General features: G+C 51.4%; 4 protein-coding genes across 4 annotated transcripts; all 4 read left to right on the top strand.

Annotated features, from left to right (window-relative positions):
• Positions 1–10,877: 10,877 nt before the first annotated feature.
• LOC143692371 (olfactory receptor 14I1-like) lies at positions 10,878–11,863 on the top strand. Its single transcript, XM_077172606.1, has one exon. The coding sequence runs from the start codon at positions 10,931–10,933 to the stop codon at positions 11,861–11,863; it is 933 nt and encodes a 310-aa protein (XP_077028721.1). The 5' UTR covers positions 10,878–10,930.
• Positions 11,864–18,568: 6,705 nt separating this feature from the next.
• LOC143692495 (uncharacterized) lies at positions 18,569–78,266 on the top strand. The gene is made up of 3 exons (XM_077172727.1): positions 18,569–18,586; positions 30,703–31,048; positions 77,194–78,266. Exons 1-3 carry the CDS (start codon positions 18,569–18,571, stop codon positions 78,264–78,266), a joined length of 1,437 nt encoding a protein of 478 aa, XP_077028842.1.
• On the top strand, positions 40,521–41,453 carry LOC143692410 (olfactory receptor 14A16-like). Its single transcript, XM_077172645.1, has one exon. It carries the CDS (start codon positions 40,521–40,523, stop codon positions 41,451–41,453), a length of 933 nt encoding a protein of 310 aa, XP_077028760.1.
• Positions 78,267–85,526: 7,260 nt separating the features above from the next.
• Positions 85,527–96,292, top strand: LOC143692494 (olfactory receptor 14I1-like). Its single transcript, XM_077172726.1, has 2 exons — positions 85,527–86,420; positions 96,110–96,292. Exons 1-2 carry the CDS (start codon positions 85,527–85,529, stop codon positions 96,290–96,292), a joined length of 1,077 nt encoding a protein of 358 aa, XP_077028841.1.
• The last annotated feature ends 21,693 nt before the right edge of the window (positions 96,293–117,985 follow it).

Here is a 117,985-nt window from a genome sequence, read left to right as displayed (position 1 = left end):
AAAGGTTTTCTACCTAGGTGTGTTCTGTGCTCACCAAAGGCCTGAGCAAAGAAACAAAGAGAAGTGTGCCCAAATCCCAAAGCTTTGCTCCTTTGCAACCTCCCACAGATCTGGCTCACAGGTGTCTTCAATCACAATTTCATAGGTAAGAAGAGGTCATGTATTTCACTGGGAAATGATGCACTGCTTTAGAAAAGTCACCTGTATGTATATTTTCCTGGGACAGCAGTCCAGCTGTGTTGTTTGCACCTTGTTTGCAGAAGGATGAGTGCACTGGAAGGCCAATAACAAGTGACAAGGGTTCCTCCAATCTGTACTGCAGCCTGGGTGCCATTCAGCCCAGAGCTAGGGCATCATTTGTTCCCATGGACCAGTGCTTGCCCGTGTAATGAATTCCTGCACAGCTGGAAGAAGCAATTCTGGATTCAGCTCCAGCTCTTGGTGGGCTGCATGATCATTGACAATGCTGCCCTTCCAGAAATTATTCTGCAGTTTCCTTTCATAATCATTTGAAGTATTAAATTTCACATTTCAATTTGCTTTGTCTTAGGGAAAAACACTTCTGGCCCCAGTGCAAACTGTACTCTTGGTTGCCAGCTTCTGATGTCACACAGTGTCACCTGGCTGCATGTGTTTGCTTAGCTCTGGGTCTAGTCCTGGCCTAGTAAAGCCCAGGCAGGGTGGCACATTGCAGGGAAAACGGGTCCATGAGCTTATGGGGTTGCCATCAGCAGCAGAGTGAATGTGCCCTTTGGGGATTTCTCTGGAGACAAAATTAGGGACCTACTCCATGCCACAATATTCTCTTAGATCTTTCTGAAATATCCTAGAAAACGCTGTGAAACTTCACATCTCCTTGCACACCCACTGTTTGAGGAGGGGCATTTTTGTCCCTCCTCAAAGCCATTGCTCTTGCACATCAGAAACATGACCATCCACCAACAGGAACGATGCATGGTCCTCCTGCTGCTGCTTCAGAGGACTGGGAAGTGCAGACCTGGGTATTACCAATATGAGCACTTAATTAGCATTTCATGCTCCTTCGAGCTGTCCAGATCTCAGGGCTTTCTGTTTCAAAGCAGCCACTGCACCATCTCTAGGGAAGAACAGGAAATGGGAAACAGCGACTGCCAGCCCTGCAGGGGTGTGGGGGAAAACCTGAAGTGTCTGCATCAAAAGATGAATGGGAAGAGTGTAATTGCCAAAGCCATCCTTCATTAGGATAGCAGGACCAGTTCTTTACTGCATGCTTGCATGAAAATCCTTTGGGATCTCCTTTGTGTATCTCATGCAGAAAAGGAGCTCTTAATAATACCACGCTGCTTAAACCAGATTGGGATGTGGCTCTGTAGTGGTTCACAATGAAGCAGACTGCCTGCTTTGTCACTGCCAGCCCTGGTGAGCCTGCGAGGGACTGTAGTGTATCCCATGCCTGTTTTGCCTCCAAGCAAAGCTTGGTTTTCCTTATTAGTGTGGAGTAAATAGAAGAATAATAAAATGGACAATTAAACTGGCCACTTTGGAGGATATGCTTATGCTTTCACATGTAAGTCCTGTACCTCATGCTCCCAAGGCTTGTTACTCATCATGAAATATTTTAACAAAAAAACCCCAGCTCTCATGTTACATCTGAATTAAATTGCATAAGATCATCAAGAATTCTGCTGTCAGGAGCAAGACAAGAGCCTTCCGACACTCACTTGCAGCTGTCCTGGATTTCTGCAGCCCTTTGTGAAAAGCTGCTGCAGACAGAGTGTTTGGAGTTGGTTTGGGCCTTTATGAGGGATCAGTGGAGCAGTGTGCATGGCTCTCCTGGCAGAAAACTGTTTGTCCAAGCCCAGGGACATGGTGCTGGCAGAAGCGGAGCGGCCCCGCTCCCAGCCCGAGAGTCTGTGAGCAGAGCCATGCCAGGGAGGAAAGACAGCGAGGGGCTCCAGCCCAGCTGCTTCCCCTGCCCTGACCGTTCCAGGGAGCTCTGCCATGGGAGAAAGCCGACGCCGGACGAGCCACCGAGCTTCCATCAGCTGCTGGAACTGCTCCGTGACAGCTCCTGTTCTTCCCGAGAGAGAACCCGGCACCTTCTTGGAACGCGTGTCATGGAGGGATTCTGTTTGTTAATAAACTGTTGGGGTTTTTCCACTTTCATCTATTAGTAATAACTTCATATTGCTGGAAAGGGATTGTTGGAACACTATAGAGGAGATGACTTATTGCACAATGTCCTGTTTTAAATTGTTTCAAACTGTGTGAGACATATGGCTTCACATAGGAGCATGCCCAAGGCTGCTGAGGGGAAGGCACAGAGGAAGACAAACCCAGTATTTCTGAGGGAAACTCCTTGACACCAAACCAACCTGAGCTGTCAAACAGCAGACCTGATGTTTCAAGGCATGGGCCAAAGGGGAAAACTTTCAGTGTGTTTGGTGCAGGCTGGGTTATGCTCGAGGCAAAGGTGTGTCAGTGTGTTGAATAATACTCTTTTCGGGACCTAGAAATGGGACAACTGAGAGGTGTTTTAAAAACTTTTATTCCATTTTCAGTCTCATGAAAAGGGTGAGACAATACAGATCTTATAATTCACACCATCACAATCAGAAGCTGACTATTTCCTAATTATAATACCTTTTAAGTGTTTCTTGGTCTATCTGCTTTTTTCCACGCCATGTTGTAGATGCCTTAAAGCCAATTATTTCAAACTACCCCTTGTGGGTCCCACTACAATGCATCTTTCATAGCTTTATTTTTCCAAAGTCTTATTTGCAAGGCCATCTTTCGAAATTTTTTTCTAGCTCCATTTCTCTCTCAACAATATCTGTCCTATTCCATGGCATTTTTAAGTCAGCATTTCTTGTCTCAAGATTTATATACAGATTCATACTGTGTGGGCCTTCTATTAGGCTCTAAAAACTTTTTACATATCCTTTTTCCACATCAGTGCACTCGGCTCCTTCTCTCCTCATTGTGCCTGTCAAGCACAGGGGCCCAGAGCTCCTGCAGAAACCATCACAGCACTCAGTGGGAGCAAACTTGTGTCCAGTCCTCACCTGGAGCTGTGGTGCCCAGCATTCCACCTCACTGGAATGAGGAACTGTTCCTGCTCTTTCAGAAGGAGCTAAGGAGGTTTGGCCATCAGATCAGCTCCTTCCCAGCTCTTGATTTGCTGCCCTGGGGGAGCTGCTGCTTGTGGCAGCACTTGTTTCACAGCTGACAGCCCTGCTCTGCTGGCCAGCAGCCATTGCAGGAGCCTTTGCTGGTGACATTGAACGTTTCAGATCTTCTTAAGGAAAGCTCAGGGCAGAACTTGTCAAAAGAGCATTGCCTGGGTGATGCTTTTAACATTGGATCTTTCCTCCACCAGTGTTCATGTCCAGGGGCCTGTGACCCCGAGTGGGTGCTGCCTCCTGAAATCCCAAACAGCGCAGGGTGTCTCCCAGAGGCAACCTGCCACCACCTCCAACTCAGGCTGCCCTGGCAGTGCCAAGCGCCTCCTGCAAACTGACATCAGGAAACTGGAGTGGTGAGTTTGGTTTCCCATGGCAAAGGGCTGGCATTCGGGTCCAGGGGCCTGTGGTGTAACAACTCCCCCAGGCCCCAGAGTCTCAGACCTCAGGCAGCCACCGGTGACCAACAGGGACAGGAAGGCAACAGGACCGGTCTGGGTTTAGCAAAACCCAGGATCCTTTATTGTGCCAGACAAGAAACGAGGGGGGAAGGGTCATGGATTTTACATGACAGGGTAGGGGTGGTGTTTAGGGTTGGGGTCCAATAGCAGGAGGAGCAGGGGACTGCAAAGGGGTGGATCAAGGAAAAAACTAAGGAAAAAAATCAATAGAAAAAACTAAGGCAGGGACATTGCAGTAGAATTTACACTAATGGGAGTACAGGAAAAGAAGAACATTCTGGGGCCATTCCTTATTTGACAAAATGGAGTGGAGTGTTTCTTCCTGGGCTTCCGGGGTCACAGCCCACAGGATGGAGGGGTGGAATCTTCTTTAAATCACACCCTTCGCCTGATGCTCTCTGTCTGGGTAGAATCCCCACCTCCTGGGGCGGGGGAACCGCATACCTCCCCCTTTTTCTTTCTTTTAGAAACAGGGGAAAAATTAAAGTTATAGCCCTTAAATTAGTTAATACTTATGAGGTAACTTATAGATAGATTATGACAACTCATAAAGGGATTCCCAGGGACATAATAATGAACAGTAAAACACTATTAACATGACAATAACAATTATAAAACTGATAATTTTAGCTAAACTTGAGACAATAAACAATCTTAATGGAAAGACTAAACATGAAGGGGGTACACACAAGAAGATTAAAAGGTATAGGTAAGAAAGTAAGTTTAATGTAATAATTAAAGTAACACTTAAGCCTTTTCTTTCATTTCTTTGCTCTCAACTTAATACCCTTATTCTTAGTAAATTAGTCCTTCTCTTTTTTGCTCACTCTCTTACTTTCTCTTTTTCCTTTTTTCCTCTTTCCCCTTTTTCTCATCTCTTTAAACATCTTTCAAGTATTCTATACTATCACTTCTTGACTTACAATCAAACAGCTTATGCACACCTTCTTTTCACTTGCTTTTCACTCTAATTAAAACTTCTGTTATTTTTCTGCTAACAAAAAATTGTCATTTGCAAGATCAAGTACGAAAGTAAAACACATAATTTATAAAAACACAAAATGAAACTCATCATTTGTAAAAAACTTTTTAAACCAGTGAAAAATCAAGCATCAAATTAGACTTACACATTTATCATGAGATATTGTTTTTCTGCAGGGTTCCTTCCATAAAGGATAATAGGGTATAAAGAGTGTATTCTGGAAACTTGATTTTTCCAATTAATTAAAATAAAGAGATTTAAAAACTTAACATGAGTAATGGGAGTTAGGATTGTTTGTGTCATATTAACTTCTTGTAACATTAGTTGAGAACTATTTACATTTATGTATATATTAAAATGAAAAGAGATAATAATAGTCTGTAAAAACTAAATTAACATTAACAAATGAAATAATAATTCTGGTATTTAATAGCTTACATGAGTTAAATTAGTACTATTAAATCAAGCTACTCCTTTCTAATGAAGACTGGGGGGTTGGAAAAGGTTAATCAAACAAACATATCTTTTGTGATATAAACATGATCTAGAACTCGCTTAAAATTAAAATGATCTAAATACAACTGAAAATATATTTACCAGGAAGGGGGAATAAAAAGGGAAGTGTTAGGGTTTCTACAGAAAATTTGCACAGTTACATTAATTTGCTGTCTGGAGCAGGCTTGGTGATGATTTCTCCTTCTCCACCAGCTGTGCTTGGGAGCTCTGGGTGTCAAACTTTGTTGAGTGCAGTTTGCCATGGCGTGCTGGAGGTGCCTGCCGCTGCAATCCATGGCGGTGGGCACTGGCACAGGCACAATTTGGTGAAACACAAAGTTTCTTTGGGGAGTCCGGATGGCAGTGGCCACATTCAAAGGAGGCTCTCGATGCTGAAACACAGGTCCCAAACTGTTTGATGGACTGGCCTGGCTTTGGAGGGGCCCTATGGTGCCGGCAGAGGCAATGAAGTGGGAGATCCTCTCGGGAGAAGGCGTGGAAGCCCTGATGTTTGTGCTGGGTCACTGTAGCAAGTTGTCTGGGGCTCTGCTAGGAGGGTTATGGGCATCACCATTTTGGGGGAGTAAACAAAAGAAGGTTTCTGCAGTGGGGTTTCTGGTTCCATCTTCCCTGGAACAGACGTGTCCTGTGATGGAGTGGTCACAACCTCCAGAGGTGGAGCCAGAGGCAAGATCAGGGCCAGGAAGAGAAGGTGAAGAGCAGGAGAACAGGTTCCAAGTGGTGTGGCCATCACCATCTTGGAAAGGAGGAACCAGGGTGGCATGGCCAACACTACTCTGGAGCAGGGCCTGGGGAGGGTGTGGGAAAATCAGAGGGGAAGAGAATAAGGTGTGGAGGAATGGCTACGTGACAGGGGCCACGTTCTGGACCAAGAATCGGGAGGATGCAGCTAATCTGGGTCTCTGCACCTGCAAAACACTGTGTCCTTGAGCATAGCTGTGGTACAATAACAAGCAGTGAGAGAGACATGAGAAAAGAAAGATGTAATCCCTAAGGTATGAGGAAGAGCTGATATTGTAGTATACCAATAGATTGCTTAGCTTGCAGAATATGTATGAGCTTATTACTTGTTGTGGATAAAAGTCTGATGCTCTCTTCAATAAATGAAGCTTGCTAAACACTCCTATTGAGCATCCAAGTTTCCCTCACCGCGACAAATGGCCTCTGAACAGGGACCCTACAGAGGGCTTGAACCTGCGAGCCACGGTCCGGTGCAGTATTCTGTGTCGGTCCCGATACAGCACGGGAGGCAAAAGAGCGGGCTCCGCATCCCTGAGCGACCTTAGAGAAGGGTCTCAGCTGGCCAAAGAGCAGGCTCCGTGCCACGAGCAACCTTAGAGAAGGGTCTCGGCCGGCGAAAGAGTGGGGTCCGTGTCCCTGAGCCACCTTAGAGAAGGGTCTCAGCTGGCAAAAGAGCGGGCTCTGTGCCCCGAGCCACCTTAGAGAAGGGTCTCAGCTGGCAAAAGAGCGGGCTCTGTGCCCCGAGCCACCTTAGAGAAGGGTCTCAGCTGGCAAAAGAGCGGGCTCTGTGCCCCGAGCCACCTTAGAGAAGGGTCTCAGCTGGCAAAAGAGCGGGCTCTGTGCCCCGAGCCACCTTAGAGAAGGGTCTCAGCTGGCAAAAGAGCGGGCTCTGTGCCCCGAGCCACCTTAGAGAAGGGTCTTGGCCGGTGAAAGAGCGGGCTCTGTGCCCCGAGCCACCTTAGAGAAGGGTCTCGGCCGGTGAAAGAGCGGGCTCTGTGCCCCGAGCCACCTTAGAGAAGGGTCTCGGCCGACTAAGTGCCGCCATCTTGCAAGGGCTGAAACAGCGCTGACGACTAAATTAGAAGGTAATGGAGAGACAAGAGGCGTATGACCTTTTAAAATGCTTTTTACAAAAGCAGGGATTACAGGGTATTGACCTGAGAAAAGAACTCCCAGGATTGCTTCCATATGGAGTTGCAAAAGGGTGTTTTACAGATCTCATCTACATCCTCTTGTCCCCTGCCCCCAGCAACTAGGAATGGCTACGTGACAGGGGCCACGTTCTGGACCAAGAATCGGGAGGATGCAGCTAATCTGGGTCCCTGCACCTGCAAAACACTGTGTCCTTGAGCATAGCTGTGGTACAATAACAAGCAGTGAGAGAGACATGAGAAAAGAAAGATGTAATCCCTAAGGTATGAGGAAGAGTTGATATTGTAGTATAGCCAATAGATTGCTTAGCTTGCAAAATATGTATGTGCTTATTGCTTGTTGTGCATAAAAGTCTGATGCTCTCTTCAATAAATGAAGCTTGCTACACACTCATATTGAGCATCCAAGTTTCCCTCAAAGTGTCTCAAGGCATGCATGGGTCCCACTGCGGTCCATCCCCAACACAGGCTCCTCATGGAGTCCTTGGAGGACAGAATTGGAGGCCAGGATGGCTGAAAAACCTCTCAGAGACTCGGTGTGGAAAGAAAAATCCAAAGTACCTTAAAAACCTTGAGTATCTCAAGGCATTAATGAGCCCCACTGAGTGTCAGTACAAAGCTGTCCAGGGACTCATTAAAGCAGATAATTGGGGCCATGATTGCAGGAACCTCTCACAGAGTCTGTGTCAAAAGGGAAACACCAAGTACCTTAAAAAACTGAAGTACCTTGAAGTATTAATGAGCCCCACTGAGTGTTGTTACTGACAAAGCCTCTCCAGGAATTAATTACAGCAGATAATTGGAGGCCATGATTGCACAAACCTCTCAGAGACTCCAAGACAAAAGAAAAACCTGAAATCCTTTGAAAAACCTGCAGAGAGGCTCCTGGCACAGAGGCGGCTCCTGGCAAGGGCAGCGCTTCAGAGAGACAGCTCTGGGCAGGAGCAGCTCTTGTGCCAGCCCAGCAGGGCTGGGGCACTGCCTGCAGCCAGCCCGGGCACAGCACAGAGGCACAGAGGGGTTAAACTCAGCCAGGGCTGGGAGCACAGAGCAGAGCTCACTCAGGGCTCACTAGAGCAGAAATCATCCCAGGTTTGAAACAGTCATTCCCTGGCTGTGGGAAGAGAAGCCGCAGTTCCTGCAGGGATCTCCTGGAGCTGGCACAGCCCAGAGCTTTTAGGACCTTTCAGGAGGACTCTCAGAGCTGCTCCAGGGCAGGGCTGTGGCCCTAGTGCAGGGCTGGCTTTCCCTGCTGCCCCAGCCCAGGCACAGCCCAAGGCAGCTCCTGTTGCCAGGCTCTGCTGCAGGGCTGAGCAGCCGGGGCTGCAGCCAGGGGTGCCCAGGGCTGTCCTGCAGAGCAGGGTCCTGCAGCCCAGGGCGCTGTGCTGGGGCAGGGACTCTGCTGCCTGCCAGGGACAGCTCTCAGACAGCCCTGGCAGCTGCTCCCAGCACTGGGGAGAAGCTCTGGGGGGAAGGAGCCGCCCTGAGCAGGGCAGGGGCTGCTGCTGAGAGGGGCTGGGTGGGGCAGGGCTGCTCCCAGCTCCAGACCAGCCTGGGCACAGCTGCAGAGGGCACTTCCCAAAGAAGGTAAGCCTGGGATTGCTGTATAGATCAGGAGCTTTCCTGAGAGTGTTTTCAATTTCATTCTTGGAGAAGGATGGGAAAGTTGGGGTGATGGCGAAAAGATTTTTGCATTTTACACATTTTTCATATATTCATAGCTCTGTAACTTAATATTATATAGTTATAAATCTACAATCCTTACTTAACACTACTAAATTCCTAATTAACTCTAATAAACTAATATTACATACTTATATAATCATAATAATTAACTCTAGTACGTTTCCTAACCTTTCTCTTAGATTTTAGAACAATAAGCTCACTGTCTAAATACCTTCCTGAAATACTGTCTTATTATCAGGAAGAGAACCTTATTATCAGGAACAAAACCATTTTTTTAATTGACCAGAATGTGAGCAGTCATAACAAAAATTTTTGGCAAAGAAGCCTTTGGACCTATTCCAACAGGTTGAGCAGGGGGTGTGTAACACAATGGCCCTGTAACCAGGGCAACTGAATCTCCTATTGGATGTTCCTGTTAAATATCCTAATTAATCAACCTTAATAAATTGTTGAAATCAGGGACCGAGTGTGCCCCATCCCCATTGGGACACCTGGAAGCTTCCAATTAATGTCTGGTTTTTACTTTACTGTTCTAACACTGTTGCAAGGGTTTTTTTTTTTCCTTTGGATTATAGACAGCAGGGGGATAAGAGAAGCAGAACAGGAATTGTAATCCCAGAATGACAGAATATTCTGAGTTGAAAGGGACACACAGGATCATCAAAGGAATGTTTGAACTTTTACAGGGACTGCAGAACTGTAAATTAAGTTGATCAGTGTCTCTGCTGGGAGCCTCCCAAAGGGCCCTCAGCCACTCCTCAGCCCTGCACAGCAGCAGCAGCATCACCTTTGCAGGGCCCAGCAGGGCTCTCCTGAGCTGCCCTTGCCCAGCTGCACACAGAGCCTGCCCCAGCCAGGGCCCTGCACACAGGCAGGTTTCTGTAGGGCCCCAGCCAGGGCACACAGGCTGGGATGGGCTCTGTGAGCGCTGGCAGGGACAAGGCTCCTCTCAGGAGGGAATGTCCAGGCCCAGGGAGATGCTCAGGGAAGGAGAGGGGGCTGAAGAGAGCAGGGCTGGGGCAGGAGGGCACTGTTGGTGTGTGGGAGGTGCCGGGCACAGCTGGGCACGGGAACACTGTCCTGAGTGCCCGGCTGTCTCTGCCCTGCCCTCTCAGGCACAGCACCACAACATCTGCTCTTGCTTCTGCCCTGCCCTGACATTGGCACTGTTATCTGCTGCTCTCAGGGAGGCTCTGGCATCTGCAGCAGCTGAGTCAGGCACTGCCCTTGGCATTCCTGCCAGGCAGGGCTGTCCATGGGAATGGGGTGTCCAAGCTTCCCTGGCACCTGTGGGGCTGTGGGCAAAGCAGTCCATGGCAAAGGGGAATGAGCTGAGCCCCCTCCCTGAGATCCCATCATGGGCACAGCCAGGGGTCTCCTTGCTGTGCCCTGCCAGGCTCTGAGCTGCCCTCCTGGGTGCAAATCTGTGCCAGAGCCTCTGGGAGTTCCCTGGATGTCCCACAGGGAAGGGCAGAGCTGCCACAGCTGAGGAAATGCTGCTGGGTTTGCCCAGGAGCCGTGAGTGTCCTTGGCACAAGGGGGTGCTGAGACCTTGCCCAGAGACCTTGAGAGAGGGTGAGACACTCAGGGATCCCTCTGCTCTGGGCAGGGTCTGGTTTATCCCAGGATGACCTGGGAGTGTGATTGTGCTCTGATTGCAGCCAAAGGTGCAAAGCCAGGGCAATTGGGAACAAGCCCATCCAGCCCCTCACCTTCCCTGAGCCACGGGGAATCCTTTGCCTCTCCCATCTCTCAGTGCCAAACTCTGAGTGCAGCAGAAATGCTGGGGATTTGTGACCCCAGAGAGCCAGGAATGATGTGTGGGTAGGAAAATAATTCCTAAAACCAACTCATGCCATCTATTTCCTTTAGAACTTTCCTTTAGGAGTGCAGATGCTACCAAGACTTTCTGCATTAGAAGTGATTCGCCTGACAAATCTTGAATATCCAGACTTGTCCCTCTGCCACATGGCCACAAACCCAGGGCAGCAGGGCAGGGATGGCTCCTCAAGAGCCCCCACACACAGGCCTGGCTGCTCCTGGCACACTCAGCCAGCACAATTGGAGCTCAGGCAGGGACCTGGGTGAAGGTTTTCCCAAAGCAGGAACAAGGGTGGGTGAGTCCCAGCGGGGCAGTCTGCAGGGAATGGCCCAGGTTTGGCCCAAAGCAGCCTCTCCTGACTTGTCACTGTCCTTTCTCCATGAACAGGTGCCCATGTGCAGCCCCAGCAAATGTCCAACAGCAGCTCCATCAGGCACTTCCTCCTGCTGGCATTGGCAGACACGCGGCAGCTGCAGCTCCTGCACTTCTGCCTCTTGCTGGGCATCTCCCTGGCTGCCCTCCTGGGCAACGGCCTCATCATCAGCGCCGTAGCCTGCGGCCACCACCTGCACACGCCCATGTTCTTCTTCCTGCTCAACCTGGCCCTCGCTGACCTGGGCTCCATCTGCACCACTGTCCCCAAAGCCATGCACAATTCCCTCTGGGACACCAGCAACATCTCCTACACTGGATGTGCTTCTCAGCTCTTTTTCTTTCTCTTCTTCCTTGGATCAGAGTATTCCCTCCTGACCATCATGTCCTATGACCGCTACGTGTCCATCTGCAAACCCCTGCACTACGGGACCCTCCTGGGCAGCAGAGCTTGTGCCCACATGGCAGCAGCTGCCTGGGCCAATGCCTTTCTCTATTCACTGCTGCACACGGCCAATACATTTTCCCTGCCCCTGTGCCATGGCAATGCCCTGGGCCAGTTCTTCTGTGAAATCCCACACATCCTCAAGCTCTCCTGCTCCAAATCCCAACTCAGGGAACTGGGGCTTCTTGGTGTTAGTGCCTGTTTAGCATTTGGCTGTTTCATGTTCATTGTTTTCTCCTATGTGCAGATCTTCAGGGCTGTGCTGAGGATCCCCTCAGAGCAGGGACGGCACAAAGCCTTTTCCACCTGTCTCCCTCACCTGGCCGTGGTCTCTCTGTTCATCAGCACTATTATCTTTGCTCACCTGAAGCCCCCCTCCATGTCCTCCCCATCCCTGGATCTGGCCCTGTCAGTTCTGTACTCAGTGGTGCCTCCAGCCCTGAACCCCCTCATCTACAGCCTGAGGAACCAGGAGCTCAAGGCTGCAGTGTGGAGACTGATGACTGGATGGTTTCGGAAACATTAAACTGCTGGCCAATTTCTGCAAATCACTTGTAATAAAATTTATCTTTCATACTTGTTGGTTTCATTTTGGAAGTTCTTTTTCTTTTTTTTACTTTTTTCATATTATCTACAAATAAATGTTATTGTTTGTGCCATTTCTCATTTTGTTTCTCTCCACCGATCCTGTGGCCACAGACAGTGTCAATGAGGGGTTGTGCTCTTGGTGGCTTTAAATGAACTAAAGGATCTCCCAGCAGAGTTTTCTGCAGAGATGCCCTTTTGTTGCCTTCTCTGGAGCTGCAGCAGCAATGTCTGTGTGCAGAGCTGGGGCAGATCAGTGCTGGCCCAGCAGCTCTGGTCCTGCTGGCCACACCATTCCTGATCCAGGCCAGGAGCCATTGGCCTTCTTGGCCACCTGGGCACACTGCTGCCTCATGTCCAGCCTGCTGTCCATCAGTCCCTGCAGGTCCCTTTCTGCCTGGCTGCTCTGCAGCCACTCTGTCCCCAGCCTGCAGCACTGGGGCCAAATATCAGGGCCTGGCACTTGGATTTGTTAAACGTCACCTTGTTGGATTCATCCTCTGGATCCAGCCTGTCAAGGTTCCTGTGCAGACCACTCCTATGCTCCAGCAGATCAACGCTCGCACCCAGCTTGGTGTCATCTGCAAAGATGTCCTTGGTTCCATGGGGCCCCTAAGTGTCACAATGGCCTCTTGGTTACAGCAGGCCCTGCACTGTCACACTGGTCTCCTTGGTTCCATAAGACCATGCAGAGCAATAATGCTCTCCTTGGTTCCATGGGGCCCCAAAATGTGACAACGGTCTCCTTGGTTCCATGGGGCTTCACAGTGTCACAATGTTCTCGTTGGTGCTGCAGTTTCACAGTGGCCCCTTGGTTCCATGGGGCCCCAGGGTGTCACAATGGCCCCATGGTCTCATGAGGTCCCACACTGTCACCATGGTCTCTGTGGTTCCACAAGTCCCCTCAGTGTCACAATGGACTCCTTGTTTCCACGAGGCCACACAGTGTCACAGCATTACTCCAGATCCCTTGAGGCCCCATCGTGTCACAGTGGCCCCTTGGTTACACAGGATCCTGCAGTGTCACAATGTCCCCTTGGTGCCATGAGGCCCAGCAGTGTCAGAACGGCCCCTTGGTTCCACTGGGCCCTGCAGTCTCCCAATGGTCTCCTTGGTTTTGCAGTGTCAAAATGGTGAAACCCCTTGGTTACACGAGGCCCTGCAGTGTCACAATGGCCTCTGTGGTTCCACGAGGACCCAGAGAGTCACGGGGCACTCCCTGGTTCCATTTGGCCCCAGAGCACCACCATGGACCCCGGGTTCTGTGGGGGTGCACGGTGTCACCATGGTCCTCTTAGTTCCAGGAGGCCCTGCAGTGTCACAATGGCCCCAGAGTGTCCCAATCATCACAGAATGACAGAATCAAATAGGCTGGAAAAGACCTTTGGGATCATCAAGTCCAACCAATGCCCTAATACTGCCTTGTCACCCAGACCATGCCACTGAGTGCCACTGCAGAGGGACAGTGACTCTGCCACCTCCCCCCTGGCCAGCCCATTCCAGTTCCCACTCACCCTTTCTGTGAAGAACTCCTTCCTATTGTCCAGCCTGAGCCTCCCCTGGTGCAGCTTAAGGCTGGGTCTTCTTGTCCTGCCCTCCAGCAGATCCACACTCACACCCAGCTTGGTGCCATCTGCAATTTGTGAATGCTGCACTCGATCCCCTCACCCAGACCATCAGTGAAGATATTAAACAGGACTGGGCCCAGCACAGATCCCTGGGGACAGCACCAGTGCCTGGACACCAGCTGGGTGCAGCACCATCCCCACCACTCTCTGGGCCCAGCCTCCAGCCAGCTCTTAAATCTCCCAGCCAGGAGGGAACCTGCCCAAGCCGTGGGCTGCAGCTTTTCCAGGGAATGCTGTCAGAGACAGAGTCAAAGGCTCTGCTGGAGTCCAGGCACACAACATCCACAGCCTTTCCCCCATCCACAGGTGGGTCACCTGGGCATAAAAGGAGACCAGGTTGGCCAGGCAGGACCTGCCAGCCCTAAATCCACGCTGGCTGGCTCTGATCCCTGGGCCATCCTGTGGGTGCCCTGTGATGGCACTCAAGGTGATCTGTTCCATAACCTTGCCGGGCACCCAGGTCAGGCTGACAGGCCTGGAGTTCCCCAGCTCCTCCTTCCAGCCCTTCCTGGGCATGGGCTCACACTGGCACCTCCAGTGCTCTGGGCCCTCCCTGCTGAGCCAGGACTGATGGTAAATGATGGAGAGCAGCTTGGGGAGCTCATCCACAGCTCCCTCATCCCCCTGGGATGGATCCCATCTGATCCCATACACCTGTGAGCATCTGAGTGGCTCAGCAGGTCCCCAGCTGCTTCCTCCTGGATTCCAGGGGGCTGTTCTGCTCCCTGTGCCCATCTACCAGCTCAGGAGAACACTTGTCCTGAGGACAACCTGTCCTAATATTGAAAATTGAGACAGACATGGTGTTAAACTGTTCAGACGTTTCTTTAGTTACTCTATTCTCCACTGCATCCAATAAAGAGTAAACGTTCTCTTTATCTGGTGTTTTGCTACTAATTTATTTATAGAAACATTTCCTATTATTTCTCACACAAGTGGCCAGATTAAGCTCTAACTGGGCTTTTACCTCTTTCTTCTTCTTTCTGCATAACCTAACAACATCCTTAAACACTTCCTGAGTTGCCTGTTTCTCTTTTCAAAATGATGAATCCTCTTTTTTCCCTTAAGATCCCACAAAAGCTCCATGTGGAGCCAGGACAGTCCTTTTCCTCACCAGCTCATCTTTTGCCACACTGGGACAGGCTGCTCCTTCCCCCTTAAGATTACTTTCTTGAAATGTGTCCATCCTTCCTGGACCCCATTTGTTTATACAGGCTATTTCCTTTAAAAAAATCAGTACCTGCTTTGGTACTCCCCAAATCTGCATCCTGAACAGGCCAAAGTCTGCCTTTCCGAATTCCTGTGTAGAAGTTTTGTTACTGCCTCCCTTTCTTACCCAGAATATTGAAAACGTGAAAACCCAAATGATCCAGTGGACCTGGCAGAGCTGGCAGGACCCTGAGGCTGCTGAACTTCCAGTTCCCCTTCTCACACAATGGGCCTTGTGTGGTTTCCATAGGCCTGGGGATGTGGAGAACAAGCTCAAGGTGTCAGCTCAGTTGGTGTAGGCAATTGATCATCTGGTAACATGAGGTCACAGAGTGGGCTATGACATCACAGAGTGGGTTATGTGAGGTCATTGATCAGCTATGACATCATAGACTGCCTCTGTGACATCACAGGGCAGAGGTCTAACATCCCAGAGCAGACTATGACATCACAGACTTGGCTGTGACATCAGAGACCAGCTGTGTGACATTAGAGAATGGGCTGTGACATCACAGGGCAGGCTGTGACATCCCAGAGGGGCTGTGTCAGGTCACTGGGTTGGTCACTCGGCCCCAGCTCCCCCTCACAGTTTCTCCCAACAAGTCCAATGCTGTCCATGCCCAGCGGGGTCCCTGTCCCCCGGGATCCCCCCGGCCCACCTGGAGCCACAGCCTCCACCAAAGGATGTTCCACAGGATCCACCCCAGAGCCTGACATGGGGACAAGGGGCCAGGGCTGTGTGACCAGGACATCAAGGACGGGGATTATCCAGGTCACTGTGGCCTGGGTTGGGTTGCCCAGGGCAGGAAAGATGTCTGGCAGCTGGAGCAGGGTCTGGGAAGGGCCTCCAAGGTGGGGATGGAGCCCTTGGGCTGTGAGCAGAGGCTCAGGGAGCTGGGCTTGTCCAGCCCAGAGCAGGGAAGGCTGAGGGGCTCCTCATCCCAGCCTGGCAGTGCCAGCGAGGAAGGGATGGAGAACACAGAGCCAGGCTCTTCACCGGGGGCCTGGTGGGAGACAAAAGCCAATGGGTGGAAGGGGAAAGAGGGCAGATCAGCCAGGACAGGAGGAGATGAAATGAGTCAGGCTGGGGGGATCAGGACCAGCACCAAAAGCAGCACCAAAAGCAGCCTGACCTCCCTTCTCCATCCACCACTGACAGCTTTGCAAATCAGGAATTGTTGGAGCTGTTTTGCCGCCACTCCAGGATGAGCATCCTGATACAAGAACTTAATTGTGTTTATATCTCTCACAGAACCACGTTTTGTCTAAAATTAATTCTAGTATGGAAATCCCTTGTGGATGGAGGACTCATCAGATGCTGCTGGGACATTGCACATAGCTCAGGGAAGAGCGTGATTGTTATTAAATTGTGTCCTGTTCAACTGTGATCTCTAGGCCATGAGGAGAAACTTTCTGTGCCTCTGAGTCTCACCAGTTCCTGACCCCCAAAGGACACAAACCTGATGAGTTGTGCTTCCCACTCCAGTGGCTGCATTTGGACCTCCCGCCATCCCCAGAGGAGAGCTCCCTTGTCCCAGAGAGTCCCTGGCAATGTAGGGATGAAGGAAACAGGACAGGCTGGGGGGATCAGGGGCAGAGCCAGGGAGAAGAATGACTTTTTCATTTGCTGGAGCTGTGCCTTCCCTTGGCTTTGTTGGCTGACAAGAAATGAACATCCCTCTGTGTCTCAGGCAGCTCCTTCTCCAAGGAAAGCAGGTGGGAGTTGGAGCCAAGGAGCTGAAAGCTGCAGGTGCAGCCTGGGCTGGAGGGAGCTCAGCTTTGCACAAGGTTGCTCTGAGTGCCAGGGCTTGGATGGGGTAAATGGTGGGGAGTTGGTAGGGACAGAGTCTGATTGATTGTCAGCCATGAAGGGTCTGGATTTTCATATCTATTCAAACTGCATGAGGCGGTACATGGATTCAGTGTCAATTGCAGATTGCACATATCAATGAATTAACAGGAAAACAAAACTAAACAGGACATACAAAATCTTTTCTCACTGTCTTTTTAAATATCATGTATACACTACTGAGATCTACTTAACTACAAAGGATTTGAAAATTAAAATCAAATGATTCCCAGAGGCTTGGCTTGTTCAGCTGTTCTGAATGTTCATGAGCCCAGGGACACTGAATTCCTGCACTGAAGAGCTGAAGGCTGAACAAGCCTCTGGAGCAGGGAAATTCAGCAGCAGCCTCCAAGTTGCTGAGGATGTCAGCAGCCCCCAGTGAGGCCATCCCTGCCCAGAGACCGTGGGGGAATGGGCAGACAAGGAGAGCGTCCCTGGGGCTGGGGCAGCACAACTCAGAGGCACCAGGGGCTCCAGCTGGGCAATGGAGTGTGGAATGTGGCTGGGAAAGCCCTGCCTGGGCTGGGCCAAGGAGGAAACACAAGCCCTGACTTCCATCCCTAAAATAACTCTCTTGAGGAGACATTTAAAAGGAATTACAATTGTTTGTGTCCTCTGAGTTGGACTCCCTGGAGAAATACCAACAAAGATTCTCAGGAGCTGAAAAGAACAAAACAGGCACTACTGGGAGCTTTAGAAAATCAGAGAAACTTTGGCAAATGGTTTATTATGACATTGTAGTGGTTTTAGTTTGTTAATTTAAGATTTTTCTAATCTTTAGATTTCTTAATTAATGTATTGATGAGTTTGTTCAGTTTTAGTGTCGGTTAATTATTTATGTATTTATTTTGTTGTGAGATAGGATTACGGGAAAGGTAAAGTAGTCCTAACATTTTAAAAGGGTATAGAGACATTTTTATTAAAAGTAAATTGAAAAAGAAAAAAGTAGTAAGAATTAAAATAAAGCCTTTAGAACACTTTTTTCTTTATAACTTTTTCTTTTTACTGACACTGTAAAGTAAACTTAAAATTTCTAGTTGGTTTACTATTTCAAGAAAAGTCTTTTAGTTTACTTTAGGAGAGAAGTTTTTCTTGTTAAGGTTATGGAGATTTTTTAACAAGAAGAAATTTTTTTTTTTTGTGGTTCTTAATTCTGTCATGGATAACAGTTGTCTGGGGAACTTTGTTCTTGTGAAGTTGTTTTTATTGCTACAAGCTTTTTTACAGCTTGTAGATGGGCCATGTCAACTTATGGGGTATTGCTTTAAAGATGAGTTCTTTAAGGGTAAAAGTTTCTATTTTTTACTTTTAAAATTGTTTTTATTTCTGGGAATACAGATCTTCTCTTGTGGATACTGGATTACTTGGATTTTCTCCCTGCTGTTAAAACTTTTGATGAAATTACAGTTATTTAATTTGTTTATTTTAGTATGGAGGGTTTTTTTTTATATTAATTGTAATTTTTTTAAAAAGTTTTTTGTGTTATAAAGAAAAAGAGTGTTTTCATTATAGTTTACAAGAGGATTTTAGTTTTAAGATTAAAGTATTTTTTCTTCTTTTTTATTTGGGATTTAATTTCTCCTTTACTGACTTTGATGGTTTTATATATTTTTTATATGCTGGTATTTTGTTTTTTTCTTTTACTCGATGGAGCAATGAAGTATTGAAAGGATTAACACCTGACCTGCCAGTAACTTGTGGTGGAAGTTGTGGTTGGGTTATGTTAGGATTGGTTTTATGGTTGGTTTTGGGTTTTTCTTTGTGTTTAATTTTAGTTGCAGGGTTATTTTGTACGGGTGGTAGGTTGTAGGGGTTTTTGGTTTTAGTTGTGTTGGGGAGAGGGGACTTGATGGTGAGATTTTAATAGCTGTGGCTGGCTTTGTTCTGGTTGGGGTTTTGTAGCCTCTTTTGTTTTCCTGTTTGGGAGTTGTTGGGGTTTGGTTTGGTCAGAATGGGGCCGATGGGGGGGGGCAGCCTGGTGAGGGGGGAAGGGGCTCAGCCCATGGCAGGGTTGCTTGGTTTGGTTTGGTTTGGTTTGGTTTGGTTTGGTTTGGTTTGGTTTGGTTTGGTTTGGTTTGGTTGAGATGGGGGCCAGGGCCATGGCCCGCTGCTTCTTTGTTGACTGGAAACGAAAGAGGAAGTTCCTGGGTTTTTTCATAATTAACATTTGTGTTTCACAGAGACTTGTTCAGTATCTCAGTGGTTTAACAGATTGTCAGTGACACAAAAAGTTTTACATTACTTTTAAAAATTCTTGTCATGTATTACAACAGATATTCAATCAACAAAAAACACTTCTGAAAGCATTGACTTGGCCCATTCAACTTCACAAACTCTAAGCCTGTTCAATTTAAAGTTAATCAACATTTGCAGGAGCACAGAAACAGAAGAAGAAGATGCAGAAAGAGAAAAACTCAAAAAAGATACAGAGAAGCACACACACAGCTACCAACTCCTGGATTCCAGCAGAGTTCAGATGGAAATTCCAAGAGGAGGTAGGGTCAAGATGTGTGCTTGCCTTGTGGTCAGCCTTCAATACCCCTTGGTCTCCCTGGGCCCTTCCCCCAGGTGGGGCTTGGGCTCATTTGGTCCCTCAGGAGCTGGGCTGGGGCTGCAGAGGTGGCTGTGGAGCATTGCCTGTGCTGTGCCAGGGACTGGCAGCCACTGCTGGGCTGGGATAGAGGCTCTGGGGGGATTGGGGTTCCAGGGCAGGGCAGTGCTGGGCTTCCAGGGCAGGGCAAGGCTGGACCTGCACCTTCCTCCCCCCACATATGAAATGTTTCCAGCCAATAGTCTCCTCCAATTTGTCACAACAGGCAATATTCAAGGTGGAACCCAAATTCTGGCCATGGGCATCTGGACTAGAAGGACAGTTGTTTTCCATAGAAGAAAAGCACAGAGCCTCAGTGTTTGGAAAGCCTCACTAGACCAAGGCCAGCCAGACTTGTCAGGAATGGAAGATTTTGTCTGGGACCAGACTTTGGATATAGGGAATATTAGAGGTGGAACCCCAATCTCAGCCATGGGCACCTGGAGAAGCAGGATAGTTCTTTTCCATAGGAAGGAAATCACAGAGCCTTCCCCAGTGTTTTTTGAGACCGATGCAAAGTGACCCTTGTAAAACCACTGCAAGACAGACTTGTCCCGGCAATATCCCTATTGGAACAATCGCTGGATATAAGGAAATTTGGAGGCGAAATCCCAGTTCTGGCCACAGGTGCCTGGAGGAGGAGGACAGTTCTTTTCCATAGGAAGAAAAGCACGGAGCTGCAGTGCTTCAGCAGCAGATGAGATGAGACCCTCAACATGCCAGGGTCAGCTGGACCAGTCAGGCAGCCCCTGGGAGGCCAAACCAGCCAGATCTGTTCTGTGTCCCCTTGGTTTTGTGGGGCCCTACAGTGCCACAATGGTGCCTTGGATCCATGGGGCCCCACCGTGCCATAATGGTGGCTTGATCCCATGGGGTCCAGCAGTGTCACGATGGATCCTTGTTTCCATGGGATCCAGCAATGTCACAATGGCCCCTGGGTTCCAGAAGACCCCACAGTGTCACAATGGTCCCAATGATTCCATGAGGCCTTGCAGTGTCACAATGGACCTTTGGACCCTGGGGGTTTGCAGTGTCACAATGGTCTCCTTTGGCTCTACAGTGTCACAATGGACCATTGATGACAGGAGGCCCCTCTGTGTCACCCTGGAGCTTTGGTTCCATGCAGCCCTGCAATGTCACAAAGGCCTCTTGGTTTCACCATGCCCAGAGATCACAATGGTCCCCTTGGTTCTTTGGGGACTCCATGGGTCACAATGGTCTCACTGGTTCCATGAGGCCTCACAGTGTCACAGTGCTTTGGTTATTCCCTTAGGCCTCATAGTGTCACAATGGTCTCCATGATTCAATAGTGCCCCACAGTATAACAATGGTCTCCTTGGTTCCAGGAGGCAGTGAAGTGTCTTAATGATCTCTCCATGGTTCCGTGAGGCCCAGCAATGTCACTGTGGTCTCTTTGATTCCATGAGGCCCCACAGCGTCACCATGGTCCCTTGGTCTCACAGGGCCCCACAGTGTCACAATGCTCCCTTGGTCTCACAGGGCCCCACAGTGTCACAATGGCCCCTTGGTTCCATGGGCCCTGTGCTGCTGCATTCCCCCCTCCCCTTCTCAGGCCACCCTGCCAGCTGAGAAATGCTCCTTGGGGCTCGGCCTTGGCCAACAGCCCCTGGGCTCATCTCCTCTGCAGCTCATCACAAACACTGTCTGCTCCAGGCACTGCTGCTGCCCAACCAGCTCCTGCTTTCTGGAGGAGCAGCCCTGGGAACTGCTTTTGTTCCCTCAGTGGCACAACATCCCTGTTCTCACCCTGCCAAAGAAAGCTGTTGGTGCCAAGTGTGGCCAGGATGAACCATTGCTGGGACTGAAGCCCCTCTCTTGGGGCCCTACAAACAGCGCTCCAAAAGGAGCCCTTGGAGCTCTCCTGGGCCAGCGACTCCCTCTGAGTGGGGCCTCTCCCAGCCGGGAACTCTCCCGTTTGCTGCGCTCGGGGATCCCCAACAGCGACGGAGCCTGGGCCAATCCCCCCACTCCTCCAGGCTCAACCCTTCACCCGCTGGGGAGATGCCAAAGGATCCACAGGGAGCATTTCCTGCCCTCAGGGGAATTTCTCCCAGGTGCCTTGCACTGACTCTTTGTGTCTGTGTGCACACAGGAGTGCCCGTGCTGGGGAAATGTGGCAGAAATGCTGCTCTCTGAGGGGTTTGAGTGCCCTGGATAGCTGAGTCAGTCAGGCCTTGAGGTAAGGTTAAATCACAAGGTCTAAGTAAATTAAATGCTGCTAAGAGTTGTTCTTTTCCTAAGGTATTAAGTTCAATTTAATTTATTAGCTAAGTTGAATAGTAAATGTTATTCTTATGTTAAATTGCTAAGTCATATGTTTTAAGTTTGGTTAAATAGTGTTAAGTGCTGTTCTTTTGCTAAATTGTGAAATTGATGGTATCAGTTAAGGTGTAACTTAAGTCCTGTTAAGTTTGAACTCTGTTCAGCTTTTGGGCCATATTCCTTTTATCCTTGCCCTCACTGTCCTTTTTTCACACACACACAGGGACAGTTCTCAGTTCATTTCTGGTTTGATTGCCTGAATTTTGTTTGGTTTTGTTGTTGCTTTGTTTCCTTGGTGTGCCTGAATTGTCCAGTCAGGAGCAGAGTGACTCTTGCCAAGGAACTTTGTGCTGCTGTCCCTTAATATTCAATCTGGTTTTTGCTGTTCCCTTGCTGGGGATTTTTTCAGCGCTCTCAAGGCCTCGTTGGTACCAGGGTGAAGGAGCCCTGGCCCAGGCTCTGGCCCTGGGGGACACGGGGACGCTGCCGGGGGGTCCCTGTCCCCCTGTGCCACCCCCAGGGCCCCGGCCCCCCGTCCCCGTGTCAGGCTCTGGGGTCGATCTCGTGGAACATCCTCTGGGGGAGGCTGCGACGCCGGGGGCGGGGGGACCCGGGGGGACAGGGGACCCCGCTGTGCACGAGCAGGGTTGGACTGCTCTGGGGGGAACTGTGAGGGGGCCAGGGCAGAGTGACCTCCCCAGTGACCTCACACAGCCCTGGTGATGTCACACTGCCCCTGTGATGTCACACAGCCAACTATGAGATGTCACCCTATGATGTGATACAGCTGCTCTGTGATGTCACAGAAGTCTCTGTGATGTCACAGGCTGCTCTATGATATTACACAGCCACCCAGTGATGTCACAACCCCCTCTCTGATATCACTGAGCCACACTCTATGATGGCAGTCTACTCTGTGGCCTCACACTATGATGTCACATACAGCTGTGTGATGTCACAACTCCCTCAGTGATGCTAGAAAAACCTCTCTGTGATGTCATACTGCCACTCTGTAATGTCACAGCACACACTTTGACCTCACAGCCCCCTCAATGATGTCACACAGCCATGCCATGATGTCACAGCCTGCTCTGTGATGTCACAGAATATCCGCTATGATGCTGTAGCTGCTCAATGACCTCACACAAAGAACTCTGTGATGTCATAGCCCAATCTGTGACCTCACACAGCCCACTCTGTGCTGTCACACAGCCGCTTGCTGACATCACAGCTGCTCTGTGCCTCCATGACACAGCCACAGAGGAGCTGCTGTGACATAGCCCCCTCTGGGACATGCCACAGCCCCTGCCAGTGCTGAGCCCCTGGGAGCTCTGTCTGTGCCCTGCTGGTGTCCCTGAGGGGCCCTGGCAGTGCCCCAGCCCTGCTGGGCTGTGCACAGGAGCTGCTCCTGGCCAGAGCTGTCTCTCTGCAGCTCTGCTGCCCTTGCTAGGAGCTGCCTCTGGGCAAGGAGCCCAGCCCAGCTCAGCAGCACAGACACAGCACAAGGGCTTTAATGACCCTCTGGGGCTTTGGTGCTCTTTGTGTCTGCCATGGCCAAAGTGCTGCCCAAGTTGGCTCTGTCAGGGCTCTCTTGCAGCTGCTGCCCATCCCTGTGCCCTGTGCAGCCCAGGCTGTCCTACGGTGTCCCTGCCCTGCGCCTCTGTCCCTGCAGGCTGTCGGCATCCCCCGGCTGCCCCACCTGGCTGGGCCCTTCCTTTGCTGACAGCTCTGCCTCCTGCCTGCCTCTGCCTGCCCACACAAAGCCTCGGGCTGCTCCAGGCTCCTGCTGGGGGACGTGCTGCACCACAGCCCTGCCCTGGCAGGGAAATTCCTTTCTCCTGGTGTCCACTCTGGGCCTCCTCAGCTGCCCTTGGTGCTATTATGTCTTCTTCAGGCTCATTACCACTATGAAGAAACACTCCAGCCTCTCTGAAACCACCCTTCAATCCCTCCCAGGCTATTCCGTTCTGTCCTCAGTCTCCACCCCGCTGAGCACAGAGCCCTCGGCCTCTCCCTGCTGGTTTTGTGATGAGGCTTCCAAAGCCCATCTTGGGAGATTTTTGGGTCCTCTCCAAGGTCTGTGGAAGTGGAAAAATAGTGATCAAAGTTATTTTCTCCCAAATCTTGCAGTGACAAAACAAGGGTCAATATCTCTAAACTGAATGAGGGTGCATTTACATTTTTTAGAAGAGGAAATATTTTGCAGTTATGAAAGTGACATGAAACTTCAACTGTTTTTCCAGAGAAGGGGATTCCCCATCCCTGGAATTGTCCAAGAGCAGGAGCTTTGTGCAACCTGATACAGTGAAAACCCCTGCCCTCCCCAAGGACAGAATTCCTGTAGTGTGGGTTCTCTGATGTGCTGGGTGCCCTCACAACGCTTCTGGCCAGAATGTCTGCTGAGGGCAGCCAGGCTGCTGCAGGGGCAGTGACCTCACAGCCATCACCATGGCAGCCCTGTCCCCTGGGCCTGGCTCTGCCCTTTCCTCTGCCCCTGCCTTGGCTCTGCTGGCATGAAGAGTTTTGTCATTGATATCTTGTCCCCAAGGTGCTGGGGACAATGGCTTCCCAGTCAGGTTCCTGGAGCAGCAGTGGCTTTTCAGAGGCCAGCCAGGAATGAGCCCTGAGGCAGCAGCTCTGCAGTGGTGGCCACCAGGCCGGGCTGCCAAGGGAGGCTTCTGGCCATGGGCTGCAAGCAGCTGCTGCTGCCAAGGTGCCTTTGGTGCCTCAGGCTCTCCCTGGCACAGCTCCCAGCACGGCACTCTGCCCTTGTGCCTGAGGCCTTCCCTGTGCTGGGGCTGGCCTGGGGCTTTTCCTGCAGCGGGACCTGCCCTGCTGATGGCACAGGAAAGGCAGTTCCTGCTGGAGCAGGAGGCTCTGCCTGCAATGGGCTCCAACAACTCCAGCAACACCATGTTTGCAAAGGCCCCAGTGGGAAATGAAGGAGGGGGGGGTCATGCTGCTTTTGGGGTGAATAATGCAGAAACCAGCCTGACTCCTCCATCCCAAAGTTCAACATCCTCAGAGGGAGCTGAAGCTGTGACAGTGCTGGAAAATCCCCAGAGAAAGGAACAACCAAGTGACACCACTGAGAGCTTCTGCAGAGCTGCTGAGCTGGCCCAGCCTGGGCACATCTGACAGACAGGGAAGCACCTCAGACTAGAAAAGCCCCATCCCAAATTTTAATGGCAGCATCTCCTGATATTTCCCTTCCTGGGGGGTGTTGAGATTCCTCCCTGCAGTCGGGACACCCCTTAAGGTCACTTCTTCAGGCTGAGCCAAAGGGATTTGCCCATGGTCATTGGTCTGTGGGAGTGACATCAATCTCTCCTTAAAAACAGCTTCTTTTCCTTTAATAAAATTGCCTTGAAATCCCTTCTGAGTGCTTTCTATAAATTAATATAATATAATATAATATAATATGGTACAGCTCCTATACCTTGGACTAAATATTTCTGATTAAGATAAGATAATTTTGTCTAATTGTTACCATAAGAGATAATAGAAATTTTTTATAAATATATATGCTTTGTCATCCCTAATCCTGTGGGACAAATGCTAAAGGTTAAATTTCACCTTGATAATTCTTTACCCATGAACTCTGTAAAAGTCTGAGGCTGGGATTGGAGCCAGCTGCTTCAAGGCTCCTCTCACAGAAGGAGATTACAAAGCCTGGAGGTCCTTGGGGCTATTTTTCTGTGGATATGAGAGTCTGGTCAGAGACAGAGAAAGCAAGAGAGTTTTCCCATTAATTAGATTGGGAACCATTAGGAAGCTGGAGAGAAAGAATTGTAAATTATCGACAGGTGGTGTCTGTAATAGGTTGTTTTTTCCATAAAGTTGTTTACTGAAGGGGGTTGACTTTATCAGCCAATCATATGAAATGTGTTGATTAAATGACCAATGAGGTCCACCTGTAGAAAACCAAGGTCAAAAGGAAGAGGATTGAAAAAATGTGTGCCTTTTAGCCCTTAGCCTTCTGATCTGAGTCTGTGTCATCTCTGACTCAACGGAGACATTTGAGGATCTGTGGGGACTATTGGGAATCGTTTCTGTACCTTGTAACCCAACAGGAGCTCCTCTAATAAACTTTGCCTGAAGTTCCCACTGTGCCCATGACAGGAACCCCTGTGAGTGTCTGGGCCATCCCGGCTCTTTGGCAGCCTGGGGACTCCTGGGATGTCACCGTGGAGCCCCCGTGAGTGCCTGTGACAGATCAGTGCCTTTGCAGCCCAAGGTGCCCTGGGATGTCACCATGGAATGGCTGTGACTGCCTCTGACCACAGGGTTCTTTACCATCCCCAGAAAGCCCTGGGAGGTCTCCATGGAGCCCCTGTCCCTGCCTGTGACATTCCAGCTCTGGAACAGCCTGGAGACTCTTGGAAAGATCCCATGAAGCTCCTCTGAGGGCCTGTGACAAATCTGATCCTTAGCAGGCAACCATCACCAGCCCCCTGTTGCTATGGTCAGTTTCCATGGAAACCATCACTGCGCCCCCTGTTGCTGTGCTCAGTCCCTTGGCAGCTCCATGGAGACCCCATGCCAGGGGTGGTTGCCATGGCCACCAGGGCTGGCACCAGCTGGGATGCTCGGTTTCCACGGGCCGGGCTTCAGGAATGGGATTCCCCAATTTCCTGCTCCCGCTAAAACCGCGCTGCCCTCGCTGCCCTCCCGCCTCCCATGAAAAGCACAAAAGGCAAAGATCCCGGGCTGGGATAAGAACAATTTATTGGGAACAGCAACGAGATAAGGAAAAAATGGAACAGAAACAATATTGATAACAGAAGGGATAAACAAAACTTTGACAGGGAAAACTAAACACAACTGACTGTCTCTTCCCAGCCACAATTTCCCCTGTCTGGAAAGGACACCCTTCTCCTCTGGGAGAGAGAGAGAAGGTCCCTTTCCTGCCCCTGGCAATAGCCTGAGGTGGGAGTGAATGTAATGAAAGGGCCATGGCCAGACCATCATGTTCTTCAATCCCACATCATGTCACAGGGCAGGAAAAGGGACAGGTGTCTTCCCAGCATGGATCATGGGCAAAACGGATCCCCAGGACTCTTCCCAACGTGGGTCCTCTAAAGGGGGATGAAGCTGGAGTGGTGCATGAAGCTCTTCCTGCAGCTGGGGCATTTGCAGGCCTTTCCTTACTGGTGCCTCCGTTGGTGTCTGGTCAAGTGAGAGCTGCTGGTGAAGCTCTTCCCACACTGGGGACACTCGTAGGGCCTCTCCCCAGTGTGGATGTGCTGGTGCCTGATGAGGTGGGCTTTCTGCTTGAAGCCCTTCCCACAGTCAGGGCAGCTCTGCCTCTCATCAGTGTGAATTCGCTGGTGCCTGAAGAGATCGGAGCTGGTCTGAAATGGCTTCTGGCACTCGGGACACTCGTAGGGCCTCTCCCCAGTCTGGATGCGTTGGTGGGTAACAAGGGTGGATCTGGAGCTGAAGCTCTTCCCACACTCCCCACACTCGTAGGGCCATTCCCCAGTGTGGATCATCTGGTGGCTGATCAGGGTGCTGCTCTGCCTGAAGCTCTTCTCACACTCCAAGCACTTGTGGGCCTTCTCCCCATTGTGAAGCTGCTCATGGACCACCAGCTCTGAGCTCTGTCCACCTTCCTGGCTCAGGGTGGGTATTTCCTCCTCAGAGCACACTGGGCTGGGTTTGGAGCCACTCCTCCTGTGGGATCTCTGGGGCTTTTCCTCTATATTGGAATTCTGCACTGTGGAGCCATTCAAAATGGCCTGTTCCATGAGGTTCTGCTTTGGGGATTTGTCCTCCCTGGTCTCCATCCTCAGCTCCTCCTCTGGGGGAGGAAGGACAAGGAGAGGATGGGATTTGCCTCCGTGCCAGAGGGAAGGGGAAGGAGATCCCCCCAGTGCATCCCCGGCAGGATGGGGTTGGCAGCAGGGTTGTCCTGCAGCCGGGGGCTGTGCTGGGCTGGGAGATGGAGCAGGAGAGAGGGGGAAAGGGACACTGACTTCCTCCTCACCTGCCTGCGTTTCCCAGGGCATTGTGTCAGTTTGAAAAGACAGGTGTCTGCTAAGGAAGGCAGGAGACTCCCTTGAAATGGAAAATGTTAATCCCTTCACTTGGAATTATAATTTTCAAAACAAGGGGCTGTCAAGCAAAGTCTATGGGAATAGGAATAACAATTCTTCAGAAGGAAAATTAAAAATACAAATGCAGTAGTACTAAAAACTACTTACAGAGTAAGAATACGACCTGACACCCTGTGGGTCAGAGTGTTGGTAGCACTCCTGTTAAATGGTGGCTGCAGTGCTCCTGCAGGGACAGGTGTGGTTCTGTTGGAGCAGTGATCCTGTAGAAGGGTGGAGTTTTCCTCTGAAGGTCCAGCTGTGGCGTCGATTGGCCTGGTCTTCCTCTGGGATCCAGTGGAGCTGAAAGCTGCTCTTCTGGGAATCTTGTGGGAGAAGGCTGACTCTGTTGTTCACATTCTCAGATTATATCCAGCTAGGAATGCTTGGCTCCTCCCTCTGGGCAGAGCTTCTCACAATGGGATGATGGAATTTTTATCAGTGACACTCAATGGCCCATTAACAGAAGATATCTCCCTGGAGGGAGGATTCCTTGCAGAAGAGATAAAGTAAACTGCTCAATTAACAGATGATAATTGCCCCAGCTTTAACAGAGGGTAATTGAATACACACCCAGCTAAACCTGAGACACTGTTCCAGCCTTGGAAAGCAGGATTTGGTACCAGGATTGTTTAGGGAATGCAACCCTGATTGAAGGCAGAGATAGAATCTCCAGAGCCTGCAGCCAGAATTGGACAGTTGTGTGATACTCATTTCAACATCTTCTCTTTTGGAATTATTGACTAATGATTATTTGCTTTGCCTACCTAATATTTTTGTAATTTTTTGCAAATTTGCATTATCTAAATTACACTGTTCCTTAAGTTAAGTTGGTGTCTGTGTCTTTGGTGCAGGCTCTGCCCACTGGCGAAACAGGGCCCAATCCTGCCTAAGTGTTACCTGGGGAGACAAAACCCTCACTGCAACTGTGCCCCCTTCCTCCTTGTTCCCCACACTTCATGCACTGATCATGATGTCCTATGGTCTGGGGTATCCCTGGGGTCAGCTGGGATCTCCTGTCCTGGCTGTGTCCCCTCCCAAGCTCCCCCACACCCTCAGCCCCTCCCCAGCGTGGCCGAATGAGGGGCAGGACAGGCCTTGGCTCAGTGCGAGCTCAGCAAGAACAAAACCATCTCTGCGTGCTCAGCCCTGTGCTCAGCCCCCGGGCCCGGCATTTCCTCCACTGCCACCCCGGAGCCCCCTTTCCCACCCCTCTGCCCCACGGCCACCGCAGCACCGGCTGACAATAGAAGCAATTCTGTGGCAATTCCAAGTTTCCTTGGTTCCTGCACAGCTCCAGCTCAGCTGCTGGCAGGTTACAATTAAAGAAAAGTGCAAATTCGGCCCAATACAGATATTATTAAAAGGAAGGGAAAGCTCTGTGTAGCTGTCACAAAGGTGACAGGGATGAAGAGAATAATGATTCTCACATTTGGAAAAAACCCAAGCCTGGGAATTCAGTAGTTATTTGGGAGTTTAGCTACTTGAGCTGGGCTTCTTGTGGGACTTTTAGCAGCCTTGTGTTCCTCACCATGTGGTGAATGAACCTTGTCAGTCTTGCTGGTATCATTTGCTCCATTTCCTCCAGTGATTTTAACAAACTTTTCAAGGAGGGACAACAAAATATTTTCTTTACACTCCAGTCCCACAACAGCCATTTTCCTCATCAGTTCTCCCATAGGTCGCTCAGACGAAGCTGCATCCAAGTTTCCAAGAGTTCCTCCAGAGAGACCCACAACCTCCTCAGAGGAAGGAACCATGCTGTAGTCAAAGGCAACTGGGGTCAAAGAACAGTGCCCTGAACTCACTGTGCCAAAATAATTTTGCAATCTGGTTAAGAAAATATTAGAGAGATGCCATTTGCCCTGGGGCAGGGCAAGTGTGACATTGTCCCCTGTGTGTGTGGCCTTCCCGGGGTGGGGGTTTCACACCTGAGCCAGTTTGGGTAAGGCGAGTGGTGTTCACCCCCTGAGCAGGGATTCCCCCACTGTTTCAGGCTGCAGTGTAAGATGGAACCAAATGCATGTTTTCAATCCCCATCTTCATCAACTGCTATAAACAGGTGGGGCAGTGTTCTTGATCTCTTCCATGACTCAGCCCTGATAACGCCCTCCAGGGGAGATATCTTCTGTGAATGGGCCATTGAGTGTCACTGCAGGACTGATCAAATTCCATCCTCCCATTGTGGGATGCTCTGCCCAGGGGGAGGATCCAAGCATTCCTACCTGGATATAAGCTGAGGCTTGCAACACCAGGAGCAGCTTGCCTACTGGATTCCCAGAGGACAAGAGCTCCAGAACCACCACTGGACCTTCAGAGGAAGACCAGACCCTTCTACAGGATCACTGCTTGGACAGAATCACGTTCATCACTCCCACAGGACTGCAGCCAACATTTAATGGGACTGGAGCCTGATATAACCCTGAGCAACAGGGTTATATCCTGACTCTGTCAGTTTAAGGCAGTGTTTCTGCATCATTGCCTTGATCTTCATTTTCTTATTAAATTGTAATTCTGGTTTAGACCCTCCCCACGTTTGCCTTCAAACAAGTACAAAATTCAATGTACTTATCCCTTGTTTTCTTCTCAAAACAGGATTTTCCATCCCATAAACTTGGCCAGATGGAGGAGGAGGCTGTGAGGAAGAAGAAGGTGCCCCAGGAGCCCCAGGCAGGTGAGGAGGAAGTCAGTGCCCCTTTCCCCCTCTCTCCTGCTCCATCTCCCAGCCCAGCACAGCCCCTGGCTGCAGGACAACCCTGCTGCCAACCCCGTCCTGCTGGGGATGCACTGGGGGGATCTCCTTCCCCTTCCCTCTGGCACAGAGGCAAATCCCATCCTCTCCTTGGCCTTCCTCCCCCAGAAAAGGAGCTGAGGATGGAGACCAGGGAGGGCAAATCCCTGTGGCAGAACCTCATGGAAGAGGCCATTTTGAGTGGCTCCATAGTACAGAATTCCAACGTGGAGGACAAGTCCCAGAGATCCCACAGGAGAAGGGGCTGCAAACCCAGCCCAGGGTGCTCTGAGGAGGAAAGACCCACCCTGAGCCAGGAAGGTGGACAGAGCTTCAGCCAGAGCTCAGAGCTGGTGGCCCATGAGCAGCTTCATGATGGGAAAAAGCCCCACAAGTGCTTGGAGTGTGGGAAGAGCTTCAGGCAGAGCAGCACCCTGATCAGCCACCAGATGATCCACACTGGGGAATGGCCCTACGAGTGTGGGGAGTGTGGGAAGGGCTTCAGCTGCAGCTCCACCCTTTTGACCCACCAGTGCATCCACACTGGGGAGAGGCCCTACGAGTGTCCTGAGTGCCAGAAGAGGTTTCACACCAGCCCTGATCTCGCCAAGCACCGGCAGATTCACACAGAGGAAAGGCCCTTCGACTGCCCTGATTGCGGGAAGGGCTTCAAGCGCAAGTCCCACCTCATCAGGCACCAGCTCATCCACACTGGGGAGAGGCCCTACGAGTGTTCCCAGTGTGGGAAGAGCTTCACCCAGAGCTCTAGCTTGACCAGACACCAACGGAGTCACCGGTAAGGAAAGGCTTGCCAATGCCCTGATTGCAGGAACAGCTTCATGTACCACTCCAATTTTAACCCCCATGGGAGAACCCACATTGGAAAGAGCCCTGGTGATCCATGTTCCCTGTTATCCATGCTGGGAAGTCACCTGTACCTCGTCCTGCCCTTGCCAATGACCTGATGTGGCATTGAAAAACATGAGGGTCTGGCCATGGCCCTGTCATTACATTCAGTCCCACCTCAGATCTTTGCCAGGGACAGGAAAGGGACTCTCTCTCTCTCCCTGAGGAGGAGGGTGTCCTTTCCAGGCAAGAAATATTGTAGCCAGGCAGACCCTGTGAGTTGTGTTGTAGTTTTCCCTGTAAACAGTTTTATTTATCCCTTCTGTTATCAATATTGTTTCTGTTCCTGTTTGTTCCTTATCCCATTGCTGTTCCCATTAAATTGTTCTTAACCCAGTCCGGGATCTTTGCCTTTTGTGCTTTCCATGGGAGGCAGGAGGGCAGCGAGGGCAGCGCGGTTTTAGCGGGAGCAGGAAATTGGGGAATCCCATTGCTGAAGCCCGGCCCATGGAAACCGAGCATCCCAGCTGGTGGCAGCCCTGGTGGCCATGGCAGCAGCCTTGGGAGCGGGTCCCTGGCTGGGGCTGTGGGAACCTCTTCCCTCTGGTGCCCAGGGACAGGAGTGGAGGGAGCGGCTGCAGCTGAGTCGGGGCAGGCTCAGGTTGGATGTCAGGAAAAGGTTTTTGGCCAGAGGCTGCTGGGGCCCTGGCCAGGCTCCCCAGGGCAGGGTCCCAGCTCCAGGGCTCGCTGAGCTGCAGCAGCGTTTGGCCAGAGCTGCCAGGCCCAGGCTGGCATTGTTGGGGTGTCCTGTGCAGGGCCAGCAGTTGGACTGGAGGATCCTGATGGGTCCCTGCCAGCTCAGCCCATTCTGTGCTTCTGGGATCCCATCAGTCTGGGGATGGGGCTGCCAATGGTTGCCATGGCAACGGGCTCTGGCTGCAGGCCTGAGTTGGTGTCCATGGCAACCACCCCTGGCATGGGGTCTCCATGGAGCTGCCAAGGGACTGAGCATAGCAACAGGGGGCTGGTGATGGTTGCCATGGAAACTGACCATAGCAACAGGGTACTGGTGATGGTTGCCATGGAAACTGACCATAGCAACAGGGGGCTGGTGATGGCTTCCATAGTAATTGACCATAGCAACAGGAGGCTGGTGATGGTTGCCATGGAAACTGACCATAGCAACAGGGGTCCTGGTGATGGTTGTCGTGGAAACTGACCATAGCAACAGGGGGCTGGGGATGGTTGCCATGGAAACTGACCATAGCAACAGGGGGCTGGTGATGGTTGCCTGCTAAGGATCAGATTTGTCACAGGCCCTCAGAGGGGTTCCATGGGGACTTTCCAAGAGTCTCCAGGCTGTTCCAGAGCTGGAATGTCACAGGCAGAGACAGGGGCTCCATGGAGACCTCCCAGGGCTTTCTGGGGATGGTAAAGAGCTCTGTGGTCAGAGGCAGTCACAGCCATTCCATGGTGACATCCCAGAGCACCTTGGGCTGCAAAGGCACCCATCTGTCACAGGCACTCACGGGGGCTCCACGGTGACATCCCAGGAGTGCCCAGGCTGCCAAAGAGCCGGGATGTCCCAGACACTCACAGGGGTTCCTGTCATGGGCACAGTGGGAGCTTCAGGTAAAGTTTATTAGAGGAGCTCCTGTTGGGTCACAAGGTACAGAAAGGATCCCCAACAGCCCCCACAGATCCCCAAATGTAACCATTGAATCAGCGATGACACAGACTCAGATCAGAAGGCTAAGGGCTAAAAGCCACATTTTTTTTTAATCCTCTTCTTTTATATCTTGGTTTTCTACAGGTGGACCTCACTGGTCATTTAATCAACACATTTCACATGATTAACCAATTAAGACAATACCCTTCAGTAAACAACTTCATGGAAAAGAGACAACTTATTACAAACATTGTCAGGGCACCCGTTATTGATGTTTGTTTTCTGTTGGGCCTTTCTGGGGGCTCCCTGGATGGAGGAAACCCTCCTGTATCAGTTCTGTGCCAGGTAAAAGGAGATGCATGGGACTTTTTCAGCCTTCAGCTTCTTGTTTATGGTTATCTTATCTAAAGTTTTGCATTGCTGTCCACACCAGGCTCAGGGTGCTGGAAAAGCACTGCACAATGTCGCCAAAATGTACAGTTTCAAGGTCTTTTAAAGTTGTCTCATTTTAATTAACTCTTAAAACTTACATTATTTCTACTTATTTACCAATAACTCATCCCTTCACTGACCACATAACCTCTGCACTGTGCTTTCCTTGACCAATCACCCTGTGCCACCAACACTGCAGAAAATGGAGTAGATGAAGAAGAAGACAGGGACTACACCCCAATTCCTCCATTGTGCTTCCTATCTACACCGTTCTAAAAATCCCAAAAACTAAGTTTCTCACCCAAGTGACATACTATACTATCCTCTGATCTATTTCACACTTGGTTAAATTCTAATCTATCTCAAAGTCTTGGAAGTCCTCTCCATGGGTGAAGGTTCAAGGCAGTGTTTCTCTGGGGGTCAGGATTCCTCAGAGCAGACAGAGAAATATTCCCTGTGCCCTGGATTCCCACACATTTAACCTAAAATACTTTAAAGATTTTAAGTTATCAAAAAATGATCCAGGTAAGTATGATTAGAAGGAGAAGAAATAGAAAACAACAGAAAGACAGAAGATCCAGAGAAAGACACACACATGGGTACCAACTTCTGGGGTTCCAGCATCACCAAAAGAGGAACCCCAGCAGAAGCAAGACACAGACCCTGGGCTGGCCTCGTGCTCCGGCTTTTAACCCCCTGGGCCTTCATGGCCCCGCCCCTGGGGTGGGACTGACAGTTGCTTGTCCAATCAGAGACAGGATAGATGCATCTGGTAGTGTGTGATTGATTGACAGCTGGGCCAATCAGAGCTGGGTTAGCACCGCCCCTGCTGTGTGATTGACAGCTCTGCCAGGCCAGGCCTGGGGACGGGGCTCTGTCCCACCACAAACCAAGGCCTGACCCGGCCCTGGCCCCACATGGAACAGGTCTGACTGGCTTGGCCTCCTGTGGGCTGTCTGACAGGTCCCACTGAATTTGACATGTCAGGCGCCACTTCCCATCTCACCATGAAGCACTGGGGCTCTGTGCTTTTATTCCTATGGGAAAGAACTGCCTTTCTTGTCTAGGCACCCATGGCCAAAATTGGGATTCTGCATCTAAAATTCCCTATATCCAAGGGTTACTCCCAGAAAAAATCTGCCCATACAGTCAAGTCTAGCTGGCCTTGGCCTCTGGGGGCTGCCTCTCATCTGCCCCTGCACCACTGGGGCTCACTTGTTTCCTTCCTGTGGAGACCATTGTGACACTGCGGGGTGTTGTGGAACCAATGGGCCATGGTGACACTGCAGGCCCTTGTGGAACCTGTGACACTGTAGGAACTTGTGGAACCAAGGGGAACATTGTGACCCTGCAGGGTACCATGGATCCAAGGAGCAATTGTGACTCTGTTAGGTCTTGAGGAACCATGGAGATCGTTGTGACCTTTTTGAGCCTTGTGAAATGAAGGGGCCATTGTGACACTGTGAGTGCCATGGATCCAAGGGGCCACTGTGACACTGTGGAGCCTCATGGAACCAAGGACATCATTGTGGCTCTGTTGGGCCACATGGTCCCAAGGGGCCAGAGCAAAGCAGCGGTGTGGGAGTTAGCCTGGCTGTAACTCAGAGTCAGACAGATTTTACCCTGGAAGAACTGGGCATGAGTTTCCAGCCCTGGGAATCATTTGTTTAACTTAGGGTGAGTTTGAGAGTTCCCCCATAAGCCTTTAGTGTTGTTATGCTAAGTTGTCCAAGTTCTCCTCCCCTATTGGTTACTTGTTTCCCCTCTAGGGTTATTGTTCTAGAGAGTTCTACCCTCAAGTGTATATATTGTTGCTTTGCCTTTATCTCAGGTCTTTGAATCCCACCCCTCATACTGTGCTCGACTTCTCCATGTTTATTGTTTTTCACCCTGTTACTAAAGTTCTTTTTGGGCAACTCCATTGATCCTGCTTGTAGGAGCGTCGGGGGCTATGATGGTTGGGACGGATGGAGACGAGAGATCTCTGAAGCCAGGTCTTGGAACTTGTGGTTTATTGCAAAGGGTGTGGGTGCAGGGGCCTTGTTTGGAGCTGCCAGCCACAGCTCGGAGCAGGCCCGAAAGAGGAGCTCGAAAGAGGCGCCAAAAATGGATGCCCGAAAGAGGAGGGGAGTTCCCATTACAGTACAATAAATCTTCTTCTGTGCTGCATATTCTAATTTTCACTAACCAATCTGGTACAGGATACAAATCTTATAGCATTTACATACAGCCTAGAAGAATCATTACATTACCATACTGTGTTACATTTTAAACCCTAAAAACTCCTCTTTGCACCCCTTCTGCCAAGCTAGTAGGGTCTGCTCTGACCCTTGGACCTGTCTGCAAGCAGAGGGTGTTGTTTCATCAAAAGAAGATTACCTTCAGCTGGCCATATCATTGTTTTCCAGTTGTTCAGTAACTAAGGCTTGGTATCTCAAAGCTTGATTTCATTTAAATCTCCCTTATAGTTTCCATATTCTCAAAATCTTTTGCCAGGCAATCATATTTATAAGGCTTTCCTGTTTCATCTTACCCAGCATCTGCTCCTTTTCATTTTCACCACCCGTGCCCTGAAGTTGGGGAACGAGAAAGGTTTGTCACAGCCACCCTCATTGCGACCTTTGGCGCCCGAACAGGGGCCCTGACATTCAGTCACGTCAGCTGTGGTTAGCTGATGGATAGGCCAGCGCTCCCCGGGATTTTGGATTGTGCTGGGCTGGCAGATTCATCATTGCTTTGAGGGACCTCGGCCAGGATCCACAGGGACAGCGACAGTTTCACCTGCATAGGATTGCAGGTGGGCTTGGGGAAACGCAGGACAATTATTGCCCATTTTGCCACTGTGTTTTTACAATACGCATCCACATCCCATAACTGATTTGGGGTGTTCCAGTGGCTGTTCCACGTAAGGCAGAGAAAGAGAAAAATGGGCAGCTGGATGTCCAAAGTAGAAAGGTGTGTATATGGATGCTTTAAGTTAATTCTCACTGATCATGACCAAATATCTTCAAAGAACAAATTAAAATCAATCATGAAGTGGATCATTAAAAATCTTCCAGATGTCCGTGAGCCTGACCATCCTCCCTCCATCTTGGCTCCTCCACTTCCTGCTACCACGACCTTCTCTTCCGCCCTGAAAGAACCTCCAGACTCCACCCCCAACACTGTGGGTCACGCCCCCACTGTCAATCATTCCACCTCCACCCTGGGCCATGCCTCCAGAGCTCCACCCTGGAAGTCCGCCATCCTAAATCAGGGCCCTTCCTCCCCAACACCTGACAAAATGGCAGTGCCCTTTTCCTCACCCTCCAGCAACAACATAACCCCATGATGAAAGATATTAAGCCCAGCTGTCACAATATTTCTAATCTGAATGTTTCTGCTCCAAGTTATTCTTCCTCCCCAGAAGACAGTTTGGATTCCCCAGAGCCACCTCGCCCCTCAACCCCAGAAGATCCCTGGCAAAGGATACAGAAAGAAGTTGTTAAGGAAGGAGACTGACAAATAGTCTTGAAACTCCTCGTTGCCCCCATTTGTTATAAAAGAAGAGGGCAGAATCCCAGGGATCAGCCATTGGTTTACGGGAAAATCAAGGACCTGTGCAGGGCAGATAAAGACAACAGGAAGGACTTACCTTGTTTTAATGGCCTAATGAGGGTCATGTTTACAGCACATCTCAACCCCCTATGATTTAAAATATATTATGACCACATTGTTGTTACCAACAGAATACACCCTGTGAGAAGGGGGATGGAAGTGTTTACTAAATCAATTAATAGCAGACTATGCTAATAATGAGGCAAGGGCAGAATTGACAATCAACCATCTGGCTGGAGAAGGACAACACAGCCGACCAGATGATCAAGCAGCAGGTATCCCCAGAGAAGGATTGGATGATATCAAAGAGATGGCATTGAAAGCTTTAATCCAGGTATTGGATGGTAGCATCCCCAATTTGGACTGCCTTGGGTGGCTGCAGCTAAAGCTTTAGGGCAATCAGACCATCCTGGGTGCCTGTTGAGTAAGCAAACCAATGCTGCCTCCCTCACATTGAGTGGCTGCTCTCAGACACAGAGACCATCAGACACGCCACCTTGCAGAACAGCGATAGAGTTTTTACTCTGGGCACATGGGCATGGCTGTGTAGACTCTGAGGGCATGTGCTGCATGAACCCCTCCAGCCACAGCGAGTCAATCCACAAGAGCATTCAGGTACTGAAGGAAGGGTTCAAGAAGCTTCAAGTGGAAAACAAAGACTGGGTCAATAAACTCTTCCAATCCAAGGGACTAAAGGGTTTGATGATGTCTACCTAAAACAGGACTATTAAATCTCTTAGTGGTTGTTGTTGTATTGTTAATTGTCCCATGTTTGTTTGGATGCTTTTAGAAAGTCTTACAAAATTCTTTCAGTTCCATCTTTGTTGTAAAATAGAAAGGGGGAAGATACCCAACACAGGCTCCTCATGGACTCCTTGGAGGAGAGAATTGGAGGCCAGGATGGCACAAAAACCTCCCAGAGACTCAGTGTGGGAAGGAAAATCGTTAAAAGTACCTAAAAGTATTCTTAAATCCATAAAGTACCTTAAAAACCTTGAGTATCTCAAGGCATTAATGAGCCCCACTGAGTGTCAGTACAAAGCTCTCCAGGGACTCATTAAAGCAGATAATTGGGGCCATGATTGCACAAACCTCTTCCAAAGTCTGTATCAAAAGGGAAACACCAAGTACCTTCAAATAACTCAAGTACCCTGAAGTATTAATGAGCCCCACTGAGTGTTGTTACTGACAAAGCCTCTCCAGGGACTAATTACAGCAGATAATTGGAGGCCAGGATTGCACAAACCTCTCAGAGACTCCAAGGCAAAAGCCAAAGCCAAAGTCCTTTGAAAAAGCTGCAGTCCCTGCAGGGAGCATGAAGGAGCCCCCAGGGCCATGGCTGAGCAAGGCTCCCCAGGGACTCCTTGCAGCAGATCCTTGAGGCCACTGGGATGTGGGCTAGGGGGGGATGCTGAGGGCAGCACAAGGGGCTGACAGTGCCCAGCCTGGCTGGGGCTGTGCCAGGAGGCCCCAGGGCCTCAGGACAAGGTGTCTCCTCCCAGCCCTTGCTGGCACAGACCCTGCTGTGGCCCAGGGCACCAAGACTTGGCTTCTCTTTGTCCCCACCTGTCAGCACTGCCTGCAGTTCTCTGCTCTGCCTGGGGCCGTGGGACACTTGCTCAGTCGTGTCCCTCACTGGGACCCATTAAAAGTCCAAGAAACTTTGGAGTTGGATTCTGCCTTGGAGTTCTGGAGAGGTTTCTTCAGCTCCCTCTCAGGGACTGATGCTCAGGGCCTGAGCACAAAGGCCCAGAGGCTCATTAAAGTCCTTGTGCTGTGTCTGTGCTGCTGAGCTGGGCTGGGCTCCTGGCACAGAGGCAGCTCCTGGTGACCAAGAAGAGCTTCAAAAGCACATTTCTCTGGATGAGCAGCTCTTGTGCCAGCCCAGCAGGGCTGGGGCACTGCCTGCAGCCAGCCCAGGCACAGCACAGAGGCACAGAGAGCTTCAATCAGTCAGGGCTGGGAAGGGGCTGAGAAGTGCCTGGGGCACAATCACTGCCAGCCCTTGGCACAGGAACCTCTGGCTGCAGGACAATGCAGCTGCAGCTCCTGGAGCCATCTCCTGCAGCTGGAACATCCCAATGCCTGCAGAGCCTGTGAGTACAACTCTGGGTATTTCCGGTGCAGGGGAGGTGAAATGCTCATGGAGCCCTGACATGCTGAGGGGTTCTGATCAGTCACAGAATATTTCCAAGACAAGGACTTTGATAAAATATAAGAAATTTCTTAAGACTTTTTATTCAGTTTCCTACTATTGAAGAATGGTATGGAGGTGGTGGTAAATATTAAAGGATGATTATAAATTTTGACAATTGCCTGTAATATCTGACCTGGTAAATTTTGCTTATGAATTATTAATTATGAAATTTTAAAAGTTCCCAAGACACCCAAACTGTTATTTTTAGTGATCAATAGGTTCACAGGAGATGCCTAATGTGCTTTCAGCCACTCTGCCCATGGACAGCAGCAGCATCACCTTTGCTGGAGCCATCAGGCTCAGTCTGAGCTGTCCTTTCTCCAAGCTGCAAACAGAACCTGCCCCCAGCCAGTGCCCTGCAAACAGGCAGGGTTCTGTAGGGCCAAGGGGAGTGCACAGAGATTTGGGGTCTGTGAGTGCTGGCAGGGAGAGATCAGGCACAGGGAAACACCTGCAGGAGGAAAATCTCCAGGAGGCAGAGAGAAGATCAGGCAATGAGAGAAAACAAAGCCCAGCAATGCTGTGGCAGGGAGAGTTTAGAGATGCCCACAGGAGCCCCTGCAGTGCAGCCCCTCCCTCTGAACAAGCCCCCTCCCTCCTGTGCCCCAGCCAAGCCTCTGCCCTCAGGGCCGGGGCTCCAAGGCGTGCAGCCCCTCCTGTGCAGGCAGAGCTGCAGCAGAGCCGTGGGGCAGCTCTGCAGCCCCGGGCCCAGTTCCCTCTGCAGAGCACAGGGCTGGGAGCAGCTGCCCGGCCCTGGGGGCTCTGGCAGGGGGCACAGCTGGCTCAGGGTGACGCTGTCCCCAGTGCCTGGCTCTGGGCAATGCTGTCAGTGCAGCCAGGGAAGGAGCTGCATCTCCCTTCAGCCAATGCCATCAGAAGGACACTTGGGAGTCTCCCTGAGATTTCAGTCCAAGCTGGGAGCTTCAGTCCAGGGTGCAAACCTGTCCTAGAGCATCTCTGATTTATAAGATTGATGGGGAAAGGCAGAGGTGTTGTGACACTGAAAATGTTGCTGGGTTGGTGAAATGAGCAACATGAGTCCTTGGCAACAAAAGTGGAGCTGGGCTGAGCTGGATCCATCTGCTCTAAGCAGTACCTGTTGATCTTTACAGAAAACTTGGGAGTGTGAACATCCTCCATTTGTGAAAAGTGAAAGCCCAGAAAAACTCCAGAGAGACTCAAGTGAGGGACCATCTCCCCACAGTCTTCACTTACCATCTTTCCTCAGTGAACTCACTCTGTTCTACCAGAGGGCAGTAGAAATGCTGAGGGTTTCTGATATCCTAGAATACCTGGAGAGACATGGGGACAGCTTAAAAAGAAAACTCTAGAACTCTAAAAAAAAGAACCATGTCCATGTGTGTTACAGAAGAGGGTGTATGGGAAATGGCTTTGATTTTGGTTACAGGTATCTCCCCTAACTCTTCACTGTCCTTTCTCAATGAACAGGTCCCCATGCCAAGGCACAGCAAATGTCCAACAGCAGCTGCATCAGGCACTTCCTCCTGCTGGCATTGGCAGACACGCGGCAGCTGCAGCTCCTGCACTTCTGCCTCTTGCTGGGCATCTCCCTGGCTGCCCTCCTGGGCAACGGCCTCATCATCAGCGCCGTAGCCTGCGGCCACCACCTGCACACGCCCATGTTCTTCTTCCTGCTCAACCTGGCCCTCGCTGACCTGGGCTCCATCTGCACCACTGTCCCCAAAGCCATGCACAATTCCCTCTGGAACACCAGCAATATCTCCTACACTGGATGTGCTTCTCAGCTCTTTTTCGTTCTGTTCTTTACTGGAGCAGAGTTTTCCCTCCTGACCGTGATGTGCTACGACCGCTACGTGTCCATCTGCAAACCCCTGCACTACGGGACCCTCCTGGGCAGCAGAGCTTGTGCCCACATGGCAGCAGCTGCCTGGGCCAGTGCCTTTCTCAATGCTCTCATGCACACAGCCAATACATTTTCCCTGCCCCTGTGCCATGGCAATGCTCTGGGCCAGTTCTTCTGTGAAATCCCACAGATCCTTAAGCTCTCCTGCTCACACTCCAACTTCAGAGATCTGGGGCTCATTGTTGTTAGTTGCTGTTTAGGTTTTGGTTGTTTTGTGTTCATTGTTTTCTCCTATGTGCAGATCTTCAGGGCTGTGCTGAGGATCCCCTCTGAGCAGGGACGGCACAAAGCCTTTTCCACCTGCCTCCCTCACCTGGCCGTGCTCTCTCTGTTCCTCAGCACTGTTATCTTTGCTCACCTGAAGCCCCCCTCCATGTCCTCCCCATCCCTGGATCTGGCCCTGTCAGTTCTGTACTCAGTGGTGCCTCCAGCCCTGAACCCCCTCATCTACAGCCTGAGGAACCAGGAGCTCAAGGCTGCAGGGTGGAGACTGATGACTGTATGCTTTCAGAAACATTAAACTGCTGGCCAATTTCTGCGAATCACTTGTAATAAAAGTAATATTTGATTCTTCTTGTTCATTTAATTTTGGAGGTTATTTTCCTTTCTTTTAGTATTTTCATATTTTCCACAAAGAAATGTCATTGTTTGTGCCATTTCTCATTTTGTTTTCCTCCACCTTCCCTGTGGCCAAAAACTGTGTCAGTGAGGGGTTGTGCTCTCAATGGCTTTAGAGAAACTAATGGATCTCCCAGCAAAATTTTCTGCAGGGATCCCCTTCTGTTGCCTTCTCTGGAGCTGCAGCAGCAATGTCTGTGTGCAGAGCTGGGGCAGATCAGTGCTGGCCCAGCAGCTGTGCCCAGCAGCAGCAGCAGCAGCAGCACTTGGTGTTGCCAGTGCTGCTGCCGTGGCCCTGCCCCGCTGCCCTGGTGGCCCTGGTGTTGCTGCAGGGCCTGAGTGCTCTCGGGGCCGGGCACAGCCCTGGGGGTGGCAGTGCCGGGGCTGCAGCAGGGACAGGCCATGGGCACTGCTGGGGCAGCGCTGACGCCTCAGGCCAGGCCCTGGGGGCTCCAGGCTCCTTGCCCAGGCTCTCTCAAGAACACGGCCAGGCCAATGCTCAGCACAGAAACCCCCGTCAGCAGCCCCAGGCTGGCCGTGGGCAGGCTGGGGGCAAGCAGCATGGCTGGGGCTCTGCAAGGGCCCTGGGGCAGACGGGAAGGAGCAGCAGAGCAGGGGCTGATCCATGCCCAGGGCGCTGCACAGCCCAGGGCAGCGTCCCAGAGCGTCCTCATGCAGCTGCCAACAACCTCCCCCCTCTGCAGCCCTGGCCTCTCCCCCAGCTCACACAGGTGCCCCATCCTTGCAGGCACAGACACGGCAGCACTGCCTCAGCAGCCCCTGTTTGCATTGCACACAGCAGGGCCAGCACCCCCATGCTGTTGCTGTGGGGACATGAACCTGAGGGAGCACAAATGCCATCAGCTCCTGGAGCCAGCAAGGCCTGGGGGACACCAGGGAAACCACTCAGCTTTGTCCTGGCCTCTGCACTCAGCCAGAAAGTTTGTTCCCATCAGCTGGGAGTTTCCTGCAGACGCTGTTGCTCAGAGCCAGGGCTGCCTGGCAGCCACCCCCACACTTCCCTGAGCATTTCCTTTCCTTCACCTTTGCTTTCTTTACTCTTCATGGTAGAAATTTCTTCCACTTGCCCACCCCTGTTCCCTCCCCTGCAAACAGCCCATCCCTGTTTGCCCTTTCCTCTCTGGCCCTACTCCCCATTGCAGTTCCTGACTTGGCCCCATGGGAACGTCCCTTGGGCAGCAGGATCATCCTACAAGTGCTGCAGGAATTGTCTGCAGGCTCCTGCAGTGCCTGCTGCTGCTCCCTTGCCAGAGGCACCCCAGGCCAGGGGGCACATCTGGGCTGCTGTGTCTGCCTCTGGGGCTCCCTGTTCTGGGCAATGAGGAGGAGCTGCAGAGGCTCTGCAGGACTGACAGGATGAGCTTTGGGGCTGCCAGGAGAAGCTGAGGGACCTGGGCTGCTGGAGCTGCTGAAGAGGAGGCCCAGGGCTCATCCTGCAACTGCTGCCAGGGTGGTTTCAGAGAATCCCAGAATCAGCAAGGTTGGAAAAGACCTTGGAGATCGTCAAATCCAACCTGTGCCCTGATACCACCTTGTCTCCCCTGGGCCTCTGCTCCTCCAGGATAAACAACCCCAGCAGCTCCCTCAGCTACTCCTCACAGGACTTGTATTCCAGACCCCTCCCCAGCCTTGTTGCCCTTCTCTGGACACGCTCCAGCCCCTCCATGTCCTTCCTGAATTGGGGGGCCCAGAAATGGACACAGCACTCAAGGTGCTGCCCAACCAGTGCCCAGAACAGGGGAAGAATCCCTGCCCTGCTCCTGCTGGCCACACCATTCCTGAGCCAGGCCAGGAGCCATTGGCCTTCTTGGCCACCTGGGCACACTGCTGCCTCATGTCCAGCCTGCTGTCCATCAGTCCCTGCAGGTCCCTTTCTGCCTGGCTGCTCTCCAGCCACTCTGTCCCCAGCCTGTAGAGCTGCAGGGGTTGTTGTGGCCAAAGTGCAGGACCTGGCACTGGGACTTGTTAAACCTCACCTTGTTGGATTTGGGCCCTGGATCCAGCCTGTCCAGGGCCCTGTGCAGAGCCCTCCTACCCTCCAGCAGATCCACACTCACACCCAGCTTGGTGTCATCTGAAAATTTGCTGATGCTCAACTCAATCCCCTCATCCAGACCATCAGCGCAGACATTGAAATCCACGCTGGCTGGCTCTGATCCCCGGGCCATCCTGTGGGTGCCCTGGGATGGCACTCAAGGTGATCTGTTCCATAACCTTGCCAGGCACCCAGGTCAGGCTGACAGGCCTGGAGTTCCCCAGCTCCTCCTTCCAGCCCTTCCTGGGCATGGGCTCACACTGGCACCTCCAGTGCTCTGGGACCTCCCTGCTGAGCCAGGACTGATGGTAAATGATGGAGAGCAGCTTGGGGAGCTCATCCACAGCTCCCTCATCCCCCTAGGATGGATCCCATCTGCTCCCAGAGACACCTGTGAGCATCTGAGTGGCTCAGCAGGTCCCCAGCTGCTTCCTCCTGGATTCCAGGGGGCTGTTCTGCTCCCTGTGCCCATCTACCAGCTCAGGAGAACACTTGTCCTGAGGACTACCTGTACTAATACTGAAAATTGACAACAAGATATTAAGTAGCTTAGTCTTTTACTTATCTTCAGTTACTCTATTCTCAACTGCAATCAATAAAAAAGAGTAGAGGTTCTCCTTCATCCTCTTTTTGCTATAAACTTTTTTATAAAAACGTTTTATTCTTTTTACAGAAACCGCCAGGTTAAGTTCTAATTGAGCTTTCACCTCTCAACTTTTCTTTCTGCATAGCGTGGCTGCAGTCCTGTTGGAGAGATGAATGTGATTCTGTCAAAGCAGTGATCCTGTAGAAGGGTCTGGTCTTCCTCTGAAGGTCCAGTGGTGGTTTTGGAGCTCTTATCCTCTGGGAATCCAGTAGGCAAGCTGCTCCTGGTGTTGCAAGGCTCACCTTATATGCAGGTAGGAATGCTTGGATCCTCCCCCTGGGCGGAGCATCCCACAATGGGAGGATGGAATTTGATCAGCCCTGCAGTGATACACAATGGCCCATTCCCAGAAGATATCTCCCCTGGAGGGCGTTATCAGGGCTGAGTCATGGAAGAGATCAAGAACACTGCCCCACCTGTTTACAGCAGTTGATGGAGATGGGGATTGCAAACATGCATTTGGTTCCATCTTACACTGCAGCCTGCAATGTGGCAGTATTGCTGCTCTCTGAGGGGTTTGAGTGCCTTGGATAGCTGAGTCACTCAGATATCCAGATATCAGTAAGTAAGGTTAAGTCAGGAGATCTAAGCTAAGTTAAATGCTGCTAAGAGTTGTTCTTTTGCTAAGTTGTTAAGTTTCATTCAAGTTATTAGCTAAGTTTTGTTAAGTGTTATTCCTGTGTTAAATTATTGAGTCATTGGTTTTAAGTTAGGTTAAGTACTGTTAAGTGCTGTTCTTTTGCTAAATTGTGAAGTTGACGGTATCACTTAAGTCCTTTTAAATTTCATCTCTGTTAACATTTTGGGCTGTATTCCTTTTATCCTTGCCCTCCTTGTCCTTATGTCACACACACACACACACACACAGGGAGGGTTCTTGGCTCATTTCAGGTTTGATTGCCTGGATTTTATTTGGTTTTGTTGTTGCTTTGCTTCCCTGGTTTGCCTGAAGTGTCCAGTCAGGAGCAGAGTGACTCTTGCCAAGGAACTTTGTGCTGCTGTCCCTTAATATTAAGTCTGGTTTTTGCTGATCCCTTGCTGGGGATTTTTTCAGCGCTCTCAAGGCCTCGTTGGTACCAGGGTGAAGGAGCCCTGGCCCAGGCTCTGGCCCTGGGGGACACGGGGACGCTGCTGGGGGGTCCCTGTCCCCCTGTGCCACCCCCAGGGCCCCGGCCCCCCGTCCCCGTGTCAGGCTCTGGGGTCGATCTCGTGGAACATCCTCTGGGGGAGGCTGCGGCGCCGGGGGCAGGGGGACCCGGGGGGACAGGGGACCCCGCTGTGCACGAGCAGGGTTGGACTGCTCTGGGGGGAACTGTGAGGGGGGCCGGGGCAGAGTGACCTCCCCAGTGACCTCACACAGCCCCTGGGATGTAACACAGCCCCTGTGATGTCACACAGCCCCTGTGATGTCACACAGCCTCCTGTGATATCACACAGCCTCCTGTGATATCAGATAGCAACCTGTGATTTCACACAGCCCCTGTGATGTCACACAGAACCCTGTGATGTCACACTGACATCTCTGTGACCTCACACAGCCCCCCGGATGTCACACAGCTCCTGTGATGTCACACAGCCCCCTCTGATGCCACAGATCTCTTTTTCAATGTCACACACCCACCAGTGATTTCACAGCCCACTTTGGGATGCCACATAGCACCCTTGTGATGTCACAGAGTCAACTCTTGGAAGTCACCCTGGAATGTCATGCAGCTGCACTGTGATGTCTCAGAAGACACTGTGATGTCGCAAAGTCACCATATCATGTCACTGTGTTTTCTGTGATGTCACAGCCAGCTCTATGATGTTACACAGCCAGCCAGTGATGTCACAACCCACTCTCTGATGTCACAGAGCCACCTTTTATGATGGCAGGATCTGCTCCATGGCCTCACACCCTACTCTATGATGTCACAGTCAGCTGTGTGATGTCACAACACCCTCAGTGATGTCACAAAACCCTCTCTGATGCCACAAAACCCTCTCTGTGATGTCATACTGCCATTCTGTAATGTCACAGCACACACTTTGACCTCACAGCCCCCTCTATGATGTCATACAGCCATGCCATAATGTCAGAGCCTGCTCGGTGGTGTCAAAGAGTTAACTCTATGATGCTGTAGCTGCTCAGTGACCTCACACAACCCACTCTGTGATGACACACAGCCCCTTGCTGACATCACAGCTGCTCTGTGCCTCCATGACACAGCCACAGTGGAGCTGCTGTGACACAGCCCCCTCTGGGACATGCCACAGCCCCTGCCAGTGCTGAGCCCCTGGGAGCTCTGTCTGTGCCCTGCTGGTGTCCCTGAGGGGCCCTGGCAGTGCCCCAGCCCTGCTGGGCTGTGCACAGGAGCTGCTCCTGGCCAGAGCTGTCTCTCTGCAGCTCTGCTGCCCTTGCCAGGAGCTGCCTCTGGGCCAGGAGCCCGGCCCAGCTCAGCAGCACAGACACAGCACAAGGGCTTTAATGACCCTCTGGGGCTTTGGTGCTCTTTGTGTCTGCCATGGCCAAAGTGCTGCCCAAGTTGGCTCTGGCAGGGCTGTCTTGCAGCTGCTGCCCATCCCTGTGCCCTGTGCAGCCCAGGCTGTCCTACGGTGTCCCTGCCCTGCGCCTCTGTCCCTGCAGGCTGTCGGCATCCCCCGCCTGCCCCACCTGACTGGGCCCTTCCTTTGCTGACAGCTCTGCCTCCTGTCTGCCTCTGCCTGCCCACACAAAGCCTTGGGCTGATACCAAAAGGGTTCATTCAATTTTTACTGTGCCTGTGAACTTTCAGCAGATGAACAAGCCATGCAGGGGCTGCTTTCCCAGCAAGGATGGTTGGAAGACAAGAAGACATCTAGCTCAAGAATGTAATGGCAGAAAAAAGAAGGACTGAAACTGGGAACTTGGGGTGGATTTTATGGTAATGGGTAAATTGTAATACACATTTAGTGACGCTGGTAGAATTACATGTCCACATAAGACTGGGGATATCCCTCACTAGACCTCAAGCCTGAATAAATGATACCCTCTTAAATAGGAAATTAGTGTTAAGGAGACCTATTCTGATATTTCAGAGACTTGGTGACAGCAAGGCCTCACAGAACAAGGAGTCAGCTGTGAGACTGTGTAAACTCATGGAACAAAGGGTCCATTGGGACTCTGCAGAACCCCATGGAACCAAAATCCATTTTGGCACACTGGGGCTACATTGAACCAATTGTGATACACCACATGGTGATACTGCAGATCCAAGGACACCATTGTGACCCTGAGAAACCTCTTGGAACCAAGAGGCCATTCTGACTCATCAAGGCCTTGTGGAATCATGGGTCCATTGTGACACTGCAGAACCAAGGAGATGCTGTTGGCTGTGTGAAAGCTCATGGAACCAGAAATCCATTGTGACACAGCAAGGCCTTATGGAACCAAGGGTCCCTTGTTAAACTCTGTGGCCTCATGGAATCATGAGCCATTGTGACACAGCGTGGCCACATGGAGCCAAGGGGCCACTGTGACACTGCAGATCCAAGGAGGCCATTGGGATTGAGAAACCTCATGGAACCGAGAGTTCATTTTTACACTGTGGGGCCGGTGGAACCAAGGGTATGACAGTGACTTTGTGGGGCCTCATGGAACAATGGAGACTGTTCTGACACTTTGGGACCCACTGGAATCAAAGGACCATTATAGAATGGCACGGCCTCAAGGAATCAAGGGGACTACAGTGAACCTTGGGGGTCTCCATGGGATGAAGGGTCCAAGGAACCAAGGATACCATTGTGACACTCTGGGGCATCGTGGAACCAAAGGTCCATTGTGACACAGCAGGGCCTTGTGGAGCCAAGGGGACCATAGTGACACTGTGGGGCTCAGTGAAAGCAATGGTCTGTTGTGACACTACGAGGCCTTATGGAATCATGGAGACCATGGTGACACCAAAGGCCTCATTGAAACAAGGGGCCATTGTGACACTACAAGGCCTCTTGGAAGCAAGGAATCATTGTGGTACCATGGAGCGTTGGCAGGCCAAGGGACAGTTGTCACACTGTGTGGCACGAGGGAGTCCATTGTGACACTACAGGGCTCCATGGAACTAAGGATTTGTGGAACAGTGCTGGAACACATGGAACCAAAGGTCCATTATGACACTGCAGGGCCTCATGACATCCTGGAGGCCATGATGACACTTTGAGGCCTCGTTGAATCACGGGGCTCTGCAGGGCCTCATGGAACCAAGGAGCCCCTTCTGACATTGTGAGTACCCATGGAACCAAGGTCCAGTGTGACACCATGGAACCAAGGAGACTGTTGTTGTCTGGTTTTGGCAGTACAAAAGCTCATGGAACAAAATGTCCATTTTGACACTGTGGGGTCTCATAGAACCAAGGAGACTGATATGACACTTAGGGATCCACTGGAACCAAGGGGCCATTGTGATACCACAGGGCCTCATAGAACCAAGGAGCCATTGTAGCACAGCAGGGCCTCATGGAATCAAGGGGATCACAGTGACCCTGTGGGGCTCCACAAGGGGCTGTGGGGCTCTATGAGACCATGGGGCTGTTTTAACTGTGGAACCAAGGATACCATTGTTACACTATGGGGCATCATGGAACCAAGGAGGCCATTGTGATCCAGTCGGGGAACCTGCTGAGACTATTGTGACACTTCAAGGGCCATTGTGGAGCTGCAGGGCCTCGTGGAACAAATGAGACCATTGTGACATGGCACGGCCTCATGGGAGCAAGGGGCCATTGTGACACTATGGGTCTTGTAGAGCTGAGGGGCCCTTGTGACCCTGTGTGGCACCATGGAACCAAGGAGAGCACTGTGACACTGCAAGGCTCCGTGGAACTGAGAACTCGTGTGGCAGGGAGGAGCCCAATGGAACCAAGGGGCCATTCTTTACTTCAGGGCTTCACGGAACCAAGGTGCCATTGTGATACTGTGGAACCAAAAGAGACCATTGTGACACTGAGGGGCTTCATGGAGCCAATGAGACCATTCTGGCACTCTGAGTCCCCATGGAACCAAGGGGCCATTGTGACACCACAGGGCCTCATAGAACCAAGGCAGCCACTGTGACACTGCAAGGTTTCATGGAAGCAAGGGGCCAGTGTAACACATCCAGGCCTGGTGGAACCAAGGGGCCATTGTGATCCTCAGGAACCCAAAAGAACCAAGGGGCCATTTTGAGACTCTGTGACCTCATGGAACCAAGGGGCCATTGTGGCATTGCACAGTCCCATGGAAACAAGCAAGGCCTCATGGACACTGCAAGGCCTCATGGAAGCAAGGGGCCATTGTGCCACCGTGGAGCCAAGGAGACCATTGTTATATCACTGGGCCTCATGGAAACAAAGATCTGTTGTGATCCTACAGAGCCTCATGGAACCAAGGGGCCATTGTGATGCTGCAGGGCCCCAAGGATCCAAGAACATGGAACAGGTCTGGCTGGCTGGGCCTCCTGGGGGCTGCCTGACTGGTCTTGCTGACCTTGGCATATTGAGGGTTGCTTCTCATCAGCCCCTGAAACCTTGGAGTTCTGTGCTTTCCTTCCTGTGGGAAAGAATTGTCCTTCTCCTCCAGGGGTTCATGGTTGAAATTGGGATTCCTCTTCCAAATTTGATTATATCCAAGGATTATTCCCATTGGTCACCTGGAGGGACAGACAGCTCTGGCTGGCCTTGGCCTCTTGGGGGCCACCTCTCATCTGCCTTCAAAGCACTGGGGGCCTGTGCTTTTCTCCTCATGGGAAAAAACATCTCTCAAGTCCAGGCATCCATGGCCAAAACTGAGAATTCACCTCCAGAATTCCTTAAATCCAAGGAGAGCTCCAGACAAAAGCTTTCAGGACTATCTAGGTTCCCTCGGCTTGCTAAGGGCCAGCTCACATCTCCCTTTGAAGCACTGGGGTTCTGCACTTTCCTTCCTATGGAAAAGAACTGTCCTTCTTGTCCAAAGCCCAATAGACAAAAGTGGGGTTTGGCCTCCCAGATTCTGTCTATCCAAGGATTCTTCCCTGACAACAGATCTGGCTGCCTTGGCCTCCTTGGGGTTGCCTCTAATCAGCCCTTAAAACACTGGGGCTCTGTCCTTTCCTTCTTATGGAGAACTGTCATTCCAGTCCAGGAACCCGTGGCTGAAATGGAATTCCACAACTCCAAATGGAATTCCAAAACTCCCCATATATCCAAAGGCTGCTTTCAGACAAAAGCTGCAAGGACAGACAGGTCTCGCTGGCCTTGGCCTCTGGTGACTGCTTCTCATCTGCCTTCAAACCCTGGGGTTCTGTGGTTTCCTTCCTATAGAAAAGAACTGTCCCTCTTGTCCGGGTGCTCTTGGCCTCAAGCCCTTGACCACTCTATAGGGACACAGGAGCTCTGTGCTCAGTGGGGTGGAGACTGAGGACATCGGAGGAGAGCCCTGGGAGGGACTGAAGAGTGGTTTCAGAGATGGTGGATCCTTTTGACATAGTAGAAAACAGCCAGAGAAAGAAAGAATTAATTCCAAAGGCACCTGCGGAGGTCCAGGCTGGACACCAGGAGAAAGGAATTTCCCTGCCAGGGCAGGGCTGTGGTGCAGCACGTCCCCCAGGAGGAGCCTGGAGCAGCCCAAGGCTTTGTGTGGGCAGGCAGAGGCAGGCAGGAGGCAGAGCTGTCAGCAAAGGAAGGGGCCAGCCAGGTGGGGCAGCCAGGGGATGCCGACAGCCTGCAGGGACAGAGGCGCAGGGCAGGGACACCGTAGGACAGCCTGGGCTGCACAGGGCACAGGGATGGGCAGCAGCTGCAAGACAGCCCTGCCAGAGCCAACTTGGGCAGCACTTTGGCCATGGCAGACACAAAGAGCACCAAAGCCCCAGAGGGTCATTAAAGCCCTTGTGCTGTGTCTGTGCTGCTGAGCTGGGCCGGGCTCCTGGCCCAGAGGCAGCTCCTGGCAAGGGCAGCAGAGCTGCAGAGAGACAGCTCTGGCCAGGAGCAGCTCCTGTGCACAGCCCAGCAGGGCTGGGGTACTGCCAGGGCCCCTCAGGGACACCAGCAGGGCACAGACGGAGCTCCCAGGGGCTCAGCACTGGCAGGGGCTGTGGCATGTCCCAGAGGGGGCTGTGTCACAGCAGCTCCTCTGGGGCTGTGTCATGGAGGCACAGAGCATCTGTGATGTCAGCAAGGGGCTGTGTGACAGCACAGAGTGGGCTGTGTGAGGTCACAGATTGGGCTATGACATCACAGAGTTCTTTGTGTGAGGTCATTGAGCAGCTACAGCATCATAGAGGGGATTCTGTGACATCACAGAGCAGGCTGTGACATCATGGCATGGCTGTGTGACATCATTGAGGGGGCTGTGAGGTCAAAGTGTGTGCTGTGACATTACAGAGTGGCAGTATGACATCACAGAGAGGGTTTTCTGGCATCACTGAGGGAGTTGTGACATCACACAGCTGTCTGTGACATCATAGTGTGAGGCCACAGAGCAGATCTTGCCAGCATAGAGGGTAGCTCAGTGACATCAGAGAAGGGGGTTGTGACATCACTGGGTGGTTGTGTAACATCATAGAGCAGGCTATGACATCACAGAGACTTCTGTGACATCACAGAGCAGCTGTATCACATCATAGGGTGACATCTCATAGTTGGCTGTGTGACATCACGGGGGCTGTGTGAGGTCACTGGGGAGGTCACTCTGCCCCGGCCCCCCTCACAGTTCCCCCCAGAGCAGTCCAACCCTGCTCGTGCACAGCGGGGTCCCCTGTCCCCCCGGGTCCCCCCGCCCCCAGCGCCGCAGCCTCCCCCAGAGGATGTTCCACGAGATCGACCCCAGAGCCTGACACGGGGACGGGGGGCCAGGGCCCTGGGGGACAGGGACCCCCCGGCAGCATCCCTGTGTCCTCCAGGGCCAGAGCCTGGGCCAGGGCTCCTTCACCCTGGTACCAACGAGGCCTTGAGAGCGCTGAAAAAATCCCCAGCAAGGGAACAGCAAAAACCAGATTGAATATTAAGGGACAGCAGCACAAAGTTCCTTGGCAAGAGTCACTCTGCTCCTGACTGGACAATTCAGGCACACCAAGGTAACAAAGCAACAAGAAAACCAAACAAAATCCAGGCAATCAAACCAGAAATGAACTGAGAACTGTCCCTGTGTGTGTGTGACACAAGGACAGTGAGGGCAAGGATAAAAGGAATATGGCCCAAAAGCTGAACAGAGTTCAAACTTAACAGGACTTAAGTTACACCTTAACCTTAACTGATACCATCAATTTCACAATTTAGCACAAGAACAGCACTTAACACTAATTAACCAAACAAAACATATGACTTACCTATTTAACATAAGAATAACATTTACTATTCAACTTAGCTAATAAATTAAATTGAACTTAATACCTTAGGAAAGGAACAACTCTTAGCAGCATTTAACTTTACTTAGACCTTGTGATTTAACCTTACCTCAAGGCCTGACTGACTCAGCTATCCAGGGCACTCAAACCCCTCAGAGAGCAGCATTTCTGCCACATTTCCCCAGTACAGGCACTCCTGTGTGCACACAGACACAAAGAGTCAGTGCAAGGCACCTGGGAGAAATTCCCCTGAGGGCAGGAAATGCTCCCTGAGGATCCTTTGGCACCTCCCCAGCAGGCAAAGGGTTGAGCCTGGAGGAGTGGGGGGATCAGCCCAGGCTCCGTCGTTGTTGGGGATCCCCGAGTGCAGCAAACGGGAGAGTTCCCGGCTGGGAGAGGCCCCACTCAGAGGGAGTCGCTGGCCCAGGAGAGCTCCAAGGGCCCTTTTGGAGTGCTGTTTGCAGGGCCCCAAGAGAGGGGCTTCAGTCCCAGCAATGGTTCATCCTGGCCGCACTTGGCACCAACAGCTTTCTTTGGCAGGGTGAGAACAGGGATGTTGTGCCACTGAGGGAACAAAACCAGTTCCCAGGGCTGATCCTCCAGAAAGCAGGAGCTGGTTGGGCAGCAGCAGTGCCTGGAGCAGACTGTGTTTGTGATGAGCTGCAGAGGAGATGAGCCCAGGGGCTGTTGGCCAAGGCCGAGCCCCAAGGAGCATTTCTCATCTGGCAGGGCGGCCTGAGAAGGGGAGGGGGGAATGCAGCAGCACAGGGCCCATGGAACCAAGGGAGCATTGTGACACTGTGGGGCCCTGTGAGACCAAGGGACCATGGTGACGCTGTGGGGCCTCATGGAATCAAAGAGACCACAGTGACATTGCTGGGCCTCATGGAACCATGGAGAGATCATTAAGACCCTTCACTGCCTCCTGGAACCAAGGAGACCATTGTTATACTGTGGGGCACTATTGAATCATAGAGACCATTGTGACACTATGAGGCCTAAGGGAATAGGCAAAGCACTGTGACACTGTGAGGCCTCATGGAACCAGTGAGACCATTGTGACCCATGGAGCCCCCAAAGAACCAAGGGGACCATTGTGATCTGTGGGGCCTGGTGAAACCAAGAGGCCTTTGTGACATTGCAGGGCTGCATGGAACCAAAGCTCCAGGGTGACACAGAGGGGCCTCCTGTCATCAATGGTCCATTGTGACACTGTAGACCCAAAGGAGACCATTGTGACACTGCAAACCCCCAGGTTCCAAAGGTCCATTGTGACACTGCAAGGCCTCATGGAATCATTGGGACCATTGTGACACTGCGGGGTCTTCTGGAACCCAGGGGCCATCGTGACATTGCTGGATCCCATGGAAACAAGGGTCCATCATGACACTGCTGGACCCCATGGGATCAAGCCACCATTATGGCACGGCGGGGCCCCATGGATCCAAGGCACGATTGTCGCACTGTAGGGCCCCACAAAACCAAGGGAACACAGAACAGGTCTGGCTGGTTTGGCCTCCCAGGGGCTGCCTGACTGGTCCTGCTGACCCTGGCATGTTGAGGGTCTCTTCTCATCTGCTGCTGAAGCACTGGGGCTCCGTGCTTTTCTTCTTATGGAAAAGAACTCTCCCCCTCCTCCAGGCACCTGTGGCCAGAACTGGGATTTCACCTCCAAATTTCCTTATATCCAGCGATTGTTCCAATAGGAATATTCCCAGGACAAGTCTGTCTTGCAGTGGTTTTACAAGGGTCACTTTGCATCGGTCTCAAAAAACACTGGGGAAGGCTCTGTGATTTCCTTCCTATGGAAAAGAACAGCCCTGCTTCTCCAGATGCCCATGGCTGCGATTGGGGTTCCACCTCTAATATTCCCTATATCCAAAGTCTGGTCTCAGACATAATCTTCCATTCCTGACAAGTCTGGCTGGCCTTGGTCTAGTGAGGCTCTCCAAACACTGAGGCTCTGTGCTTTTCTTCTATGGAAAACAACTGTCCTTCTAGTCCAGATGCCCATGGCCAGAATTTGGGTTCCACCTCGAATATTGCCTGTTGTGACAAATTGGAGGAGACTGTTGGCTGGAAACATTTCATATGTGGGGGGAGGAAGGTGCAGGTCCAGCCTTGCCCTGCCCTGGAAGCCCAGCACTGCCCTGCCCTGGAACCCCAATCCCCCCAGAGCCTCTATCCCAGCCCAGCAGTGGCTGCCAGTCCCTGGCACAGCACAGGCAATGCTCCACAGCCACCTCTGCAGCCCCAGCCCAGCTCCTGAGGGACCAAATGAGCCCAAGCCCCACCTGGGGGAAGGGCCCAGGGAGACCAAGGGGTATTGAAGGCTGACCACAAGGTGAGCACACATCTTGACCCTGCATCCTCTTGGAATTTCCATCTGAACTCTGCTGGAATCCAGGAGTTGGTAGCTGTGTGTGTGCTTCTCTGTATCTTTTTTGAGTTTTTCTCTTTCTGCATCTTCTTCTTCTGTTTCTGTGCTCCTGCAAATGTTGATTAACTTTAAATTGAACAGGCTTAGAGTTTGTGAAGTTGAATGGGCCAAGTCAATGCTTTCAGAAGTGTTTTTTGTTGATTGAATATCTGTTGTAATACATGACAAGAATTTTTAAAAGTAATGTAAAACTTTTTGTGTCACTGACAATCTGTTAAACCACTGAGATTCTGAACACGCCTCTGTGAAACACAAATGTTAATTATGAAAAAACCCAGGAACTTCCTCTTTCGTTTCCAGACAACAAAGAAGCAGCGGGCCATGGCCCTGGCCCCCATCTCAACCAAACCAAACCAAACCAAACCAAACCAAACCAAACCAAACCAAGCAACCCTGCCATGGGCTGAGCCCCTTCCCCCCTCACCAGGCTGCCCCCCCCCATCGGCCCCATTCTGACCAAACCAAACCCCAACAACTCCCAAACAGGAAAACAAAAGAGGCTACAAAACCCCAACCAGAACAAAGCCAGCCACAGCTATTAAAATCTCACCATCAAGTCCCCTCTCCCCAACACAACTCAAACCAAAAACCCCTGCAACCTACCACCCGTACAAAATAACCCCACAACTAAAATTAAACACAAAGAAAAACCCAAAACCAACCATAAAACCAATCTTAACACAACCCAACCACAACTTCCACCACAAGTTACTGGCAGGTCAGGTGTTAATCCTTTCAATACTTCATTGCTCCATCGAGTAAAAGAAAAAAACAAAATACCACCATATAAAAAAATTATATAAAACCATAAAAGTCAGTAAAGGAGAAATTAAATCCCAAATAAAAAAGAAGAAAAAATACCTTAAGCTTAAAACTAAAATCCTCTTGTAAACTATAATGAAAAAACTCTTTTTCTTTATAACACAAAAAACTTTTTAAAAAAATTACAATTAATTTCAAAAAAAACCCTCCATACTAAAATAAACAAATTAAATAACTGTAATTTCATCAAAAGTTTAAACAGCAGGGAGAAAATCCAAGTAATCCAGTATCCACAAGAGAAGATCTCTATTCCCAGAGATAAAAATAATTTTAAAAGTAAAAAATAGAAACTTTTACCCTTAAAGAACTCATCTTTGAAGCAATACCCCATAAGTTGACATGGCCCATCTACAAGCTGTAAAAAAGCTTGTAGCAATAAAAACAACTTCACAAGAACAAAGTTCCCCAGACAACTGTTATCCATGACAGAATTAAGAACCACAAAAAAAAAATTTTTTTTCTTCTTAAAAAATCTCCATAACCTTAACAAGAAAAACTTCTCTCCTAAAGTAAACTAAAAGACTATTCTTGAAATAGTAAACGAGCTCGAAATTTTAAGTTTACTTACTTTACATTGTCAGTAAAAAGAAAAAGTTATAAAGAAAAAAAGTGTTCTAAAGGGTTTATTTAATTCTTACTACTTTTTTCTTTTTCAATTTACTTTTAATAAAAATGTATCTATACCCTTTTAAAATGTTAGGCCTCCTTGACCTTTCCATTAATCCTATCTCACAACAAAATAAATACATAAATAATTAACCGACACTAAAACTGAACAAACTCATCAATACATTAATTAAGAAATCTCAAGATTAGAAAAATCTTAAATTAACAAACTAAAACCACTACAATGTCATAATAAACCATTTGCCAAAGTTTCTCTGATTTTCTAAAGCTCCCAGTAGTGCCTGTTTTGTTCTTTTCAGCTCCTAGAATCTTTGTTGGTATTTCTCCAGGGAGTCCAACTCAGAGGACACAAACAATTGTAATTCCTTTCAAATGTCTCCTCAAGAGAGTTATTTTAGGGATGGGAGTCAGGGCTTGTGTTTCCTCCTTGGCCCAGCCCAGGCAGTGCTTTCCCAGCCACATTCCACACTCCATTGCCCAGCTGGAGCCGCTGGTGCCTCTGAGTTGTGCTGCCCCAGCCCCAGGGACGCTCTCCTTGTCTGCCCATTCCCCCACGGTCTCTGGGCAGGGATGGCCTCACTGGGGGCTGCTGACATCCTCAGCAACTTGGAGGCTGCTGCTGAATTTCCCTGCTCCAGAGGCTTGTTCAGCCTTCAGCTCTTCAGTGCAGGAATTCAGTGTCCCTGGGCTCATGAACATTCAGAACACCTGAACAAGCCAAGCCTCTGGGAATCATATGATTTTAATTTTCAAATCCTCTGTGGTTACGTAGATCTCAGTAGTGTATTCAAACTGAATACATGACATTTAAAAAGACAGCGAGAAAACATTTTGTAGGTCCTGTTTATTTTTGTTTCCCTGTTAATTAAATGATATGTGCAATCTCCAATTGACACTGAATCCAAGTACATCCTCATGCAGTTTGAATGGATATGAAAATCAAGACCCTTCATGGCTGACAATCAATCAGACTCTGTCCCTACCCCCACCCCACCATTTCCCCCATCCAAGCCCTGGCACTCAGAGCAGCCTTGTGCAAATCTCAGCTCCCTCCAGCCCAGGCTGCACCTGCAGCTTTCAGCTCCTTGGCTCCAACTCCCACCTGCTTTCCTTGCAGAAGGAGCTGCCCGAGACACAGAGGGATGTTCATTTCTTGTCATCCAACAAAGCCAAGGGAAGGCACAGCTCCATCCAATGCAAAAGTCATTCTTCTCCCTGGCTCTGCCCTGCCCCTGATCCCCAGAGCCTGTCCTGTTTCCTTCATCCCTGCATTGCCAGGGACTCTCTGGGACAAGGAAGTTCTGCTCTGGGGATGGAGGGAGGTGCAAGTGCCACCACTGGAGTGGGAAGCACAACTCATCAGGTTTGTGTCCTTTGGGGGTCAGGAACTGGTGAGACTCAGAGGCACAGAAAGTTTCTCCTCATGGCCTAGAGATCACAGTTGAACAGGACACAATTTATTAACACTCACGCTCTTCCCTGAGCCATGTGCAATGTCCCAGCAGCATCTGATGAGTCCACCATCCACAAGGGATTTCCATACTAAAATTAATTTTAGACAAAACGTGGTTCTGTGATAGATATAAACACAATTAGGTTCTTGTATCAGGATGCTCGTCCTGGAGTGGGGGAAAAACAGCTCCAACAATTCCTGATTTGCAAAGCTGTCAGTGGTGGATGGAGAAGGGAGGTCAGGCTGCTCTTGGTGCTGAGGAAATGCTGAAACCAGCCTGACTCATTTCATCTCCTCCTCTCCTGGCTGATCTCCCCTCTCTCCCCTTCCACCCATTGGCTTTTGTCTCCCACCAGGCCCCCGGTGAAGAGCCTGGCTCTGTGTTCTCCATCCCCTCCTCGCTGGCACTGCCAGGCTGGGATGAGGAGCCCCTCAGCCTTCCCTGCTCTGGGCTGGACAAGCCCAGCTCCCTCAGCCTCTGCTCACAGCCCAGGGGCTCCAGCCCCACCTTGGAGGCCCTTCCCAGACCCTGCTGCAGCTGCCAGACATCTTTCCTGCCCTGGGCAACCCAACCCAGGCCACAGTGACCTGGAGAATCCCCGTCCTTGATGTCCTGCTCACACAGCCCTGGCCCCTTGTCCCCATGTCAGGCTCTGGGGTGGATCCTGTGGAACATCCTTTGGTGGAGGCTGTGGCTCCAGGTGGGCCGGGGGGATCCCGGGGGACAGGGACCCCGCTGGGCATGGACAGCATTGGACTTGTTGGGAGAAACTGTGAGGGGGAGCTGGGGCAGAGTGACCAACCCAGTGACCTGACACAGCCCCATGAGATGTCACACAGCCCCTCTGGGATGTCACAGACCCTTCTCTAATGTCACACAGCTGGTTTCTGATGTCACAGCCAACTCTGTGATGTCATAGACTGCCTCTGTGATGTCAGATATCTGCTCTGTGATGTCACAGCTGGCTCTGTGATGTCACAGAGGCACTCTATGATGTCATATGTGATCAATGACCTCACATACCCCACTCTGTGATGTCATAGCCCACTCTGTGACCTCATGTCACCAGATGATCAATTGCCTACACCAGGTGAGCTGACACCTGGAGCTTGTTCTCCACATCCCCAGGCCTATGGAAACCACACAAGGCCCATTGTGTGAGAAGGGGAACTGGAAGTTCAGCAGCCTCAGTGTCCTGCCAGCTCAGCCAGGCCCACTGGAACATTGGGGTCCACGACCACCAGGGACCACCAGAGAGACCCCCAGGACAGAAGAACACATGGGTAAAGGGGAGGGGAAATGTGCTAATGATTTTGGGGAAATTATTATCATATGTATGTTTAGTCCAGGACAATCAATGAATGTGTGTGCAAAATACAGAAAATAAACAGAAACTTTCCTGTACTTAGCATGCACGGCTTTGGGAGGAGCTCTCCCCCGTGCATCCAGCTGAATAAAGAATGCTGCTTCTTAATGCTACACTGGGGTTAAGGAGTTTTCTGTTTTACTGAATTTCTGGTAACATTCCCACTGCCAAGGAAAGCTCTGTCTGCTGCTGTTCACAGACCGAGAAGGGCTGGGGGCAGATGTGGGGCTCAGAGGCTGCCTGGGGCACAGTGACCATGAAATAATCAAGTTTTGAATGTTCTGTGAAAGAAGGAGGGGCAGCAACAAAACTTCTGGACTGGAATTAGGAAGGGCAGACTTTGGCCAATTGAGGATGCTGATTTGGGGAGTATCAAATCAGGTCCTGATTTATTTTAAGGGAAACAACCCTTAAAAACAAAGGGGTCCAGGAAGGACACACATTTCAAGAAAGTAATTTAAGGGGGAAGGAGCAGCCTGTCCCAGTGTGGCAAAAGATGAGCTAGTGAGGAAAAGGACTGGCCTGGCTCCACATGGTGCTTTTGTGGGAACTTGGGAAAGAAAAGGATGCATGGACTTTTGACAGAAGACCAGGCAACATAGGAAGTGACGTTAGGTTATGCAGAAAGAAAAGTTGAGATGTGACTGCTCAATTAGAGCATAACCTGGCCACTTCTGTGAAAAATAATAGAAAATATGTCTATAAATAAATTAATAGCAAAACGTGGCACAAGGAGGACCTCTACTCTTTTTTCGAGTGCAGTGGGGAATAGAGTAACTAAAGATAAGGAAAAAGCTGAGCTACTAAACACCTTGTTTGTCTCAATTTTCAATATTAGGACAGGTAGTCCTCAGGACAAGTGTTCTCCTGAGCTGGTAGATGGGCACAGGGAGCAGAACAGCCCCCTGGAATCCAGGAGGAAGCAGCTGGGGACATGCTGAGCCACTCAGATGCTCACAGGTGTATGGGATCAGATGGGATCCATCCCAGGGGGATGAGGGAGCTGGTGGATGAGCTCCCCAAGCTGCTCTCCATCATTTACCATCAGTCCTGGCTCAGCAGGGAGGTCCCAGAGCACTGGAGGTGCCAGGGTGAGCCCATCCCCAGGAAGGGCTGGAAGGAGGAGCTGGGGAACTCCAGGCCTGTCAGCCTGACCTGGGTGCCTGGCAAGGTTATGGAACAGATCACCTTGAGTGCCATCCCAGGGCACCCACAGGATGGCCCGGGGATCAGAGCCAGCCAGCGTGGATTTCAATATCTGCATTGATGGTCTGCATGAGGGGATTGAGTCCATGATTAGCAAATTTGCAGATGAAACCAAGCTGGGTGTGAGTGTGGATCTGCTGGAGGGTAGGAGGGCTCTGCACAGGGCCCTGGACAGGCTGGATCCAGGGCCCAAATCCAACAAGGTGAGGTTTAACAAGTCCAAGTGCCGGGTCCTGCACTTTGGCCACAACAACCCCTGCAGCACTACAGGCTGGGGACAGAGTGGCTGGAGAGCAGCCAGGCAGAAAGGGACCTGCAGGGACTGATGGACAGCAGGCTGGACATGAGGCAGCAGTGTGCCCAGGTGGGCAAGAAGACTGGGGGATGTTCCCATGGTGTCAAGTCAGGAACTGCAATGGGGAGTGGGGCCAGAGGGGAAAGGGCAAACAGGGATGGGCTGTTTGCAGGGGAGGGAACAGGGATGGGCAACATGAAGAAATTTGTACCAGAGGTGTAAAGAAAGCAAAGGTGAAGCAGAGGAAATGCTGAGGGCAGTTTGGGGGTGGCTGCCAGGCAGTCCTGGCTCTGAGCAACAGCGTCTGCAGTGGCACAGGAAACTCCCAGCTGATGGGAACAAACTTTCTGGCTGAGTGCAGAGGCCAGGACAAAGCTGAGTGGTTTCCCTGGTGTCCCGCAGGCCTTGCTGGCCCCAGGGGCTGATGGCATTTGTGCTCCCTCAGGTTCATGTCCCCACAGCAACAGCATGGGGGTGCTGGCCCTGCAGTGTGCAATGCAAACAGGGGCTGCTGAGGCAGTGCTGCCGTGTCTGTGCCTGCAAGGATGGGGCACCTGTGTGAGCTGGGGGAGAGGCCAGGGCTGCAGAGGGGGGATGTTGTTGGCAGCTGCATGAGGACGCTCTGGGACGCTGCCCTGGGCTGTGCAGCGCCCTGGGCATGGATCAGCCCCTGCTCTGCTGCTCCTTCCCGTCTGGCCCAGGGCCCTTGCAGAGCCCCAGCCATGCTGTTTGCCCCCAGCCTGCCCACGGCCAGCCTGGGGCTGCTGACGGGGGTTTCTGTGCTGAGCATTGGCCTGGCCGTGTTCTTGAGAGAGCCTGGGCAAGGAGCCTGGAGCCCCCAGGGCCTGGCCTGAGGCGTCAGCGCTGCCCCAGCAGTGCCCATGGCCTGTCCCTGCTGCAGCCCCGGCACTGCCACCCCCAGGGCTGTGCCCGGCCCCGAGAGCACTCAGGCCCTGCAGCAACACCAGGGCCACCAGGGCAGCAGGGCAGGGCCACGGCAGCAGCACTGGCAACACCAAGTGCTGCTGCTGCTGCTGCTGGGCACAGCTGCTGGGCCAGCACTGATCTGCCCCAGCTCTGCACACAGACATTGCTGCTGCAGCTCCAGAGAAGGCAACAAAAGGGCATCTCTGCAGAAAACTCTGCTGGGAGATCCTTTAGTTACTTTAAAGCCATTGAGAGCACAACCCCTCATTGACACAGTCTGTGGCCACAGTTAGGTGGAGGGAAACAAAATGAGAAATGGCACAATAAATGACATTTATTTGTGGACAAGATTAAAAACCTAAAATAAAAGATAAAGAACCTCCAAACTGCAGCCAACGTGTACTATCAAAGATGACTTTTATTACAAGTGATTTGCAGAAATTGGCCAGCAGTTTAATGTTTCTGAAAGCATACAGTCATCAGTCTTCTCACTGCAGCCTTGAGCTCCTGGTTCCTCAGGCTGTAGATGAAGGGGTTCAGGGTTGGAGGCACCACCGAGTACAGAACTGACAGGGCCAGATCCAGGGATGGGGAGGACATGGAGGGGGGCTTCAGGTGAGCAATTGTGCCAGTACTGATGAACAGAGTGACCACGGCCAGGTGAGGGAGGCAGGTGGAAAAGGCTTTGTGCCGTCCCTGCTCAGAGGGAATCCTCAGCACAGCCCTGAAAATCTGCACATAGGAGAAGATAATGAACACAAAACAGCCGAGTGTGAAACTGGCACTAAGAGCAAGAAGCCCCATTCTTCTAAGGATTGACTGTGAGCAGGAGAGCTTGAGGATCTGGAGGATTTCACAGAACAACTGGCCCAGGTCATTGCCATGGCACAGGGGCAGGGAAAATGTATTGGCTGTGTGCATGAGAGCATTGAGAAAGGCACTGGCCCAAGCAGCTGCTGCCATGTGGGCACAAGCTCTGCTGCCCAGGAGGGTCCCGTAGTGCAGGGGTTTGCAGATGGACACGTAGCGGTCGTAGCACATGATGGTCAGGAGGGAAAGCTCTGCTGACAGGAAGAAGAAAAGCAGAAAGACCTGTGCAGCACATCCAGTGTAGGAGATGTTGCTGGTGTCCCAGAGGGAATTGTGCATGGCTTTGGGGACAGTGGTGCAGATGGAGCCCAGGTCGCTGAGGGCCAGGTTGAGCAGGAAGAAGAACATGGGCGTGTGCAGGTGGTGGCCGCAGGCTACGGCGCTGATGATGAGGCCGTTGCCCAGGAGGGCAGCCAGGGAGATGCCCAGCAAGAGGCAGAAGTGCAGGAGCTGCAGCTGCCACGTGTCTGCCAATGCCAGCAGGAGGAAGTGCCTGATGGAGCTGCTGTTGGACATTTGCCCTGGCTGGCCATTGGGAGCTGTATATGGATGAAAGGACATTGAAGAGTCAGAGGAGATACCTGTAAACAAAATCAAAGCCATTTCCCTTACACCCTCCCCTGTAACTTTCACGGGCATGCTTCTGTCTTTAAGAGTTCTGTGGTTTTCTTTATAAGATCCCCCATGTCTCTCCTGGTATTCTTGGATATCAGAAACCCTCATCATTTCTGCAGCCCTCAGGAAGAACAGAGCAAGTTCTGTGAGGCAAAGTGATGATGATAGAGTGAGGGGAGATGGCCTGTCATTCTGACCTGTTCAGACTTTCTTTGGGCTTTAACCTTTCTCAGGTGGAGGTTGATCACGTTCCAAAGCTTCCCCTATGATGTCACCAGGTACTGTTGGAGCAGATGGATCCACCACAGCCCAGCTCCACATTCGTAGCCAAGGGCTCACGTTTCTCATTTTACCAACCCAGAAGCATTATCTGTGTCAGAAACCTCTGCCTTTTCCCATCAATCTTATGACTCAGAGATGCTCTAGGACAGGTTTGCACCCTGGATTGAAGCTCCCAGCTTGGACTGAAATCTCAGGGAGACTCCCAAGTGTCCTTCTGATGGCATTGGATTGTGGGAGATGCAGCTCCTTCCCTGGCTGCACTGACAGCATTGCCCAGAGCCGGGCCCTGGGGACAGCGTCACCCTGAGCCAGCTGTGCCCCCTGCCAGAGCCCCCAGGGCCGGGCAGCTGCTCCCAGCCCTGTGCTCTGCAGAGGGAACTGGGCCCGGGGCTGCAGAGCTGCCCCACGGCTCTGCTGCAGCTCTGCCTGCACAGGAGGGGCTGCACGCCTTGGAGCCCCGGCCCTGAGGGCAGAGGCTTGGCTGGGGCACAGGAGGGAGGGGGCTTGTTCAGAGGGAGGGGCTGCACTGCAGGGGCTCCTGTGGGCATCTCTAAACTCTCCCTGCCACAGCATTGCTGGGCTTTGTTTTCTCTCATTGCCTGATCTTCTCTCTGCCTCCTGGAGATTTTCCTCCTGCAGGTGTTTCCCTGTGCCTGATCTCTCCCTGCCAGCACTCACAGCCCCCAAATCTCTGTGCACTCTCCTTGGCCCGACAGAACCCTGCCTGTTTGCAGGGCACTGGCTGGGGGCAGGTTCTGTTTGCAGCTTGGAGAAAGGACAGCTCAGGCTGAGCCTGATGGTTCCAGCAAAGGTGATGCTGCTGCTGTCCATGGGCAGAGTGGCTGAAAGCACATTAGGGATCTCCTGTGAACCTACTGGTCACTTAAGCCAACACTTTGGATGTCTCAGGCACTTTTCAAAATTAATACTTAATAATACATAAACCCCCCCACCACCCCCCCTGCCATTCTCCAGTACTAGGAAACAAAGTCTTAGGAAATGTTGTCATTTTTGTTAAAATCATTGACTTGGAAATATTCTATGACTGATCAGAACCCCTCAGCATGTCAGATCTTCAAGAGCATTTCACCTCCCCTGCACCAGAAATCCTCAGAGTTGTACTCACAGGCTCTGCAGGCATTGGGATGTTCCAGCTTGAGGAGATGGCTCCAGGAGCTGCAGCTGCACTGTCCTGCAGCCAGAGGTTCCTGTGCCAAGGGCTGGCAGTGATTGTGCCCCAGGCACTTCTCAGCCCCTTCCCAGCCCTGACTGATTGAAGCTCTCTGTGCCTCTGGGCTGTGCCTGGGCTGGCTGCAGGCAGTGCCCCAGCCCTGCTGGGCTGGCACAAGAGCTGCTCATCCAGAGAAATGTGCTTTTGAAGCTCTTCTTGGTGACCAGGAGCTGCCTCTGTGCCAGGAGCCCAGCCCAGCTCAGCAGCACAGACACAGCACAAGGACTTTAATGAGCCTCTGGAGCTTTGTGCTCAGGCCCTGAACATCAGGCCCTGAGAGGGAGCTGAAGAAACCTCTCCAGAACTCCAAGGCAGAATCCAACTCCAAAGTTTCTTGGACTTTTAATGGGTCCCACTGAGGGACACGAGTGAGCAAGTGTCCCCAGGCCCCAGGCAGAGCAGAGAACTGCAGGCAGGGATGACAGGTGGGGACAAAGAGAAGCCAAGTCTTGGTGCCCTGGGGCACAGCAGGGTCTGTGCCAGCAAGGGCTGGGAGGAGACACCTTGTCCTGAGGCCCTGGGGCCTCCTGGCACAGCCCCAGCCAGGCTGGGCACTGTCAGCCCCTTGTGCTGCCCTCAGCATCCCCCCCTAGCCCACATCCCAGTGGCCTCAAGGATCTGCTGCAAGGAGTCCCTGGGGAGCCTTGCTCAGCAATGGCCCTGGGGGCTCCTGAATGCTCCCTGCAGGGACTGCAGGTTTTTCAAAGGACTTTGGCTTTGGCTTTTGCCTTGCAGTCTCTGAGAGGTTTGTGCAATCCTGGCCTCCAATTATCTGCTGTAATTAGTCCCTGGAGAGGCTTTGTCATTAACAACACTCAGTGGGGCTCATTAATACTTCAAGGTACTTCAGTTATTTGAAGGTACTTGGTGTTTCCCTTTTGATACAGACTTTGGAAGAGGTTTGTGCAATCATGGCCCCAATTATCTGCTTTAATGAGTCCCTTGAGAGCTTTGTACTGACACTCAGTGGGGCTCATTAATATTTTCAGATACTCAAGGTTTTTAAGGTACTTTGGATCTAAGAATACTTTTAGCTATTTTTAAGGATTTTCCTTCCCACACTGAGTCTCTGGGAGGTTTTTGTGCCATCCTGGCCTCCAATTCTCTCCTCCAAGGAGTCCATGAGGAGCCTGTGTAGGGTATCTTAGCCCTTTCTGTTTTAACACAAAGATGGAACTGAAAGAATTTGGTAAGACTTTCTAAAAGCATCCAAGCAAACATGGGACAATTAACAATACAACAAGAACCACTAAGAGAATGAAGAGTCCTGTTGTAGCTAGACATCATCCAGCCCTTTTAGTCCCATAGATTGGAAGAGTTTATGGACCCAGTCTTTGTTTTCCACTTGAAGCTTCTTGAACCCTTCCTTCAGTATCTGAATGCTCTTGTGGATTGACTCGCTGTGGCTGGAGAGGTTCATGCAGCACATGCCCTCAGAGTCTACACAGCCATGCCCATGTGCCCAGAGTAAAAACTCTATCGCTGTTCTGCACGGTGGCGTGTCTGATGGTCTCTGTGTCTGAGAGCAGCCACTCAGTGTGAGGGAGGCAGCATTGGTTTGCTTACTTAACAGGCACCCAGGATGGTCTGATTGCCCTAAAGCTTTAGCTGCAGCCATCCAAGGTAGTCCAAATTGGGGGTGCTACCATCCGACACCTGGATTAAAGTTTTCAATGCCATCTCTTTGATATCATCCAATACTTCTCTGGGGATACCTGCTGCTTAATCATCTGGTCGGCTGTGTTGTCCTTCTCCAGCTAGATGGTTGATTGTCAATTCTGCCCTTGCCTCATTATTAGCATAGTCTGCTATTAATTGATTTAGTAAACACTTCCATGCCCCTTCCCACAGGGTGTATTCTGTACGTGACAACAACATGGTCATAATATATTTTAAATCATAGGGGGTTAAGACATGTGCTGTAAACATGGCCCTCATTAGGCCATTAAAACAGGGTAAGTCCTTCCTATGGTCTTTAGCTGCCCTACACAGATCCTTGATTTCCCCGTAAACCAATGGCTGATAGCTGGGATTCTGCCCCCTTCTTTCATAACATACCAGGGCAATGAGGAGTTTCGAGGCTATTTGCCAGTCTCCTTCCTTAACTGGAGGCATGGCCCAGGGTAGAGAGGATGATTGACAGTGGGGGCGTGACCCGCAGTTATGGGGGCGGAGTCTGGAGGTTCGTTCAGGGCGGAAGTGAAGGCTGTGGTAGCAGGAAGTGGAGGAGCCAAGATGGAGGGAGGATGGTTGGGCTCCCGTGCCACATTCGGGCTCCTTCTGTTTTGAGTCTCCAGGGCATGATGCTCCAAGACTGCGTGGCCATTGCCATCTTGGACCATCGTGGAAGGTCTGAGAAAGGCAGGTTTTGAGGGAAGGTCCCGAGTTAGGAGTGACAAAGGGATCGAGTTTTCAACACACTGCTTGCTGGTGAAGGGTCTCAAGGATGGTGTGGAAGATGGGGAGCATGTGGGGTGCAATGGGGTCCATTTTGATCGAAAGGTTGTACAATTTAACTCCCACTGACTCCCAAAATTCAGTGGTATGGATTTCGTCAGCAGAGGCATCTGGAAAATTTTTAATGATCCACCTCATGATTGATTTTAATTCATTCTTTGAAAATATTATGTCATGATGACTGAGAATTAAAGCACCCATATATGCTCCTTTCTACTTTGGACATCTGGCTGCCCATTTTTCTCTTTCTCTGCCTTATGGGGAAGAGCCACTGGAATGCCCCAAATCAGTTATGGGACATGGGTGCATATTTTAAAAACACTGTGACAAAATGGGCAATAAATGTCTTGCATTTCCCCAAACCCACCTGCAATCCTATGCAGGTGAAACTGTTGTTGTCCCTGCTGATCCTGTGCAAGATCCCTTGAATCAACGATGAATCTGCCGGGCCCAGCACAATCCAAAATCCCAGGGAGCACTGGCCTATCCATCAGCTAACCCCAGCTGAGGTGACTGACACAGGGAGCCCTGAGTGTCATGGTCCCTGTTCGGGCGCCAAAGGTCACAATGAGGGTGGCTGTGACAAACCTCTCTGGTTCCCTGACTTCAGGGCAAGGGTGGGGAAAATGAAAAGGAGCAGGATCAATGGAGTTGCTTAAAAGGAACTTTAATAACAGGGTGAAAAACAATAAACATGGAGAAGTCGAGAACAGTATGAGGGGCAGGATCCTAAGACCCGAGACAAAGGGGAAGTAACAACATAGACACTTGGGGGTAGAACACTCTAGAACAATAACCCTCTAGGGGAAACTAGTAACCAATAGGGGAGGAGAACTTGGACAACTTAGCATAACAACACTAAAGGCTTATGGGGGAACTCTCAAGCTCACCCTAAGTTAAACACATGATTCCCAGGGCTCACGCCCAGTTCTTCCGAGGTAAAATCTGGCTGACTCTGAGTTACAGCCAGGCTAACTCCCACACCGCTGCTTTGCTCTGGTCCCTTGGGACCATGCAGCCTAACAGAGCCACAATGATGTCCTTGGTTCCACGAGGCCCCACAGTGTCACAATGGTCCCTTGGATCCATGGTGCTCTGCAGTGTCACAATGTCCCCCTCATTTCACAAGGCTCCCAAATGTCACATTGGTCTGCATAGGAAGGAAACCACGGAGCCCTTGTGTTTCAGGAGCTGATGAACGGCAGCCATCAGAGGCCAAGGCAAGCCTGACCTGTCTGTCCTGGCAGGTTTGCTTGGAGCAACCCTTGGATATTTGCAATTATGAATGTGGAGTCCTAATTTAAAACATTTGTGCCTGGAGAAGAGGGATGGGTTTTTTTCATAAAAAGAAAAGCACAGAGCCCTTTCCAGTGTTTGGAAAACAGGTGAGTTCTGGCACTCAGGAGTCAAAGACCAGCCAGACCTGTCTGTCCTGGCAACTTTTGTCTGGGAGCAATCCTTGGATACATAGAAATTTAGAGGTGAAATCCTAATTTTAGCCATGGATGCCTGGAAAAAATGGAAAGTTCTTTTCCATAAAAAGAAGAGCCCAGAGCTCCAGTGTTTCAGGAGCAGATTGGCATGGCCTTCCACATTCCAAGGTCAGCCAGACCTGTCAGGTGAGCCCTGGGAAACCAAGGCAGCCACACCTATTTCATGTTCCCTTGGTTCCACAGGGCCCTGCAGTGCCACAATGGCTCCTTGATTCCATGAGGCCTTGCAGTGTCACAATGGTTCTCTTGCTTCCATGGTGCCCTCGGGTGTCATAATGGCCCCTTGGTTACACAAGTCCTTAAGGATCTTTATGGTCTCCATGGTTCCACTAGGCCCCACAGTGTCCTGATGCTCTATTGGTTCCATGAAGCCTGGCTGTGTCCAATGGCCCCTTGGGTCCATTAGGGCCACGTAGGGCAACAATGATTCCTTTGGTTCCACAAGTTCCCAGAGTGTCACAATGATCCCTTCCTTCCACGGGGCCCTGCAGGGTCACAATGATCCCCTTGGTTCCACAAGTTCCTACAGTGTCACAGGTTCACAAGGGCCTGCAGTGTCACCATGGCCCATTGGTTCCACAACGCCCCGCAGTGTCACAACGGTCTCCATAGGAAGGAAACAAGTGAGCCCCAGTGGTGCAGGGGCAGATGAGAGGCAGCCACCAGAGGCCAAGGCTGGCCAGACTTGACTGTATGGGCAGATTTTTTCTGGGAGTAACCCTTGGATATAGAGAATTTTAGATGCAGAATCCCAATTTTGGCCATGGGTGCCTAGACAAGAAAGACAGTTTTCCATAGGAATAAAAGCACAGAGCCCCAGTGCTTCACGGTCAGATGGGAGTGGCCCTTGACATGCCAAATTCAGTGGGACCTGTCAGACAGCCCCCAGGAGGCCAAACCAGGCAGACCTGTACCATGTTCCATTGACTTCATGGGTCCCCACATTGTCACAATGGTCTCCTTGATTCCATGAGGTCTGGCAATGTCACAATGGCTTCTTGGTTTCATGAGCCCCAACAGAGTCACAACGGTCCATTGGCCCCACGCAGCCCTGCTGTCAAACAATGGCTCCTTGTTTCTATTTAAATCAGTCACAATCAAACCACAGTTTGATCATTGATCCTTGCTTCCATAGGGCCCATGATTTGCACAATGGTCTCCTTGATTCCATGATTCCTGGATTCCACAGTCTCACCATCATTTCCTTGGATCTCCATTGTCACAACTGAGCCATGGCTCCATGAGGTTCCGTAGTGTCACCGTAGTCACTGTCAGAGGCTGGATGAGATCCATGTCCCGAGACACCTTGGGATGCTCGGAATGCCCGTGTGGGGCCAGGGCCGGGTCAGGCCTTGGTTTGTGGTGGGACAGAGCCCCGCCCCCAGGCCTGGCCTGGCAGAGCTGTCAATCACACAGCAGGGGCAGTGCTAACCCAGCTCTGATTGGCCCAGCTGTCAATCAATCACACACTAACAGCTGGTGCTACCCTGACTCTGATTGGACAAGCAACTGGCAGTCCCACCCCAGGGGCGGGGCCATGAAGGCCCAGGGGGTTAAAAGCCGGAGCACAAGGCCAGCCCAGCGTCTGGATCCTGCCTTCTGCTGGGGTTCCTCTGTTGGTGATGCTGGAACCTGAGCAGTTGGTACCCATGTGCGTGTCTTTCTATGGATCTTCTGTCTTTCTGTTGGTCTCTATTTCTTCTCCTTCTAATCCTACTTATCTGGAACATTTTTGGGTAACTGAAAATCTTTAAAGTTTTTTAGGTTAAATGTGTGGGAATCCAGGGTACCGGGAATATTTCTCTGTCTGCTCTGAGGAATCCTGACCCCCAGAGAAACACTGCCTTTCACCTTCGCCAATGGAGAGGACTTCCAAGACTTTGAGATAGATTAAAATTTACCAAAGTGTGAAATAGATTAGAGGGTAGTACAGCCTGTCACTTGGGTGAGAAATTTAGTTTTTGGGATTTTTACTATGGTGTAGATAGGAAGCAAGATGGAGGAATTGGGGTGTAGTCCCTGTCTTCTTCTTCATCTACTCCATTTTCTGCAGTGTTGGTGGCACAGGGTGATTGGTCAAGGAAAGCACAGTGCAGAGGTTATGTGGACAGTCAAGGGACAAGTTATTGGTAAATAAGTAGAAATAATGTAAGTTTCAAGAGTTAATTGGATGAGACAACTTTAAAAGACTTTGAAACCGTACATTTTGGGGCCATTTTGAGGTGCTTTTCCAGCGCACTGAGCCTGGTGTGCACAGCAATGCAAAACTTTAGATAAGATAACCATAAACAAGAAGCTGAAGGCTGAAAAAGTCCCATGCATCTCCTTTTACATGGCACAGAACTGATACAGGAGGGATTTCCCCATCCAGGGAGCCCCCAGAAAGGCTCAATAAAAAAAAAACATCAATAACTGGTGCCCTGACAATGTTTGTAATAAGTTGTCTCTTTTCCATGAAGTTGTTTACTGAAGGGTGTTGTCTTAATTGGTCAATCATGTGAAATGTGTTTATTAAAAGACTAATGAGGTCTACCTGTAGCAAACCAAGATATAAAAGGACTGAATAAAACACTGCTTTTTAGCCCTTAGCCTTCTGATCTGAGTCTATGTCATCTCGGATTCAGCGGTACTGTTTGCAGATCCTTTCTGCACCTCGTGACCCAACAGGAGCTCCTCTAATAAACTTTGCCTGAGGCTCCCACTGTGCCCATGACAGGAACCCCTGTGAGTGTCTGGGCCATCCCGGCTCTTTGGCAGCCTGGGGACTCCTGGGATGTCACCGTGGAGCACCCATGAGTGCCTGTGACAGATGGGTGCCTTTGCAGCCCAAGGTGCTCTGGGATGTCACCATGGAATGGCTGTGACTGCCTCTGACCACAGAGCTCTTTACCATCCCCAGAAAGCCCTGGGAGGTCTCCATGGAGCCCCTGTCTCTGCCTGTGACATTCCAGCTGTGGAAGAGCCTGGAGACTCTTGGAAAGTCCCCATGGAACCCCTCTGAGGGCCTGTGACAAATCTGATCCTTAGCAGGCAACCATCACCAGCCCCCTGTTGCTATGGTCAGTTTCCATGGCAACCATCCCCAGCCCCCTGTTGCTATGGTCAGTTTCCACGACAACCATCACCAGGACCCCTGTTGCTATGGTCAGTTTCCATGGCAACCATCACCAGCCTCCTGTTGCTATGGTCAATTACTATGGAAGCCATCACCAGCCCCCTGTTGCTATGGTCAGTTTCCATGGCAACCATCACCAGTACCCTGTTGCTATGGTCAGTTTCCATGGCAACCATCACCAGCCCCCTGTTGCTATGCTCAGTCCCTTGGCAGCTCCATGGAGACCCCATGCCGGGGTGGTTGCCATGGACACCAACTCAGGCCTGCAGCCAGAGCCCGTTGCCATGGCAACCATCGGCGGCCCCATCCCCAGGCTGATGGGATCCCAGAAGCACAGAATTGGCTGAGCTGGGAGGGACCCATCAGGATCCTCCAGTCCAACTGCTGGCCCTGCACAGGACACCCCAACAATGCCAGCCTGGGCCTGGCAGCGCTGGCCAAACGCTGCTGCAGCTCAGAGAGCCCTGGAGCTGGGACCCTTCCCTGGGAAGCCTGGCCAGGGCCCCAGCAGCCTCTGGGCAAAAACCTTTTCCTGACATCCAACCTGAGCCTGCCCCGACTCAGCTGCAGCCGCTCCCTCCACTCCTGTCCCTGGGCACCAGAGGGAAGAGGTTCCCACAGCCCCAGCCAGGGACCCTCTCCCAAGGCTGCTGCCATGGCCACCAGGGCTGCCACCAGCTGGGATGCTCGGTTTCCACGGGCCGGGCTTCAGCAATGGGATTCCCCAATTTCCTGCTCCTGCTAAAACTGCGCTGCCCTCGCTGCCCTCCCGCCTCCCATGGAAAGCACAAAAGGCAAAGATCCCGGGCTGGGATAAGAACAATTTATTGGGAACAGCAACGGGATAAGGAACAAACAGTAACAGAAACAATACTGGTAACAGAAGGGATAAATAAAACTGTTTACAGGGAAAACACAACTCACTGGGTCTTCCTGGCCACAATTTCCCCTGTCTGGAAAGGACACCCTTTTCCTCAGGGAGAGAGAGAGAGAGAGAGAGTCCCTTTCCTGCTCCTGGCAATGACCTGAGGTGGGAGTGGATGTAATGACAGGGCCATGGCCAGACCCTCATGTTCTTCCATTCCCACATCATGTCACGGGCAGGAAAAGGGACAGGTGTCTTCCCAGCATGGATCATGGGCAACACGGATCCCCAGGACTCTTCCCAATGCGGGTCCTCCCATGGGGGATGAAGCTGGATTGGTGCATGAAGCTGTTCCTGCAGCTGGGGCATTTGCAGGCCTTTCCTTACTGGTGGCTCCATTGGTGTCTGGTCAAGTGAGAGCTCTGGGTGAAGCTCTTCCCACACTGGGGACACTCGTAGGGCCTCTCCCCAGTGTGGATGCGCCGGTGGGTGACAAGGGTGGAGTTGTGCTTGAAGCCCTTCCCGCAGTCTGGGCAGAGGAAGGGCCTCTCATCTGTGTGAATCCGCTGGTGTTGGAGGAGCTGGAAGCTGGTGGGAAACTTCTTCTGACATATGGGACACTCGTAGGGCCTCTCCCCAGTGTGGATGAGGTGGGATTTCTGCTTGAAGCCCTTCCCACAGTCAGGGCAGTGGAAGGGCCTCTCCTCTGAGTGAATTCGCTGGTGGCAGAGGAGATGGGAGCTGGTGTGAAGCCTCTTCTGACACTGGGGACACTCGTAGGGCCTCTCTGCAGTGTGGATGCGTTGGTGGATGATGAGGGCAGAGCTGCAGCTGAAGCCCTTCCCACACTCCCCACACTTGTAGGGCCATTCCCCAGTGTGGATCATCTGGTGGCTGATCAGGGTGCTGCTCTGCCTGAAGCTCTTCCCACACTCCAAGCACTTGTGGGGCTTCTCCCGATCGTGAAGCTGCCCATGGACCACCAGCTCTGAGCTCTGGCTGAAGCTCTGTCCACCTTCCTGGCTCAGGGTGGGTCTTTCCTCCTCAGAACACCCTGGGCTGGATTTGCAGCCCCTCCTCCTGTGGGATCTCTGGGGCTTTTCCTCCACGTTGGAATTCTGTACTATGGAGCCACTAAAAATGGCCTCTTCCATGATGTTCTGCTGTGGGGTTTTGTCCTCCCTGGTCTCCATCCTCAGCTCCTTCCCTGGGGGAGGAAGGCCAAGGAGAGGATGGGATTTGCCTCCGTGCCAGAGGGAAGGGGAAGGAGATCCCCCCAGTGCATCCCCAGCAGGACGGGGTTGGCAGCAGGGTTGTCCTGCAGCCAGGGGCTGTGCTGGGCTGGGAGATGGAGCAGGAGAGAGGGGGAAAGGGGCACTGACTTCCTCCTCACCTGCCTGGCTGTCCCAGGGCATTGTGTCAGTTAGAAAAGACAGGTGTCTGCTAAGGAAGGCAGGAGACTCCCCTGAAATCGAAAATGTTAATCCCTTCACTTGGAATTATAATTTTCAAAACAAGAGGCTGTCAAACAAAGTCTTTGGAAATAGGAATAACAGTTCTTCAGAAGGAAAATTAAAAATACAAATGCAGTAGTACTAAAAACTACTTACAGAGTAAGAATACGACCTGACACCCTGTGGATCAGAGTGTTGGTAGCACTCCTGTTAAATGGTGGCTGCAGTGCTCCTGCAGGGACAGGTGTGGTTCTGTTGGAGCAGTGATCCTGTAGAAGGGTGGAGTTTTCCTCTGAAGGTCCAGTTGTGGCGTCGATCGGCCTGGTCTTCCTCTGGGATCCAGTGGAGCTGAAAGCTGCTCTTCTGGGAATCCTGTGGGGGAAGGCTGACTCTGTTGTTCACATTCTCAGATTATATCCAGGTAGGAATGCTTGGCTCCTCCCTCTGGGCAGAGTTTCTCACAATGGGATGATGGAATTTTTATCAGTGACACTCAATGGCCGATTAACAGAAGATATCTCCCTGGAGGGAGGATTCATGTGGAAGAGATAAAGTAAACTGCTCAATTAACAGATGATAATTGCCCCAGCTTTAACAGAGGGTAATTGAATACACACCCAGCTAAACCTGAGACACTGTTCCAGCCTTGGAAAGTAGGATTTGGTACCAGGATTCTTTAGGGAATGCAACCCTGATTGAAGGCAGAGATAGAATCTCCAGAGCCTGCAGCCAGAAATGGACAGTTGTGTGATACTCATTTCAACATCTTCTCTTTTGGAATTATTTACTAATGATTATTTGCTTTGCCTACCTAATATTTTTGTAATTTTTTGCAAATTTGCATTATCTAAATTACACTGTTCCTTAAGTTAAGTTGGTGTCTGTGTCTTTGGTGCGGGCCCTGCCCACTGGCGAAACAGGGCCCAATCCTGCCTAAGTGTTACCTGGGGAGACAAAACCCTCACTGCAAATGTGCCCCTTTCCTCCTTGTTCCCCACACTTCATGCACTGATCATGATGTCCTATGGTCTGGGGTATCCCTGGGGTCAGCTGGGATCTCCTGTCCTGGCTGTGTCCCCTCCCAAGCTCCCCCACACCCTCAGCCCCTCCCCAGCGTGGCCGAATGAGGGGCAGGACAGGCCTTGGCTCAGTGCGAGCTCAGCAAGAACAAAACCATCTCTGTGTGCTCAGCCCTGTGCTCAGCCCCCGGGCCCGGCATTTCCTCCACTGCCACCCCGGACCCCCCTTTCCCACCCCTCTGCCCCACAGCCGCCGCAGCACCGGCTGACAATAGAAGCAATTCTGGGGCAATTCCAAGTTTCCTTGGTTCCTGCACAGCTCCAGCTCAGCTGCTGGCAGGTTAAAATTAAAGAAAAGTGCAAATTCGGCCCAATACAGATATTATTAAAAGGAAGGGAAAGCTCTGTGTAGCTGTCACAAAGGTGACAGGGATGAAGAGAAAAATGATTCTCACATTTGGAAAAAACCCAAGCCTGGGAATTCAGTAGTTATTTGGGAATTTAGCTACTTGAGCTGGGCTTCTTGTGGGACTTTTAGCAGCTTTGTGTTCCTCACCATGTGGTGAATGAACCTTGTCAGTCTTGCTGGTATCATTTGCTCCATTTCCTCCAGCGATTTTAACAAACTTTTCAAGGAGGGACAACAAAATATTTTCTTTACACTCCAGTCCCACAACAGCCATTTTCCTCATCAGTTCTCCCATAGGTCGCTCAGACGAAGCTGCATCCAAGTTTCCAAGAGTTCCTCCAGAGAGACCCACAACCTCCTCAGAGGAAGGAACCATGCTGTAGTCAAAGGCAACTGGGGTCAAAGAACAGTGCCCTGAACTCACTGTGCCAAAATAATTTTGCAATCTGGTTAAGAAAATATTAGAGAGATGCCATTTGCCCTGGGGCAGGGCAAGTGTGACATTGTCCCCTGTGTGTGTGTGGCCTTCCCAGGGTTGGGGTTTTACACCTGAGCCAGTTTGGGTAAGGGGGGTGGTGTTCACCCCCTGAGCAGGGATTCCCCCACTGTTTCAGGTTGCAATGTAAGATGGAACCAAATGCATGTTTTCAATGCCCATCTTCATCAACTGCTATAAACAGGTGGGGCAGTGTTCTTGATCTCTTCCATGACTCAGCCCTGATAACGCCCTCCAGGGGAGATATCTTCTGGGAATGGGCCATTGAGTGTCACTGCAGGACTGATAAAATTCCATCATCCCATTGTGGGATGCTCCGCCCAGGGGGAGGATCCAAGCATTGCTACCTGCATATAAGCTGAGCCTTGCAACACCAGGAGCAGCTTGCCTACTGGATTCCCAGAGGACAAGAGCTCCAGAACCACCACTGGACCTTCAGAGGAAGACCAGACCCTTCTACAGGATCACTGCTTGGACAGAATCACGTTCATCACTCCCACAGGACTGCAGCCACCATTTAATGGGACTGCTGCCACCAGCCTGACCAGCAACAGGGTGTCAGGTTATATCCTGACTCTGTCAGTTTAAGGCAGTGTTTCTGTATCATTGCCTTGATCTTCTTTTCTTATTAAATTGTAATTCTGGTTTAGACTCTCCCCCAGGTTTGTCTTCAAACCAGTAAAAATTCAATGCGCTCATCCCTTGCTTTCCTCCCAGAACAGGATTTCACATCCCCAAACCTTTGCCAGATGGAGGAGGAGGCTGCAAGGAAGAGGAAGGAGCCCCGGGACACGCAGGCAGGTGAGGAGGAAGTCAGTGCCCCTTTCCCCCTCTCTCCTGCTCCATCTCCCAGCCCAGCACAGCCCCCGGCTGCAGGACAACCCTGCTGCCAACCCCGTCCTGCTGGGGATGCACTGGGGGGATCTCCTTCCCCTTCCCTCTGGCACGGAGGCAAATCCCATCCTCTCCTTGGCCTTCCTCCCCCCGGGAAGGATCTGAGCATGGAGACCAGAGAGGAGAAATCCCCACAGCAGAAACTCATGGAAGAGGCCATTTTGAGTGACTCCAGGGCACAGGAATCCAATGGGGAGGAAAATCCCCAGAGATCCCACAGGAGGAGGGGCTCCAAACCCAGCCCAGGGTGCTCTGAGGAGGAAAGACCCACCCTGAGCCAGGAAGGTGGACAGAGCTTCAGCCAGAGCTCAGAGCTGGTGGCCCATGAGCAGCTTCATGATGGGGAGAAGCCCCACAAGTGCTTGGAGTGTGGGAAGAGCTTCAGGCAGAGCAGCAGCCTGATCAGCCACCAGATGATCCACACTGGGGAATGGCCCTACGAGTGTGGGGAGTGTGGGAAGGGCTTCAGCTGCAGCTCTGCCCTCATCATCCACCAACGCATCCACACTGGGGAGAGGCCCTATGAGTGTCCCCAGTGTCAGAAGAGGTTTCAGACCAGCTCCAGTCTCCTCCAGCACCAGCAGATTCACACTGAGGAGAGGCCCTTCCGCTGCCCCAACTGTGGGAAGGGCTTCAAGCGCAACTCCACCCTCATCACCCACCAGCGCATTCACGCTGGGGAGAGGGAGAGGCCCTACGAGTGTCCCCAGTGTCAGAAGAGGTTTTACACCAGCTCTGATCTCCTCCTGCATGAGCGGATTCACACAGATGAGAGGCCCTTCCGCTGCCCTGACTGTGGGATGGGCTTCAAGCGCAACTCCCACCTCATCAGGCACCAGCGGATCCACACCAGGGAGAAGCCGTACGAGTGTGGGGAATGTGGGATGAGTTTCAGCCAGAACTCTAACCTGATCTCCCACCAGAAGACCCACACCAGGGAACGACCCTATGAGTGTGGGGAATGTGGGAAGAGCTTTAGGCAGAAGTCTCTCTTGATCTGCCACCAGAGGATCCACACTGGGGAAAGGCCATACAACTGCGGGGAATGTGGGATGACCTTTAGTAGGAAGACCCAAATGATCATCCACCAAATGATCCACACAGGGGAGAGGCCCTACCAGTGCCCCGAGTGTGGGAAGAGGTTTCACACCAGCTCTCAGCTCCTCCAGCACCAGCGCATTCACACAGATGAGAGGCCCTTCCTCTGCCCCGACTGCGGGAAGGGCTTCAAGCATAACTCCACCCTTGTCACCCACCGGCGCATCCACACTGGGGAGAGGCCCTACGAGTGTCCCCAGTGTGGGAAGAGCTTCACCAGCAGCTCTCACTTTAGCAGACACCAACGGAGGCACCAGTAAAAGAAGCCCTGTACATGCCCCAACTGCAGGAAGAGTTTAATGCACTGCTCCAGCTTTATCCCCCATTGGAGACCCCACGTTGGGAAGAGCCCTGGTGATCCATGTTCCCTGTGATCCATGCTGGGAAGACACCTGTCCCTTTTCCTGCCCCTGGCAATGACATGATGTGGGATTGGAGAACATGAGGGTCTGGCCATGGCCCTGTCATTACATTCACTCCCACCTGAGGTCATTGCCAGGGGCAGGAAAGGGACTCTCTCTCTCTCTCTCCCTGAGGAGAAGGGTGTCCTTTCCAGACAGGAGGAAATACATTGCCAGGAAGAACTAGTTGTTGATGTTGTAGTTTTTTCTGTAAATAGTTTTACTTATCCCTTCTGTTATCAGAATTGATTCTGTTCCTTTTGCTCCTTATCTTGTTGCTGTTCCCAATAAATTGTTCTTATCCCAGCCCGGGATCTTTGCCTTTTGTGCTTTTCATGGGAGGCGGGAGGGCAGCGAGGGCAGCACGGTTTTAGCGGGAGCAGGAAATTGGGGAATCCCATTCCTGAAGCCCAGCCCCTGGAAACCGAGCATGCCAGCTGGTGCCAGCCCTGGTGGCCATGGCAACCACCCCTGGCATGGGGTCTCCATGGAGCTGCCAAGGGACTGACCATAGCAACAGGGGGCTGGTGATGGTTGCCTGCTAAGGATCAGATTTGTCACAGGCCCTCAGAAGGGTTCCATGGGATCTTTCCAAGAGTCTCCAGGCTGTTCCAGAGCTGGAATGTCACAGGCAGAGACAGGGGCTCCATGGAGACCTCCGAGGGGTTTCTAGGATGGTAAAGAGCCCTGTGGTCAGAGGCAGTCACAGCCATTCCATGGTGACATCCCAGGAGTCCCCAGGCTTCCAAAGAGCTGGGATGTCCCAGACACTCACATGGGTTCCTGTGATGGGCACAGTGGGAGCTTCAGGCAACATTTATTAGAAAAGCTCCTGTTGGGTCACAAGGTGCAGAAACGATCCCCAATGCTCCCCATAGATCCCCAAATGTCACTGTTGTATCAGTGTTCCGTGCTTTCTTTCCAATGGAAAACAAGCATCCTTATCCTCCAGGTGTCCACGTCTGAAATTGGGATTCCACCTCCAAAATTCTGGATATCCAAGGGTTGCTCCCAGGCACAATCTGCCAGTACCATCAAGCCTGGCTGGCCTTGACCTCTGGTGACTGCCCCTGCCACACTGGGGCTGGGTTCTTTCCTTCCCATGGAGAACACTGGGACACTGTGGGGACCTCATGGAACCATGGGGATCATTGTGGCACCACTGGAGCCCATGGAACCAAGGGGCCGTGGTGACACCGCGGGGCTTCATGGAACCCAGAGACCATTATGGCTCTGTGGGGCCTGATGGAACCATGGAGACCATTGGGACCCTTCAGGGCCTGGTGTCACCAAGGGGGCATTATGGCACCTCAGGGCCTCAGGGAAGCGAGGGACCATTGGGACACTGTGGGGCCCCATGGAACCGAGGGAACATGGAACAGGCCTGGCTGGCTTGGCCTCCCAGGGGCCACCTGACAGCTCTGGCTGATGTTGGGATGTCAAGGGCTGCCTCTCATCAGCTCCTGGAGCACTGGGGCTCCGTGCTTTCCTTGCTATAGAAAAGAACTGTCCCTCTTTTTAAATGTCCATTGCCAAAATTGGTATTCTCTCAAAAAATTTTCCTATCTGCAAGGGTTTCTCTCAGAAAAAAAACCTGCCACTTCTGCCTGGCCTTGTCCTCTGGTGGTCACTCTCTTCTGCCTGGCAAACACTGGGGCTCTGTTCCTTCCTTCCTACGGAAAAGAAGCAACCTTCATGTCCAGGGTCCATGGCCAGAATTAGAATTTGGCCTCCCAAATTCCATATATCCAAAGATTGCTCCCAGAAAAAAGTAGCAAGGACAGACAGGTCAGGCTGGCCACGTCTTCTGGTGATTTTCTTAGACTCTGAGTTGAATGCTTTCAGTTGAAAAAAACTTGGAAAGGGCCCAGACATCTCCCAAGAAGAGTTTTTGAGGACTTGGGCACATGACTACTACATATGGACAAAGGAACTCTGTGCTCTGTGCTGTTGTGAGGGTTTGGCATCATGGAAGTGATGTTCTAAGAGAAGCTGCTAGCAGTTTCCTCCGTGTCTGACTAAAAAACCAATCAGTAATTAACTTTGAGAATTGACAATCTGTTAAACCGCTAAGGGAACTGTACACCCCTCTGTGAAGACACATGTTAAAGATGGGAAAGCCTGTGAGGGTCTCTTTCCCTTCTGGCTGGCACAGAGGTAACAAGGCTGACCCGGCCCCGTCTCAGCCAGGCCGGGCCGGGCGGCTCCTGCCGTGGGGCCGGGCCCCTTCCCAGGGACTCCGCCAGGCCCCATCGGCTGCCGGGCAGGGCAGGGGAGGCCGCGGGGCCGAGGCCGGGCCGGGCCATGGCTGCAGTTGGGAACATCTGGGCCCTGCTGAGCCCTGCCCCGCCGCCAGCCCGGGCCCAGCCAGGATCCGCCGGGCCCCAGGAGCAGCCCCGGGCCGGGCCGGCTCGGCCAAGATTCTGCCACCCTTGGGCTTCAGCCGCAAGCCCCGGGCAGGGGCAGGAGAAGCCATCGGCCCCCGGCCGTGCTGCTGCTGTGCTCTGGCCTGGCTGCTGAGATCCTGGCCCTGCCCCAGCGCGGCCCATCCTGACACAGCCCCAGCGCAGCCGCTGCAGAAACCTCCATCGTAAAACAGCTCCGGCCGCAAGCACCGAGCCCGGCCGGGGGCACGGAACCATCTGCAGGCCCCGGGTGAGATATGAACTCTTTCAGTGCTTCCATCCTCCCTCCAGTGAGAGAAAAGGACAAACTGCAGGCACAGAGAGTAGCAACATGAAGACACTGAGGTCACTGAAGGGGAAGTTGAGCCCCAGATGGGAGGGATGAGGAGATGCCTTGATCTTGGGGCTGAAATCCTCTTGTAAAGCTATGGAGAAGGATGTAATTAATATGTCAGACTCTCTTTTTCCCAATATGTAATTGAAAATATGGGTAGAAAATATGGTATTTTGTTCAGCAAAAACCTCCATGCTAAAGTAAGCAAATGTTGAAGTAGCTGTGATCCCATGAGAAGTTTAAATAGAGAAAGAGAGAAGAGTGGTGAGATCCTGTGCCCTCAGGGAGAGAAAAAGAAGATTTCTGTTCTCGAAGATGAAGATGATTTCATAAATAGATGAAGAGAATCTTTGCTCTTGAACAGCTCATCTTTGAACTAATAACCGATAAGTTGACATGGCCCATAAACACAACTGTGGGGAAAACTGAAAAAAAATGGGAAGGACTTCACGATTGCAGATTTTCTGGGCAGCTGCTCTTCGTGGGATTTGAGAGCCACGAGCAAACGTTTTTCTTATGGAGAAGTCTCCATAGCATGAAAGAGAGACTCCTCTCCCTAAGTGAACTGAAGAAAGGCTGTTCTAGATGGTGTAAACTGACTGAAACTTTCAGGTTTTGTCTCCTTACATTGTCAGTAAGAAAGAAAAGGTTGTAGGGAGAGGAGAAGTGTTCAGATTCTTATTACTCTTTCTTCTATTTACTGGTAATAAACTTTTCTATATACCCTTTTAAAATTTTGAGCCTACTTTGCCTTTCTCCTAATCCTATCTCGCAGCAGGAAATGAGTAAATATATTCCAGTGAGTGCAATGGTAATCAGCCAACACTGATCCCACTGCACGAATAGATGCATTGGCTGAGAAATCTCAAATTAGCAAACCAAAAATCACTCCAGATACATTCCTGATAAACTGCATTAGAGCAGAGGGAAATCAAGGCAGAGCCATGGTTTGTCAGGACTTGCTGCATCCTGATGAGCCCTGTGGTGCATTGGGAGCTGAGCCGTGGAACCTCAGGGCCAGAGAGGAGATTGCACAAACCTTTCCAGGAGTCAAAGTCAGAAGAAAACCCCAAAATGTCTCAAAGCATGAATGGGTCCCACTGAGGTCCATCCCCAACACAGGCTCCTCATGGACTCCTTGGAGCAGACAATTGGAGGCCAGGATTGACCAAAAACCTCCCAGAGTCTCAGTGTGGAAAGGAAATTCCAAACTACCTTAAAAAATGTGAGTACCTCAAGGCATTAATGAGCCCCACTGAGTGACAGTAGAAAGCTCTCCAGGCACTCATTAAAGCAGATAATTGGGGCCATGATTGCACAAACCTCTCACAGAGTCTGTATCAAAATGGGAAACACCAAGTACCTTAAAATAACTGGAGTACCTTGAAGCATTAATGAGCCCCACTGAGTGTTGTTACTGACAAAGCCTCTCCAGGGACTAATTACAGCAGATAATTGGAGGCCATGATTGCACAAACCTCTCAGAGACTGCAAGGCAAAAGCCAAACCCAAAGTCCTTTGAAAAAGCTGCAGTCCTGCAGGGAGCATGAAGGAGCCCCCAGGGCCATGGCTGAGCAAGGCTCCCCAGGAACTCCTTGCAGCAGATCCTTGAGGCCACTGGGATGTGGGCTAGGGGGGGATGCTGAGGGCAGCACAAGGGGCTGACAGTGCCCAGCCTGGCTGGGGCTGTGCCAGGAGGCCCCAGGGCCTCAGGACAAGGTGTCTCCTCCCAGCCCTTGCTGGCACAGACCCTGCTGTGCCCCAGGGCACCAAGACTTGGCTTCTCTTTGTCCCCACCTTTCATCCCTGCCTGCAGTTCTCTGCTCTGCCTGGGGCCTGGGGACACTTGCTCAGTCGTGTCCCTCAGTGGGACCCATTAAAAGTCCAAGAAAGTTTGGAGTTGGATTCTGCCTTGGAGTTCTGGAGAGGTTTCTTCAGCTCCCTCTCAGGGACTGATGTTCAGGGCCTGAGCACAAAGCCCCAGAGGCTCATTAAAGTCCTTGTGCTGTGTCTGTGCTGCTGAGCTGGGCTGGGCTGCTGGCCCAGAGGCAGCTCCTGCTCACCAAGAAGAGCTTCAAAAGCACATTTCTCTGGATGAGCAGCTCTTGTGCCAGCCCAGCAGGGCTGGGGCACTGCCTGCAGCCAGCCCGGGCACAGCACAGAGGCACAGAGGGGTTAAACTCAGCCTGGGCTGGGAGCACAGGGCAGAGCTCACTCAGGGGTCACTAGAGCAGAAATCAGCCCAGGTTTGAAGCAGTCAGGGCGCTGTGCTGGGGCAGGGACTCTGCTGCCTGCCAGGGACAGCTCTCAGCCAGCCCTGGCAGCTGCTCCCAGCGCTGGGGAGAAGCTCTGGGGGGAAGGAGCCGCCCTGAGCAGGGCAGGGGCTGCTGCTGAGAGGGGCTGGGTGGGGCAGGGCTGCTCCCAGCTCCAGACCAGCCTGGGCACAGCTCCGGAGGGCACTTCCCAAAGAAGGTAAGCCTGGGATTGCTGGAAAGATCAGGAGCTTTCCTGAGAGTGTTTTCAATTTCGTTCTTGGAGAAGGATGGGAAAGTTGGGGTGATGACGAAAAGATTTTTGCATTTTACACATTTTTCATATATTCATAGCTCTGTAACTTAATATTATATAGTTATAAATCTACAATCCTTACTTAACACTACTAAATTCCTAATTAACTATAATAAACTAATATTACATACTTATATAATTATAATAATTAACTCTAGTACGTTTCCTAACCTTTCTCTTAGATTTTAGAACAATAAGCTCACTGTCTAAATACCTTCCTGAAATACTGTCTTATTATCAGGAAGAGAACCTTATTATCAGGAACAAAACCATTTTTTTAATTGACCAGAATGTGAGCAGTCATAACAAAAATTTTTGGCAAAGAAGCCTTTGGACCTATTCCAACAGGTTGAGCAGGGGGTGTGTAACACAATGGCCCTGTAACCAGGGCAACTGAATCTCCTATTGGATGTTCCTGTTAAATATCCTAATTAATCAACCTTAATAAATTGTTGAAATCAGGGACCGAGTGTGCCCCATCCCCACTGGGACATCTGGAAGCTTCCAATTAATGTCTGGTTTTTACTTTACTGTTCTAACACTGTTGCAAGGGTTTTTTTTTTCCTTTGGATTATAGACAGCAGGGGGATAAGAGAAGCAGAACAGGAATTGTTATCCCAGAATCCCAAAACATTCTAAATTGAAAGGGACACACAGGATCACCAAAGGAATGTTTGAACATTTACAGAGAGTCCAGAACTGTAACTTAGGGTGGTCAGTGTCTCTGCTGGGAGCCTCCCAAAGGGCCCTCAGCCACTCCTCAGCCCTGCACAGCAGCAGCATCACCTTTGCAGGGCCCAGCAGGGCTCTCCTGAGCTGCCCTTGCCCAGCTGCACACAGAGCCTGCCCCAGCCAGGGCCCTGCACACAGGCAGGTTTCTGTAGGGCCCCAGCCAGGGCACACAGGCTGGGATGGGCTCTGTGAGCGCTGGCAGGGACAAGGCTCCTTTCAGGAGGGAATGTCCAGGCCCAGGGAGATGCTCAGGGAAGCAGAGGGGGCTGAAGAGAGCAGGGCTGGGGCAGGAGGGCACTGTTGGTGTGTGGGAGGTGCCGGGCACAGCTGGGCACGGGAACACTGTCCTGAGTGCCCGGCTGTCTCTGCCCTGCCCTCTCAGGCACAGCACCACAACATCTGCTCTTGGTTCTGCCCTGCCCTGACATTGGCACTGTTATCTGCTGCTCTCAGGGAGGCTCTGGCATCTGCAGCAGCTGAGCCAAGCACTGCCCTTGGCATTCCTGCCAGGCAGGGCTGTCCATGGGAATGGGGTGTCCAAGCTTCCCTGGCACCTGTGGGGCTATGGGCAAAGCAGTCCATGGCAAAGGGGAATGAGCTGAGCCCCCTCCCTGAGATCCCATCATGGGCACAGCCAGGGATCTCCTTGCTGTGCCCTGCCAGGCTCTGAGCTGCCCTCCTGGGTGCAGATCTGTGCCAGAGCCTCTGGGATTTCCCTGAATGTCCCACAGGGAAGGGCAGAGCTGCCACAGCTGAGGAAATGCTTCTGGGTTTGCCCAGGGAGCCGTGAGTGTCCTTGGCACAAGGGGGTGCTGAGACCTTGCCCAGAGACCTTGAGAAAGGGTGAGACCTTCAGGGATCCCTCTGCTCTGGGCAGGGTCTGGTTTATCCCAGGGTACCCGGGGAGTGTGATTGTGCTCTGATTGCAGCCAAAGGCTTTCCCACAGCAGCTAGAAGGGCGGTGTGTCCCAAATGTAGGGACAGTCTACAGGGAATGGCCCAGGTTTGACTCAAAGCAGCCTCTGCTGACTTGTCACTGTCCTTTCTCCATGAACAGGTGCCCATGTGCAGCCCCAGGAAATGTCCAACAGCAGCTCCATCAGGCACTTCCTGCTGCTGGCATTGGCAGACACGCGGCAGCTGCAGCTCCTGCACTTCTGCCTCTTGCTGGGCATCTCCCTGGCTGCCCTCCTGGGCAACGGCCTCATCATCAGCGCCGTAGCCTGCGGCCACCACCTGCACACGCCCATGTTCTTCTTCCTGCTCAACCTGGCCCTCGCTGACCTGGGCTCCATCTGCACCACTGTCCCCAAAGCCATGCACAATTCCCTCTGGGACACCAGCAACATCTCCTACACTGCATGTGCTGCCCAAGTATTTTTTTTTGTCTTTTTCATTGCAGCAGAGTTTTGCCTCCTGACCATCATGTGCTACGACCACTACGTGTCCATCTGCAAACCCCTGCACTACGGGACCCTCCTGGGCAGCAGAGCTTGTGCCCACATGGCAGCAGCTGCCTGGGCCAGTGCCTTTCTCTATTCACTGCTGCACACGGCCAATACATTTTCCCTGCCCCTGTGCCATGGCAATGCCCTGGGCCAGTTCTTCTGTGAAATCCCACAGATCCTCAAGCTCTCCTGCTCCAATTCTTATCTCAGAGAACTTGGGGTTCTGCTGGGTAGTGCTTTTCTGTTACTTGGCTGTTTTGTGTTCATTGTTTTCTCCTATGTACAAATCTTCAGGGCTGTGCTGAGGATCCCCTCTGAGCAGGGACGGCACAAAGCCTTTTCCACCTGCCTCCCTCACCTGGCCGTACTCTCCCTGTTCCTCACCACTGGCACAATTGCTCACCTGAAGCCTCCCTCCATGTCCTCCCCATCCCTGGATCTTGCCCTGTCAGTTTTGTACTCAGTGGTGCCTCCAGCCCTGAACCCCCTCATCTACAGCCTGAGGAACCAGGAGCTCAAGACTGCAGTGTGGAGACTGATGACTGGATGCTTTCAGAAACAATAAAGTGCTGGCCAATTTCTGCAAATCCCTTGAAATAAAACTAATCTCTGATACTTCTTGTTGGTTGGTTATGGGGGTTTTTCCTTTGTTTTATTTTTTTTATTATTTTCCACAAAGAAATGTCATTTTTTGTGCCATTTCTCATTTTGTTTCTCTCCACCTTCCCTGGGGCCACACACTGTGTCAATAGGGGCTGTGCTCTCGGTGGCTTTAAAGGAACTGAAGGATGTCCCAGCAGAGTTTTCTGCAGAGATGCCCTTTTGTTGCCTTCTCTGGAGCTGCAGCAGCAATGTCTGTGTGCAGAGCTGGGGCAGATCAGTGCTGGCCCAGCAGCTGTGCCCAGCAGCAGCAGCAGCAGCAGCACTTGGTGTTGCCAGTGCTGCTGCCGTGGCCCTGCCCCGCTGCCCTGGTGGCCCTGGTGTTGCTGCAGGGCCTGAGTGCTCTCGGGGCCGGGCACAGCCCTGGGGGTGGCAGTGCCGGGGCTGCAGCAGGGCCAGGCCATGGGCACTGCTGGGGCAGCGCTGACGCCTCAGGCCAGGCCCTGGGGGCTCCAGGCTCCTTGCCCAGGCTCTCTCAAGAACACGGCCAGGCCAATGCTCAGCACAGAAACCCCCGTCAGCAGCCCCAGGCTGGCCGTGGGCAGGCTGGGGGCAAACAGCATGGCTGGGGCTCTGCAAGGGCCCTGGGGCAGACGGGAAGGAGCAGCAGAGCAGGGGCTGATCCATGCCCAGTGCGCTGCACAGCCCAGGGCAGCGTCCCAGAGCGTCCTCATGCAGCTGCCAACAACATCCCCCCTCTGCAGCCCTGGCCTCTCCCCCAGCTCACACAGGTGCCCCATCCTTGCAGGCACAGACACGGCAGCACTGCCTCAGCAGCCCCTGTTTGCATTGCACACAGCAGGGCCAGCACCCCCATGCTGTTGCTGTGGGGATATGAACCTGAGGGAGCACAAATGCCATCAGCCCCTGGGGCCAGCAAGGCCTGGGGGACACCAGGGAAACCACTCAGCTTTGTCCTGGCCTCTGCACTCAGCCAGAGAGTTTGTTCCCATCAGCTGGGAGTTTCCTGTGCCACTGCAGACGCTGTTGCTCAGAGCCAGGGCTGCCTGGCAGCCACCCCCACACTTCCCTGAGCATTTCCTCTGCTTCACCTTTACTTTCTTTACACTTCCTAATACAAATTCCTTCCTCTTGCACAGCCCCGTTCCCTCCCCTGCAAACAGCCCATCCCTGTTCGGCCTTTCCTCTCTGGCCCCACTCCCCATTGCAGTTCCTGACTTGGCCCCATGGGAACGTCCCTTGGGCAGCAGGATCATCCTACAAGTGCTGCAGGAATTGTCTGCAGGCTCCTGCAGTGCCTGGTGCTGCTCCCTTGCCAGAGGCACCCCAGGCCAGGGGGGCACATCTGGGCTGCTGTGTCTGCCTCTGGGGCTCCCTGTTCTGGGCAGTGAGGAGGAGCTGCAGAGGCTCTGCAGGACTGACAGGATGGGCTTTGGGGCTGCCAGGAGAAGCTGAGGGACCTGGGCTGCTGGAGCTGCTGAAGAGGAGGCCCAGGGCTCATCCTGCAACTGTTCCTAGGGTGGTTTCAGAGAATCCCAGAATCAGCAAGGTTGGAAAAGTCCTTGGAGATCATCAAGTCCAACCTGTGCCCTGACACTGCTTTCTGTCCCCTGAGCCTCCTCTTCTCCAGGATAAACAACCCCAGCTCCCTCAGCTGCTCCTCACAGGACTTGTGGTCCAGACCCCTCCCCAGCCTTGTTGCCCTTCTCTGAACACGCTCCAGCCCCTCCATGTCCTTCCTAAATTGGGGGCCCCAGAACTGGACACAGCACTTGAGGTGCTGCCCAACCAGTGCTGATCACAGGGGAAGAATCACTGCCCTGGTCCTCTGTGGTGGTGTTCACAGGGGTCCCAGGACGAGGGAAGAGATGAGAATCTTGACTCCATGTTTCATAAGGCTGATTTATTATTTTATGATTGTGGTGGCTTGACAGGAAATGTGTTTTTTGGGATGCTGTGTTTGGGCCAATGGATATTCAGATTTTAATACTGGCATCTAACCTGGCCATTAGGACATTAGACACGCCTCTGAGAACACGGGGTTAAAAGCAGAGCTCTCCCCTGGGAGGCTCTCTTGGGTTTCCGGCGGGAAAGAGTTTGGGTCTCTGCCCTGGCCCGGGGGTGGAAGGGTGGAAGAGAGAGAGAGAGACACAGGGAGCCATCAGGCAGCCCCCCCTGAGAGACACAGAGAGAGAGAGAGAGAGAGAGAGAGAGAGAGAGAGAGACGCTGCCTGGGACTGTAACCTTGAAGCTTGATAAACATGGACCTGTGCCGGCAGCACGGCTGGGACGGAGAAGAAGGGGGGGTGCAGCCGGCCGCTTGTAGGAGCTTTTAACCCCTTTTCGGAGAATGAGAACTTTACAGATCATTGACCTCTCCTAGAAGATAGAGTGGAAGATGAGGAAGGAATGTGCAAGTGTGAGAGAGGTCTGGGCGAGTGAGAAATAGTGGAAGAATAGAGAAAAATCCTTGTGGCAAGAGATGATGGAGTGGCTTTTGCTGGACTCTTTTTGTACAGCCATGGACAGAACCATGTTCCTTGTGACACAGAAACTGCATCTAGGGGGAGGCAATGGCCACAGAACCAAGAGGGTTCAGTGTTGGTGCCCCTCGGCCCCAGGGGGTGGAAAAATATGGGGGGGACAGGTGTCCCAAAGGAGAGATTGTGGGGACAGGTGTCCCAAAGGAGAGACTGTGCCTTTTTTGGAATGGGACAGAGCATCCTTAAAAAGACAACCCTAGAAGCAGCTCTGGTCCGTGTTCAGTGGTGAGAGCACTGGACATGAAAGGAAGAGGTCACAACGGCAGATGGACTCCGGGTGGTGCCACGAGTGACACGGAAACACACGAGGCTTCAGCTGTGTTTCCAGGGGAAGCCCATGGTACAAGAAGGACTCCTCTCCTCTTGATGAACTGAGGATTGATTGTCTGAAGGGTGGTGCTGGACCAAGAGCTGGTGATTTGGGGAATATATGTATTGTATTGGAAATTTGGTGGGGGGAGGAGGAAATGGATTTGTAAGGTTTTCATTTTTCCTGTGTGTGTTCCTTTATATATATATAGTTGTAGTGTAGTTAATAAAGTTCTGTTTTCTTCATTTCCAAGTGGGAGCCTGCTTTGCTTATTCCTGGTCACATCTCACAGCAGAAACCAGGGAGAGGGTATCCTCATGGGGGCACTGGCATTGTGCCAGTGTCAAACCATGACATAGAGGTAGTCTAAAATCACTCCTCAGAGCCCTGGACTTGTTAAACTGGCAGCACGCTCAGGTGCAGGCTTTTGTGTATCAGAACCGAATAGCCTTGGACTATTTACTGGCCGAAGGAGCGGGAGTGTGTGGGAAATTCAATGAGTCAGAATGCTGCATTGAGATTGATGATTACGGAGAAACCATCCAGGGTTTAGCAGCAGTGATCAAAAGGGTGGCTCATGTCCCTGTCCAAAAATGGAATTCCATTCTTCAAGCCTCATGGTGGGACCAGATGCTTGGAGGAGGAACTTGGTGGAAGAAAATAGGGTTCCTGATATTGTGTTCATTAGCTGGGTTATTGTTTCTACCTTGCCTTATTCCATGTTTTATCCGACTAATCTACTCAGTTATTCAAAGCATGCAGATTGCTGTAACCGACACAGAATTGGCTACCAGAGCAGTTCGTCGATTTGAGAAAACGGCTAAGATAACCAAAATAATGGAATTAAAGAAAAGAGACCAAAAAGAGAAAGCTTCCAAAAATTTTGAAGATTTGAAGCCCAGACATGAATTAGTAAGATAAATGAAAATTTATACAAGCAGAGGGGGGACTGTGAAATACAAAGCTGTGTTTCGTGTCAGGTACAAACCGGCGATGTGTGTATTTATGAATGTGAAATGTGTGGACCCCGACAATGGGAGAGCTGTGAATTCTGAGAATAACTGAGGAAAATAAAGCATGGAAAAAGGCCTTTGAACCTATCTTTTGTTTGCAATTAACCCTGGTTGATTTAGGAGCATTGGAATGAAGGTGTTAAGGATGTTGCTTTTTGCTCGCATTTAATCCATAAAGAGCTCTGCAATAATAACCTTTTCAAGTATAATTTTAGAATATTACTTGTATCCTCAAAACTATAGCTTTGGAATATATATAAAGGAAATATGCTTATCTCACACCTTATGGAAGCAGAGAAAAATAGTTTGAGAAAGGAAGATGACCATTACCTCAAGGATTTATGGTTTTGACCAAAGGGAAGCTGGACATCACTGTTGTTAGATTTATAGTCTCTGCAATTAAAAGGTGGACCCACATCTAGGGAGCTGGACTCCACCAGATGGGATTCATCTTTCTTCTTTCGGAAACTGGACTGCCACCATCGGGGATAGTCCTTTTGAGATACACCCTGAGAAACTAAGATCACAATAGTGTACAGAATTGTGATGTAATAATTTGGAATAAAAATTGCTGATGAATAAAAAAATTGGAAATAGAAACTGCTGGAAAAAGCTGATGAGTACCCCTATAAATACCTGTAACCCTCAATTATCAGGGTGCAGTTGGAGGGAAAACTTCCCCCACTGTACCCAGCGCTGTATTGCTCATACTTTACCATATTAAAAATTAAATTGATTGCTGCTGGAATATTGGCCTAGTCAAGCTTCTTATTCATAACAAAACTTTGTTCCTTTAGCCTGGCTGCACAGAGCCCCAGGGCATTTTCTGCACCCAGTCCCAGCCCCCAGCGCTTGCTGAAGGTGCTCCCTGCAAATGTCCTGGAGCTGCCAGGGCCCTGTCCTTGCTGTCACCTGCTGGGGCTGGCCATGGACAGAGCTCCTGGACTTGCATTTCCAGCTGTTGTGCAGCCAAAGCCGAGGGATCTGCAGCTGCCTGAAGGCAACAACTGCAATAGGAGCCTCTCTCCAGGGGAAATCACCCCCTCCTGTGCCAGCCCAAGGCAATGCTGAATATTCCTCCATTTTTTAGATATTTTTAAATATTTACCTCAAATAGAAGAATAAAGGCTCCAGAATAGACACCAAATGTTTAAAAAAGGAATAATTCTCTTTTTCTCTGTTTCTCCAGTCTCCATACTTTCTCTCTACTATTCTTCATTTTCCTAGGAATTTCTCAGCACCCTCTGTCTCATTTTTCTATCCAACACGCCTTTAAACTTTAAACAGCAGCATTTGAAGTTTCCTGTCCTGGTGTAACATGTGTTTTGGGTTTGGGTATCCCAGGACATGCACTCCTGAAGATTCCAGATTACTTTGTGCTGTTCCTGCTGTCTCCTGGAATGATTTCACCCTAGCCATAGCTGGAACAGTTAATGTAAAAATATTTATTATCCATTTACCACTGTCACTCTGCTCTTGGCACGATTCTTTCTTCATCCTTATGGATGGAGAAAATGTGCTCTCTCCAAGGGATAGAAGGGAATAAAAACTGCTCTGGAACTCTGTCCAGAATGTGCCTATGAGGAGGAAAAAATGCCTGAAATATGTTTTTTATCTGTCCAATCTTAGCCAGGCCTGGTGTCTTCTCCCAACCAGTCATTTCAAACCATGAAGACGTAAGAGAGGAATATTGACCTCATTTTCTCTACTGTTGGATATGCTGATATTTTTATTTAGCCTTACAAGATAAAAATTTATTAAATTCTTCCTGTGGAGAAACTGAGGCACAGGAGAAGGCTGGGATTCATCTGCATAATTTGGGTGTCTGTAATTTATTCATCTTGTTTTAATTATTGTCAATTAAAGACAATCTAATCAACAAACTGAATAGAGTTTAGAGTGTGAATCACCTGACAAAGTGCACGTCTGGTTTAGGGTGAAGTAAATCACAGAATGGGTTGGGTTGGAAAAACCCTTCAAGATCATCCAGTTCTCTACAGCCTGAGTGTGATCCAGCTGCCCTAGCACTGAATTTATTGAAACTTTAGTCGACCAATCTATGCATTTACATATTGCTGGTCAACAGGACAGGGAGCCAAGAGGAGCCCCATTCCCTCCTACAGCCCATTGGACACTTTGGGACACCTAAAATAGCTCCAGGAACCAAAGACCAGGCCAAAGTGGTGACTCCACACATCACTTCTGCAGCCAGGGCGGAGGGACCTGGGAGATCCCCCAAATCATGGAATTGCAGAATTGCAAAGGTTGGAAAAGGGCTCCAAGTTCATCCAGTCCAGCTGTCAACACCATTAAACCCTGTCCTCATCCACACCCCCTCTGAACACTTCCAGGGATGGTGACTCCACCACTACTCTGGGAAGCCTGTTCCAATGCCTGATAATGTAAATTAAAATTCCCAGATTTTAGTGCCTGGAATAATTTTCCCAAGGTTAACTCTGGTGCCTAAAGATACTGAAATCACATCATCCAGCACTGGGGGTCACGAGCTGTTCACTGTGCCCTGGGATACTTGATGGGGCTCTGGTAAGAGAGGAAAACAGCTGGAAAAGGAATTGTCCAGCCCTTGGTCACTCATTACAGTAATGGCTTGAGGAAGACCTTAAAAAGGAGAAAATGAGGCTCAGGGGAGATCTTATTGCTCTCTACAGCCACTGAAAGGAGGCTGAGTGAGGTCAGGGTTGGTTTCTTCTCCCAGGAAAGAATAGCACATGGAGAAAGGGCCTCAAGCTGTGACACAGCAGGTCCAGGTTGGATATTATGAAAAATTTCTACACTGAAATGATGGTTAAGCATTGGAATGGACTGCCCAGGAAAATGGTGGAGATATCATCCCTCAAGTGCTCAAAAATGAGTAGGAATTGCACTTGGTTTGGTGGATGTGGTGGAACTCATTCAAAAATTGGACCCAATGATCTTGAAGGTCTTTTCCAACCTGAAGGATTCCATGAAAGCAGAACTGCTGCAAAGCCTCCAGCTCCCTGGCAGGCTGTGCCTCTGTGTGTGGCTGTCTGGGCTGCGAGCACGAGGCGTTGGATGTCTGTTTATTTGTATTATTTATTAAGCAAATTATTTCTGTGCCCAGCATCTGGAAACACACCATAAATAAAAAACAGCAGAGTCTTAAATTTTGCTGCTATTCACAGGCAAATGTCCCTCAGCCCTCCCTGCACTGCCACAATAAACCTCTGGAAATAACATGCCCAGCTTGCTGTCAGTGCCAAAAGACATTGCAGAGCAAATCCAGCCTCCTGCCATCTTCTGGAGGAGAATTGGCAGGAGCCACAGACACCAAAAATGCAGCTCTGCACCTCCAGGAGAAACTGCCTAATGAGGAGAGTGGAGCACAGGAAGAGCAGATCCTCTCACATTTGGGGGTTGCCACATGATCTCTAAAGACAATTCTATCTCCAGCTGTCTTCCAAATGGCTTTGAGCATGGCTCCAAGAGGGAATTTTTTAGGTAGGGGCATTTCCCTGAGGAACTAAAATCTGTCATGACATGCAGCACAAAATATAAATCCACACACTGGGTCAGGCTGGGCTCCAAGTTCAGCCTAAAGTCCAGACCCTTCCACTCTTCACCAGCATTGAAGATTTGATTATGGAGAGATGGCTCTGATTGAATTAAGGTGCCAAGGAGATCATCTACCAAAGTCAAAACGAGGGATTTTATTTAACAATAAATATTGGGTAGAGAAATTGAAGCAGATTGGAAACAGGAGAGTGAGAAGGAAAGAGAGGGAAAAGTGAGGGTGGGGTGGATTGGGGAAGAGATCAAACAGTGGACAGTACAAGACTCTTTGTCTCCAGCAGTGTCCCGTCGGTCCCTCCTCACCCTTTGCTTCTCTGCACTGGGGTCCCGGTGGTTCTTGTGGAGGTGAGGACCCCAGGCCATCCATCCAGGGTTTACACCTTTCTCCACTCTATTTTAAGGGTACCCAGGGAGGCACTTTCCTAGTTGCCCTGTGAAAGGAGAATGGGTTTGCCTTCATTTACCTGCAATGCTGAGGCCCAAGGAGCATTTCTCAGCTCCCAAACCCCCTCCCTGGGGGCAGGGTGGGGATGCACCCCCACAATGCAGCCCGGGCCTAAAGTCAGCTTCTGTGGAGTGCACGAGGCAGCGCTGTCATCCTTCCTCAGCCGGCTCTGCCTGACCAGGCTGCCGTGCTGTTGGCTTGGGGCTGAGGGGCTGGGGCCGGCAGCAGGACCTACCTTTGGCAAGTGTTTGCCTTGGCCACCACCCACCCATCCATGGCTGTGTGCCCAGGGTTGGTCTGTCCCTGCTGCCGGCGGCTCTGGGACCGGCCGCTGCCCCCGGGAGCTGGGCGTGCTCAGGGGAGCCGGCGTCTCTGGGCATCGTCCTGGTGCGGGCCCCGGGCTCACTGCTCTGGCAGCCCCCTGAGGCAGCTGAAGGAGAAAAGGCGGCGCAGCGCCCGCCGGGCCGTCCTGGCCATGGAGCGCCGTGGCCGCGGGGCCGGGGGCTGCGGGGCGGCTGCGCTGCCAGCGGGGCGGGCAGGAACGCTGCGTGCCAGGGGCTGGGCAGGCTCCGGGCAAGCTCCTGCCGGCGGCTCCTGCCCGCAGGGCTTTGCCTGGGCAGGGGCGGCCTGGGCACGGCCGGCGTCCATGCCTGCTTCTTCTGCCTCCTCCGCAGGGTCAGCAGGCAGGGCACAACCCACAGACACATTCGGGTCTTTGAGCAAAGCCCTGCGGAGAGGCTCGCCGTGCCCCTGGTCGCTGAGGTCACTGTCTGGAGACGTAGGCACTGGCTCTAACTCTCGGTCTCGCGGTGGGAGTGACAATGGGCTCTCTACCTCTCTGGCCCTCTCTCTTGCCACTTCTTGCTCCCCCTTCTCCAGGAGCTCGTTCAGCAGAGTTTCCAGGCACGGCAAGTCCTCAGAGTCAGAGCCCAAGTCTGCAAACAGCTCAGGAGACACAAGCTCTGAGCAGTTTTGTGTCTCTGCTGTGACATCTCTGGTCACACAGCAAGAGCTGAGTGGCACCAAGGGGTCTGCAGCTGGTTCCAGGGTGGCACCTGATGGATCCCTGAGGTTGTAGCTGGACGTCATGGGGCTTTCTTCATTGCTCATGGAGGAGGAGATGTCTCCAAAGAGCTCTGCATGCATTTTCTCTTCCTCCAGCTTCTCCAGCCCCTCTCTCTTTTTGCTCGGAAGTTGTAGCAAATCCTCAGGCCCCATGCACAGCTGCTTGTGAAGTGCAGCATGCTTGGCTGGCCGGCCAGTTGCCCTTTGCTCACAGGGGTCTCCAGAGAAAGGAGAAGCTGAGAAGCCTGAGCTTTCCTCAGGCTCTGATGTGAGGAAGAGTTTGCTGTGGCCCTCGTCCCAGGGATCTCCAGCCAGGGCAGAAGCTTCTGCCTCTACCTCATTCTCCTTCAAGAACAGGGCAAGCCACAAACTCTGCAGGTCGCTGTCCCAGTGTCCTGCAGCCTGTGCTTCTGGGAGCTCTTCCTCCTCTCGCTTTTCCTCCAGCCCCTTGACAGGAGTGTCCCAGGGCTGTGAGTTTCCAGAGACAGAGCTCTGCTCTGCCAACTGGGCAGAGGAAGGGAGCTCAGAGCACTTTGCTGCCTCTTCTGCGGAGCCTTTGGTTGAGCTGGAAGCACTGGGCAGCTCCTGGGGCTCTGCATCCACCTCTTGGTGGGCGCTTGACTGTTTGTGACTGCAGGTGGACATGATGGACTTGTCTTCTGACAGGTGTGGGCTGAGGCCTCCAAAAAGGTCTTTGTAGATGTGGCCACCATGCCCTTCCTGCACCTCAATGCCCTCCTCTTTCCCAGAGCGCCCCAGGTGCTTCCAGGCCGGCCGGGCCCCAGTGCGGAGCGGCGCGCCACGTGCAGGTGTCACGGGGGGCAGGCGGTGGCCCTGCCTTGCCGCTGACCCCTGCCAGAGCCCTTCCGTTCTGCTCCCCAGGGAAGGCGTTCCCTGGGCTCTGCCTGCAGCCAGAGTGCCCCATGGAGAAGGTGGCACATGCTCTGGCTGGGCCCGGGCCATGGGGCACACAGCACGGGCTGTGCCTCTGGGAGAGGATCCAGAGGCGGCTGCTGCAGGTGCTGCTGGCAGAGGGGGCAGCTTGGCACTGCCAGTGGACACGCTGGACATTTGACCACTGAGCTGGCCTGGAGGTGCCAGTGTCACCTTAGGGCCGTGGAGAGGTGGCAAGTCCGACACGGACAATCTCTGTGGCCCTGTGACACGGCTGTGGGGCACTGAGCGCCTGCCCTCCTGGCTGCCCCTGCGTGTGCAGGACCAGGTGGGGCTCCATGACCGGATGGGTTTGGGTAACAGAGTGGGCCCAGGGATGGGCGTGATGGTCGTCCAGGTGACCTGAGGTGCCGCCTGTGGCTGCCTGTGGGTCACCTGTGGGAAGCAGGAGGAGGCAGAGGATGGAGTTGGCTGTGTGGGCACGGTGTCCCTCATCAAGCCCAGGCCTGGCCCCAAGGCAGGTGCTGGCCACAGCAGCCAGGCCGGGCCGGGTTCCCAGCTGGGCTCGCTGCCTCTGGGCATTGCTGTGCCTGGGCCATCCCAGCGCTGTCCCCTCCGCAGAGCATGGCCTGGTGCCAGGCCTGGCTGTCTCTGTCCCAGGGCTTCCCCCAGGTCCCACTGCAGGCTCTCCCTCCATCCCTGTCCCTCACCTGTCGCCGCCGGTACAGCAGTGGCTGCCCCTCACGGGGCTGGCCGTGGGCATTCACCCCCTCCTTCTTCCACATTGTGGCGAACACTGGCCACAACTGCCCAGGGGAGCTGCTGCCTCCAGAGAAGCTGCTGCCTCCTCAGAGAGCTGCTCTCCTGGGAGTGGCCGCTGCAGGGATTGGCAGCCCCAAGGCCCATGACATGCACCCGGGTCACAATGGCCTCTGGGCCCGATGTCACCGCAGGTCACAAAGGCCTGTGGGCATGGCCACCCTTTCTCCCAGAGGCCTGGCGGTTTCCATGCTGATGCCCCTGGGCACAAAGGCTTTTTTAATGCCTTTGCCCCTCAACTTTGCCTGCTCTTGTTCCTCTCTCAATGTTCTGCAGCTCTCTCTTGTCCCACCTTGTGTTCCTCCCCTAAACATCCCCAAGGAAGCCCTGAGCCAAAGTGCCAAAGGGCTTTTCCCACCCAGCCCACCCTGGGTCCCAGCCCTCGGCCCTGACCTCCTGTAGAAAGACCATCAGGAAGGCAAAAGCTCCATTTGAACTTAATCTGGAGGGTACTATAGAAAGGAAAGGAAATCTGGATGGTACTATAGAAAGGAAAGACTATAGAAAGTGTGTTTTTTAAAAAATATTAATAACGAAGGAGGGCCAAGGAAAATGCCCATTCTTTATTTCATAGGGTGGGTGGGGAAGGGTGGAATTATGGTCAGGCATATGCCAGGGGCATCCTGGTGTTCTGTGTCAGCCATAGTGTGGCCAGCAGGACCAGGGCTCTGACTGTCCCTCTGTGCTGGGCAGTGGTGAGGTCACACCTCATATCCTGTGCTCAGCTTTGAGTCTCTTTACCCTGCGCCTACATTTAATAAACATTACCATCTCCTTGAGTGGTAAGAATCTCTTGTGTCTTTGTCATAACTATATGGCCTATTGCAGATTAGAGGTAAGGTTACAATTAATTGATAGGTTTTCTCATTTATGGGTCAGAAATAGTGAAATTATGTAACATTACATGTGCTGAGTTCATTGTAGGTGGTTTACATGTTTGATGGATATAATTTGGTTTATCTTCTGACAGGGTATACAGGATGATTATAAGCAGTGAACACAATAAAGCCAAAACTAACAAAACTACAGTTGGATGCAACATTAAATTCAAAATTCCAGTTGCTCTGGGTGGCCATCCAAAAATAGTCTCCCACCAACAATGCTCTCTATCTTTCTTCCCTCTTTCCAGGACATGGTGCATCTTCTCTGCCTGACAATGGGTGGTAATGCGGGTTCTTGGACTCAGATCATCATATTGCAACAGTTTCTTGCCAATGCCAGATTCACTCCAGGCAATGAAACTTGACACAGTGTGCAGTTGGATTGTAGCAATTGCTGAGTTGTGAGGGAGCTGCATCCCATCATTTTGCTAAAACTACAGATATCGCTATTAGAGCGATCAGATGTCTCTCAGGTGGTGTTTTCTGTAAACATAGAATCACACCAAGTTCTCATACAGATACATCCATTTCCAGCATATGCAAGTACAGTCACTGGGGTTTCAACAGAATATTGACGTTTTCTTAAGAGTCAAGGCAAATCTCTTAGTTGTTAATAGTATTATTTTCACAAATAAATCCTTGCTGTTCCTGTCCGTCAGGCATCAACATCCACAGCTGGCCATTTGCTCCCATTTGGGGCTCACACTTGTATGTTCTAACAGATAGAGGACAGTTCCATTGGGATTTAATCAGCACTATAATTGGGTATAAGGCATAGAGTATTGTTAAAAGAAAAGCTGTGACTTTACCATCAATGGGATAATAAGTGTCATTAACAAGATGCCACCAAGATTGGAAACACTTTCAAAGAGAGTGTGATAATCCCAAATTACCTTTTGTTTATCAGTGGTCAAGGTGCCCTCATTGCCTTTCCTTTTAATTGCTATTACAACAGATTGCAACCACATCTGAGGAAAACATGTGGTGCATGGTGTAGAATTTAACTAAAGTTCTATTTATTATGATTTATGCTAATCAATTGGCATAAATAAAGTGAGGCTCTTTAGCATGTGGGTCAAGCTGTGTCGATGTGTATTTTGGGTTCTCCTTTGAGAACAATGAGCAATCCAGGACATCATGTAAAAAGTCAGCAACAGGGAATTTATTGAACAATAAATGGGCAGTAGACAGATAGAAAGGGATAGGAAACAGGAGAGTGAGAAGGAAAAAGGGGGAAGATGGAGGATGGGGTGGGGAAGGAAAGAGTAGGGGTGCACGGGTGTGGGGAAGATCAGGACTGGGGTGGGGAAGAGACCAAACAGAGTACAAGACTCTTGGCTCCAGCAGTGTCCCATCTGTCCTTGGTGACCCTGGGCTTCTCTGCAATGGGGTCCCGCTGGTTCTTGTGGAGGTGGGGAAAAAAGGTCATTCACCTGGGGTTAACATCTTTCTCTGGTCCATGCTGTGAGTATCCAGGGAACCGTTTTCCTCTTTGCCATGTGAAGAGAGAATGGGTTTCATTTACCTGCAATGCTGAGGCCCAAGGAGCATTTCTAAGCTCCTAAACCCCCCTCCCTGGGGGCAGGATGGGGCTGCATCCCCATAGTGTCACTTAGCAGGTGGGTTGTGTTGTGCTTGTTAGTCCACACAGGTGCTCAGAGGGGTTTTTCATGGCTGCAGCATGAGGTGGGGGTTTTGAAAAAGGCCTCTGGGGAGCAGGGTGACCTGGAGTGGGCAAACAGGGGTGTATCACGGCAGTTTTTTGGGCAAACAGGGGCCTGGCACGGCTCTGAGGGCGTGGCAGGGCAGTTTGTGGGCAAACAGGGGCCTGGCACGGCTCTGAGGGCGTGGCAGGGCAGTTTGTGGGCAAACAGGGGTGTGGCACAGCAGTTTGTGGGCAAACAGGGGCCTGGCACAGCTCTGAGGGCATGGCGTGGTTGTTTGCGCAGCAGTTCACACCGGCAGGGTTGCAGGTTTCCAGGAGTCCCCTGTTCAAAAGGTTTGCTGTGTGTTGCTGTTGGTGTTTTTGTTGTTCCAGGGTTTCTGTTAGTAATGGTCCTCACATGATCAAAACCCCTAGTTAGTGCAAATCTGTGTAACCAAATGGAACCCTCCAAAAAGGATGTGTCTGCACAGACTCATTCCTGTGCGGAGAGTTTGAGCTTCTCTGTGGTTTCAGGGAGGTTGAGGACAGAACTTGCCTGAGGTGTGAATAGGTGGATGATCTTCTCACATTGGTGGCTGACCGTAGAGAGGAAGTTGAAAGAATAAGGAGTATCAGGGAAAGTGAAAGGGAAATAAATCAGTGGATTGCCCTTCCATCCTTGAGGGAAGCCCACCAAGGGTCAGAGGACTCCTCTGCCTTCCACTGTCAGGCAATAGAAGAACGCTTGGTAGATGAAGGGGACTGGAACTGGGTCCCTGCTTGAGGAAAGAGGCCCTTAATAATTATAGTATTAACAAAAAACTCCTTTTATCAATAAGTATTAATAAAAACTCCTCCCAACCCCCATTCTCTAGCCAGGTCCACTTCAGAATAGGTATGAGCCCCTGGATCTGGAGCATCAGCCAAATTATTTAGAAGAAAAGTATCTGCCCATTGAGCATCCCAATTATGATTGATCTGTGAGAGGGATTGCCACCTCTAACATCCAAAAGGAAAGAAGGGTAATCATGGTGGGTGACTCCCTTCTGAGGGGAACAGAGGGCCCCATATGTCGACCAAACCCACCCCACAGAGAGGTCTGCTGCCTCCCTGGGGCCTGGATATGGGATATTACTGAGAGACTGCCTGGGGTGATTCAGCCCTCTGATTATTACCCACTGCTGATATTCCAGGCTGGCGGTGATGAGATTGAAAAGAGGAATGTCAGGACAATTAAAAGGGACTTTAGGGCGCTGGGACAAGTGGTTGATAGGACAGGGACACAGGTAGTCTTTTCCTCAGGCCCTTTGGTGGCTGAGAAAAACGGTGAAAGGAATAGGAGAGCTCACATTATTAACAAGTGGCTCAATGGTTGGTGTCATCAGCAGAATTTTGGATTCATTGATCATGGGGCAACTTTTCCAGCACCTGCTCTACTGGAACCAGATGGGATACATCTCTCTGTTAAGGGCAGAAGATTTTTTGCTCATGAACTGGCAGAATTTCTTGAGAGGGCTTTAAATTAGGTTTGAAGGGGGAAGGGGATGCATCTGGCAGTCTGGAAGCAGGCCCAAGGGTGGCAAGCCTGAGTTAGGGTGAAATCAGCAGCCCAGCTGAGGTGCATGTATACCAGTGCACACAGCATGGGTAACAAACAAGAAGAGCTGGAGGCCATGGTGCAGCAGCAAAGCTGTGATGTAATTGGCATCAGGGAAACGTGGTGGGATGACTCACATGGCTGTAGCGCTGCACTGGATGGCTACAAGCTCTTCAGGAGAGACAGGAAAGGGAGAAGAGGTGGAGGGGTGGCCCTTTATATTAGGGAGGCTTTGGACACCATAGGTATTGAAACTAATGATGATGAAGTTGAATGCCTGTGGGTGAGAATTAGGGGGAAGGCCAACACGGCTGACATGCTACTGGGAGTCTGTTATTGTCCACCCAACCAGGAAGAAGAGATGGACAACTTATTCTATAAACAGCTAGAGAATGTTTCTGGATCATCAGCTCTTGTTCTTGTTGGTGATTTCAACCTGCCAGACATTTGTTGGGAAATCAATACAGCTGAAAAGAGGCAGTCCAAAAGATTTTTAGAGTTTGTTGAGGACAACTTTTTGTTGCAGCTGATGGGTAAGCCCACCACAGAAGGGACTGTGTTAGATCTGTTGTTTGCAACAGATGGGATGTAGAGATGGGCTGGTGGGAGATGTGGTGGTGGGAGACTGCTTGGGGGATAGTGATCATGAAATCATAGAGTTCTCAATATTCGGTGAAGTCAGGAGGAACATCAATAAGGCTTTTACATTGGACTTCTGGAGGGCAGACTTTGGCCTGTTTAGGAGACTTATTCAGAGAGTTCCTTAAAAACAAAGGAGTTCAGGAAGGGTGGGCATGCCTCAAAACAGTGATCTTGAGGGCACAGGAACAGACTCTCCTTGTGTGATGAAAGACAAGTCGATGAGGCAAATGCCCAGCCTGGATGGGCAAGGAGGTTTTGGAGGAACTTAAGAATAAAAAGAGGATGTATCATCTTTGGAAGGAGGGTCAGGTCTCTCAGGAAGTATTTAAGGGGGTGGCTAGAGCATGTAGGAAAAAAAAAATAGGGAGGCCAAACTCAGAACTTAAAATGGCAACTTTTGTAAATGTCTTAAGTTGAAAGACGTAGCTGGGGTTGTATTCAATTCCTATCTGTAAGAGGTGAGGCAGTTATCTTCTGTTAATTGGGCAGTTTTTCTTTATCTTTCCCTCAACCAATCCTCCCTCTGGGGAGACATCTTCTGTTAATGGGCCATTGAGTGTCGCTGCATGACTGATAACAATTACATCATCACATTGTGAGATGCTCCACCCAGAGGGAGGAGCCAAGCATTCCTACCTGGATATAATCTGAGATTTTGGGACACCAGTACAGCCTTTTCCCCACTGGATTCCCAGAGGAGCAGCTTTCAGCCCCACTGGATGCCCAGCGGAGCAGCTTTCTTCCCCACTGGATTCCCAGAGGAAGATCAGGCCCATCTACACTACCACTGGACCTTCAGAGGAAAACTACACCCTTCTACAGGATCCCTGCTCCAACAGAACCATACCTGTCACTTCAGGAGCACTGCAGCTGCCATTCAATGGGACTGCTACCAACACCTGACCAACAGGTATTCTGACTCTGTCAGTAGGGGGTTTTTTGTTTGTACTCCTACATTTGTATTTTTAGTTTTCCTAGTAAAGAACTCTTATTCATATTCCAGTATCTTTGACTAAGAGCCTCTTAATTTCAAAATTATAATAATTCAGAGGCAGCGAGTTTGCATTTTCCATTTCAAGGGAGGCTCCTGCCTTCCTTAGTGGACACCTGTCTTTTCAAACCAAGACATTAACCCTTAGAGGGAAATTGAAAATATATACCCCACACTCATTTTAGAAGTATCCTAAGCCAAAAGGCTGAGAAATGGCTCACTGATTCCCAAGTGCTAAAGTATGAACCCATCTTAATAGATAATGGTTTAGAGCTAATTCTGAGTAACCAACTCAACCCTGCCCAGTTTTTGTATGGAGAACCAGATGAGGATCTAATACATAATTGCCTAGAGGTTATAAACTATCAAACTAAAGAAAGGATCTAACAGATCAAGCACTCCAAGGTGGAAAACAATTGTACATTGATGGATCTTCACGGGTAATAAAGGGGCACAGGGTATCGGGTACGCTATAGTGCATGAAGGGTTGGTGGCCACAGAAAAGGGAAAGTTACCTTCCAACTGGTCAGCCCAAGGTGTGAGTTGTACGCCCTAAAGCGAACTCTGGAAATATTGGCACAGAAAAGGGGAAAAATATATACAGACTGAAAATATGCTTTTGCAAAAGTTCATTTCTTTGGAAAAAATTTGGGAAGAGAGGGGGCTATAAAATTCAAAGGGAAAGGGACTGAGTAATGAAAAACTTATTTTAGAAGAGTTAGAAACCTTGCAATTACCAGAGGAAGTAGCAGCAGTATATGTTAAAGGACATCAAAAAAGGATAACTCAGGAGGCACATGGGAGCAATTTAGCCAATTTAGAATCTAAAAATGCAACTGAATCAGAGACAGGAAAACTAATAATATTAGTATTAGCCCCCATGAGAGAAATGCATAATGTCCCCATATTCAGTGGGACAAAAAAGGAAGAACTCCTTAAAACAGGAGCCGAGAAAGATAACGAAAAAATGTGGAGACTAGCAGATGGGAGGCAAATGTTGAATAAACCCCTTGCCAAGAAAATGCTAGAAGGTGTACATGGAACAACACATTGGGGTACACAAGTGCTAAGTGATCAATTTCTAAGGAATTGGGGATGCATAGGAATTTTTGGGATAGCTAAGCAGGTGACTGAATGGTGTGTGATATATCAACAACTGAATAAGAAAATCATGAGGAAAACACCCAGAGGAGGGCAAGAACTGGCCTTATGGCCCTTTCATAACATCCCAGTAGACTTTACTGAGCTTCCCCAGGTACAATGGTGGAAGTTTTTGCCAGTGATAGCAGATCACGTGACTCATTGGGTAGAGGTGGTACCCACGGTGAAAAACAATGCCAGTGCTGTGAGTAAAACACTTCTAGAATCAATCATTCCCCAATATGGGATGGAAAACAGGATTGATTCAGACTGGGGAACTCATTCACATCGAAGATATTGCAGAAAGTTGTTCAAGCCTTGGAAATGAAATGGGAATTACACACTCCATGGCATCCACAGAGTTCTGAAATTTTGGTGTCACAGAAGAAGAACAAGAACCAGTGACACGGGCTGAAGAGGCTCCTCCATATAACCAACTGCCCCCAGAGGAAACGCGCTACGCTCTTTTCACTGATGGTTCCTGTCGCATCGTAGGGATGAACAGGAAGTGGAAAGCAGCCGTATGGAGCCCCACATGACAGGTTGCAGAGGCCACTGAAGGTGAAGGTGGATCAAGCCAACTTGCTGAACTCAAAGCCGTTCAGCTGGCCCTGGACATTGCAGAAAGAGAGAAGTGGCCAAAGCTCTACCTCTACACTGATTCATGGATGGTAGCCAATGCTCTGTGGGGATGGCTGGAGAGGTGGAATGAGTCCAACTGGCAGCATAGAGGAAAACCAATTTGGGCTGCTGAAGAGTGGAAAGACATTGCTACCAGGGTAGGGAGGCTACCTGTGAATGTCCGCCATGTAGATGCTCATGTCTCCAAGAGTTGGGCTAATGAGGAACACCAAAACAACAAACAGGTAGATCAGGTAGCAAAAATAGAGGTGTCGAAGATAGACTTAGATTGACAACAGAAGGGAGAGTTATTCCTAGCTCGATGGGCCCATGATGCCTCAGGCCATCAGGGCAGAGATGCCACCTATAAGTGGGCACGAGACCGAGGGGTGGATTTAAGCATGGACAGTATTTCTCAGGTTATCCATGACTGTGAGACGTGTGCTGCCATCAAGCAGGCCAAGGGAGTGAAGCCCCTATGGTATGGTGGGCGGGGGTCCAAGTACAAGTATGGGGAGGCCTGGCAGATTGACTCCATCACACTGCCCCAGACACGCCAGGGCAAGCGCCACGTGCTGACCATGGTGGAAGCCACCACTGGATGGTTGGAAACCTACCCTGTGTCTCATGCTACTGCCTGGAACACCATCCTGGGCCTTGAAAAGCAAATCCTGTGGAGACATGGTACCCCTGAGAGGATTGAGTCAGACAATGGGACTCATTTCAAGGACAGCCTTATCAACACCTGGGCTAGGGAACATGGCATTGAGTGGGTGTACCATATCCCCTACCATGCACCAGTTGCAGGCAAAGTGGAGAGGTACAATGGACTACTAAAAACCCAGCTGAAAGCTTTGGGTGGGGGATCTTTCAAAAATTGGGAGCAGCATTTAGCAAAGGTCACCTGGTTAGTTAACACCCGAGGTTCCACCAACCGAGCACGTCCTGCCCAGTCTGAGTCCCTGAATATAACAGATGGAGATAAAGTCCCAGTGGTCCATGTCAGAGGTTTGTTGGGGAAGACTGTGTGGATCAATTCTGCCTCGAGTACAGACAAACTCATTTGTGGGGTTGTTTTTGCTCAGGGACCAGGTTGCACATGGTGGATAATGCAAAGAGATGGAACAACACGATGTGTACCACAGGGAGATCTGATTGTGGGGTGAGAATGATATGCAATATCACTGTTTGTTGGATGTTACTGCCATTGCCTGTACATTACACCATACAGACATGAGACAGAAGGAAATGTGTAAGTGTTGAAGGTCTGGGCAAGTGGAAGATGGAGAAGGAAATGTGCAAGTGTTGAAGGTCTGAGCAAGTGAAAGATGGTGCTTTGAGTGAGTAAGTTGAAAGGGGTGAAATCCTGCAGCTCTGTAGTATAGGGCATGGATTCAGTGGTCCAGTGTGGGGATGTGATGAGGGCATGATGGGTATTGCTTGTAATTTTTGGGGGAACAGATGGAAATTTTGTGTGAATAAATGCATGATGTGTTGTAGTATGTTGATGATATAGGGATAAGGGGTGGAATGTCCTAGGGTGACATTACGATGCTTCTTTATCCATTCATGTGTTCTGTTTATGCTGGATATTATGTTCTATGCCTTTAAGACTGGCTCTGAAGAGTGAAAGTTTTGTTTTGGTTTTCTTATCAGCCTGGTGGGGCACAGAGACGCGCAGTACATAGTGCTGCTTTTGCTTTTTGCCTTTCCTTTTTGCATTGCTCTCTCACTCTTGCTTCTGCTTCACTTCTGCTTGCTCTTGCTTCTGCTCATTAGCTAGTTTATCGAAACTGTCCAAATTTCTTCCTGGACTGTTTCTCCTTTCCTTTTTGAACCATCTCGAACCTGCTCCGGATTGGCACCTGGGAACACCGAGCGTTTGCACCCTGTGGCCTGCAGGAGCTCCCCCAGCACCAGAGGGACTGAGTGACCACCCCCAAGAGAGACTTTCTGAATTTGCCATCTTTTTTCAGAGTGGTGAAAGAGCGGTGTCATCCGGTATTGTTAATTCTGTGTGCTGGGGCTGCTGTGCCTGTTAAATAAACAGGTTCTTTCCACTCCTCTCCGAGGAATTCTTCCCGAACTGGCTGGGGGGAGGGGCTGTGTGGGTTTGCTTTCTGGAGGGGCCCTCCTTTGGAGATTCTCTCCCAAATTTGCCCTAAACCAGGAGACCCCAATATGGGATGGCAAACAGGATTGATTCAGACCAGGGAACTCATTTCACATCAAAGATATTGCAGAAAGGGGTTCAGGCCCTGGCAGTAAAATGGGAATTACACACTCCATGGCAACCATAGAGTTCTGGTCAGGTTGAGAGAATGAATCAAACTCTTAAAAGAGCTCTAGTAAAGCTAATGATTGAAGCCCAAAGGTCATGCATAAAATATCTCCCTTTGGCCTTATTAAGAATTAGAACCCAACCCCAGTCAGATCTGGGGGTCCCACCCTATGAAATGATGTTTGGGTTACCCTTCCTGACCTCACCCCAGAAGGCTGCCACCTATGAGGAAGGGGAAGCCAATGCCAAGAAATAAGTGATGTCTATAGCACAAACCTTAGAAGGGGTAAGACATAAAGGGGCAATTCCTCAAACTACCACCCTGGATTTCAGAATCCATAATATTAATCCTGGGGATTGGGTGATGATTAAGCCATGGAGAGATCAGCCTCTAACTCCTCAGTGGGAAGGTCCCTTTCAGGCACTGCTCACCACCGAATCGGCCGTGCGAGCTGCAGAGCGGGGATGGACTCATGGCAACAGAGTCAAAGGCCCAGGAGAAGAACCCAAAGAGTGGACTGTAACATCCAGGCTGGGTGAAACAAGATTGACTCTCAAACAGAGACTGAGAGACAACCAGGAAAACACCAAGATGCCCAAAAAGTAGAGTCAAGCTTCCACCAACCAGCTCGAGAACTGTCTTCCTGTTTTCATGGGTGAGAATTACCAGCAGCTGTTGAGGAGAAGTACACAAGGGACTGTAAAAGGTAATGGGACAGCTTCTTCAAGGAAATAAGACAAAGGAAGGAGGGCAAGGCCAGGTTGACCCCTTTGTTCGCTACCAAGAAGGCTCCATAGCCCTGCTGTGGGTAGCAACCCCGTAGGCACGGTAAGGTAGGGACAAAAGGCCAGACCAGACCTCTGTAATTCCTCAGTTGTCTTTTAATTCAGGGACTGGAGGGCAGGACTGAGTTGGCCTCTGTGCTCACCCCTAAGATGCACCAACTATGGGCAGCAGCCACACAGGCACGGTAGATGGGAGTCAAAGCCACACTGGACCTCTGGGATGCCCTTTTTTCCATTCCAAATGAGTGTGTCTAAGGAAAACCTGAGATTTTTTCTCCTGTTCCCACTGTCCTTGCCCACATCAACAGATGCTGGTATGACTCATTCAAGAGACAGGAAAATTTTTTTACTTAATTTTTCAAACAAGTGATGTGGAGAGCTTTGTGGACAGTTGGCTAGCTGAGAAAGGTCACGTCGACATGATACCGTTGGTTAAGTTAAAGGAAGGCAAGTCTAGGATTCAGCAGTCAGTGTCCAACCACTGACAAGGACATTGTGCCCTTGGTGCAACAACAGGATAGAGGAGAGCATCTTGTGCCAAAAATATGCAGATAGTTTCAGCAGAATAACCGCAAGAATGTAGAAGTAGTAACAAGATAATTATAAGAATATAGAAGTAGGTGTGGTTGACCGATAAGTAATTAGCCAATAATGAGCTCTGCTTTGCAATATGTATAAGCTTCATTAAGACCAATATAAATATGTGTGAACTATCAATAAAGTTTGAGACTTGCTGATCACTCATATTGAATGCTGCATTTCTTCCGCCGATCCAACAAAGTGACTTCTAGAAAAAGAAAAGAGGGGCTTATAATGGATGTGTAATCCTACAGTTGGCTCTCACAATTAAGGGGTGAATATTAAATATATGTTTGGAGAAGTTTTGTAGATGTATAGTTATCCTTCCCCTCTCCCTTGCATTGCTATCACAGGATGGCCTCAGTAGTTGGGGCATTTGGGAGGGTTGGCTTGTTCCTATGGCAGCACCTGACCTCCAATCAAGGTGTGAGACAGTGATCTCCACCACTGGACAGTGAAGAAGGAGTCGATTGACAAGACTTTGGGAGGGGCTGGAGGTGTAAAAGACAGAACATCCATTTTGTAGATGAGCACATGGTGACTGAATCCTTTGCTCCTGGTGCTGTATTCTTTTCTTAATTCAGTCTTCTGTTGTATTTTGATAAGGTCTTAATAAAGCATTTAAACTTTTGAAAGTAAAAATCGTTTCTCACTTGGGGTTGGGGAATGTGAGGCAAGGTTGTCCACACTGGGTCAGCTCTCAAGGTACAACTTCACTGACCTGGCCAGACCTCCTCGGGAGAGACCCTGGATCAAGATCAATCACAGAATGCTGCAATCACCTCTTGTATAATAAAAAGAGCAATAAAGGCACCATTTAAGAAAGGAATACATATTTCCTAGAAGCTCTTTGAAATATTTTTCCATAACTGTAAAAGGAAATCTTCCTGATGAACTGCTCCAGAGCAGAGGGAAATCAAGGCAGAGCCATGGTTTGTCAGGACTTGCTTGATCCTAATGAGCCCTGTGGTGCATTTGGAGCTGAGCCCTTGAACCTCAGGGCCGGAGAGGAGATTGCACAAACATTTCCAGGAGTCAAAGTCAGTCGAAAAACCCAAAGTGTCTCAAAGCATGAATGGGTCCAACTGAGGTCAACACAGGCTCCTCATGGACTCCTTGGAGGAGAGAATTGGAGGCCAGGATGGCACAAAAACCTCTCAAAGACTAAGAGTGGAAAGGAACATCCAGAGTACCTTAAAAACCTTGAGTATTTCAAAGTATTAATGAGCCCCACGGAGTGTCAGTACAAAGCTCTCAAGGGACTCGTTAAAGCAGATAATTGGGGCCATGATTGCACAAACCTCTCACAGAGTCTGTATCAAAACGAAAAAACCAAATACCTTAAAATAACTGAAGTATCTTGAAGCATTAATGACCTCAATGATTGTCATTACTGATTAAGGCTCTCAAGGGACTCATTAAAGCAGATAATTGGATGCTGTGACTGCACAATCTTTCTCATAGAGTCTGTGGCAAAAGGTAAGCACCAAGTAGCTTAAAAAATTGAAGTACCCTGAAGTATTAATGAGCCCCACTGAGTGTTGTTACTGACAAAGCCTCTCCAGGGACTAATTACAGCAGATAATTGGAGGCCATGATTGCACAAAGCTCTCAGAGACTCCAAGGCAAAAGCCAAACCCAAAGTCCTTTGAAGAACCTGCAGTCCCTGCAGGGAGCATGAAGGAGCCCCCAGGGCCATTGCTGAGCAAGGCTCCCCAGGGACTCCTTGCAGCAGATCCTTGAGGCCACTGGGATGTGGGCTAGGGGGGGGATGCTGAGGGCAGCACAAGGGGCTGACAGTGCCCAGCCTGGCTGGGGCTGTGCCAGGAGGCCCCAGGGCCTCAGGACAAGGTGTCTCCTCCCAGCCCTTGCTGGCACAGACCCTGCTGTGCCCCAGGGCACCAAGACTTGGCTTCTCTTTGTCCCCACCTGTCATCACTGCCTGCAGTTCTCTGCTCTGCCTGGGGCCTGGGGACACTTGCTCAGTTGTGTCCCTCACTGGGACCCATTAAAAGTCCAAGAAACTTTGGAGTTGGATTCTGCCTTGCAGTTCTGGAGAGGTTTCTTCAGCTCCCTCTCAGGGACTGATGCTCAGGGCCTGAGCACAAAGGCCCAGAGGCTGATTAAAGTCCTTGTGCTGTGTCTGTGCTGCTGAGCTGGGCTGGGCTCCTGGCACAGAGGCAGCTCCTGGTCACCAAGAAGAGCTTCAAAAGCACATTTCTCTGGATGAGCAGCTCTTGTGCCAGCCCAGCAGGGCTGGGGCACTGCCTGCAGCCAGCCCGGGCACAGCACAGAGGCACAGAGAGCTTCAATCAGTCAGGGCTGGGAAGGGGCTGAGAAGTGCCTAGGGCACAATCACTGCCAGCCCTTGGCACAGGAACCTCTGGCTGCAGGACAATGCAGCTGCAGCTCCTGGAGCCATCTCCTCAAGCTGGAACATGCCAATGCCTGCAGAGCCTGTGAGTACATTCTCTGCTTGTCTCTTGTGCAGAGCAGCCAGGGGTGCCCAGGGCTGTCCTGCAGAGCAGGGTCCTGCAGCCCAGGGCGCTGTGCTGGGGCAGGGACTCTGCTGCCTGCCAGGGACAGCTCTCAGCCATCCCTGGCAGCTGCTCCCAGCACTGGGGGACAAGATCTGGGTGGGAGGAGACAGCTGGTGAGGCTTGGGAGTGTTCTCCTTGTGTGGGGAGGGTGCTGCCTTGTTCAGGACTGCTCCCAGCATGGAATTTACCTGCAGAACATTTCCAAGTAGATTATACAGGGAGCACAGCAAGGCAGGGGCTGCATAAAAGGGGATATCCTGCTTTTTTAATCTACTGCTATGGGTTGGAAATTGCACATAGATGTTCATCTCTCAGTTCAGGTTGAGAAAAATAAAAAACATTCTCTCAGATCTTACAAAACCAGGCAGCAACAGAAATCACCACAGGACTCCTTAGAGGCAGCATCAGTGTTGCTTTTCCAGCCTCCTCAGGGTTGCTCTGACGTTGCCATCAGAGCCTGCAGAGCCAGAGCTGCCCCTGGGCAGTGCCTGAGCTGGGAGGGCTCTGCAGGGCAGAGCTGAGCCCCCAGGGCTGGGCTGGGCTCTGGCAGCACTGGCAGGGTCCAGCCCTGGGCACAGGGAAGCAGCTGCTGGCCGGGACAGCTCCAGGCAGCAGAGCCCTGGGAAGGCAGTGGGGGGAAAGTGCCCCCAGCCTGTGCTGGGATATTTCAAGTCCTCTCCACACCCAACTATTCCATGATTACTTTTCTTACAGATCCCTATGTGCAGCCCCAGCAAATGTCGAACAGCAGCTCCATCAGTCACTTCCTCCTGCTGGCATTGGCAGACACGCGGCAGCTGCAGCTCCTGCACTTCTGCCTCTTGCTGGGCATCTCCCTGGCTGCCCTCCTGGGCAACGGCCTCATCATCAGCGCCGTAGCCTGCGGCCACCACCTGCACACGCCCATGTTCTTCTTCCTGCTCAACCTGGCCCTCGCTGACCTGGGCTCCATCTGCACCACTGTCCCCAAAGCCATGCACAATTCCCTCTGGGACACCAGCAACATCTCCTACACTGGATGTGCTGCTCAGCTCTTTTTCTTTCTGGTCTTCCTCTCAGCAGAGTATTTCCTCCTGACCATCATGTGCTACGACCGCTACGTGTCCATCTGCAAACCCCTGCACTACGGGACCCTCCTGGGCAGCAGAGCTTGTGCCCACATGGCAGCAGCTGCCTGGGCCAGTGCCTTTCTCACTGCTCTCATGCACACGGCCAATACATTTTCCCTGCCCCTGTGCCATGGCAATGCCCTGGGCCAGTTCTTCTGTGAAATCCCTCAGATCCTCAAGCTCTCCTGCTCTAAATCCTACCTCAGGGAACTTGGTCCTCTTCTGGGTAGTGTTTTTCTGTTTTTTAGCTGTTTTGTGTTCATTGTTTTCTCCTATGTGCGGATCTTCAGGGCTGTGCTGAGGATCCCCTCTGAGCAGGGACGGCACAAAGCCTTTTCCACCTGCCTCCCTCACCTGGCTGTGGTCTCTCTGTTCCTCAGCACTGGCATCTATGCTAACCTGAAGCCCCCCTCCACCTCCACTCCATCCCTTGATGTGGTTGTGTCAGTTCTGTACTCGGTGGTGCCTCCAGCCCTGAACCCCCTCATCTACAGCCTGAGGAACCAGGAGCTCAAGTCTGCAGTGTGGAGACTGATTACTGGATGGTTTCAGAAGTATTAAACTGCTGACCAATTTCTGCAAACCACCTGTAATAAAAATCTTCTTCGATTCTTCTTGTTGGATTGATTATGAATTTTTTCCCCTTTGTTGTAGCTTTTTCATATTGTTCACAAATAATGTCATTGTTTGTGCCATTTCTCATTTTGTTGCTCTCCACCTTCCCTGGGGCCACACACTGTGTCAATGAGGGGCTGCACTCTTGGTGGCATTAAAGGAACTAATGGATCTCCCAGCAGAGTTTTCTACAGAGATGCCCTTTTGTTGCCTTCTCTGGAGCTGCAGCAGCAATGTCTGTGTGCAGAGCTGGGGCAGATCAGGGCTGGCCCAGCAGCTGTGCCCAGCAGCAGCAGCAGCAGCACTTGGTGTTGCCAGTGCTGCTGCCGTGGCCCTGCCCCGCTGCCCTGGTGGCCCTGGTGTTGCTGCAGGGCCTGAGTGCTCTCGGGGCCGGGCACAGCCCTGGGGGTGGCAGTGCCGGGGCTGCAGCAGGGACAGGCCATGGGCACTGCTGGGGCAGCGCTGACGCCTCAGGCCAGGCCCTGGGGGCTCCAGGCTCCTTGCCCAGGCTCTCTCAAGAACACGGCCAGGCCAATGCTCAGCACAGAAACCCCCGTCAGCAGCCCCAGGCTGGCCGTGGGCAGGCTGGGGGCAAACAGCATGGCTGGGGCTCTGCAAGGGCCCTGGGGCAGACGGGAAGGAGCAGCAGAGCAGGGGCTGATCCATGCCCAGTGCGCTGCACAGCCCAGGGCAGCGTCCCAGAGCGTCCTCATGCAGCTGCCAACAACATCCCCCCTCTGCAGCCCTGGCCTCTCCCCCAGCTCACACAGGTGCCCCATCCTTGCAGGCACAGACACGGCAGCACTGCCTCAGCAGCCCCTGTTTGCATTGCACACAGCAGGGCCAGCACCCCCATGCTGTTGCTGTGGGGACATGAACCTGAGGGAGCACAAATGCCATCAGCCCCTGGGGCCAGCAAGGCCTGCGGGACACCAGGGAAACCACTCAGCTTTGTCCTGGCCTCTGCACTCAGCCAGAAAGTTTGTTCCCATCAGCTGGGAGTTTCCTGTGCCACTGCAGACGCTGTTGCTCAGAGCCAGGGCTGCCTGGCAGCCACCCCCAAACTGCCCTGAGCATTTCCTTGGCTTCACCTTTGCTTTCTTTACTCTTCCTGCTACAAATTTCTTCCCATTGCCCACCCCTGTTCCCTTCACTGCAAACAGCCCATCTCTTCCCTTCTTCTGCTGGCCACACCATTCCTGATCCAGGCCAGGAGCCATTGGCCTTCTTGGCCACCTGGGCACACTGCTGCCTCATGTCCAGCCTGCTGTCCATCAGTCCCTGCAGGTCCCTTTCTGCCTGGCTGCTCTTCAGACACTCTGTCCCCAGCCTGTAGTGCTTCAGGGGTTGTTGTGGCCAAAATGCAGGACCCGGTACTTGGACTTGTTAAACCTCACCTTGTTGGATTTGGGCCCTGGATCCAGCCTGTCCAGGGCCCTGTGCAGAGCCCTCCTACCCTCCAGAAGAACCACACTCCCAGACAACTTGGTGTCACCATGGTTCAATGAGGCCCCTGAGTGTTTCAATGGTCTCCATGACTCCATGGGGCCTCCCAGTGTCACAATGTCCCTTTGGTTCCATGGGAAACCTTGGTGTCACAAAGTCCCTTGGATCCTTGGGCCCTGCTGTGTCACAATGGATCCTTGGTTCCATGAAGTCTGGCAGTGCAGCAACGCTCTCCTTGGTTCCACAGTGTCACAATGGCCCCTTGGTTCCACAAGGCCCTGCAGTGTCACAGAGGCCTCTGTGGTTCCAGCAGGACCCAGACTGTCACCATGGGCTCCTTGCTTCCATCCAGCCCCACAGTGTCACAATGGGCCCTTGGCTCTGTGCTGCCATGTCGTACACAGTGTCACCATGGTCCTCTTAGTGCCATCAGGCCCCGCACTGTCACCATGGGCCCTTGCTTCCCCAGGGCCCTGCAGTGTCACATTCATCAGAGAATCAACCAGGCTGGAAAAATCATTGGAGAGCATTAAGCCCTACCTGGGACCCAACACCACCTTGTCACCCAGACCATGGCACTGAGTGCCACATCCAGTCTTCCCTGAAACACTTCAAGGGACAAGTACTCACCCACCTCCCTGGGCAGACCATTCCAAAGCCCAGGGTTCCAAAGTGTGATTCCAAAGAGAAGAATTGTAAATATTTCCTAATATCTCGCCTAAACAACAATTGGTGCACGTTTTAGTTGTGTCTTCTTGTCCTGTCACTGTTCCCTGGGAGAAGACCCTGACCCCCACCTGGCTGCACCCTCCTGTCAGGGAGGTGTAGAGAGTGATGAGGTCATCCCTGAGCCTCCTCTTCTCCAGGATAAACAACCCCAGCTCCCTCAGCCGCTCCTCACAGGACTTGTGTTCCACACCCCTCACCAGCCTTGTTGCCCTTCTCTGGACATGCTCCAGCCCCTCCATGTCCTTCCTAAACTGGGGGCCCAGAACTGGACACAGCACTCGAGGTGCTGCCCAACCAGTACTGAGCACAGGGGAAGAATCCCTGCCCTGCTCCTGCTGGCCACACCATTCCTGATCCATTGGAGTGCCAGGGGGTGGACAAGGAAATGGTGCAGAGGGGGTAGGGAAAAAGTCTGGTTGATAGTCAGCCATGAAGGGTCTTGAACTTCTTATCTATTCAGGCTACATTAGAAGTTGCAGGGGGTCAATATCAATTGGACATTGCTGATACCAAATTATAAACAGGAAAAGAAAACTGGAAAAACAGTTCAGTCTGCTTTTTTTTCCAATATAGGAGATTCACTTGGAATACACTTCTGAAATTTGTCTGATTAACCACAGAAGAACTGAAAACTTGAATTATTCCCAAGGGACTTTCTTGTCCGAGTATTTTGAAAAAATATTTATGAGCCTTTTTCAGTGAGTTCCTGAAATGAAGAGCTCATGAAAGAAGAGGCCTCTAGAGTAGAAAATTCTTAGCAACCTCCAAGTGGCTGAGGATCCATGCCCATCAGAGCAGCAATGAACAGCAATGGGCACAGCTTTGTGGCTGCCCCAGCTTTGGCAGGGGCCCTGGGCCTGGAGCAGGAGCAGCTCTTGAGGGCCCCAAGGCCGGGGCTCTTGTGCTGCCCTGGGCAGATGGGATGGCAGCAAGGGCTGCAGAGCTCTCAGCACCTCAGCCCCAGGGGAGCAGGGCAGCCAGGGAGCCTCCTTTGGCCTTGGCCAAGCACCTTCCCCCATGGCTGGGGCTGAGTCCTGTGGCAGCTGCAGCTGCTGCTGTGCCCTTGGCAGGGGCTGAGGCCGTGGGGCCAGTGCCCAGAGCAGCCTGGCCTGAGCAGAGCTGTGGGGCCAGAGCCGGCTGGGCTGGGCTGGGCTCAGAGAGGCCCTTGGTGCTGCCCAGAGCTCAGGGCAGCTGGCAGAGCTTGCAGGGAGCTGGGCTGGGCTCAGAGAGCCTGGCCCAGAAACCATCAGTGTCCATCTCAGCCTGGCTGAGCGTGCAGGGGCAGGACTCAGGCCAGGCCTTGTGGGGCAGGGCCAGCGCCTGTGCAAGGCATTGCAAACAGGCAAGTGGCCCAGAGAGGAGGCTGCTCTGTGCCCTTGGTGGCAGGGACAGAGCAGGGAGGGGGCCCAGGACATTTTTCAGCGCCAGCCTCTGTGCCCATGCGTTGGCAGCCCTGGCTGCTGAGCCCAGCTTTGGCCTGGGCTGAGTTTGGCTGTGGCCCAGCTCCATCCTCCTGCGGGGCTCAGGGCCTGTTCCCGGCCATGGCCAGCCCTGGCTGCCTCTCTGCTGGCCCAGAGGCCGGCAGAGCCCGGGGCAGGGCTGTCTGTGCAGCCCCACAGGTGCCAGGGGCTCTGCAGGAGCTGGCAGGGGCTGCCCAGCAGGGAGGCCATGGGGCACAGAGCCCCAAGGCTGCTGTGGGCACCACAGCACAGGGGCCGTTCCCAGCCGCAATGCTCCTGGCCTGGGCTGGGCCTGCACAGGGGCTGGGCCACCATGGCTGGGCCAGCACAGGGCCACAAAGGGGCCAGGCAGCCGCTGCCGGGGCTGACAGCAAGGCCAGGCACACACAAGCAATTGCTGAGCATGGCCTGCGCTGGCCAGGCCTGACTGGGCCAAAGGCAGAGCTCAGCTGCCCTTGGGGGCTGCAGCAACACTCCAGAGCCCAAAGAGCCTCCATGGCTGGGCTGGAGACCAAGGCTGCAGCAGGGAAATGCAGGGCTGCTGCGGGATGGGGAGGCCATTGAATTCCAGCACACACCTCAGCTCTCTGATGATCCCAGCACCATGCTGGGCCCTGTTTCAGACTGGAGCAGAGCAGATGTTGATGGGACAGGAGCCCTGCGGGGCTGTCATGGACCTGCAGCTTGCAAGGTGCTCTGCTCTCCCTCAGGTGCTCTGGGAGAGATCCAATCCCAGCTGGGCACCTCAGGGCACAAGTGGCACTGCCTGTTCATGGGCACACAGCTGATGTCAGCCTGGAAAGGGACACAAGTGTTAATACCAGTTAGTTTCATAATATACCAGCAAATCTTTATTTTTTGGGTACTTTAAAGAAATGGCAAAATTTTCCGACCAGGAAAACGAAGTTCCTGGAAGTGTATTGATGGCAGAAGGAGAAGAAATGCTGGTCTTCATGTGGACTTGTGTCACCAATATCCACTGTATTACTTCCTCTCCCTCTTCCTTCAGGTGTTTCCAGCTCTCCTGTTTAAATGCCCATGTCTAAGGACACCCCTTCACTAGACCAGCTGGACCTATGTCCACCTTGCTGCTTTCACATTTCCTCCTCCAGATGCTCTCTGGGCATTCAAGTGCCTGTCAAATGACTGGTTTCATGCTTTGAGCTGCAGGGATTGCCCAATATTTATGAAGTTCAAATAAATACCACACTAGTCACCATCTTAATAGTGTCTCTATTTATCACTGAATTTTTCTTATGTCTTTGCCTAAAACTGTTCTGTACAGAAAGCCGTGGGGGATGGTGGACATGTCAGATGCGGCTGGGACAACCCAGAGAGCTGAGGGAAGAGCTGTGATGGTTATTAAACTGTTCAAATGTTCAACTTGTGTTTGTTGGCAAGAAACCTTTCTGTGCCTCTGAGTGTCACCAGGCCCTGAGCCCAAAGGACACAAACCTGATGAGTTGTGGTTCCCACTGCAGGGGCTGCACTTGGACCTTGGCTCTGCACAGGAGAGCTCTTCATCCCCTTTCTCTCTTTTCCTCCCTCTGGGCATGGAGGGAGCTCTTGACTTCAGCCTGTGACTCGTGTGTGCAAAGAGCAAATCTGGGCAGAATCGGGGCAGGGAGGGTTTGGGGGGACCTTGGGATCTGTGCTGGGCACAGAAGGTGTTTTCCATTGCTCTGAGACTGTCTGCTGTGCAAAGTGGATTTAATATCCAGCAGAGGAATGACTTTTGCATTTGATGGAGCTGTGCCTTCCCTTGGC

The sequence above is a fragment of the Agelaius phoeniceus genome (assembly GCF_051311805.1).
Source record: "Agelaius phoeniceus isolate bAgePho1 chromosome W unlocalized genomic scaffold, bAgePho1.hap1 SUPER_W_unloc_1, whole genome shotgun sequence".
Classification (NCBI taxonomy): domain Eukaryota; kingdom Metazoa; phylum Chordata; class Aves; order Passeriformes; family Icteridae; genus Agelaius; species Agelaius phoeniceus.
The sequence above is the reverse complement of the archived record's forward strand: the minus strand, read 5'-3'. Positions and strand labels throughout refer to the sequence as shown.

What these genes read in the sequence shown, in the direction of transcription:
- LOC143692494 (XM_077172726.1), top strand. Translation starts at nt 85,527, where the DNA reads ATGTCCAACAGCAGCTCCATCAGGCACTTCCTGCTGCTGGCATTGGCA. An exon ending in ACCAGGAGCTCAAGACTGCA is followed by an intron (nt 86,421 to 96,109) that starts GTGTGGAGACTG and finishes GTCTTCTGACAG; the next exon opens with GTGTGGGCTGAGGCCTCCAA.
- LOC143692495 (XM_077172727.1), top strand. An exon ending in GCCCTACGAGTGTTCCCAGT is followed by an intron (nt 31,049 to 77,193) that starts GTGGGAAGAGCT and finishes TGAGCCAGGAAG; the next exon opens with GTGGACAGAGCTTCAGCCAG.
- LOC143692371 (XM_077172606.1), top strand. Translation starts at nt 10,931, where the DNA reads ATGTCCAACAGCAGCTCCATCAGGCACTTCCTCCTGCTGGCATTGGCA.
- LOC143692410 (XM_077172645.1), top strand. Translation starts at nt 40,521, where the DNA reads ATGTCCAACAGCAGCTGCATCAGGCACTTCCTCCTGCTGGCATTGGCA.